We start from the raw sequence: 127,112 nt of genomic DNA, 5'->3' as shown, positions 1-127,112 counted from the left end.
GGGTTAGTTGTTTGACTCATTCACTTGTGTCTGAATTCTGTAAATAGCTGATCTTGTCACAAATTATGACCTGTCCTGTTTACTAAACAGGAAAACAGAATAAGAAAGAAATCCAATCCCTAAATTGAATTTTGCTACTTAATGGTTGTCGAGCCCTGAAATATGTATAAATTGAAAGGGTAGGTGGGGAAATGTATAAGATACTTTGTATCTTATATCTTGTTTGAAGTACGTTGATTTTAGTGACCTAAACAAATGATTTTATATTATATCAAATCTACTGCCGTAAAGAGCCGCTATCCCCTCCATTCGCCCACCTCCCCATCAATTTATACTGTTTACTAAACAGTATAATCAGCCCCCCCCCCAGCTTTTACGTTAAGCTGCGTACACACGTGCAATAATTATCGTTGGAAATGAACGACTAATGACTGTTTGTCCAAAATTTATTAACAAAAAAAGTGCACAATGACGATGAACGAGGATTGTCGCTGGAAACCAACGGCTGTCCCGGTGGATCTGATTGAGCGATGATTGTTCGCAATCTTTTGTGTGTATGGTCGTTCAGTGATCGTGGATGTTTCTGCAGTATACTTTCTCCTTTACATGTCACTTCCTGCATCATTCAAACGATCGTATCTAGCGTGTGTACATTATTGGTGGATTATATTTGAACAATTGTATGGTATAGCATGTACAGAATTGTGCACAATACGATCGTTCAAATTAGTTGTGCATAATCGTTAGTCGTTCCTTTTCTAATGACAATTATTGCACATGTGTACCCAGCTTTAGGCTACAAAATATTTCCCCCTAGTATGTTGTGAGGATTAGGAATGAGGGAGGAATTCTAATGAAATTCAAGTGGATAGGGCAGAAACCAAATATTGCTATTTAGGTCCAAATTGGAAGTGCATTTATAGCAGAACAGCCAGTATTTTGCTGTACTTGCAGGCTCTTTAATATGATTTTTTTCTCAGATATACACATGGCTATTTTTTTTAGCTCTGTGTCTACTAAAGAACATTGCTTCTGTGTTGCTTCTGTACAGTATGAGAAAATTAGTGTGACATTAATCAACATGGTCCTTAGGTGGGTAAACAAAATAAATGATACAAATCCAGAAACTGATGGCATACACTTACAAGTTCTTAATGAGATGATCTCTGCAGAAATGATGTTACGTATATATATCATTTTTATTTCAATTATGTTTTATAAGAACATAAAATTAAACAAGTAATAAAACAATAGGAAACCAATGTGTTGGTGAGGAATGATTCTAGCTAACCAAGGCAAGAGGAGTCAATCTGATGTGATACATATAATTAAAAAGAGTTTGCCCCAAACTAGAGAGTCTATTGTCCTCTAATGTAAGGAAGGCATTTGATGGATTTGGTCTGTGAATAGATAAACATGGAGGCTGTCAGTCTGACCTGCTTCTGTGAAAGGCATGCAAGCCGGACAACTAGCATTTGCAGAAGGGAAAGTCAGCATTGACAGCCTTTACTTTTCTCACAGGAAATTATTACTTTAGACTTCATACACAGCAAATGTGTTTTCTACTAAAATCAATGGAAATGTATCAAAATGCTTGTTTATGAATAATGAGTTTGAAATTTAAATGAGTTGGAACAGTCCCATAAACTTTTACAGGAATGCAAAGCAAACTTTTGCAGAAAGCAAAGCCTGCAGTGGGACAAAAGCCAACAGCAAAAGTTCTGTGCAAAGTATGTTGTTATGTTTTTGGGCTTGAGGTGGAAAACCACACAAATAGAAACTGAATATACAAACTTCAGCCAGATGGCGTCCGAATAGGTAACATCCAAGACCCCAATGCAAAGGTTCCTAAAGAAGAACTCTAATTACCATTTTGTTTTTGTTCATCCGCCAACCTGTAAAAAAAATTGTGCCTGAGCTGTGCTCACCTTATCCACTGTTCTCCCCAGCTGTCCAGTGCCACCAGTTTTTTTATGCATACAACAGGCATTTAGTTTTATTTTCCTTCACTCTAGTCTGTTGGTAATGCATGCAGGGCACATAGTGCTCTATATTATAACATCATGCAGTTTGGGACCATTGTACTTCAGGTCTGGGAGGCACTCACACATCATTATAAGTCCAAACAATTCCCATCCTTCACCACTGGGAAAGAAAAATGACTGGCTAGTAAATTGCAGTAAAAGGTAAGTAGATAACTTAAAAAAAGAAGAAAAGATAGATAAAGAGGGGCTTCCGGATGTGGGTACAGCTTGTATTCCATTTTAACAAATCATCCATAGTGCTGCACTCCGGTAACAATTCTGCAACAATCTTATGGAGCGTGCTACTCCATTTTCCTTGTGTTTCACTAGTACAATCTTGCTTATGGCAAAATTGTGGGTTAGAAGTTTGAATTTTAGTGTTAACTTCAGACATAGTTTTAAAAGAAATCTAAGATAAAATGGTAAACTGCAATATTTAAGAGCTCTAGTATTACATCAAAAATTATAAGATAACTCATAAGTAGTTTCAACATAGACCCTGATGTATGAAAGCTCTCCAAGGCTGGAGAGAATACACTTTCAGAAGTGAACTGGGTGATCCAGCAAACCTGTAATGGATCTGGTCCAGGATTCAAAACATTTGCTAACAAATAGAAAATGATTTTTAAAAATTCATTTCATGTTTTCTGGATCACCCAGGTCACTTCTGAAAGTGTATTCTCTCCAGCCTTGGAGAGCTTTCATAAATCAGGGCCATTATGTCAGAGATTTAAATAGCTTCTCAAAGGTCTAAGATCATATGGATCAAATCTAAGATAAAATCTCACAGCTTTAGGATTATATGCTATGAATACTAAAATACTTACATTAACTTGGTCTGTTAGTTCTACCCTGTTGCTCAAGTAAGTAAGTATGCCTGTGCTGCCAAACTGATGCAATCCTCACCCACCCAAACCCTTAAAGTTGAATTTGAGGCAGATGTGAATGGCACAGCACCATATTATTAATACAGTATAGCATGAAATATATTTTTAAATTCAATGTGGGTACCTGATATCCACAAAAAGTCCCTATAAAGTTAGCCTTATGTGTCTGAGTGGAAGGAACACCTTTAAAGAACCAATCAGTTTATATACTAACAAGAGGAATGCTGATAGAAGATAACTTTTCCTTCATTATCCAGTTAGAGGTTGGGGTAAGATCTAAATGAAGGTTTAAAAACAATGGCTATCAAAAGTACTTTCAAATAGATCTTTGAAATGATGTTTCTTATTGCAGCAAAACTTTTCAATTAGCTCACAAACCTTATTATTATCGCTCACAAACAAATGTGATACATACTTATCTATGCTATACACCCTTATCTTGTTATTTTTGGCTGGAGTCCTCCTTTAACTTTCAACCTAAATGTCTTTAAAAAAATATATCTGTACATTATTTACCCAGATATACCTTTACTTTAGCAACCCCTCCCCTCCCAACACACCATAAACTTTATATTAAGCCCTAAGTGTAAACTGAACACTTGTATATATTCGTTTTTACACAACAGGAAAAGTAACACCCACCAAATCCTGTGTTCTAGCTTTTGCATGTATGCCCCTGCCAATTTTTTTTTCTTTTTTTTTTTTTGCAGTAGCCCAGCCTAACTTTGTCCTGTTTTATTATATAACATGATACATTATATAAACACAACTTCCACTATAAAGTTTGTGAAAAGTTGACCATGCACCTTTATTATGGTCAGTGCGCTTATTTTTTTATGGTACAATGGAGGGAACTGATTTCTTATTTAAATGCAGTATTTACATGAGACCCCCCCCCCTCCCCACTCCTTTATTTCCCCTATGCCTTTGGAATCTCTGGGTAATATGCAAGATAACAGAAGGAAAAAGCAGGTGCTAACATTCTCATTCAAATTTACAGCATTCATGATACATAAAAAAACACTTAAAATAAATCTATGATAATAGAAAACCTGGTAGCTAGTAACCTGGGGGTACCATTAGGATGACAGCTTTACAAGCATGTGAGTCACTGACCTGCAACAAGCAATCTCTTTACATACATGCTTTCTCGTTGACAATGACTTGCTAGATACAGATGTCAGGACCAGAATGGCAGCCCCAGGACCTGCAATATTAAAAGCATGTAAGCTAATGCAAGAAAGGGTAAAGGAAGTGCAAACATGTCACTTGTTTGTACTTTATCCCCACAAAAGCTTTCAAAATCCTTTATTACCAGGTGTTTGAAAACAGCTCCTATTTATTATTACTAAAGTGTTTAACAAGCACCCTGACAACTGAAACATCTGCAAAAAAAAAAAAAAGCTTTTTAAACACATTTTTTTTTTTCATTTCAATTATAATAGAGGAATAGAGGGCTTTGCAGCCATTGTTTTTGAGCAGTAAACCAACGGAAAACCTCTTTCTTAAAAACTGAAAAACTGTCCCCGTGAACAACACTAAAAAAAAATACTAAAAATAGGTTTACTGTAAAAAGTTACAGGCCCTTGCAATATCGTCATCACTGTGAATCCTCCTCCTGCGTCACTTTCTGTCATTTGCAACCCCTATTTAATGTACAGCGCTGCGTAATATGTTGGCGCTATATAAATCTTGTTTATTATTAACAATAATAATAATAATAATAAGTAAAAACATCAACCACTTGGCAGCGAATAGTACAGCTTTGCTATACTTCCAGTTCATGCACTCTTACAATAAGGCTTTGTTCCCACTATAAGGAGTAATGCCATGTGTTATATCTGTACGCCTGTCTCTTGCATTGCTGACCCTATTCATTACACTGAATGGGGCAGTGCAGCAGTCTGTTGATAAAAATCAATGTAATGCATAAATGGAAATATCAAACATTGCTCTATATGCAAAGTCTAATGTCTTTGCAAACTACACATTTTGTAAAGCACAGTGAACAGTACTGCACTGAACATAGTGGGAAAGAGACCGAAGGGTTAGTTCACATTTTTTTTTTGTTTTTTAGGTAAGTTTTTATTGAAACAAATGGCTAGATTTTGTAACCTCTTTTGGGTGGCAGTTTTTTCAGATGCTACATGAAGCATCCAAGGGTGGTTTGCTGCCCCAACCACCTATTAAAATTGAATTTTGTCGAATCACAAATGACTTGAATTTTCACATTTACAATTTTTTTTAAAAGTGAGCAAGTTGGAGCTCCTGCATTGTACACATGTGTCCAGGCTGATACTGACAGGGCATACAATGCAGGAGCTCTGCCCACTGTGTCATGATGCAGTGAGACAGACAGCTCTAAAATCCTGAGGACCTTTTATGGATAAAGAGTGGTGCACACAAGTCTAATATTCTCTTTCCTATCCACAAAGGTTCCAAGTCTAATAAAGTGTCTGGTTTTAATATTAGCGAAAAACCCATGCTGTTTTTTTTTTTTTGGGGGGGGGGGGGATTCCAAATTCGGAACACAGCGCCACTGCTGCACGCAGCAGCTCTGCAATTTCCATCAACAGTATTATCAGACATTGGTGTCAGTTTTTAGTGCATCCTTCATTGAATCTAATTCCTCCCTCATCTTTCACTATCTCACATCATCATCCACCAATATAACATCCTATACAAAGTCCCCTGTATTGTATTCGTACCTAAACTCAATTTTACATAAAGGGGTTACAACCCTTTTATGCAAGGTAAAAATTCTGTTTGTGTTTTTAAGTCCAACACCGCCCTCGCATTTTCGATTGCCTAGGCGATCGAGAATAAATGGGAGCGTAAAGCTAACCGGGATACCTACATCACACATCCCGGGAGGCTCTTGCATGCTCCTTCTGCGCATGCCCGAGCAAGGAACCCTTTCGTCAAAAAGGGGAAAAAAAAGCCAATCTCATGCATGCGCACTGAGGTCGGCAAGTTTTTTCCCCAAACTACGTCACCCGATCTTGCGCCTGTGTCCGGGTGAGGTAGGAAGAAGAGGAGAAGACGGCGGCCCGAAGACGGGTACTGGGACGACACGGTATCCAATGGAAGAAACCTCCAGACCGAACGACTGCACTGTGGGATTGAAGGTAAGTGTATTTTTTTTGTTTTAAGCCCTTTTGAGTTTACTTCAACTTTAACCCCCCTAGCGGTATTCCCGAGTGTGACTCGGGGTGGATTTTACTTGCAAAAAGCAGTAATCCCGAGCCACATTAAGGGTCGCTTTAGGATAAGAAAAACCCCACTTATCTCGCTCTGTTGTTGTCCCCTGTCGTCCTTCTGGTCCCCGCAGGTCCTGGGGACACATCTTCTCCCTTCGATCTCCAGGCGCGAAGTGAAGAGCAGAGATCCACTGGGTTTCCCGTGATGTCGATGCGGGCGCCGGGTCATGCAGGCGTAGCAGCGGGAAATTCAAATAATTTTGTATTAGATTCAATACAAAAATAACTGTTTTGAGTCCAATACAAAGAAATCTTCATAAAAATATATATACAATTAAAATATATATATTTATTATATATGCTACTGTACAGCTATATTTTTAATTATTTTTTTAACAGATTTTTTTGTTTATTATTAAATTAACTAAATGTATTAACTATTGGACATATAGACTACTAAGGAGGTTAAGCAGTCACTGGTAATCCATAGATAACAAGAATAAGCACATCACTGAATGTGAATCACCACTCACCCCCGACATATAGCAGACTTGTAGTGCAGTTGTGTTTTCTTTAATTCCCATTTACAATTTAGAAAGTAACTTTTTTGGTAAAATTGTATTTTTTTTGTTGTTGTTTAAATATTATCTGTAAAGTCCTGTTTAAGAAAGAAATTCAGTGTATATATAAATCCTACATATAATTATATAATAATACCTATATACTTCATGATAAGATTGATACAATTTATAGTGTATATGATGCTGCTATGATGGAGGTCTCATTCACCGGCTCCCCCGCCCATCCAGCACTATAGCTGTTTACACTGAGCACACAATGGGAGCGGTAGGCGGACCACGTGCGGGCACAGTGCGATCTAAAAAGGGGGCGGTCTTATGAGAAGAGGGGCGGGGTATTACGCCAATAGCTTGGTATGTGATGGGCTGGGCGTATGACAGCGGATGGGCGGAGCTAAAGCTGCAAAGGGTGGAGATCCCGAGCCTGGGAGCGGAAGGCGGAGGTAGAGCGGCTGCTGCAGACCGGGGTGGGTGATGGTACCAAAGCCAGAAGGGTTTTTGGCTCAGCGGAGAACGGAGAGCGCACGGATCTGGCTACAGGAACAGGTGGGTGCCTGACACTGATAAGGAGAGAGAGAGATAAAGAGATCAGGACAAATACAGAGCTTGTGTGATGACATGACACATTCTTACAAAAAAGGAAAGCTACAAATGAGCAAGAGGAGGAAGAGATCAGATCTGGAGTGCTGAACAAAAAGAATGTGCTGAGATCATAGGATAGATCTGCAGAAAGTAAGCCATGCACAGGGTTGCAGTACTGATGGGTGAAACTTTAAAAAGAGAAAAGTTAATGACATGGCATCCAAAGTTTGCTCCAAAGTTTGGAAGTAGCAGGTGCAATGTATGCATGATGGAATGCATTCTCTGCAATGGGGGCTGACAGCTGAACTTATCCCAAGAAGGGCCACACAAAAATAGGGTATGTCACTGCACACACCTTGGTAGAAGTGTCTAACTGTACTGCACAGGTATTATTTACCAGGTGTAGGTGATCCAGGATATGATGTATCCACCAACCACCTGTATTATTCTGTGTTCCATCTTACCTACAACTTTTTCGTGCAAGGCCCCATGTGAATGAATGTACATTGAATGCCTTGTTTATGTAGGTTCCCTTATTGTGTACAGAAGTTATGTTGAAAATTGAGTGTTAGGAAAGAGAGTGGCAGCTTTGTTCATCATTTTTAAAGGAAGAAAAAGTGCTGTGTTTGTCCGCCCACCCTGCCCGGTTCTGCTTTTAAACCAAATAAAAAAAATGCTACAGATCTGTTATATTTTGCATTGCTTGTGTTTTATCATTTTGAAATATTTGTATTTATTGTATTGCATTCAAACTGAACAATGTGTTTCTCCCAAACAAAGATAAATAATAAAAGATAAGAGCTTCTGAATCAGCAATTGTTTGATCATCTAAATGGAGGATGGGAGTTGCAGGAACTGATACATATCAGTATATCTCTGGTTATATAATTATACCTTATATACCTCTGGCTACCTTTTGCAATCACTTCCTTCCCCAGTGATGAGGGAATGTTGTAATCCCACACACAGGCTGGCACCTGTTGCAGTATGAGGGCTGGCTAGCTACTGCATGCCTGTAATTGTATTTTTTACTGTCTGTACTACTTGTTGTTCATGCAAAGCACAGTATACTCCATGCTGAGATTTTCCTGCATGACTCACCATCGGTAATGGGTACTTATTCCTGATATCCTTACTAGAATCACAATGAAGGATCACATGCATAGACAGCTGATCAACATTCAATTATACAGTGCACATGATTCTTCTATCACATCTCATAGATTAAAGTGCTGCTATGTGTTTCACGTGATCGCTTTAGAATGGAATCATTCCTGCGCCAAAGGAAAACTTATTTTTGGTGTGATCGTTTAGAAACCTTTGTGGAACGGCAGCGTTTTTCTTTTGTTTCCAGGCAAGGCTTTGGTTTTAGAAGGAATAAAATGACCACATGGGAAGAGTTTTAGTATTTTAAAATGATCTGACTGAATGGTATGTTTTTAGCTAATATTAAACCAGGATTAAGTTTAGAATGCTCAAGAGCTCATAGTGTAGAAGAAGTACTCTGGGCTTAACTAGAAATCACAGGGCACTAAAGCGAAAATGTGTGCTCTCCAATAGAAAGTGGCCAATTTTTGTTGCCTCTTACACAGGAAGGCTATGGTGGCCAGCGGATAAAGAATGAACACATATTAAGTTCCGTTTTTATAATACTCCATAATGATCCCTGTCACAGAACAAATACTTATCTGACAGGTATTTAAAAGAAGTCACTTTGTGGTCCTCGGGGGTGGGCTGGCTGGCTTTTCACAAGTCACTTCTGTGCATGTTCTGGTCACTAAAGGGGAGCAACTCTTTTCGGTGAATCCAATCTAGGATGGTGGATGAATGCACAGAGAAATGGTGTATGTACAGTCAATATGCTAGCATTCTTCTAGTCTAAAAGACTGTTCTTTTAAACTCCCATAGCAGTTTTGATAGTGTTTATGGGAGTTTGTACAAGTATTTTAAAGCAAGCATAAATGCTTATAAAAGCCTATTTTGATTTTATGTGAATTTGTAAGAGTTTCTCTGCTTTTAACGCAGCCATTTAAAACGCTTCTAAACGCCTGTTGTTTGCAACAAGATTTAAATGCTTGTAAGAGTTCCTATTGATTTCAATAGAAGCATTTAGGCTGGGTCTACATGGACGGTTTTAAAAACGCATATAAACGTTCCTATCACGTTTTTATGCACTTTTACAACCGTTTTAAAGCTTGACTTTAAAACGCCAAGAAAACTTTTATAAACGCCTATGACGTGTTTTACTGCGATTTTTACATAAGCGTTTATAAAAGGTTTACGTTTAACCCTTACAGGGAATGAGTAGGAATCAGCGGAGCTCTGCTATGCTGACAGCTCCGCTCCCCTGATTACTTCAGCAGCCCTGGAGGAGCTGTAGTATGTGCTACAGATACAGAACACATGTCACAGCTCCTCAAGGGCTGCAGGATTTATTAGGGGAGCGGAGCTGTCAGCATAGCAGAGCTCCGCTGATTTCTCTGCTCCCTGATTGGCTGAGGAAAGGGAAATCCTGATGATGCTTGAGCTGTCATCAGGGTTTCCTATTACTCAGCCAATCACAGAGCACTAGAGATGAATAGGGACAAGTCTAGTCTAGTGCTGATTGGCTGAGGTTTTCCGTTTTTCAGCCAGTCACCGAGCACTAGAGGTGAATAGAGAGCCTTGTCCTCATTTAACCCCTAGTGCCCGGGGATCCCTCACTGTCAAGAGGAGTCCCATGGCTGTGCTTATGTCATGATTGCAGCCGTGGGAATAATCTTGTCATTGGGATAACCTGTAAAAAAATAAATAAATAAATAAAAGTTTAGTTACACAAACACACACACATTTAATAAAATACTTTAACATTAAAGCCTCGTCCTATTTTTTTTACACATATTTTAACCCTTTCAGGGAATGAGTAAAGGGGTTTTTTGTACCCCTGTACCCATTCCCCAGGGTGGGGTGGTGGAGATCTGGGAGTCTATTAAAGGGGGCTTCCAGATTCCAAAGTCTTGTTAACAATGTTTATAAAAGCCCCATTGTTTTCAAAGGAAGCTTTTATAAAAAGCTTAAAAACACTTGTAAAAGCTTCCATTGAGTCCAATGGGAGCGTTTTCCTCCGTTTATAGGCATTTCCCTGCATTTACCCGTCATTTTAATTTTTTAAACATTGCAAGCAACGTTTAAGATAAGCTCATAACTGTGCCTGAAGAAAACGTCCTGGTGTAGATTAGCCTATTGGAATGCATAGGGATTTCAAACATGGGCTTTAAAAGCCTCAGGTTAAATGCTTGGGAAAACGTCCGTATAGACCAAGCCTTATGCATGTTACAAGCAGTTAAAAGCAACAAGAAGCATTCTCTAAAAAACTTGCTTTTTAAAAATGCTGAGGTGTAGACAAGCCCATTGGAATGCATGGGAACTTCAAACATGGGCTTTTAAATGCTGAGGAAACAGTCCATGTAGACGAAAACCTGGCTTTTAAATCTCTGCAATCCTATGCTTTTCCCTCCAAAGATAAGTGACCCAAACTTCAATTATTGTTTTGGAAGTGGATGGGCTTTCCAGTAAAGTCAGTGGAGCTTGGGCACGTGTATAAGAGGTTTCTGTGCAGGACTGGAAAGATATGGACTCTTTCTTGTTGGCACAGAAAAAAGGGCACCAGTACTTTTTGAGAATAACTAAGAGCCAATCTTGGTACCCTAAAGTTCTGGGAAAATTCTTAGAGCAGCCTTTCTCCACCTTATTACATGGAGTAGCTCTTGAAATGATTTTCAGGTCCTCAGGGAATCTCTACTATAATTACATCTACAACTCAAATTACATTAGTGTGGTGGTCAGTGGGAGGAAAGTCCACAAAGATCATCGGTACCAGGAAAACTCACTTGAGTAGCACAAATTGCTCAAGGAACTTCTACCATCCTCTGGAGCAGGGGTCCCCAACTCCTGGCCCTCCTGACAGGTGGGCCCCGAAAGTACAGAGACCAGCGGTGGTCCGCGGCTCTGGCCGATGCACCCCCTGGTGGGGTCAGGAGAAGGACCCCGCTTTGGAGGGCGCACCGGCCAGAGCCGCGGACCTTGTTTCCCATAAGGATCGCAGGCCCATTGTGGTGGGAGTGGTGTGTCTTATGACACAACCTGCTAACTCTCCACCACTGTCACTGCAGAGATACCTTCATAAAGTGTCAATTATGGCCTCTGTGACAATATATGAATTGGAAAGGAGTGTGATTCTTGTCGAGTGACAATCTATGACTTAGCCATTCTTCCCTAAGCAAAACTAAAACTTTGACTGAAATCTCTTGATAAAAAAAGTTACATCCTCCTACTTACTAAGGAATGCTAGGAAAATGAAACAGACGTTATTTTGAACCGATACCACACTTTTATCTATACCATGCATTCTGTAATTTGGGAAAATTACAAAGGATATGTTACACTACTTTCTAATCACTTTGAAGTTCTGTACTTAAGATACTCCTGGATGGTTGCCTATTTTAAGATGTCTCATTGCTGCAGGCAAAACACACTATAATCTGTGCTAGATACCATGTTTTCTCTGGAAATTTGCCTGAATTATGATTTGAAGCCTTTCTTTTCATACACAGCCTTACTTGGAACCCTGCATATTTGCATTAATGGAAGGCAAATATGTCTTTCTTGTTGCTGGATGTGTTTCTGGGAGACATTAAGAGCTCTCTAATACCACAAATGTTGTCAGGAAAGAGTTAAACTAGTTTGTATATCGGAGCAACAGTGGCATCTTTTACAGTGTTTAGTTAGCAAAGCATTAGAAACCGTTTCTTTTATTCTACACTGTAGGTGTGGATGTGTAAACCTGTAAATCATTTATTTGTTTACTGTTCATAAAGGCATAACTGCCCCTGATAATTTTGCAAGAATACTTTCCATTGGGATAATTAGCTATTGAAATTGTGCAAGTTTTAGTTCAAGCTGAACTCCAGGCGAACTGTTAAGTACATGCGTACACATATGTGTTTATGCTCAAAACAATATGTATTTCTTATCTAACCTGTATTGAAATGTACCTAGATTTTTGTCAGCCTAACTTACCAGCAATTAGCACGAGATCTACATTTTCTCTGCTTGATATGATTTATGGGTCTTGCCTATCCCCCTACACCAATAGGTTCTTTGTAACTCTACACACTCCTCCTATCAGCAATGGAATTTGCAGCAGAACTGATTGGCACCACCATATTTTCTTCTTCCTGTTTTGGACAATCTTCAGGCATCTTGATTGGCTGTGCCAGGATGTATGTATTTTTTTAACTGAGAATTACTTATCATAATCCATAGCCCTGTCTTTCTTCCTGCAAAATTTGATTGTGATATCTTGTCTCTAACTGATGTAGTCACCCTAATGTCTATGTCCAGTAAAGGACCTGTTCTATGGGAAACCCTTTGAGCAGTGCACCATTTGTGCCTCTCAGGTTAGTTATCAGAACATCCATGATCCTATCAGTTATCTGCCTGTAAAGGTGACATTCTTCCCAATGGCCAGCTTTGTAAAAGACCTTCTGTTTACTGACCACCAAGCTAATGTACTGTGAACTGCAGATATAGTAACTATAGCAGGGGTTCCCTAAGTCTTGGGACGTTATTTTAAAGGTTCCCCCTGAGGTAGATTATCTACTGCTTTCTTCTTCAATTAACATATGTCCAATAGAAAATCTATCTTGGTATTGTATCATAAAGCTGGAGAAATGTTTAAATTAGAAGTCCTGTGGAAGGGCTGTGGTGGAGGGTATGGTTTAATGCTATTATTTGTAAAGTTTATAAAGTAAAAAAGTTATTATTAGGCTCTATAGGTCATATAGGAAAAGTTGACTTCTGCTATTATTATAGGTATGGTTTTGCTTTGATATTATTCAACTTTAACTTTGTATTAAAAAGCAACAAACCTCACAGTAAAGTGTTTCAGTTTTCTGTAGGCAACTTTCACTTTCTAGTTTTTTAGCTGTATATCTAAATGTTTGTTTAATTTTCATAGTAAATTGTTCATTTAAATGTTCTGAATGAGAAAAGAAATCCAAATTCATCAAGGAATCTCATGAACAGACTAGTGCAAATTTTTGTAAACTAATTGAGTACCAGTAAGTTCTTTTTTTTTCATGCTGAATATTTGACTGCAGATTCTGTGCACATGTAGCCATGCAAGTAACCCATTTGGCTGAAATCAGGGAAACTAATTGGAAGTTCAGTTTACAAGCACATATTGCCAAAAAGCTTTAATTTGTCTGCTCAGTGTGTTCACCTATCAACCTGATTGCTGTTACAATTTGGATTAATACTGGGCTTCAAAGAAAACCTGTAAGAAAATATCAAGGCTGCTATCTGATCTCCTCCTTGCTCCTAAGTATAGAGATGGTCAATGAGACGCAAAAATTTGACTTTTCTGCAAATATTATGTAAAATACAGACTAAAAACTGAGCCAATCTAACTCTACAGGTATAGTGTTTGATTGGTTTTAGTTTTAAGTTGATGCAATTTCCATGTGATTTGCATCTCATTGACCATCCTGGTTTCTTAGCTGTTGTATAAATCCAAAGTCTTGAGTACTTTCAGGGTCTACAACCGAAAGCTAGTATGCAAACCAAGTAGCTCCAAATTTCCCCAGGTTAAGATCAAGGAAAGGCCAAAAAAGTCAAGCAATGAGCATTTCCATAAAGTTGGTTTTTGCTGCCTTGTATTTCTCTTATTACAGATTTCATTTAAAATGAATTAGAGTAGGATTGAAGTTTTAAAAATAAATCTTTATACAGATGCTTATTTTTCACCCAAGACAACGGTTTGTGATATCGGGAGAAAATTTTTTTGTCAGTGCACTTGCAGTGTTGTGTAGGAATCCATTGTGCTGGTTTACTAAATCAGTGGCAATTTCTGGCAGGGCCCCGTAACGTAGAATAAAATTTTGCCATGGCCTGATATATGTACAGCTTACACTAACTACTCTGCTATTCTCAGCTCAGCCTCCTGTCAGCACACTAGCTGAGGATAGCAGAGTAGTGTAAGAAAGCTGGTGTACTGTCAGGTGGTAGAGCTGCTGCGAATGCCGCGGCCCGTGGGTTGGCGACCTCTGCACTAAATGACCAGCAACAGTTATTGTTTTTACTAATTGGAAGGATACAGATAAAAGCTTACAGCTTGTCCACCCTCTCCAAAAAAACAAAAAGGAATGCTTCATGCTCATTTCATAAAATTATGACCAGAATCTATTATCCAACAACCAATTATTAAGGGTCTGTACTCAACATAATACTTGTGGTGTATTGTCATGTTTTCTATTTAGATTTTTATTTGTGGAAAGAGTTGTTTGATGTATGCTCTGAGTGAAGATGTTCCATTTTTGAGTTTGAAGAATGTAGGGGAATTCCATCACTATGTTAGTCACTTGTTATCATCAGTTTCTGCAGTAAAGAGAAATAGCTATACAAGTCAAAACCCCCTTGGCTCAAATCTGCTTTTGCCTTTAGGCAGATGTCTTCAACACATTTTGTCTTAGTAAAAAACTGCTTTGCTCTGGCAGCTACTTACTGTGTATACCCAGGTATAGGCCGACTTTTTCAGCACCCAAAATGTGCTGAAAAAGTCTCTCTCGGCTTATACTCCAGTCAGGTGCATGGGTCCCTCCAGAAAAGCACCCGATCTGGCAGCCGCGTTCAGCGGTTTCCGTTCTCTGATGACAATGTCATCAGGCTGTGGCGGAAATACGCTGGCTGCAAATGCCAGAAAGATTGCAGGGGTACACGGGAGTTACGGCGGCTACACGCTGGCGTAACTCCGGCGCCAAATTCAAAAGTACACAAAACCTAGAACAACCTCCAGAAACATCTTCTTTCTTCTGTCTTCATATTTCGGTGAGTTATGCCTAAGAATTTTAGGCCTACAATGTAATATAAATTTCAATGCAAAAAATGTAGCGCTTTTTGCGTGGAAATACAGAGGGAATTGGAATTCTAGGGGGGCTACAGTGGCTGAATGCAGTACTGCTTTTAGCCACTTTTTCCGGACAGAATCCTACCGCCAGGGAGGTTAAAGAGAATATAGTGGTTAGGTATGGTAAGTAGTATACCTACCTAACCACTAAATTCTCACTATGGTATTTGTTTACCGTATTATGTCTGTAATGGCTGTAATATGTAATTTTATTAGTATTTATTTTAAATATTTAAACTTGCCAGTAGCTGCAGCTTTTCCCACCCTCTGCTCATACTCGAGTCAATCATTTTTTCCTGTTTTCCAAGGTAAAAATAAGTACCTCGACTTATACTCGAGTATATACTGTAAATGTTATGTAGAAGGGTAAGGGGCAAAATAGCTCGACCAGCACACAAATGTAGATTCTTATAGAAGATAAGAGAGCTATGATCAAAGGGAAAAGGTGGCTATTCTAGGAAATTGACTCTTCTGCAGGAGTCAGTACAAAATTAATGAAAGGAAAAATCTAGCAAAAAAGCATTTTAAATTGCTTGATTTTTTTAAAAATTTTTTTTACCTGTAACCATTTAGAGGGGAACCGGGGAACCAAGTTCCACTTCTTAATCATTGTTGGATCAGGCAGAACATTATGCAGATAGGGACAGTCTGTTCGTTCTGCTGTAATGGCTCCTACTTGCTATAATACTTTAATTGCTTCCGTGAAAAACATAGTGTTAAATGCACCTTCCTCTGGTATTGTTTCTGTATTAAAGTACTGGTGTTCTACATTCATCCTGCACATCAAGTGGTTAGATCTTTAACCCCCCTAGCGGTCTAATTCTATTCGCATTTCCATGCAAAAAGGGGTACAATTTTTTGCATGGAAATTCATTTTACATTGTAGGTCTATATTTCTTAGGCATAACTAATCGAAATATGTCCAATAGTTAATGCATTTATTAATATGCTTTAGCAAAAAACAAAAAAAAATAATAATAATTAAACATGTAATATAACTGTACAGCAGCATGTATAATATATATAAATTATATTTATATATATTATATGAAGTTTTCTTTGTTTTGGACTCAATATAGCTATTTTGTATTGAAATACAAAATTATATGAATTTCCTGCCGATGCACCATTTACACTTTTAGAATAATAAGTCTGCATAGGCCGTTTCCCCAGCTTTTAAGCGGGGTCTGTCAATGCCCATGTTTGATATTCCCATTCTTTTCTGCATCCTGCAGTGCCCCAAAATGCTTATAAGCACTCCAAATGCCCCTATTGACATTAATGGGGTGTTATGGGACAAGAATCTGGGTTATACAGCCAGATGTACAGCGCTGCTCATCCGTGGATCCGCCAGACTATGAACAAGGAACAATAGTAATGAAGGCGAATGGGAGAGAGCGCAGTGGGGTGCCACCCTGTCGTTCTCCCCCTCCTCTCTCTATAGAGCAGAATGGTGCTGTATGTACTGCATTGTGCAGTTTTTTAGAAAGTATCTACAATTGTTGCACGTGTGCATGCAGCCTAACGCTTTGTGAAGTTTGCACTGACTAATTTTAAACACTAATAAATTTCCATACAGCAAAACAAGATATGTGGCAGGGAAGACTTAGAATAGGGGAAATAACCTCCCAATTGTCCTAAAAATGCCATATTTATGTCAATTGAAGGCGTCTATTTCCATCAAGAAAACACTGGTGTGGACTGGCCTATTAGAATGAATATGGATTTCAAACATGGGAGTTTAAACACAGGGGAAATGGTCTGTGTAGACTTGGCCTTCTTGCATATCTTGGTTTAAAACTTCTTTATAAATACTTAATGCCTACCAAAGCTGTATGAGCAAATCGGTAAAAATAGCACTAAAAAGTTGGTGTAGATTTATAGTTCCTTGCAACTTAAAATTTTCTAATACATACATATCAACAACATATATAGTCTAAACAAATATCATATTGCCTAAGGTATTGATTTTTTTTGCTCCTGTTTGTTCCCAGACCTTTTAAAGATAGGTGCAAGGAGTTAAGGCAAACAAACCCAACATACTAACAGTTGCCATTTAGTAGGTGCTAAAAGTAAACTTATATGAAATGGACACTAAATACACAGAGAAATCCTGGTGATCTGGCAACAGACCAGGTAGGTGATAAGAGTGAGCATTATAGTGTAGCAGCTCCCTAGATTAGCAGTTGGTAACCCTTGAAGAATAGCGTTCATGCACTAGAGGGGTTTAATGTTTTTACCTAGGGCACCAGCAAAGAGCACGTTCATGTGCTTGGTTTTGTGTTTATCTTTAACGGTTGTAGGAAAAAGAAACCTTGTTCCTTTTTGTTTAGTTTGTTTACATACATACTATACATACAAGAGGCAGCTATTTCTGTGCATGATATATAGGTTCTGCTTTCAGATTGTTACCCTTGAGATATGACTGTGTTGCACTGCCTCTGCAAATCTACAGATCAAGTCCAACCTGCTTGAAAAGAATAATGGCACATTTACGCTACTGCATTGTAGTAACATGCATCATTTGGAAAGGCACCTCAACACACCCTGTCAGAGCATCAAAACATACTTGTCATATTGTACCAAGATAAACAAATGTGTTGTGGTGCACTGTTTTACATTGTTAAAATGTGTTTTGTTACATTAAAATTTGAGCTTTAACACTTGGGATGAATAATACACACATGTGATAATACACAGCAACCGTGTGAATGGACCCTAAATTTTTAAGTTGCAAGGCAAGATGGAGTCTCTGGAAAGGCCCTTGACATCTATATACTTACCTTGGATGTTTTTACTGAGGAGTATACCTGGCACCTGGGCATAGAGGCCCATGTGATCCATTGTGACTACCTGGGGTTAGCAGCCAATCTTTGTTAGCGGGGGAACAAATGGCTGTAAGGAAATGTAGGCTGCGGAATCGGGGGAAGCCCTTTCAAGAGAATGTCAAATAGGAGATGCAGATTGCTACAAATACCAATTAGTAACAGGTTCTCTTTAGAATGCTGCAGTAAAACGGCGCAGTCTGCTAGAATACGATGTGCAATATCAGCTAATAAATGTGAGTTCAATTTTCTTTGAGTGTAATTGAGTGGGCACACATGAATGAACACATGGAGGACATTGTGTGGGTTGAGGAAGAAGTAGCGTATAGTTATTATCACTAATTGACAGCAGAGAAGCAACAAAGAAATTGGCAGAAAATAATGTAAAAACATCATAAGAAATTGAATTCTTATTGCATGTTTTTTTATTTATTTTTTTTAGAAATTGAAATCACTGTATGAGAACACTAAATTAAAAGACTTGTACAAATATTTTGGAACAGCAATTAAGTATCTGTTAACAGTATCTTTCCATTTTGTGATCTGTGATGTAACCTGTATCACGTGATCCTTTTTTAAATTTATCATGGAATAATTAGGGTACCCAAAACAAGATAAGAAAGCTGAACTGAACCCAAAATACTTGTTTCATCTTGGGGTGATGCAATCTTTTCTACCTGGACATAATTTTTCATTCCTAATCCTGCCAGATGATGTAACTCCCAAGTAGGCATTAGACAACTGGGTGCCAATCGGTCAGGTAAGAACAGGTATTGCAGAAGCGACATTTCCTATACCTTTCTGCAATACCCACCTGCCTGAATTTTACAAATGTGGGACTTTAGTTCTGCTTTAAAGAGGAAGTAAACTGAAAAACGCTGAAAACAAAAAAGAAAAAAACACTTACCTTCAATTCTGCAGCAAAGTCCATAGGTGTCTTCCATGGGGTACTGCGTCGTCCTGGCGCGCTGGGCGCCGCCATCTTCTCCTCTTCCAGGTTCTTCTTCCTATGTCACCTGACCCAGGCATGAGATTGGGTGACGTAGGTTGGAAAAAACTTGCCGATCTCACTTTTTTTGCCTTTTAACTAAAAAGGCTCCTTCTGCGCATGCCTGAGATACTCGGGCATGTGCAGAAGGAGCACCCAAGAGTCCTGGGATGCGTGACGTAGGTATCCCGGGAGGCTTTGTGCTTCCATTCATTAGAGGGCGGTGCTGCATTTTTTATTATTATTATTATTAATAAAAAAAGGGTGTTGCACTTAACAAACAAAAAGAATTTTTACTTTACATAAAGGGGTTGCCTACCATTTTCTGTCATGTGAAATTTCTGAGTTTAGGTACGCTTTAGGCTCTCCTTCATACAAGCTGTGTTAGCCAGTGTTCTCTAATGCAGACCCAATGCAAGCTAATATTTTGTTTTCTGTTACAATGTCAACACCAGCTTTGCAAAAGTGTATGCTGAGGGAAAATTGTAGACACACAAAATCATGTTACAGTATGTATCAGCTAGACAGTTGATAAAAGGAAGTGAGGTAAACTCCTCACAAAGCACAAAATTCAGTTAAAGTCAAAGCAAAACACAAGAGCAGTAAAAATATTGCATCAATACAAATGTTTTGGTATGAACATTCTCTGAAGTGTATTTGTATTGACATGAGTGTAAATGGGTTCTTGCACAAAGCTCCAGTTTTCTAGTGCCCTTAGAGCCCAGAAACCTGCATGTTCCTATTGACACTGCCACTGTTACTTTTTACTCTTGCATCACAACTGATTTTAGTAGTAATAGTAATCCAACCATTTAGGAAATTAAATGCAAAAGTAATCAATTGCAGGTCAAATTCACGGGTTTGTAAAACTAATTTTAATTGCAGCTATAATGTACCTTAAACTTAGCTGCATTTACCCATTCGCTCAAATTGTTGACACTGGCCCCTAAAGGAGTAGTGAAAAAAAAACAAAACAAAAAAAAAACCTCCTAATAAAACACAGTAATGTGTCCTGGACCTGTCACCACTGCAGTGGGGCTGCACATAGGTAGGTCTGTGCCATAATTGATAAGTATGTTTGCTGATTATTGCAGAAGCCCACCAGCTACCAATGAGTTTAAATCCTTATTAAGTAGAGAAAACAGTGGGAATGCATGACTCCATAATTTTAATACTATTGATAACAGCTGTCGGTGTACCAGTGCCTATATTAAACCTTAGACTGTTAGGAGCTCCCAGCATGTTATCTGTGTCCTCCTAGCTTTAGGAATGGATGGTATGCAGTATCCATGCCCAACCCCCATCACTGACATGTATGCAAAGAAAGCAAGTTGATAACTGCAGTGAACTAATTGTTAAGTAACCGTAAATAGTGACGGCTCTAATAAAAACATATCTGTACCTAGAAAAGATCACTTGTCTGGAAACATAAAAGTGCTTTTACATGAAAACATAGCATCTCAAAGTCTGCATAACAAAGAATGTATAGGAATGAGTCTATTACAGGGAGATGGAAGGCATTCCTAAGTCTTTCCTCTTTGATCACCCAAATTATTGACTTGTGCGTTGTGCGTTTTAACACTTGTGCAATGTACAAGGCCCAAAAGGCTATTTTACTAGGCTTTCGGTCTTAGCATACTTAAACTTTTACTTTAAAAAAAAAATGCTTGAATGCTACCAGTCTGCCTGCAGTTATTATATACTGGCTACAGTCATGACCCATCCCTGGTATTAGTGGGATGCAGGGAATGAAGCACAGTGCTGGAGTAATCTAACTTCTGTGTTGGATAATCGGTACCCTCAAATGAGTTGGGGTAAGAAGAACCCGGAATAACAGCACTATATGCTGGAACTTGCACAGGAGAGGAGCAAACTTGTGACCATGAATATACCATAATGTGACACTTGCTCATTTATGGCACTCTGCTCCCCCAAATATAGCCACCCCACATAGTCCTAGAAATATTTGTGGATCCTGCTGGTAATATCTGCCTATTACACTATTGCAGGAAGCTACAACAACCTCTTCGCTCTTTGCAGTACAGGTCAGCATTGTCACTATCCAGCTATGCTTGTTTGCACTACAGTGGGACAAAAAAAATGTTGTGGTGGCCGCCAATTTTACTAGCCTGTAGCTACTACTTTCTGGATTGACAGCTTTACAGTTGCTGAAACCCCACACTGATCTGCAGTGTCTGAAAGGGGATCACTCAAATTTGCAACTCAAGTGAAACTCAAAGGACAATTCGGCTCAGTCAGGGAAGTTAAAGAAAAGCATGGAGCAGAAAAATACAAATCCTAATCAAACAATGTATGAAGGAATGTAATGTAATTTTGGATGTAATAAGTATGGAACTACAAGATGTATGAACTGAGACTATAGGAAAAAGTGCAATTGGGCTTACATCAAACAGTTCATTCAATTATTCATGGTCAGCCCATTCTAATTGTAATCTATTCCAACTTTGGTAGGAGTTATATTACCTTCAATTTGAGAAATCAAGAGTGCCTTATCAAGCCAAAGCCACTTGCACCCCCCTAATTGACAGGGATAGTAGCGCTCAGCCAATTTTGGTTCCAGCAGAATGCCTGACAGGCATCATTCTCTTATATGGGTGCCCCAGTGTTTTGTGCAGTATCCAGCTTCCACACGTCTTTGCTTCTTCCTACAGAGGAGACATCTACCATTAAGCTATATAAAGTTCAGCAACCATTTTAGCCTCTGTACTTCTGGCAGCTGTCATTATTTGGCAGCCAGATTGGCTAATCCTCATTAAACCTGTAATCGGCAGCTCAAAAATTGCAAATTCTGACTTCCAACACTAAACTGTTTTCTTGACTGATCTGATTAAGCATTTTCTACTTACCTCTACTCATGTTCTTGTGGCCTACAGTATGAAGTTAGGACAAGTCAAACATTTTGACAGATTAAACAAACATTGCTTCACCTTTACAAATCTTTTTTATCCTCTTCAAGGATGTATACTTTTCTAAATGTGTAGTTTCCCAATCATGTCTAGCAGCATATAAACTGTAAAAATTCTAACAGGATTTTAGCATTCCTCACTATATCAAAAGAAAAGGTTTTGGCTATACATTTTTACACTTTAGGATGTATATGGGCATTTTGTAAGTTTTGTTTAAGTATCTCGACAGGATGAAAATATGTAAAATATGCTGGAATTTAAAGGCATTTAACCAAGACCCTGTTGAAACAATTTCAGTGCCATTTCTTCTGAATGTCACCATTTAGCATGGAGCAGAATAAATTCAAGTGATGAACCATAGAACCCTTGTATTTTGGGTGTAATAAGTATGAAATACTGACACGTGTGTTATGGTCCGCTGCATTAAAAAATTTGCTTGCACGTTTGACTAAAGAGAGCAATCGGGCAGGTAAGAAAAAAGTCCTGTCTGGTCCAAACATTTTTAAATGTAACTATAGGTCCACTTGATTCCGCTACCTTTAAATAATGGTGCATTAACACATCAAAACAATGTGAACCCAGCCAGAATCACTAAATCTAGAAACTCTTCTCAGAAAAAATAGGTCATTCTACAAATACGGACACCTCTTTATTATGCGCAGGTTACAGGTCCACTTCATTCATGATGATCTGATCACAAGCATTCATTAATGCCCCAGTCATCTCTACATCAGAATTCCATCCCCTTTTTGATGCAATTAGATTCATTCTGCTCTCAAATTTACTTGTATCTGAGCCATAGAAAAGCCACAGAAAATTAAATTATACCCTTACATGGCATTTAATAAAAATGATGGTGACACTTTCTAGCTAAGTGCTTCCAGATCTAGACAAATGACATTATTTTATGTGTTAGTTATTGCTTTTCAGAGCAAATGTGTGATAAGGGACTTGCTGGCGCTCTCTAATCAGGCGCCTACTTCTATATTGTGGTGCTGTAATCTTCTGCATGGCAGTCAAAACTGCTGCCTTCGCGTATCTAATTCTCTGCTAGTTCCCTTTTGCACATCTGTTCTATATGACATCAATATAAGAGCAGTTTTTCTCAGTAAAGCATTTTATTTTTAAAATATGAGTAACTGTTAAAAAAGAAAAGACCAAAAACAAAACTAGGTTTGGAAGTTAGAGGTTTGGAAACTGGGCTGTTCAGAGATGCTGCCAAGCAAACTGTAGCACACTCCATGGACCATAAATTTGATTTTTACTTCGTTTTACATTCCTAGTGACAAGCTGACATCTACTACATGCTTTTCTCTGCAAACCTTTTTCCATAAAATTTTCCCTTTTAAAATATCTAATATGGTATTGACTAATGGGTATAGGGACATGTGTACCTGGTGGAAATTCTGCAGCTCATAGCATTTTTCTAATCGAATCCCAACCAGCTACTGGTGGCTGGAGCTTCGATCCTTCCCTAAAGTTTGATGGAGGGAGTGATGAACAGGCCCGACCATTGAGATTTTTGAAGTGTGTTTTGGGGATCCTGTTTTTGGGCTCTGTACAAAAGTATAGAACCTTGCTTGCAGACCCCTATAGGTGCCTGCTTTTAATAAATACTGCTTGTTTAGCAGTAACACATGGACACTTTAGAAGTAAAACTGTGCTTAGGCAACGTGCTGTCAGAGCTCCCCAACAACCTATTCACAAAGCCTTGACACCTAAAGATCCCTTCATCAAAATATAGTCTTTGGGATAAAAGGAGGGTGTCTTCATGAAAGGTCTGTGTCCATGTATTTCTGCTTTGAGTCAAGCCATAGAAAAAGTTTGTTGAATGTACTTGGGGAATTGATCTCTATGGCCCAACCTATGCAAAGATTTTTTTTTTTTTTTTGGACTTTGGTAGGACCTAGACCCAACAAAGCTCGGGCAGCTTACGGCAGTGTATACTCATTTGTTTACAGCAATTTGATTGGTGTGGATAGTAAGCAATATATATATTTTTTCCTTTAAACCAACTGTAAAAAGTTAAAATTGTCTACATTTGCTTTCTACTGTACAGCACAGATCTTGCCTCAATTTGCCTGACTTCGAAGTGGATCTTGCACCTTTACCCGGCCATAATGCTGCTCAAAAAAGAAAAATGTTAAACAGGAGCTGAAAGGGTCCAGCTTGAAAGAAACGACTGTTTTAACTGGTGAGTAAAATCACTTTTAACAATTTTCCGTGTTGCATAAGCAGCAGTAAAGTTGTTCTTTTGTTTTTACTAAAGGTTTGCTTTATTATTTATGTATCAATGCAGCCCTATCATGCAGTAAAATGAAAATGTAAGGTAAAATTATACAGGAAAGTGCAGAACTGTGAAACAAAGGAAACTTCATATAGGTGATAAACGGAGCTTTGTTAATCTAACTTGCCAAATGTAGTATAATAACTAAACCACTAAAAAAGATATATTTCTAGAAAGATGATTTTACTTTGACACAAATAAAAATTTTTATTTTTATTTCTATTTTACAACACAAAGGAGAAGTCTATACAGATGGACCTTTTTTACCTTTATTTCCTATGCACCGATGTGTGGCTGTATGGTTGCCTTTGTTGCAAGGAAATGCACTTTATCCACTAAGCAATCTTGCTCAAGTTTTCACTCCTAAAAATGCTACCTCTTAAAACTTATTCAAAACCAAAAAGTTTGACTTGTTTTTTTTTTTTTTCACACTACCACCACAACCTTTGGTAATCTGCGTATATCTTATTCTCACCTTCCCTGTATCTATGAAATGCGCAATGGTAGCCACCCAGGCTGGACTTGAAATACGTCTGCCTTTGCTCATCCCCATTACATGGTGGATAGAGAGATTTTAAATGTTCTTTAGATGTAGCAGCAAATACAGACCGGTAAACTGCAATATATTTTTGTCCTTGAGGTTAGTTATCCGTTTAGCTGTGATAAAGTCATGTGTCTGTTAAAGAGGAATGGGTGGACAGAAGCCATTTCCATGGGAAATGATCATTTTTATTAACATAAACTCTCAGCTAAATGCTTTAAAAATTGTATATGAAAATTGTGCTTCAACATTTGTATGGGAACTAAACTTGAGGGTCTAAAACAAATACATCATGCAGCTTTGCAAAATGGCTATAATAACATACCTGACTTAATCAAGAACTGCTACATTACATTGTGGTAGTAATAAACATAACATGGTAGGTTAGTATGTTTTTATAGTGTGTTGTGCTATCCTAACCATATTCATGAGTATGGATTATATATAGTAGTAAAATTTGGATTTTGTAGTTAGTACATGCTGCATTTGGTAAATTCTTTGTAGCATATGTGAGTAACTATTTAACCAGTATAAAGGATCCCAGGATCAAACATATTCCTTTTTTATTTTTAGATATTGTAGGTGGTTGTGTAGACCAGACCAGAACACAATAAAATCTGAAAAATCTGTACGAGGACATGTGCATGAAATCCATCCATCCATGCATATTGATAAGTTACCATCTCGTGGTTCTGGACAGTGCTGATCAGCAAACCAACCAGCAAGGCCAGTTTTGTTTTGGATATTTCGGACCGTCTGTCAGCATTGACAGATATGAATATTGTTATCCAATCTATCCAAAAATAATCTGAATCTGGATGAGATTTTTGTTAGATGAAGTGGATATTTTTTTTTTTGGTCTACTGCCTTGGAAACGAAGCAACATTGTTTGTTTGTGATTGGCATTGATTCCAGGAACAGGCAGTGTGCATAATATTTTTTTTAACTTACTTTTTAAAGTTAGCTTTTTGTACCCTGGTTTTCTTTCTTATTTAAACATGGGTAAAAGTGCAAATGTTGGCAGAATATTTTTGCATATAGAGAAAATTTTTCTTCTAGTACAAACCACTCTAGTACAATAAGAACTCTTTGAGGTTATTTACACAAATAATTACTAGCTTTATATTGATTATGTACTGCCGTGTTTTCCCGAAAATAAGACCTACCCTGAAAATAAGACCTAGCACTTTTCCTCCCCAACCTGCCCTAATATAAGACCTACCCCGAAAATAAGACCTAGTAGAAAAAAAAAATACTCACCGAGCGGGAGACATCGGGCGTACACACTCCGGAGCCGCACAAGCCGATGCTTGCCTTGTAGTTCCGGCTCCTGTCACAGGCGGAGTGATATTACATGCACTTCGCCTGTCAGAAGCCAGGAACTCGGCTCGCGTCTTCTGATAAAGTAAGTTTTTTTTTTTTTATTTTAACCAGCACAATTACGGTATAAAAAAAAAATAAATAAATAAAAATGTGAGCAATCATTGCCCCAGCCACATTTTGTGCTGATTTTAGGTTTGTAAGGACAAGCTGGCTGATTTAATACAGTAACAGTGCAAGAAGAGAAATGCTGAATTCAGTAACCAATACCGGTAGCAATGAATCAATGAAGAGTTTAATTTACAATTGGGTCACCAATTAAAAAAAGTATATAAGACCTACCCTGAAAATAAGACCTAGTGTGTTTTTGGAAGCCCAAAAAAATATAAGACAGTGTCTTATTTTCGGGGAAACACGGTAGCATTATGTTCATTAACGTCATTCTTGTGGACTGTTGCATGATGACCAAAACTACGAACGCTGCACACCAATCTTCCTACTGGAATGTGAACCTCCATCCCAGTCTTAAACCTGTGTCAACTGATAAAGGTTTCATTTAAGAAATGCAGTGTTTCGTGCTATTCATCTTTTTCAATCCAGACCATTTTTTTCTGTCTCTGCTGATACAAAACCTCACAGCATAATGCTGTAACTACAATGCTGTGAGAAAGGTGTTCTTGGATGATGGCAAATGTTGAGTTTGCACCACACATAAAGTTTGGACTCTGTAGTGATATATTCTTTCAACTTATTTATAGTGGATATAATCATGCTCTGAGTTTTTTTTTTTTTTTTTTTTTTTTTTTTTTTTTTTATAATCCATTCTTTTACACTACCCTCCGTACCTATTCTTAGTGCTCCTTGGCCTTGCTATTGGTGTTGCATAAGTATACAGGCAACATGTAATACTTTGCTTACAAGTGAACCCTAATTATTATGTGACTTCAAACGGTAATTGGCTGGACCCAGAGGGTTCATAACAAAAGAGATTAATACATATGCACTCACAACTTTTCAGTTTTTACATGCATTTATTTTCATTCTATTTAAACAATTTAGACTGTACTTAAAAATCCAAATGAAAATTCATGTTAGTTCCAGATTGTAATGCAGAAAACAGGACAAGCACAAAGGGGGATGAAAACTTTACTTAAAGTTCTGTACATACCCTTAGGAATTCTGTCTGCTTGGTTTCTCAAGAACAGTTTGCTGGAGATCATTGACCTCAATTGGTCAAATCGGCCAATTGTCATCTATGTTTTATGGGCTATTATTCAATATCAATAACTGTTCCTATTGTATAAAACCAAATGTATCGGATACCTACAATACATTGTTTTTAATTTTGTCAAAAAAATGTTGTGTCAATCTCTTCACAGATTTCAAAATACTGAAAAGGCTGATAAAAACAACCAGCTACTGTACATATGTATGCATAATTTTGTACCAGACCTTGTCAAATAGCCTGCAATGGTCAGCTGTATAGAACGGCACACAAAATATTTACTATATCTATTAGCCAGCCTTTAAAAAGTAAAGTGGAAGCCAATGTTGGCTGCAATGCCTTATTAAATACGGTGGCTGCCAGTGAGTTGTGGGTTCAGAAATAAACCTAACTGCTACTGAGTACATAATTGCACCCATAAAACATCCATGTCTCAAACTTTATCAGGTTTTCCTATGATTCTGGGGCAAAGCCAATCATATCCTGGTCTGCCCCTGCTAATTCATTAAACCTGAAATAGTATTTTTTTGCTTGCTGATACCATTGAACAGTTACAGGGACAGATTACAGTACTTATAATAGGTGGGGGGTTGTCTAAGGTCTTTTGAACCAGCACCCCAAATAGAGAAGCATAAAATGATGAAAAAGGTCCTGGTGGGCAACCTGGAATATATTCTCAAAATAGTTTTTCAGTTCATATTGGTGCAACAGTTAAACTATGTATATAATATCCCCCAAGAAGAACAGTCATACTTGTCTCAGGTGAAAATCTGACGTGTACAGTGTTCCCCAATGTTTAATGATCAATTTGCCAAAGTGAATTGAGTGACTGCTGTGCTAGGCTCCCCCTTCCTTTGAACAGAACAGTGTTGTGTGTACAATGCTCATTCATTCATTCATTCGTTGCTGGAAACTATCACAAAAGATCCCCAAAGGTTTTTTTGTTTTGTTTCCCCAGGTTCTTTTTTTAGTTGGTCACTTTCAGATAAAGGTGACAACAAAGTTGCTTCTTCTGTCCTGAATTGAAGAAGCTGTTGGGATAGGCTGTAAAACGTCCTCAACATTATAAAATAAGTTCAGCTGAATGTTACTAATTACTACTAGATATCACAGAAGATTGTCTCCATCGAACAGCTGTACAAGACTTTTGACGAGACCAAGTTGGGCAAAGTATATAAGCAGATTGTTTTTCAGTTCAACATGTGTTGTACACAAGGAAAAACAAAGTTCTAAATTTAAACAAAAATGTTGACTATGGTTTAAAACATTCTGACAAATTATAAATAAATACAAACTCAGAAGACTGTTTTTAGTACTGTAATAATTGTGTATTGTAATTAGTGCAGGGAATTATCAAAACCACAAGGATATTTCGTTATCATAAGTATTTCCTTCTAATTACATCTTTTAAGAAATGTATTGAGCAAAATATTAAAACTGAACAAAACTGTATGCACCTGCAAAAATATCTTATAAATTTGATATGGTCTTTCGTTCTAGAACATTTTTGGACACAAATGCCTAATTTTCAGCTCTATTTGTAAATCTTTGTTGGTTATTATATCATCACTGACTTGCTCAATATACATTTTCTCTAGGCAGAAATGTGGCAACACAAGTATGTTGAGGTTGATGGATTTATTTGGAAGGAAGTTCTTTGCAATTTTTAACAGTAAAATGCGGTTTAAGATTGTTTGGACCTCATGGTGTGTGCTCACTTCACAGCTTGCTTCATGGTGGAATATAAAATAAATATACTTGGAGGTGCAATAGGCTCATTTGGTATCATGAAGGAATGAAATGTGATTACCACCCTTGGGTTTATTGTGCACCTGGCTTTTGTACATAAAGATATGAAGGTGTACGATTTGGTGCTAGACTTTAAAAAACGCAGCGCTCTTAGCTATATTCCCCAAGAACATAAATTACACTATTTTGTTCCTGGCTATTTTTGTGATGTTGATTGCTTAAATATTCAATTTTCTATTACATTAGCACAGGTTACAGACAAAGTAATGTGCCCGGTTGCCATGTACAAAGTCACATTTCTTGAACTTTATTCATTTTTAACTTGTGTGAAATGTATACAGTTGAGGTCAGTATGTTTTCTGCTGTCTAGAAAATGAGTGGCTCTGCTGTGAATTTTAAAGCCTAATTTCTTCGCAATGTTTATAGCTAGAGATTTAGTGTTTAGTATTTAAAGTTATTTTTCTGCTGCTTAATGTATTAATACTTATTGTGCATATTCGGGACTGGTATAGTTGCTGCTAATTAGGGATAAGCATACATGGCTGGTATAGGGGCTGCAATAAATGAGGTAGGCATACCAGAGGGCTGGGCACGTGTAATTTCCCCCAAAAAATATGGGCATGAAAGAAAGCCTTGAAAGATGTATAGCAATATATTTCCATTTTTTTTTAATGATGTTCACCTAGTCTACACTTTGCAAATATTTTAGTATCACTGTGCTATGTGCCAGCTGTTAAGTGGACCTTTCAGAATTCCTGCAGTAACTCTTAGAAGGTCAACATTACATGCCAGACATTGCTCACTCAGGTGTCTATTACCATTTTTTTTTTCCTATTATCACTTGACCATCTCTGCTGCCTGCTAAACTACTGCCCCTGGGGTCTTGCACATGCCTGGCTACTGTCTATTACCCAGTCTGATGGGTCTGGTCGATTCTTTAGCAACACATGCCTTTTGTGCCTTAAAGCAGGTTGCACTAGGCAAATTAACATGAGTTGGCTCCAAACACCTTTTAATTTATACAAAAAAAGCATCTGCACTGTGTAGCCCAGCCTAGGTTCATCAAAATGAATTGCAACGCAGTGCACACATGCTGCAGAACTATATTTAAGTATGCCCTTGGATAGCAGCCTTAGAACCAGACAGCTAATTTTTTTTTCTATAGTTGACTGACAGGACATTGGAATGACACTGGTCTAGAGGTTTGTATGCTTGTATAATTAGGAGCCTTGTTTCTGTTCTTTAAACCAACACAATAACATACCTTAAGGATATAGAATTCCCTGCTTTTATAGTTTAGTAAGTTTTTGCCTCTCTTTAGTGATCTCACACTTCAGGTTTACCGCTATAATTTTACTTAACCCTAGTCTCAGAGACGTTGTCAGGAGAAAATAAAGGGGAACCAAAGTTTCACTTTTAAGAATCCATGATCAGGCAGGTAAATATTATAGAAAGTGACAGGTCATGTCCCTTCAGCAACCTTCCCACCTTTCTAATTGCTTAAGGTATCTGGCAAAAAGCTGAGCTGTGCATCTCAGGATACCTGTCTATCCCAGATTCCCCTGCATGTGCTGGGAATGTGATCTTGGCCCAACCAACCAAAATGGCCCAAGATCATCTGCAGGAAAAGAAAAAGAAAGGTGGTGGTGCCCTACAGGGGAATGGAGACAGGTGAGTAACGCATAGATTTAGTTCCTACTTAAGTTCTATAATTAAGTACTGGGTGGGAAATGAATTAGGCATTTTTCATTTTATTATTTTTTTGGAAAGACAATAATATTTTATGAAATACACCACATCTTTAAACAGTGTGCTCATTCGTTTTTTTTCTATGCTTTTGCTTGTGTGCACCTAAATATGCAAACTAGTGATTTAATCCTTATACTGGGCTTTCCCCAGGGTTCCTCTACAGGTGGTCAGGGGTCCCTGGACAGTGACAGACTGATTTCCTACCTATAAAGATCACCAGCGTATCTGTCCGCCAGTTTTAGGCATTTGTTCACATTCTCACCTATGTGAGTGAACACAATTATTTACGGCGATTACCATGCTTTAAAACAGCAATAATGTTGAAAAATTGCTTGGGGTGTCAAATATTCTGTATGCAATTTTTCCTTATTCTATTTAAAACGTTTTACAACTGACTGCATGTACTATGAACTTTGTATAATTTCTTAGCAGGGGATTCCCTAAGGCCTCACAATTTCCTAAAAAGATTCATCTGGAATAAAAAGGAGGAAAGGCTACTTCATACAAAATGAGAGACTTTGCACTGGTGGTCATGCTAAGGTTAATATTGTCTCTTTCACTAGATCACACCTACATTGTCCTGATTCTCTGCCAAAAAATACTGTAAATTACCAGGAAAAATTTACTTGTTGCCAGGCACCTGTAATCCGGTAAAAAAAACAAAAACCTGCTACTAGCTCTGCAACTAGTCAATATTCTCTTTATCGTATTAGCGGTGGTGAAAGTAGAAAAACAAAGATGGAGTATGTCACAAATTATCAGACTGCTTTTATTAGAACAGTCACCAGTCATTCATTATCTGTAAAGTGGCAGACATTCTTTCATTATTACATCCTGCTTCATAGGATTTTTGTGCAGACAGTCAGGAATGAAGCCTCACAGGATCATAGGTGCAACAGAGTGCAGATTTGGTTTTAAAAGAATTCATACAGTCAAGGAATTTAACGGATTTAGGAAATGAACTTTACCTGACTGTTTTCTAATACCTAAATATAAATTATTTTTAAATATGCCTTAACTTGCAAATATATAGGAATAGGAACTAAACCTAAAAAAAGTACCAGGAGCTGGTTGCTTTTGGCAGTGGCGACATGCAAAGTTTCTTTTGTGGGGTGAGCGCTTTCTCCTTTTTGGCTTTTTGCCCTGCTCTGGCTATCTGTCAAAAAATCTGAGCTGTGCAGCTTTGGCTTTGGCTGCCAAGATAGCCGAAAATTCCGGCTCTCCCTGCGCATGCCAGGAATCTATGAACTCATGTATGGGAGTTACGTCATGCTGGCCTGGCCAAACAAGATAACCGAAAGAAGAGTGTGGTGCCCTGCGATGGAACGGGGACAGGTGAGTATGGCAAGTTTCGTTTTGCTTAATAACCTCACAAAGAGGTGACACAGATTGGAACAGAAAGTGCCACTGAGGGAAATGAGTTGTAGATTTGGAATAAAAATGAGCTTTAAAAGGCTTATTTTTTACTTATTTAAATATTGTGCATGTGTGATAGAGCATGATGGAGGAGCGAAGCCAAGACAAAACTGCTAATCTAGTACCATCCTAAAATGCTACTTGAGACGCTAATAATAACCCAAAACCCTTTATAGTTTCTCTTTAAATGCCAGTACTATTTTTCGTGCCATTAAGATCTATCCTGGAATTTACCCAGTCTTGACCTTGATATTTCTTAAGTTCTGAAGATCCTGCTAATACGTTATTTAAACATTCAATGAACTTTTCTGCTTATGCTGCGTAAATGTATCCAGAGCTGCGTGCACACAGTCATTTTGTGTGCATTGCAGACAGATGCTTTAGTTCCAGGTAGATAGTTCATTATTCATTAGGTTTCTGATCCATAATGAAGGAGGCAAAAGTTCAGGGCGTGAATTCTAACAAAACTTTTTCTTTCTTCCACCATAAAGCATCACCTTGAGAAATCGGAGGATGCAATGGACTTTGAAACGTCTGAAGGAAACCATGGCTGCAGAAATGAGATAATGCATAGGAAGGATCTTAACCTACAGGTATGGTAATATATGTATTTAGAAGAAATGAAGAGAATATGTTTTTAAAGGAACCTGTGCAGGAAGAAATGGAGATGCTTTTTTTTAGAAAATGCTACTTCCCATGCTGCCATGCAGGTTTACTGATTTTAATACTTTGGAACTCTTACAAAGATTTGTATATAGTGACCTGCTGTCCATTATACTGCACTTTACTATGTAATTATGAGCCCACCCATTCATACAAAAAGGACTGGTGTGTAGTCAGAAGCTGGTGAAATGCAGCCAATAAAGTTAAAACATCCTATTGACATAAATGGTCTGGATTGGCAGTAGGAAAGTTATGAAGGCATCCAGTAGGCAGTACAGTTGATTTAGTTAGGCACTGATAAAGTGGCATGTTTAGTTCTTGTTGTGGGATGTTCAGTATGCGTAGGCACATAAAAATAGATCAATACGTTACTTAAATCCTCATCATAACACTTAAATTGTTAATGCTCTGAACCCTGACACCTAACCTAATAAATGATAGTCTACTCTTTTGCAGAACCTCCAGTACTATATTGCCTAGTAAAAAGTTTTGACTTCAGAAAAAGTATTGGTGTTGCAGACTGTCCTGTACTGAGATATCAATGATGAAATCAACTGATCCAAATCCATTACCTCACTGCAGGCTTCCTTCAAAGATTTCTTTAGGTCATAATGTACCAAAATGCCATCCACATTAAATTGATAAGTATGAGTGCAGTTGCAAATAATGCCCACTACCAGTGTTTAAGATTGTCATTGCTGCAGAAGAAATATGCAGCTAGTGATAACAATGTGTATCAGTGTAAGTGATTTCAAAGTGCATGACAATGGCTGTTGGGCATCTATCACTTTTAAGTGAATGTTAGAAATATTCAGGTTGCCATTACTATAGTTTGTGAGATCCAAAGGGCAAAAATAGGGTGGCGCATGTAAGCGTTGTCAGGTTTTTGTTGCTGTCTGAGAATCCACTGCAGTGTTTTGTCCTCTACTTTTATTTTTATCCAGTGACGGTTGTTACTGGAACAAGTAAAGAGAAATTAAACAATTTTATGTAGTCGCCAGAAAAGTGAGTTCCAATGGAGAAGTGAAAAATGTCTTATCTAATTGGACATACAACACACACACACACACACACACACACACGTTCTCTAGTGTGTCCATAGTGTCTAAATGTGCTGGCTGCAGGTTTTTACTTTTCAGGATAAAAACATTACAGAAAATTTAAAGTTTAGACTGCATAATTAAAGTTTAAAATATACTTCAATTTGCAGGCATTGTTTACAAAAGGAGATGCACTAAATTGTCAGCCAGACCGTTTTTTTTTTTTTTTGTATATAAACTTATATTCTTCACACATCACATTTACCATAAAAAAGCATATAGGTTATTCTAGCAAGGAGAACTTTCCATTTATGGGCAATTAACAGGTCAGAATCCTAATGACAGTGTAACTGAACCTAACCAACCTTTTGTTATATTACATAAAAAACACTGGGACTGTGACCGTTCCTGACATTAAAATTCCAAAAGTTCAAAAAAAAAAAAAAAAAACAGCTTCTGATCCTTAAAATGAACATTTTTTGTTTGTTTTTAAAGGAGGAAGAAATAAACTCTGATGACGAGTTTTCAGATGATCAGAGTAGACAAAAGGCTGAAAAACGCAGAGCTAAAAAGAAGGTAAGTAGTCTGTTTTCAAAAGAATCGATTGAACATTTGGAAAGTACTGACAGAATGTTTTTTGGTGACGTTGAGTTTTATCGGCTTGTGAGCTGTAGTTGCTTGAGAATTTGGAGAAAAAATTTCCAATCCATTTACTGCCTGTTAAGAGCAGGAAGTTGTAGGTGTGGATATAGATATGGTATAAGAATGATCACTTGGGATTTGCAGTTATGAGAAAAAAAAAAGTAAATTCACTTTCAGTTCTGGAACTGAAAGAACACAATACAAAACTCAGAGTCCCTAAAAGGATATAAAACGATTTAAATATTGCCTCCGTTGTAAAAACACATGCTATATTCCACTAATAACAAAAATACAGCCAAAATAGGGAAGCAATGTGTGAGAAACAAAGTACAACTCATGATTTAATAGCTTGTAGAACCACCTTTAGTAGCATCAACTTAAGTAATTGTTTTCGTTATGATTTTACCAGTTTCTCACCTAATTGTGGAATTTTGACCCAGTCTTCTATACAACTATGCTGCAATTCGTTTATGGGGGTTTGTTCATAAATGGCTTAAATGGTCTCAAGGTTCTAACATGGCATTAGGTTGGGGGCTAGACTTCTAGTTGGCCATTGCCAGTTAGAATGAGCTATTCTATTGTAGATTTGCAGGTGTGGTGGGAATCATTTGTCCCGCTGTATGACCCAATTTCGGCTAGGCTATAGCTGTCAAACCCTTTGGCCTCACATTTCACTCTAGCATACTTTGGTATATGAGGAGTTCTTGGTCATGACTGCAAGGTCACAGGCTGCAATCCCAAATCATCCTCCCTCCATCGTTGTACTTGATGACTTGACTTGTGGTTGATATGAGATGTTTGTGCTGATTTGCGGTTTAGATTTTCACTGAATGTGGCACTAAAATTTCCAAAAATATATCTCCACTTTAGCCTTTTGTTCAAAGGACATTGTTATTCTAGTGGTTTGTTCAGATGCAGTTTTGGAAGGGTTTCCAGGATAAACTGAATATGGCAGCATGAGGTTTGCAAACAAGCCATACTTCGGTCTTTTTCCAGTTGTACTGTCATGAACTTTAACATAAATGAGGCCTGTAGATAATGAAATGTATTTGCATGGTCTGATCCTGGGGTAAATTTGCAGAGATATCCAATGCTTGGCAAAAGTTGTCTTGAATGTTTGAATAGGTTGAAATGTTCACGTCTAAATAAATAATGCCCATTTGTGTCATAACATGTGGTGTTGCTTATCTGAGATTGTATTTACCTAAATTGAGCCTAATTTTAATCTGCTAAGGACCAGATGATTTTTATGTCCTGATATTCAAAACCTTGGAATTGAAAGAGGCTATACTTTATATTTCTAATAATTGTATGATTGAGATGTATTAATTCCTGTGGTATAATTCCTGGGTATTTCCAATTTATTTTTTAGTGGAAAGCTGGACCTTTTGTAGTCTGTATTTGTGTGCTGTAAACTATAAAATTCAACTAAAACACAATGGTATGTATCCAGATTAGACTCCTGTCCTAGCAATGAGCCTATCTTTGATACACTGTTGTACTTGATGTGTCTCATGAAAGCTACCCACCCACTTCATGAGTTTGAAGATGTGAAATGGTTCTATACTGGCCTCCAATGCAGAACATAAAAATAAAGCTCTGCAAGCAATGGTTTAAATGTAACTGCTTCTATATTTCTGTGTATGTGTTTTATTGATAAGTAAAATCAGTTTTCTCACCCAAAAATTATAGGCTGTTTGGGAAGAAGCTGTAGGTGGGTGAAACCCTTTATTTGGACCCAACTTTTCAGTAACCACCCAAAACAGCCAGGTGGTTACTGAAAAATGCCAGGTACACCCAGCTAAAAATGGTGGGGATAACACTGTTAAACATTATTTAATCGCATTGATCAATGCTGAGTTCACTCTGCATGAATATGGTGAAATGTACTTTGCATCCACATACTGTAGTTACATAGGCGCAGGTCTTCCATTGCATCTGACATCTTGATGGCCCATAATGCAAATGCTATCCTCATGGAAATAAAAAACATTGAGACATACAAAACTACTAGACAATTTTGAAAAAGACTTTCAAAACAAATCCAGGATCACCATTTATTGGATTTGGTGTTCAACAGTGGGGACCTCAAAACTGCAATGGTACTATGTGTAAACAGACTTGATGAAGGTTAGTATTATCTATAGGATGCCCTCATTTGATCTCTACTTTTTTTTCCCTGATAAATTGAAGGGGTAATAAATTGAAGCAGGGTAATATATAGATGTATTCATACAGACTGTGATACATTTCTTGCACACTTCAGATTCTCACTGACTAATTTGCTAATGCATAGGTGGGCAGTGATTACAACAAAGTGTGATTCTGGATTTTTTGACTAATATGTATTTACATAACTGAGAAATAGATTTGGTATTGCTATGTTTTATAGATGTGGGTTCAGATATGAGCATGATGTTTTGCATTAGTATTGTGATATTTTGTATGTTTTTATATTTAATATTTTAAAGAAATTAACCTGAAAAAAAAAAGTGAGCAGTTGCCCCAAAATGTGACGAGCACTTTTTTGATACACAAATATCACTCATCTCAACAATGAGCCTATCTGTTTTGAAGGGCAATTTTAAAAGCATGACTTTACCTGTATACTATTTTATTGTTTGAGTATCTCTTCTTTTTCCTTTGGAATCATTCTTTTCTCATTGTATTGACAGTTGATCTTGGGATGTGGCTTGATGAGGTACAAAGCACACTTTAAATTGGTTTTATATTGTGGGATAGCATGAGTCGTAACAATGATGTGAATCTGTAGTGGCTAACAGTTTTTGGAAGGCGCAACTAATTAAGCTCTGCCTTCATCCTCAGAGACAAAGGGAACGTAGAAGGCTTGAGAAGAAAAAAGATCTTGAGAATGAACAGGTATTTAAATGTCATGTATGTGTTTATTTTTTTCTTTTATGTTTTTATACCTCTATTTCATCACATCATATAGAGTACATTGAGACATTTACCATCAGCCCCTGGCCAAGTTCAGCTTACAGCTTTGTCTTTTTAAGGTCACATGGATTGTTTAAAAAGTCTGGAGTACCCAGAACAAATCCATAAAATGAAGGGTGTGTACAGATCATTTCAGATAATGCCCCAAGATAAAGTCCAGAATAGACTTTGGGATAAAATGTTTTAACTGATAGTAAATAGCGCTATCTGCTATCCATTGCACTGCAGAACTCTTAGCAGTTTGCAGGAGACCACTGTTTTTGTTTTGTTTCCACTGAAGTAGAAAGTATACGGTAGGTAGGAAGAAAGCCAGACATGTGCAAGAAGAAAAAACTGCCAAAAAGCAGTCTATGTATATGTGTAAATAATGACAAAGCTTTTGCTGAATATGGGTCATAGTAAAAATTGCTTTTGTCCTTAGAGTATACAAGTTTCTCTTTCATAACTTTATAGGCAATTTTATATAGCGTAAATACTGTATTTTTGCTGATCGAGTTTTTCACACAAATGCTAAAATGCACGTTAAGACTTGTACATGACTTAAGTCCCCCTATAAAATGTATTTACGAGTTTAAAGTGCATATAAAGCCCCATTTTTATTATAAGTGATCCAGGCAGGGGGTTATTGCAGAAAGGGACAGGCGATGTTCCTTCTGCAGTAACTTTTCTTACCTTCTTGTTGGGTGCACAGCTGTCAAATTTTTGCTGAGCTGCACATGCACAATCCAGCTTTCCTTGCACATGCTAAGAATGAGTGAACTACGTGGAAGTTATGTCATCTCGGCATTGTCAATCAAGATGGCAGTTCCAGGGGGGGGAATAGGTGAGTAATTGGGAAGGTTTTTTTCAGGATTAAAAGTGGTACAAGGAACCTGAAAGTTTATATGTTTTCATAACTTGAGTAATCCAGAAGAAATTTGCGATTTCTTGCCGATTCCCCTGCAGTGGTTCTGAACTCACAAGAAGGGCTACATTCACGCAATGCTATTTTTAAAAAAATAGATAGGGTGGCACAATTTAATGACTCATCTTGCTTCCTTTTACTAGCTTGCCATTAACGTTAGGGCAGCAGCAACAACAAGTTAAAGGAAACTAGTCATGAGAAATATGTAGGTTGCCATTCCTGATTACCTTTTTAAAATACTAGTCTAATTGTCATGCTGATTCTGTGACTTTAAAAGCTTCTAGTCATTTACCTGGAATATATGTAGTAAAGAAAAGGCAAAATGTGTTACTTATCAAGTACTCAGTAGTCATTGAAGCTTTAGTATCAGTTGACTCCTCAAGGTAATAGCATTTTCATAATTTACAAACGAATAAACATTGATCTGGTAATAAGTCATGTATTTTCCAGTTGCTGGTAGACTTAATTTACTAAACCTTTACACTCTTTTAAAGAAAGCCCTCCAGATAGGAATTGCATTAGACACCTGATACTTCACATGATCACTTTGATAAAACTAATAAAAGTTAAGAAGTCAGGTCTAACTGGCATAATTATGACTCACCTGGTAAATGCTTTAGATACCCCTGGGCGGCTACATTTTTGTTATCCATTGTAGCTGCTATTATTCTACATTACAACCTAAGGGAAATACATTTTTTTTCTCTTTTAAAAATACAAGTTTCTCTAAAAGTGATACGTTTTTGTGTATATCAGATGATCATGATGATGATTTAAGTGTTGGCTTTTTCTCCTTATACACATTTTAATGAATAGGCCTAATGTAACTGGTTATAATGGTGCCTTTGTCAGTGTATGATTCACTGAAGGCCGTTTGGAGGAATGTGTGACACTGGATGAGCTTAGCTGCCTTAGTAAGGGTAAACCCTGTGCTGGCACATATCACAGTTTTCTCTTAGCAAGCTACAATAAAGGTGTTTATCAAAGGCTGTATACCTGAAACTTGTGAGCAAGTGTCTGCTTGTCCTAAAATAAGCATTAACCTACACGTCGGAACATTTATACGTTGTTCTCCCTTGGCAGGAACCAGAGTGGGATGTAAACAGTGCATTTGTTGCCAATGCCGCCAGTCATATCAGACCAAAGACCAAGAATAAACTTGACAAGAAGCACAATGCTAACAAAGAAAATGAAGGGAAGATGCAAGAGGTAATTCCAGCAGATGAGCTGCTTAAAAAACACACACACACCCTCATTTGGTAAAGAACATACTAAAATTGCAACGCTGCTATCTTCATCATTAAAATAGGTATATTAACTGCATTTTTGTTTCCTGTGATCTAGTGTATTGGTGAATGAAGGGAAACCTTAAAGTTCTATATGCAACTTTTCTCTTTTTCGGTTTCACCCTCAGACATCTGTGAGGGCAGAGCCAGGAATGCAATCAGAGCCTACGACAGTGCTACACTGTATGTATTACTGTCTTCATACTTGACACAGCAGGTGATGGTTTACTGGTACGTGCTAGTACTTGTAGCTTCCATATTGCAGTGAATAATCGACCACAATGCCCTTAGGTTTTTATGCTGCAAAGTGCCATAAAAACCTCAGCTCTTGGTAGATGTTGGATTTTTTGGCCATAAAGAGGGTGACTATCTTTGTAGATGAGTAGAGTTGGGTTTCATTATTTCAGCCTTATCCCTGATAACTAGTGATTTATTTACTGTTCAGGGAAATTAGGAAACAACAAGAGGAGTGAAGAAAGCACAGAATGAATGTGGCAGAGGCAGGGAGGTGCTTGTTTGTAGATTTCTGTTCTGTGAAGAGAATGGTAGCGCCATCACCCAAATCATGACTGACATTGTTAACTAAACAAATCTGGTTGTATCCATCTATTATCATGTCAATATTGTAAGTATGTACAGGAAAGCAAAAGCAAAGAAAAGTGGACCTTGTTACGTGTTACAAGGTTGTATTTAACAAAAAAAATCCTAGGCTTTCAGGACTTGGTTTACAAAACCATGCCCATTCATCTTGCTTGAATGCTGGGAAAACAAAAGTAATGCAGTCACTGGCACAATTTATTAATCACTTGTTATTGATGCATGACTTGGATATAGTTTGAAACCCTTAGTGTTGTGTGATGCAATCTTTAATAAGACATGTATGACATATTTCTTTATTAGTATGGGTTTAAGAACACATTTTCATCACATTTGTTTACCCTTTTAAGGATGAATGCACAAATTCTTCAATCCAAAAAGGCAGATACTTTGCTGGTAAGTAAACACCACCCTCTTAAGAAATGAAAATGTAGCTGCTGTTGACATTTGATTATAATTCTATAACTATATAAAAGTATGTTTTGTTATATTTACTGACATTTATTTTTACTTTTGAAAGTTAATATTTATCCTTTTAGTCAAGAGATACTTAAAAAAAGTATATATCCAAATTAATTATTGCTTGGTTAAACAACACATACTTACACTGAAACATTTGGCCAAGGCATTTTGGCATGATTGACCTCTGCCCACAAAAGGGATAACTTAGCTGAACTGGAAATTCCTAAAGAAAACTAAAACTGGTTGTAGTATGTGGGCAGTGCTGTAAACTTGGCCATTGTCCCCTTATCAGCACAAAGACCACTTTTGCCACTGTCCTACCTAAAAGTAAAAAGTATGTTGAGGATTTATTGTATTGACACTTGTCAAAAACTGAAATCTATTTTATTTTTATTTTTTTGTGTCCTGAGCATATAAAGTCAACTATAATGCTCTTGCTGCTGAAAGTAAGAGCTGTGTGTCATTTTCAGAGAACCTTGGTTTCTCCATTAGTAATTAGTTTCAAAAAGTGGCACTCTAGAACCTATATATTATTTTACTAATTGTCTGTCTTTATATGCCTTAACATTTCTCTGACTCATAAATTTCCACATAATGGGTTATAATTGCAGATGTGAGATCACTCACTAAATACCTAATCACATTTTCCTTGCCATACTATATTATAGATGTTTGCAAAATGATGCACTCCTTTACAGTAAATTAATTTTAGAGCCATGTTGTTTTTGAACTTGTACATCAAACGTCTGTTTATTTTTAAACCTGAATTGTCTACATCTTATTCTGCTACTTTTTACTATGCAAAACCAAGTAACAAAATAGAAACATTGTGTCCTGTGTTCTTGCAGTTAGTACCATGTCATTTCATATCCTCTTTGTTTGTAAACTATATGGTGGTTGCCTTGGCCAGAAGCCGGAATGAATTACATCTCTATGGTTAATATTGGGGTAATTTAATTAAGTGGTCTATTTAGAGGATGTTTTGAGATGCTGTAGCTGATCTGTAACCACCCCAAATATCTTGATTTTTCATGCCACGCAGTTACTGTATTACCAGCCAAACCGACCTAACATGTTTTCACGGACCTTAAAGTGTGAGTACCCCCAGTACTGCCATGGTGAAGGCTTGACCTATGGCTTTGGGCCACCAGTAAAAAACAAAAAGGAGGCCGTCTCGACAAACTATGCATACTCTGTATTCATGGAAGGGAGTTGTAGATGCCTTTTGCTGGACTCAGCAGAGGCACCTGTGCATACATCAAATTGGCCTCTAGTTTTCTGAAAGCTGGCAATCTAGGTATGATGCAGGCACCCTGCATGAGGTGCAGACATTCCTTCTGTGCCCTGCCTACCTCCCTTTATTCTCTTATATCAGGTAGAAGATTACCTAATACTAAAACATAACATTTTTTAACATCAGTTCCAACAACAGGAACTTGACAACATCATACCAGGTTCAAATCTATGCTTTATGTCCTCATGTGTAAAACCTTTGTAATCAAGGTTTTTTTTTTCTCATGACTATATACTACTAAAAAATGAAATTGTCAAGTTGATAAAAGTGAACTGACAAGTTGAAAAAGTTAGAACCGTAATTAAACATGAAGCAACAAGTGACCTGGGCATTTTTTGAACTTTTTATCATGCTTTATATAGCCATTTTGACTTTCTGTTCTTGACCTCCCTAGCGTTTCTAATTCAGTCCAAATTTCCATGCAAAAAGCGGTACATTTTTTTGCATGGAAATTTATAATTTATTTTACATTGTAAGCTATAATTCCTAAGCATCACTGAAATATGTCCAATATTTATTTAAAAAAAAAACTTTAAATAAAAAAACAAAATAAAAATAAAAAAATAGTGAAACATATAATATAACTGTACAGAAGCATGTATAATATAACTATATATAAAATATAATTCTTTGTATTGGACTGAATACAGCTTTTTTTTGTATTGAACCCAATACAAAATTATTTGAATTTCCCGCCGATCCGCCCGCATGCACCAACGTCCCCGGGAAACCCCAAAGAACGTCTCTGCAGTTTGTGGCTGGAGATCGGAGGGGTAGGACGTGTCCCCAGGACCTGCGGGGACCAGCAGGACGACAATGGAGCAAGGTAATAGTTTTTTTTAGGGTAAAACTACCCCGAGTGTGACTCGGGGATTACCGCTATTTGCAGGTAAAATCCACCCTGAATCACATTCGGGATTACCGCTAGGGGGGGGTTAAGTGCTTGCTGTCCTACCTGTCTTGATGTCTGTTCTGGATCTTGTTTTACCCACTTAAGTGTGTATCTGTAATATAAAGAAATATTTACACAAGGAAAACTAGAGAATGTGCACAATGATAAAATATAAAGCCACCCAAAAACTTTAAATGAAAATCTTTCACCTATAGGGGCCCTTAAATGGAAAACAAAATTAGAAAATCGGGCCCTGTGGATACACATCCTTTCTTTGAGATAGTTGTATTCACCCCTGCTGATCCTTACCTCTATATTCAGGCAGTAAGGTTGCAGTGTGGTTACTGCTTCTTTACACACCTGAACTGTGCCCTCAGGTGAGACACTACTTGTAGTATCTCACCTGTGGGTGACCAACGAGAATGAATGAATAAAGGGGGTGGTGAGCAGTTCAGAATCACCTCATTTTAAGATGTTCAAAAACGAATAGAACCAAGCACAGCATTTCAGGCAGCTGAGCAGCTAACAAAATGCCAGCTGCCAGACACTGCTTTTCCCACCAATCTGAAGCGTAAAATATGCATAAATTGGGATACAACTTACACAGAGGTCAATCAGACTGTGCATACACAGATAAAGTGTACACCTATTAGCAGCTTTACACAGTCTGACTACAATCATGTATCCCACACTGATGTTGCTAAAGATGTTAAATATTTTGGATTTGGGTTTCTTATGTGCATATTGTCATAGCTCTTTACAGGGCCTAATTAAATAGGCAATTCCAGTTGCCTTACATCAGGCATGTCCAAAGTCCAGCCCAGACTGTTCAGATTGCCCGCAGCCTGTCATCACAGGGAATCCCCTACGTCATAATATTGGGCGTGTGCTGTGTGGGACCCGCACGGACCATGGCCACACTGATTCCAAGAATCGTGCCCTGCACAGAGCCTGCACTGACATCGGAATCTGTGCACAGGGAATCCCTCACGACACCCTGGTTGGTGAGTGCTGTGCGGGACATGCGCAGACCGCGTCCACACGAACCCTGGTTAGTGGTCGGCCACTACACAATTTCATCTCACCAAATCTGGCCCTCTCTGCAAAGAGTTTTGACACCCCTGCCTGTATGGCCACATACTTTTATTCTTAAAGAAATTGGCTAAAATGCAATTGATTGTGAAGTCGTTTTTATAATGTGTTTGGGTCTCTTTGGCACAAATTTAAGCAGGCTTAAAACTGTCTTCATCTGATAACATTTGACGCAGTGTTATTTTTTTAATTTTTTTTTTTTTTGTCTTGCTGATGTGTACTTTTGGTTTGTTTGCTCTGTTGCAAAGTGCATATATTCCTTGATTAATGTGGTAAAAGGACATTATGACTATTTGACTTGCATACTTCTGTTGAAGTATTAGAGGATAAGGGAAGAAAAACAACAAATGCTGCTGCATTATGTTTACAACTTTTTAGTTTTTTTTTTTGTTTTTTGTTTTTTTTTAAAGGAGCAGTGATGCATCATGACATTCGCTTCCAAAGTGCCTGTCTATAATCCTATGAGCTTATTTGAGTGTAATCCTTATTGAAAGTTTAGATTTGTCCATTTTAGACAGGCCATAATCTTTTTGTTTCCAAGTGATTGTGATTTCCAGTGCACTGCACTTGTACAGCCATACTACTGTTTTTAAATGTCCTTTACTCTCCTTTTATAACACTATAATCTTATAGCATAGTTGTTCATGTTATGATAGTCAACTACATGGAATGAGCCAGGTTGAAATCCATGATGGCATTCTATTTCCTGGACAAGGTTGACATCCATAACAAGGTTCCATAACTAATGATTTTACAAACTGTCAAAATGCATCGTAACATTGCATTTTGCAGGCTGGGATACGGGATTTGAAAATTGGGGTGAAGTCCCATTTAATAACAGTTACTTATAGTCATATATGACATGAGAATTAAAGTAATGCTTTAAAACCAAGCATTACTTGCAATAATTAGGCTGATTCTGTCTCTGCAGTTGATCATTTCTGGTGGTAATAGATGCTCTTTATCACAGGGGAACAACTTGTCCAAAAGCCTCCCTCATTTCTTTGACACCTCCTTATATGCTTTATCACTCATTCTTTTATACTTAATCTGTCATTCAAGCAGCATGACAGTTGGACACATTTTGGCAACTTGTTTAAGGCCAGACTGATTTCCTCCTGCCTGTCATTTCTTGTCATACATTCTTTCTTTGATAAAGATATCTGTAATATTCTGTACAGGGTTAAAGTCTGTCCAAACATAATGTAATATTTTGCAATTACTTATGCAGGAAGTTGCTACATCAGTGACATTTTTGGGCATTTTTTTTTATTTTTTACTGTGTAATCCTGCAAACACACTTCCTGTCCCTTGGTGGCTATGCTTACCCCTGCACTGTATTTATGGGGGGAGTCATGGTTCTGGACCTTGTTTGCAAACCTCCAGAAAGAGGCAGTGTTTAGTTGGGACTGGGTGTAAGACAAGGATCTAGCCCGCCTAAAATTCTGTCATCAATGGGGTGCCTACAGTGTGATTGGGGTCTGCACTGAGAAGTCTGTCACCAAGGAGAAATCTGCACTGTGGGGAGGGTATGTCACAATGGGTTGCATAGTTGTTTCTGTAGGGCTATGCGACCTGAAGTCAAACTATTCTTAACCAAAGGAACTTACTACTTTTGGCGTAGTTGGAATTTGATTCCACTATAGACTGGAACAAATAAATTTGCAAAAGCTGGAAAAAAAGTAGGGGAAAATAGGTGATGGGAACCTGATTCTGGAAGTTGATGATGCGCCTTTGTTTATCAAAAAAAGAAATCTGTTTCTTTCTACTTAGTAGGTCAGGCGTTCAGGACATCTTTTCAGTATTGGAGGAACCACAATCTGTTTAGATTTCCTAGTTAACCATCAATATTTTGGGGTCCCCCCTCCTCTTCCTCCTCAAAACAAAAGTTAACACCCAAAAAGTGAAACTGACAATTTTGATCTAATTGATTTCTGTTCATTTAGTGCAGTGGGAAGGATGACATTGAATAACATTTTACAAAAATAGCTGAAATATATATTCCTAATAAAATTTTAGTTTATAATGACTAAATTAATTAAAACTTTAATAATTAAAACGCTATTTATACTAAACATGGTGATTAAAGCTTTAATTCATTTTAACGCTCTGCTACAACAATGAGTGGCCTACAGATAAAAAAAAACAATAGTGTACTGATAACCGAAAAATTGTAGCATTCATGAGGCACGAAGATCACCCATAGTTTGCATTGGTGCATTTGTGTTTTTTCTTTGGTATTTCAGTGCTAAATGCAAGTTTAAATGATCACCTGTTCTGAACGTCCCTTCTTTACTGATTCATGATTAGCTTTGTTAAAAATCTGTAATAAAAAGTAATCAGATACCCTTTGCTTCTATAAAACTTTGACATGCTATTGTCCTACAGGACTATAGTTAAGATAAACTGGACCGACTTTCCTGTGCTGAAAATACTTACTGATTTCACTGCACTCTGTGAGCCTCCTGAACTGTAAAATAAAATCTATCGAGGCAGAAACTGACGCTTTTTCCAGCTAGAGGATGTCCAGCATTATCTTGCTGTTCTTTTACCCCAGCTTCACTGTCATTGGCCTGTCCCTTTTTTATTTATTGGGGTTCAATTCTTTCAGTTACTGAGTCCCAGCATTACTTGTGGGAGTTGCCACAGCCTTGTTTTTGGGAAGGTATGTACAGCTCCTTTTGCAGCCCCTTCCACCAGTCATGATCTACCTGCACTGCAAAAAGGCTTAGTGATGTCAGTCGAAAAACAAATATGTAATGTGTGTGTTAATCTTGCAATATATTAACATTAAATAAATTCGTTAGTAGTCACAAAAGGACAGATAAGTAGGCTTTTGAGGCATTTATAGGGTTAACTTGTATTTGTGTATAGAGACTAGGTAGTCCTATTTCCAACAAAGCACTCCTAGTCTAAATATATAATTGAAACAAAACAACTGAAAAAACGTAGAAATACAGTATAGATATCTATCTTATTTTTGATTGCTTATCTCATGTCCCAACGCGTTTTGTCTAGATGGCTTCCTCAGGGGATTATTGAGATTGTGATGATAGAGACTTCAAAGAATAATCATTTTGGGTATAATGGTGTGCTGAATAGGTCCGAAGAAAGAGGGGGAATAGTCAGAGTGGATTGTTCAGAGTGATATATAGATTCTTTGTTGGTTAGTGGTGAAGTAAAGAACGGGACGTCGGCATGCAGAGCTCCCTCCTCCTTCAGACTGGGTGCTGACGTCCCGTCCTTTACTATTGCTAATATAAATGTTTTTTCATTTTTTTATTTCAGTTATATTACAGGAATAGCATAGAGCACAAGGATAAAGCAAAGAAAGAGGTTTTGAGGCTCAAGAGTCTTGTGTCAAACTATGGATGTATTAGTACATATTTACTTCATATATAACAAAGTCATACAAATACATAGTTCACAAACCATTTCAATTATATATTTAGACTAGGAGTGCTATGTTGGGAATAGGACTACCTAGTCTATATAAACAATAAATACATGTTAACCCTTATATATGCCTCAAAAGCCTACATTTCCCTCTATCTGTCCTTTTGTGAATACTTACAAACTTCTTAGGCTTGGCAGAAAAGCTTATTTTCTTACACTACTCATTTCTAACAAGCCCATCCTGTTATCACCCTTTTTGTCTTATAATTTTGGTAGTATGTTGTTGACAAGGAAAGGGGGAACCAGGAAAAGGCACACTATAAACAGAATAAAATTTACATTTCAGGTGTCAAAGCTCACTGGTGTTTTAATTGACGGCTCACAGCCTGTTTTGGATTTTGGGAGTGCACACACTTTCTGCAGCAGAAATGAGTAAACCAGGCAATCGGATTAGGCAAGCCCCATTCCTATAGAATGTGTCAGCATTGTTGGAAGTAGTAACGGTGTCTATTTATTGTTGCCCTTTTTTTTTAATCCCCCCTCCCCCCTTATTGTTGGACTCTTTTCATACACAACAGCAATGAATATTTTATTCATTTTATGCTCTGATGAATTCCTAAATTTTGTTTCTGTTATTTCAGAACATGGTATTCAGTTGGTAAAAGATGGGAACTACACCAAAGCAATTGAACTGTTTAGCGAAGCTATCAGATTAGATCCAAAAGATTACAGGTAAGCATTTTGCAGCTGTCTGCCCTGTAAAATTACTGCAGCTCTGTGAAATTTGTGTAGGCAGGCTACATTTTGAGGAAATGTGTTTGACAACGTGCATTATGGTTTAAAATAGATTTCAAGTCTTGTTAATCCTAGCACAGTTCATTAACCATTTTATTTTTAAGGATACACATTCAGTTCTGACTTGTTTGTTTTATTTTTTTTAAAGCTGAACCCACAGACAAAACTCAAAACAGATTAAATGCAATATAAGATCTATAAATCAAAGTTCTAAAAATCTTCCTAATCTGACACTATATGGGTTGATGAATGCACAAACTAATAAAAAGATAGAATAGAAAAATGATCACTTTGCTAGTATAACCATTGTGCTCTGAACAACCAGCCTGTCTGAACATCACTCCAACAGGTTAATGTCAGCGGGGAGTGCTGTCCATGTACAATTTACTGAGATGCTTACAAAAATTGGGGTCTTTATTTTCCAAGTAAAATTTCCTTTCTAGTTCCTGAGAGTTTTGAAGGAAGGAGGCAAGCAGAAAAGATACCAGCACAAGGCTTTTAAAGGATTACCATAATATAATTGCAGATTAACGAATAATATACAATCAAAGAGCAAAACGTTGACACCTTAACCATTTTTTTTTTTTTTGTTTTTGTTTTTTTAATACTGAAGCACAATAGAGATAGTGATTAGCTTAAATGTAAATGATGTTAGATATTTCTTTATCAACAGGTATTTTGGCAATCGCTCCTACTGCTATGAGCAACTGAAGCTTTACCCTAAAGCACTGATGGATGCAGAAACCTCCATAGAATTATCCGCTGCCTGTCCTAAAGGCTATTTCAGGAAAGGCAGAGCACTGAAAGGCTGCAATGTAAGAGTGTTTATTTCTTTACTCTGTATAAATTACCGCAATACATGTTTGTAGGGTTATCTATTGTAATTATAGCTCTTCAGGATACATTTTGCCCCTTTTTTGCAACTTTAAAAAAGAATAGAGTGTATCTCAGGTCAGTTTAGGTCACACCAATGATCTTTAGCTATCTGTAAGGGTGAGATTTCGGCCATCATTGTAGGAGGCATTTTTCCTACTGGCAATCACATTAATGTACTGTGAGTTGTGGATATAGTAATTATATCAGAGGTGACCTGAAAGTTATTTCCGTGTTTCTCAACCATTTTACTTATAACAATACATTAGTATTTGGTGTAAGCAACCTTATCAACAGAAATAAACCAGGCAAAATGGTACTGCCTGCTAGAAGAAAAGTACTTGCCTAACCCTCACCAACTAAACACTGCCAGAATTCTTCTAGGAAACATAAATCGACTAGCACAGCAATAAACAAAAACTGATGACAGTACTGCAGTCACAATGGTATGCCCAAAGGCTACATATATCAAAGCGTCGTCATGAAAGACTGAATATTTTTTGTTCTGTCCTTCCTCTTCACAGAGCTAACATGGTTTTAAGACACTGAGTTTCGGTATTTATGGAAGGTGACTTCATTTCTTAGCTGCTAAATGACTCAAATTGTTCTTACCACAGGTTGACTTTTAAAAATCCAGCACTCGATAATTTGGTTCCTTCAGATTTCCGAGCGCATTTTCAAATTTACACTGTTTTCTGGAGGCGCCCTTTATGTTTTGATGGCGCTGTACTCCAGAATCAGCTGCTGAGTCTTGCTTGTTCATACTTTCCTGCTCATTCCGTCTCATTTATTTGCTACTGTATAACCCCATTTTGGATTCAGCATGCATTCAACCCCCCTAGCGTTCTAATTCTGTCATTTTTTGATGCAAAAAGTGATCCTATTTTTTTTGCGTAGAAATTTTTGTTTATATTGTGGGCCTGTAATTCTTAGGATTAACTCCCGGGTATAATTATTATATTTATTATATTAGAATCATAATTTATAAAATAATACATAATTATAAATCATTATTATAAAAAATAATGAAATATTAGCCCAAAACAATGTAATTTATCCAAAAAAAAAATTTTATCAAAAATTTCCTTCTGAAATTTTCCAAACAAGAGTGCAATATTATTGATTAATAATAATATAAATTATATGCAGATTTTAGAAAAAAAAATTTACTTCAATTCAGGAAGTGATTAAAAAGTCATTAAAAGGTCAGGGCTAATAGCGTGCAAAATGTAAATCAGGGCACTGGGCAATGATGCTTGGTGCACTACAATATGTATTTATACTTTTATTATATGTTTTGATGTGTTTTTACTTTAAAAAAAAAATTAAAAGCAGATTACATAGTAATCTGCTTTTAAATTTCCCGCCCCCAGAATCCATCACTCCACCGCATCATCCGGAAGATGTCACACATCTTGCCGGGTGATGCGGTGGGGATTTCCCCGCCCTACTTCATTCCCCTGCTCGCATCTCCCGGAGGCTGATCTCCGGGTGATGCAAGCAGGAGAGTGAGCAGCGGGGACATCATCCCCTACTCCCAGAGGGTGAGATCAGCCTCCGGGAGTAGGGGATGATGTCCCCGCTGCTCACTCTCCTGCTCGCATCACCCGGAGATCAGCCTCCAGAAGATGCGAGCAGGACAGCAGTAGATTCAGGGGGTGCTGCCAGCGGGAAATCTCTGCTGGCATCACCCTCTGGATTTACTATTGGTGATCGCATCTGCAGTTAGATGCGATGCACCAAGCAGAAATCCTGCATGGTGCATCGCATCTAACTGCAGATGCGTGCATCGGGGTGGTGGGGACCCGGGCGGTATTTAAAAGCAGATTACTCCGTAATCTGCTTTTAAATTTCCCGCCCGGCCACGCCCCCCGACGGAGAAGCGCCCCGCCATCACAGCGGGATCGTGAGATCGCCGCTGGAGCGCGGGGATAAGGTAAGAGGGACCCTCAAAGGTACCCCGAGTGTGACTCGGGATTACCGCTTTTTGCAATTTTTTCCACCCCGAGTCACACTCGGGAATACCGCTAGGGAGGTTAAAGGACTGTACAGGTAGTCATTTTCTCCTAAATATATACAGCATATATAATCGTAAAAAATCCGGAATTTTCGAAAATCTAGCACTCCTCCGATCCGACGGTTGCCGAATTTTTAGAGTTAGTTTCAAGTGGCTTTCTAATCAGCCGGGAATGCCTCACTTGATGTCCATAAAAAGCAAGCAAAACACTGAGCAATGAAATCCTGGCAAAAGTTCTAGTCCTTACCATAAAAAAAGTGTCTTCATTTTATCTGGGTTTTTTTTACCTGTAAGTAGGTACACAGATGGCAATGAAAACCTGACACCCTACCTTAAAAATGGATGCAACCTTACCTTAAATGTATATCCAGAATGATTGGAATTTATTATATTTTCAGTGTTTGTATATGTTTTAGTGTTGTAAAAATCATGGTATCATCACTTTGCAGAATCTTGCAGATTATGCTATGTAAATATTTTATTATTATTAGACAGTGCTGTGCAATGTCCAGTCATGTCACTAGCTGTCCCTCAAAGGGGCTCCCAATCTAATGTCCCTACCATGGTCATATGTCACTTACACAGTGTAAGAGCAATTTTTTGGGGAAAGCCAATTACCCTAACTGAATGTTTTTGTAACGTGGGAGGAAACCAGAAAATGATACAAAACAAAGAAGAACAGAAAAGGGTTTTTTGATGGCAATATTTCATGTATTAAGCATATAAAATCAAACATTAACAGTATTCAACTGCTAAAGAACAGGGATTCGTTCAGGACCTTAATTTTTCAGTCCAGATACTTAGAAATGGTACCTTAACTAGACATTCATCACCTACTGCATAAACACAGGTTATTACCCGGAGTTAACGTGACCGCTGTTGGCCAAAGGAAAAGATCAAAGATACGATTGATAAAACGCTAGCAGCCTTTTGGCTACCGGCGCATCTCAACCCTGATTGGGCATCCTTAGGGGTGACTGTGTGCTTTATTATATTCAATCTAGGTACATTCAAAAAATATGTTATATATTGCTATACAATATTTAAATTGGCCAAGAAAGGCATACCATAACATATCTCAGTCTTAATCAGAGTATTGACATTTGATCATATATTCAAACAGATAACATTTTAAACCAATATGTATGAGATATATTGCAGAGTGACATAGAAATTAAAAAATACTGTAATTAGTGATTGAAAATCAAATACAAATAGTAATATTAGGTAACTTTGTTAGGTAACATTGTCCAGGATAAAAAGTATTATGAGGTAGGTGGATGCTGTTGAGTTGGAGATGTGGTGTGTTATACGCTGTAAGGTTTGTACTTCCTATTATTTTGATTTCAACACTGGCTATTCACTTTAATAGACCTGACATAGTCCTGATCTTTATTTTGAATTGCAGCCATCGGAACGAATAGGCATTTACATAGTATTTTTATTATCCAGTCATTAGTGCATATTAAGTCAAAAGATTTTCTCTAATAAATAGTAACCTCTGTATACCTACTTTAATTATCAACACTTCACTCCAACTACAATATGACTTAATCTATGTAAACCCATCTGTTAACATTATATAGAAACCCTTTAATTATTTGTCAGTTTAAATATATTTGATACTTAATAATTTACAAATCACTATTTATTATAAATTCTATTTTATTCGAAAACACCCTGCAAAATATCACCACACCTTACGGGTGTGCATTGATGGCCACCCTCCTTACTTCCCCTCCTGACATACTTCTGGGATCAGGTAAAAACATTTCTGACTTCTTTTTTTAGTATTTCACTTAGTATCAAAGTATGTCACACTAATAAAGCATTAAATGTAAAGCATATTCATTTAATAATATATTAACAATGTAAGTTACCTTTCTAATATTACTATTTGTAATTGATTTTCAATCATTAGTTATATTATTTTGTCATTTCTAGGACGCCCTGCAAATATATTTCGTACATATTGGTTTGAAATGTTATCTGTTTGGGAATATGATCAAATGTCAATACTCTTATTAAGACAGATGTATTTTGGGATTGTCTTTCTTGGCCAACTTAAATACTATATAGCAATATATTCCAAAAAATATTGTTTATATTGGATTTTGCATATTTTATGAATGTACCTAGATTGAATATATTAAAGTGCACAGTCACCCCTGAGAAAGCCCAATGAGGGTGAAACGCGTCGCGAAAGCGAAAAGGCTGCGAGCGTTTAATAATCAGTTTTATTTTTTATCTTTTGCGTCGGCCAACAGCGGTCATGTTACCCCTGGACAACCTGTGTTTATATAGTAGGTGATGAATGTCTAGTTAAGGTACCATTGCTAAGTATCTTGACTGAAAAATAAGGTCCTGAATGAATCTCTGTACTTATATAGCAGTTGATTACTGTTACTGTTTGGTATTATAAGCCTAATACATGAAATATTGCCATCACAAAACCCTTTCTGTTCTTCTTTGTTTTGTTCTATTTATGCATAATACAAGATTCGAACCTGGGACCCAGTGCTGCAAAGACCAGAGTGCTAACCACTGAGCTACCATGTTGGCCCTATTGCTAATCAATTTTCCTGATTGCACATTCTAAAAGAAAAAAAGAAATCCAGCACTTTTTCACACTATAATCAATATTTAAGCTGTACAGTAGCCTCTTGGATATGTTATATACAGCTGATAATATACCCATTTGCTTTGTACAGAGGTATTCCGAGGCAGAAGAAGCATTCAAAGTGGTCTTACAACTGGACAAAGGGTGCAAGGAGGCTCTGAAGGAGATCCATATGTGTCAAGTTCTACAACTCATGGTAATGTCAGGAGAATTAAGACCAGTCTCATTATTGGATTTTTAAATTCAGAATCCATGGAAAAATGGGCACATCATGTGGGCCTAATTTTTTGGTGGTGACTGCAGAACAGATGTATCAATAACCAACTATAGATATCGTACATTTTAGCTTTCTCAGCATTATGCTATATTCAGCATTATCTAGCCTGTCCTCACCAGTCTGATCATTGCTTCACCCCTTTCATTGGGGTTTTAGTTCTTCCAGTCATGGAGGGTAAATGTCATATGTGGGTGTTGGCCAGGCTGCTTGCAGATACACACTTTCAGACTGGGGCTTATAGGAGTATTTTGAGATTTGCATAACCCCTACGAAAAATCATCCCCTCCTTGCATTAAAACTGCTGAGGCAGGGTGTTGTGATTTTTTTTTTTGAAAGTTTATGAACTGCATTGCATAGAGAACCACAGGGACTCTGTAATTACCTCAATAGGTCTAAAATAATGTATTTCATAGACATACGTTTCTTTTAAAAAAAAAAATATCTGTATATTGGTGAGGGTTAGCAACGAGAGACCAGAGCAATTAAAATACAAGATTAAACTGCAGCTTTAAATCAGGTAAAAGCTGACATTTCTGACAGTCTTAAACAAAAGACACTAATTTAAATAAATACACCGATTTAACAAACTAAATGAGAAATATAATTTTGCTAATCTCTTCTAATAGCAGTGAACAGTATTGCATTGTACTTCACATTAAGATGTACCCCTTGGTGGTTCTGTAATGAGTATTTAAATCTCTTTCAAGGTTCATGGTTTTACCCAGGAGCAAAGTATCAGTTTGCTGGAGGAATATGAATCTGTTGCTGCTGTCATGGAAGCTCCCATTTCTGCTAAAGGTGATTTTCTAAACTCGAACAGCAGTTTTATTTTATGGTTAAGGTGGGAGGGAGGGGGTGGCACAAGAGTTTTTGGCCCAGCTTTCAGTAACACTTTCTTCTTTCCTCTGACTGGTGGTGCAGTCTTGCAAGAAAATGTGAACCTAGAGGAGACAGCAGAAGAGGAGCTGCTTTTCCTAAATGAATTGTGAGTGAGTATGACCACACATCTGCTGCCTGAGGAATAGTATAAATCTGTTTCAGCTGACAGGAGTTCATAAATGCTCTCCTAAACTATTTCACTTATGCAAATTGGCTTTCCTTTTTAATCTTAAACTCAAGCATGCATTTCATGGTTCAGCTCATTGTCGGTCCCTTTAGAGAAATATCATTGCAAACTGTTATATTGGCAATGCTTTTCTTCCTGTTTAGTTGTTGCAAACCACCTGGTAAAATCAAGTAAGTTGTGAATTTTATTCTTATTTACATCCAGCTATAAAGACCTTGTAAACGGTCACCAATTGGTTAGAGTAGTAGAGTTGGAACCACAATTTACCTAGGTGCAGCTGCCACTTTAAAATTTGAAAGTTGTTTAAATGGCAAATTACATTTTGTTAGAACCACACACATTTCTGCAACATGTTACCTGTGTTAGTGTACAGTAATTCACTGCCCTCTGGCTTTCTCTTGCTGCATGCTGGTCACAGGTTTGACTTCAAAATCAAAACTAGGAGATTTGCAATGCCAGTCCCAGTGTTTCTCTTGTTAGGTGGTGTGTGGATATTATTCCCTCTAAGCATGAAAGCTTTTTGTTGCTTGATGACTTTTTTTTAATATTTCATACATATGATTTATATACTTCATGTTTAACATTTCATATCATATTTTCCTATGTCGCACTGTCCCGAAGCTTTGCTTGTGTCATAGTAATATGTTGTTAAAAAGAATGATGGAGAGCTGTGCCAACATAATTTGTTTTCCTTTCTTTATTTCAGACCTCAAAGCTGTTCTTTGTGGGTAGGAAATATTACAGACCAGATAACAGAAAAGCTACTAAGGGACCTATTTAAATGGTGAGCAGATTGTTCCAATCTTGTCAGATATACCGTGCGGTTTGTTCCCTCCCAAAGCTGAAACTTTGCCTGTTTGTCACTGAGCCAAGTAGAGAAAAGACATTTTGTCTGTTCCTTTCTATTAATAATATCTAACCTGTAAGGATTCTGGAGCAAAAATACTAGCTAGAAATACAGCTGCTCCTTTGGCTCAGTATTTGCACTGATAACATGCCCTTGTATAGAGCCATCGGCTTCAGTACCATATGTATGGAAGAACCTTGCTCCCACTGATCTCTAAGGCTGGGTCTACACGGACATTTTTTAAAACACGTAAATGTTCCTACAGCTTGCTATTAAAATGCTGGAAACTGTCTATGCTGCGCTGTCCCGCGTTTTTAATGCGTTCAAATTTCAAGTGCTTATAAACACAGGAAACCCCCAAAAAAGCCCCACTGAAATCAATGGGTGCATTTACCCTGGTTTTACAGCGTTAACCCTGCGTTTTAATTTTTTAAGCGCTGCAAGCAGCATTATAGATAATGCTCATAAACGTGCCTCAAGGAAATGTCCTGGTGCAGGTTAGCTCATTGGAATGCATGGAAATTTCAAACATGGGCTTTTAAAGCCTCAGGTTAAACGCTGGGGAAAACGTCCCTGTAGACGAAGCCCAACAGCAGCAAATAGATCTTTGCTATGTAATACCTGCACAACCTCGCTGAAGGCATTTTCTGCTTTGAACTACATATGCATGGAACGACATACACAGATACAATTGTTTTGAGAGATCCCCCGTCCAACATCTTGTTTGTGACAGTTCTGTTCTCCAGACCATGATATACATAGTGATAATCAGTCACTTTTTCAATCGGGTGGCATAAGATGTTCAATGTTATAGAACAAGTTTACTTGGATGACCAACTCCTACAAAATTAAAGACTTCTTGATACTCATCCAAGAGTTTTAGAAATTTACCCTTGTTTTTACATCTACCTAGGAAGTTCTGTCACCCTAATCCAATTTTCACTGCATGAGCCTCAGAATATTTATGTCCAAAAACATGTCGGGAGATCTGAACTGTATCTGTTGTGAGGTTAATACACATCATGGTGCTATGAAGGATTGTACAAGTTAGATGGCTGAAAGTGTGAATTGTGGGGATTTTAGAATGGCATATGCACCTGACTGATGTGGTTGAAGGATAACAAACTTGTTTAGGATTCATTATTCTGATTTTGATATAGCATTTTGACCAAAGCGTAAAACTGGTTTGCAAAAGACCTAAGGAATGTTCCAAGAAATTCAAATTGTTAAATGCTTGGAGGAATAATAGAATGCCTTTTACTTACAAGAAGTCTTGTTAAATGTGAGCAACTGCAGATAAATGTAACAAAAATGCCATATGTTTGACAAAAACGTATAGATAAAAGCCTACAATAACTTCTACAGTAAATGCTCTCTGGGATGTGCACAGTTGCATCTCAATTTTCACAGGCCTAAGGAGCATGTGTACTTTAGATGGTTCATGGTAACTTATGGTGCATTTGATTACAGCTGGGTTTTATCTGCAGTATGTATACACTCCATAATTAACATTGTGGATAGGATTGAAGCAAGCATTAAAGTACAGCCATGCATTTCACCCCATCAAAATAAATGTACCTGCAGACTCTGAAGAGCTGTGGTTACATTTCATTAGCTCAGTCCTTCTTGGATAATTAGCCTTGAAATTAACAGTTGTTATTTATTACTTGAAGCCATTTCCTTGAAACAGTGGTCAGTAGGAGTTCACTCAGAATGGATTTTAAAATATAAAAGCCAAACTCCAGTAACTTTTTTTTGTATATTTACTAAAATATCAGTATGCATTTTAAATCTGGCCTGAATGTTTTAGTTAGCTATGTGTAATTATATGCTCTGTAATCAAACTGGTCTAGATTGTAAGCGGTTGAAATTTTACATTTTATTAATACAGTGTGTTTCTTAATCAGGGTTCCAAAAAAACCCCAAGGTTCCTTGCACAATGGCCCCTGAGGCCAGTTTAAGTGACACCAATGTTTTTTTTTGGCTATCTGTAAGGATGATATTCTTTCTAATGGCCAGCAACATGAGACATTCTTCCTGCTGATCACCACATTATATTGCCAGCTGTGGATCTAGTCATTATTAACAGAGGTTGGAGACTTAGGGGAACTATATTCAAAACACACACAAAAAAAAAACACCTTCAATCCCGCAGGGCAGACCTATCACTCCGGGGTGTCCGGCATCTGGTCCCGGAGCCGGCGCTCTGGGCACCGCCATTCTCACCCTTTGTCACCTGATCCAAGTGCGAGATCGGGTGATGTAGGATGAAAAAGGAATTGACAATCTCATTGCGCATGCGTAAGATCATCATATTTTCCTTCTGCGCATAAAAGGCTCCTTCTGCACATACCGGAGATGCTTGGGCCTGTGTAGAAGGAGCGCCCAAGAGCCTCCTGTGCTCTATCCATGCGCTATCCCGGTATCCCAGGAGGCTTTCGACTGCTTAGGTGATGGTGCTGCACCCCTCCCCCCCCCCCTTTTTTTTTTTTTTAAGGGTGCTGCACTAAAAAAAAAAAAAAAAAAAATAATAATTTTTACCCTACATAAAAGGGGTTTCTACCCTTTTATGAAAAGTGAAAATTCTGAGTTTAGGTAGATTTAAGTTATTTTAAGAGTTCCCCATCATGTAAAGAGAGGCTAATCTAGATGGATACAAAGTCTGAAAAAACAATATATGAAAAATTTAGCATAGGAAAACCAGTGCACCTCGGTGTCAGGAATAAACATTGTGCATCTATTACCAAAATTCAGAAAAGGTCAATATGTGCTCTGTGAAGAAGCAATTTATTGTACTCCAGTTGCATTCCCTACTGTTTAGACCAAAAACTTATAGAAGACTCAGGATTCTACGATGACGGAAAGGACAGGAAAGTAACTTCTTATTAAAAAAAGAAGTGTTGTAATGTGTATTGACTACTTTTTTGGCTATTTTGTGTTTATTAGGTTAGAACTTTGTAGGAAATTTAAAATGTGCTCAAGTTGGTTACAGCACCCTAGGATGCGTTTATGATATCACAACTTCCTAGGCACTCTGTTATGTACACATGCTATATTTGTTGCTGGAAACTGTGTCCAGGTGAACAAATACTGTACAATCAGTGGTGTGTTCAGCTCAAAAGGAGAGGGAGGCAGAGTCACCTGGCTGTGCCCTCCTACATAGAAATGTGGAGCAGTTGTCTCTGTTTATTGATCTGCCCAGACAGATCAACAAACATTGGGGGGGTCTGCTGTGCGCATGCTAGATTTTTGCCACAGATGATTAGCGTGTGTACCTAACCTAGTTTGCTGCATTAATGCTCATTGTGCCAGAAAATGCTGTGTGTTTTTCCAGAACATTCCAACATATATCACACTCTGTGAAGCCTTAAAGCGTACCTAAACTCAGAATTTACACTTTTGTGTTTGTTTTGTTTTTTTGTGCAACATAGTTTAAAAAAAAAAAAAAGTGCAGCACTGCCCCCTTAATTCTCGCCTAGGGGATGGGATGAATGGGGCGCAGAGCCTCCCAGGATTCCTACGTCACTCATCCCAGGAGGCCCTTGGCTGCTCCTTCTGCGCATGCCTGAGATGATGCTCTTTCCCCCAAAAAGGGGAAGAAATTGCTGTTTGGCAAGTTTTTCCCCCATCTACATCATCAGATCTCGTGCCTGCGTCGGGTGACATGGGATGAAGTGCCCGGAAGAACAGAGAGAAGATGGCGGCGCCTAGTGTGCCGGCCCGATGATGGATGCTGGGATGACGCGGGACCCAATGAAGAAACCCTCCAAGTAGATCATCTGCCTTGCGTCAATTTTTTTTTTTAACTGAAGTTTTGGATTGTTTTTCGGTTTACTTCCTCTTTAAAGCCCCTAGCGGTAATCCCGAGAGTGACTTGGGGTTGCTTTTAACTAAAAAAATAAAATAAATAAAATCCCACTTGCCTTGTTCCGTCGCTGTCCCCTAGCGTCCTGCTGGTCCCCGCAGGTCCTGGGGAAACGCACTGCTCCTCCGATCTCCAGCCGCGAAGTGCAGAGACGGGGTCTACGGGGTTTTCCGGTGACAACGGTACATGCGTTGGTGCAGGCGGGGGGGATTGGCGGGAAATTCAAATAATTTTGTGTTGGATTCAATACAAAATGGCTGTATTGAGTCCAATACAAAGAAATATATTATTTTATATATATATATATATACTATACAGTTACATTATATGTTTTATGTTTAAATATTTTTTTAACAGATTTTTGAGGTTTAATTTTAAATTTATTTAATATCAGTGACTTATGCCTACGAGTTACAGCCTACAATGAAAAATAAATTTGTACCACTTTTTGCATGGAAATTTGGACGGACTTAGATGCCAGGAAGGTTAAGCCATAAGGCAAACTGCTTTGACAATGAATCCCAACACTAGCCACCACAGCGAATGTAAACCACCACATCTGCAGAATTTTGAGATTTATCAGTAAGTCATGCACTATGAGTACACTGAACACAGGGAACACAGTGCCTCTTTACAGAGCTCATATTGGCCTCTTTCATTTCAAGGTCCTTTTACTGACAAAGAGTGATCTGGTTAACCATGACACCTAAAATTGTAAAAATATATAATTTCATAAAAAAAATCAGTACAAATAAAGTCTGCTTTTGTAGTTTGTAATAAACCTGAATAGATTTTGTTAAAAAAAAAAAAAAAAAGGTTTTGCTCAATACAGAGGGAAGGACAAATGGCACCCTGCTGTGCTCTCCTTCATAGAAGTGCACAGTGGTCATTCTTGATCAGTCATTCATCAATCCACCTTGGCAGATTGAGGAGTGTTGACAGACTACTGTACGCGTCAGATTTTCTGCCTTCCAACCATATTTTACCATCTTTCAATTACCATATGTATATATGCAAACAGGTGGTAATAGTACTTTTGTTTGTTTTCTTTGTTTTCTATCTAGTTACGGTGAAATTCATAGCATCAGACTGCTTGCTGAACGTTTTTGTGCTTTTGTTAACTTTAAGTGTCCTGTTGCTACAGCCAAAGCACTGGAGGGACTGCAGGTAAGTGTCTGCTGGGGCAATCACTTAAGATAAATTTATATGTATGAGATTTATAACATTGTACGTAGTCTTTCCTTTGACTCGAATTAAACTTGGCTCCTAAAGTGTCATTACAGTTATCAAGAAAATGTGTTCCCTAATCTGCAATATTGCCTATAAGGTAATTTTGTAATGGGGTAGTAGTTTAATAGAAAAACTTTTTTTTTAACATTTATTTATTTTTTTTGCACATTTGAAATCTGGCCAAAATGCAATTCCAGTCTCACAAACAGGCTTATTTTTGCAGTATACAGTAGTCTTGAATCCAAAATATGTATGGAATATGGTTTTGGATTGAGAAAATAAGGCTTAGAACTAGTCAGGTTTTATGATCAAGATCTCCTCCTCATTTTCTGTAAAATGATGAAAATCTTTAATGCAGGAGCAGAGAGCACCAAAGTGCGTTCCCTACATTGCTAAAAAAGTAAGATATCTGGGGGCTGGAATTGAGAGAAATTCCCCTCTTGGCCACAAAACAGTAAACTCCTATGGAGATGAAAAGAATGACTGGAGATATACTTTAGATCGACTATTTGTAAAACGATGTGCTGATCTGCATGCGATCGACACTTTTCCCAGTGCCTGGAAAACACCACCTGCACATGCCATGCATGAAGCCTCCTGGGATGTAACGGAGATATCCCAGCCCTGCGCCTCCATTTGGTTTTAACCATTTCAGCGGTAAAGACAAAAGGAGAGGGGCTTCCCCTTTTTTAAAAATAAAATAAACCTATGGGGTGTAGGAGACCATTTTTACCTTAAATAAAGTTTTTTGTGAACTGCTCCCTTCCAATCTCTTTAGATACCAGAAGATTATTATTACAAACATATATGTAGCATTAGGGATGTACATTGTGTATTATTGTTTCGATATGCTGTTAATTTTTTATCAAAGAGTAACCAATCCCACCACTCCTACAAAACTAGCTCATCTCTATCTCAAAAAATCCTGCCTGCTCATACTTTTTAGTTCCACTTTTACATGGTATTTTGTAAACATTTGCAGCTTTATTCCAAGCACAAGGTAAATATTGTCCTCCAAGTTTAAATCTGATTGCCAGGGGCAGCAGGTTTTAGTTCAGACCTTAAGGAATATCTTTTACAAAGTGGACATCTGAGAAATAAGTATAATGAACTACTTAATTGGTATTACAAATTCTGAAACATTTACATTGTATGGAGTTTGTTTTCGAAAAAGCTATGATTAAACTGGTTTGAAAGACTTCTTGCAATGAAAAGTCTGCCAGTTAGATGGTGCTGCTATAGAAACAGCAAGAGATTCCTTTACATGTTGTTAATTAGTTTTAGTTTGATAAATTGCTCCCTGCCCTGGTTGGATGTTGCTTTTCCACTAAAGCAGATTTCCATGTTGTAAAACAGGAAATAGGCAGTACAAGTTCAGTTTCTTCTCTTATTAACAGGGTAAAGAAATAGAGAACACAAGGTTATTGATCCGATACCCAGACAAGCCTTACCGACCCTTGACTGTGACCACTTCTGAAGCACAAACCAAGGCAGCTGCAATAAAGTAAGTTTTATAGAACTGCTAAACATTACAGTAATAAGCACTGATGTGTGTTAGCACTTTGGGAGTTCTCTAGTTTAGAATTTTGTGCAATTGCCCACCAAGCAACATTTCTATAAATAAAATTGTTTAGTTAGGAATGGAAAAGGGAATAGTTTCTGTTTTTCCTTAAAGAATATCTCCAGGTAGCTAGTGACACTAATCAGTGAGCCGCGAAAGCTATTCTAGAATAAATCAATCTAAAGTGAAAAAAAAACTGTTGACCAGAAACAAATTTGAGGTAATATTCCCAATGTGTACTTTGCCTGTAGTTGACAAGGTTTTGGGTGGAACAGGAGGAAAATATCTCCTCTCGAACTGACAGAAAAATATGGCAAAAATTCTGATCCTTCTACCCAGAGTCCAGTCTACAAGGAGAATAGCCATTTATTATCCCTACTGGTCATAAAGCAGGACTGTTGCATATGCATTTTTAGTTATTAAGAAGTACAAGTATACACTAATAGAAATTGGAACTCATGATATATTTGCCATTTTAACTTGACAAGCACTGAACCTTCAGGAACAGTATGAGAGACATATGTATGTTGCAATTGCTGGCCTTCTAGTATATCTGTCAGGACTGACTGTTTAAACTTTTGTATGCTAAAACTCCGTTTAAGCCATGTTTATTATCTAACAATTCCCTTTTTATATTCGTCATTAGACCTTGAGATGCCACATTTGGATGCAGGCCATGTCAGTCTGGCCTTTGATTGATTAGTAATAGTCTATTTCCTGCTTCTGTTAATGATCATACCGGAGGTGCAAATGCTTCCTTGCCATAATATTTGTTTAAGATACAGCCTTCTGTCCTCTGAATAATGTCTGTGATAAGCTTGTACCCTATGCTTAATAGTGTCTGTCTCACTGAGGTCTGTCCACATTGTGCCTCATTAATATGCTGCAGTGAAAGCTAAATCTCTTGCTGACATTTTGCTTTTTTCTTAGCTGTAAGCTGATTATCTTTCCATTCTTTAGTGACCATTTTTGTCTTCTACAGTAAGTTCTAATGCCCCTTAGCAGTTAATAACAAGCAGACACCAAATACTGGTAATACTGGAATGGAATTTCTGTTTTCTAGAAAGAACAAAGTTTGAGAGCAGATTTTACCATTTTAGTTTTACAGCAGTTTAAATCACTGCAACAGTTATCATAAAAAATATATATATTTAAAATAGGACTTTGTACTACTTTGCTCTACATGTTTTGTAAGTGAGGGGTCAACCACAGAAGGTCAAGGTCACATTTTAGGGGATTTTGTTAAGTCAGCCATGCTTGTTCAAGCAAAGGTGAGATGAAGAGCAGCAGCACCCACCAGTGAAATTTTATTAGATGGCTTCAAACTGCTTCCCACTTACTTTGTTAGACAGCTGCTTCCTCACCAGTATGATGGTGTCTTTATTGGAGCAGGACCCTGCTGGACACACAGGGAGAATTTCCAAATTCTGTACAAAATGCTAATGAGTGCTAATGGACTTTTTAAAGGAGCAGAACACATAGCAGGGTGTTTTCAATCCCCATAATATATAATATGGAGTCCATAATATGGACTCTAGACACACATGGCGCCAGGAGCCATGTATTACTCAAAGGGGAAGACACTTCCCCCAGAGTGATGCCAGAACCCGCCCACTTTTCTATTGCAGGTCTGAGACTTAGGTGTGTACCGGAGACATGGTCCACAGCTCTGGGGTGCACCAGCCAGAGCCGGGGGTTGGAGACCCCTGCTTTAAAGGACCCAATAATAAAGGGAGCCAGTACAGTCAATGACCAACTCTACAGTAAAGCTATAACGCCCCCTGGGGTAAGCATATACCAAGGACTTACATAGTTCTCCCCAGCCCGTTTTTGGTGGGGGGGGCTGCCCTGCCCACTGCACCCGGCTTTTATCAGTAGCTCCAATCCTCTGTACGGACAACGGGGAAGCTGCTCTGTTCTCAGCTGTCAGCCATTCAGAGGATTCCAGCTGCTGATAAGACCCGGCGGGCAAACAGCACAGGTAGGATGAGACCGGGAAACAGGCTGTCCCCCCTCATTCTCTAGCCGTGCTGAATCTTCTTTTGGGAAAGAAAAAACATTGTGTAACAATGTCCCTGCCCAGTGGATGTGTGTAATAATGTCATCAGAGCAGTCTGTGTGTAACTACATGTCATTGTGCAGCCTTACAGCTCTGTGTACCTTCATATCTCTTTAAACCATATGTCATAATGACTTAAAATTTGCATGGTGCACAGGGAACAATCCTCTTTGGTATAGCACTCCAGCTTTTAAAAATTTCAAGATATGGGGATCAGAATTGTAAAGAACTTGTGAAAATATAACATTGAGGTTCTGGTTTCAAAAGAGAGTGCGCCTGGGGTCCTTAATTGAAAATGCAAATCGCGGACCCCCGGGGCCACTTACAAAGAAAGGAGCATTGGGATGGGGCCCCTTAATTAATACCTACCTGTCAAAAATCTATAACTGACATACTATGTTACCCTGTCTGCTTCTCTTCTTTGAATCCCAATTTCCCTAGAATGGTGGGGGGTACAAAACCGAAAATGTGGGTGCAATGGGGGGATAACTTTGGCTACCCACCCCCCCTTCAATATACTGCCCTGTTACACATTACTGCCAACTTCCAACACTTGAACCACAATTTCCCTGGAATGGGGAGGTGTAGGAAACTGGAAAAGTGTGGGGAACGTCTGCAGCTAACAACCCCTAAAACTTTATCGCTATGTTATCATTAGAACATGGCTCAGACCTGTGATGGGAGAGTGGGTGGGTTCTGGCATCATAATGTCCCTAAAGGGGAAGTTTCTTCCCCTTTGAGTGACACCTGGCTCTTCGCACATGCACAGTTTGCAACTGGTAAATTTAGTGGTCTGCTGGTCCAAAAGGGTGGGCGACCACTGATCTAGGGGTCAATCTATTATCAGGAGAAGACTCCCTAATTTTTTTTCTCCACTGAAAAAAACAAGATCGAACAAAAAAATGTTGCTTGCTCTTATGTAAAACGGTCAAATTTTAAGTTGCATAGAATAAATAACAGGAAGTAAAAATTCATTTTTCTATCTTTTAGTACAAAGAAGAAAGTACCGTACAAAACTAGTGAATGCTACTACTGGAGGGCCAACGGTTGCACCTATGGAGACAAATGCCGCTATCGCCACATACCAGAAAACAAAGGTGTGGATAAGAAGCCTTCAAAATGCTGATCTACAAAATTCTGGAAATACTGCTTCTTATTACAATCTCCGTTTCAAGAGTGCTAAAACAGCCCCACATATGTTTAAAGTGCACCTTTTTGTTTTAAATGACATATTTTTAGGACCTAAGTGCAACAAGTTCTTCTCCTGCAAAGAAATATTTCTCATGCAGGATCTTTAAACAGCGCTTCAGTGTGGCCATTTTTTTTTTCTAGATGCATATTCTTTTGGGGGAAATTGTTTTTATTGAAAAACTGTGGAGGGAGGAGTATGCATTGCAGCCTGCACTTTAAATTGGACCACACAGTGGAAAGTTACACTGTTACAGCATGGTCCATGCCTTGCCATTTTTAACTACAGTAGATGTTTCTTGGCCCTGGAATGCACAGCAAGACAAAAAGCCGAGACCAACGAAAATAAAGTCCGTTTTAATGCTTCTTAACCACAGCTTGAAGCGGACCCCATTGCATATGTCATGTGCTGCAGGAATACTTGTGCAAAGTGGAAATTTTCAGCTGTCGTCTGCTCTTAATTTTTCTCACGTAATATAGATGTTCCAGCTTGCTGTTATTGCATGTGAAGTGTGACTAATGAGGACCAAAAATGTTAGATCTGCAGTTGTTTAACTATGGCTGGTGAAGGCATTTGTGACAGCCCTGTTTGATGTGCCTTATTTTATACTATTTTTTCTACTTTTAACATTTGGAATATTCAGTGTATTACAGAACAAGAGTGTTTAAGTTGCTTTGCTACTTTTTATTATTTAAAACCTTAAAAAAAAACAAAAAAACAAGCTCTTGGTTCCACAGCTCTATTGATTTACCCCATCAGAGAAAAGGTTTAATGATGTGGTTTGTAAACTAAATAGATATTTAATTTCTGATAAATTATGTTTTCCTGCTACTGTAAAAGTCCATTCTCTCTCCCCCTTCCCAAAAAAATATTTTTTATGAGCCTATTAGTTTGTTGTGACAAATATATTTCCCAACTCCCCGATAATTGCCCATTGGCTTCTAAATTTATGCTGATTTATAGAATAACTTTCTAGATGTTTTGTAACAGAAGCTTCGACAATAGGAATTTGGTGATAAAGTGCCATGAAACATTCAGACGCCATTATCTAAAAGATTGCTACATGACCTGTCTGTTTTTTCAAAAAGTAACTCCACTCCTCTCATTAAAACAAAACTAAACTTGATTAAAAAAACTGAGCAGGCACATTCATTATTGCAGAACTGACAGATGACATCTCTTCTACAATAATAATATTTTATTACCTGCCTGTTTGCAATTTTTTCCTCAGTGTATGTTGATGTAATGTCTGTACATTGCTTGGTATCCTGGCCAATTTCCCTGGTTGCTGAGAATGAATTAACTCCTGTGCTTGAGCATGCACAGTTCTTAAATCATCCTGGCCTGGCGAATCATACAGCCAAACTGGAATTCGGAAGATGAGGGTACCAACAATGGAGCTGTACAGCTGTATGCAATTAAAAAAAAACTGCAATCAGGTAAGTAGGTTTATTTTATTGTAGAAGGGACTTACATCCCCTGACTCTTCTGCTATAAAAGACATGCCTGTTTGCATTTTTTTCTTAATCAAGTTTAGTTTGCAACTTCTTGCTAAATAAACCTTTAAAAGAAACCTAAGCAAAGTATTGTAAAAGTAGGTTTTCCAACTTGGTTTTTGTTACTTTAGCCAGCAACATCATCCTTGTTTCCAAAGCTACAATATTGTATTTTAGCAAGGCCTATTTTTTTAGTCTGATAAAATGTGGCAAAGCAGTTTTTAAATAATTTGTTTAAAATGGACATTTTAGAAAACTAGCTTAAGGGAGGGAGGTTTGCAACAAATGAAAAACTAGTGATGCTAGTCTGCTAGCAAAATTCTGTGCCATTAGCCTGTTGTTCTAGTGTATCAGACATGTATTGACAGTATTAAAAATAGAATTGCTGATCTAATACTGCATTTGAGAAGCAACAGATATTTCAGCTGTGCAGATGCTTAATCAAAAGCATAGGAATGAATTTTCTGAAGAATCCAGCTTCTATCCCATAGTCATACCCTCAAATGAAATGAGCTTTCATCCAATCTAGTGTGAAACCACCATCTTGCATACTTTATAGGTCAGTGACTTGCTACAAAGTGAAGCCATAATCAAAATGACAACCCTGGAGCTTGGACCTTTCAAACACAAATCAGCAGCTCCAATAATTTATCACATAGGTTCATGTTCGACGAGCTAACTTTTGCACAAAGAAGCATTGTTGCATTTGTGCATGTGTTAATCACTGTAATTTTATAGCCAGTGACACGATACAAAAGATATCTGGGACCAGTATCAGTGCAGAAAAATAGTACTGTAAAAGCATTAGAGGAGCTTATACTACAATAGAAAATACATTTTCAAAGCTTTAAAAATCAAAAAATAAAACTAAAAAAATACACTTATAAATGTGCCAAAATCTGGACAGATCTGCACTTTAAAGTGTAACTACTTTGCAAAATAGCAAATTGTACAGGTGGTTATTGCAGAAAGGGACAGTAAATGTCTCTTCTGCAATAACTACTTTTACCTGCCTGATCACCGCTTAGCTGTCAGATTTGCTGAACTGAACATGCACAGCTCAGCGGTGGTTGTTGGGGCCAATGATCATCTTAAGGATGCAAAGAAGGAAAGTCCCTGTGATGGAACGGTGAGTAATCACAGGTTTATTTCTGCTTTTAGTGTCCTTTCACTAATATGATGCCAAGCACTGTATTTAGCAATTTGTGTTGCTGACTGTCCATTCTATCAGCCCTGTTTTCTTTCCCTCCCCCATTATCTATGCATGTGAACATAACTAGAATTTTGGGGTGTGTGCTGTATAAACCATACAACAGACAGACAGGTTACATGTTTTCACTTGTCTCAGCACTGATATCAAAGCCATTAATGTCTATTTTCTTAATCAGAAATATATTTTAGAAATACCTAATCAAATGTGTTAAAGAGATTCAGAAAGATCTCCAGTGATCTGACTTTACTGTGAATGTCAATTTACCTAAAAAATATACTTTTGTTCGACAAATTGCAATCTTATCAATTGTGGAAACAACCATCACTCATTCCCACCAGAATTACTTTTTTTTTTCATCTATATCAAATAAAATTCCGGTTTACACGAAAACCACTTTAAACGGTCATTACAGTTGTATTTAAGGGCTACCGAGTAATGTGCCAAATAAGCAGTAGTAACTTGGTATATTCCATGAAAAATATTTACCAATTTTTTACCATCAGGACCAGAGACATTAAAAGTGGATTGGTTAAAAAAAATGTACATTGTGGTTATGCCCATGCAATGTTGCATTCACTTGTGCTAAAACCATACCTAAAAACAATGAATTATAGGCTTGTATTTGCACACGTACACTGAATATGTGGGTTCACAACAGTGCGCAATAAATACCTTTTTGCATCTTCTAAATTTATAATAAAAAAAGCTGTACATCTTCTAAGAAGATACATTTCTATTTTAAAAATGTTTGAAGAAGTCTATGGTAATAGAAACACGGAGCCTGTCAAGGTAACCTTGTGTTGTGGTAATACTTTAAATTATATAATAGACAAGCAACAAGCATTTTTAGTAGGTCAAAACATTAGAAAATTCCTTTCAGTAAAGCATATACATGTAGCTAATACTCCAAGCCTGGTATGAGAGGATAATAGAGTGATGTTAATTAGAAAGGGTCTGGTAAAAAAAAAAAAAAAAAAAAAATTGTAATTTGTGGGATGTTTTAGTACTAGCTACATAAGTAGTTCCAGTAAAAGGACTTTCTAATTTTTGTATTTTAGCATATGGAGCAGAAACATTCATATGCTGGGTTTGTCAATGAATGTTAGGTGTGGCTGCAGGATGAAAGATTTCTTAATCATTCTTAAAAATTTCTGTGTACCAATGCCTATGTGCTTATGCTACAGATTATTGTAGAGGAAACAAGATTATGTGAAAACAATATGGGTATATGTTTACATTAATATGCAAAAAAACTGCAGGTCAAAATGCCCCACCACTGCACTTGGAAACAGAAGTGATCCTTCTGCATTTCATCTGATGAACTTTCTAATGCCACAACCATGTCTATTCACATCTATGCTTTACTTCCTCTTGATGCAGGGAAGAGAGGTTGTTCTCCCAAATTGTCACAAGATGGCAGCATTACACATTTAGTGTATATCTCATAGGCAGTTCTCCAAACTTGTGACCAAATGCCAATGACGAAGCTATTTCGAATTGTAAAATGTAGACTTAGATATTCAGATTGCCATCACTATAAATGCCAATATGCCAAGCCTGTATTCTCATTACTACTATTTCCTATTCTGAAGCCAAACCCCTATTTCTGATACTGAGGGGGCAATCTTAAAGCTTTTGACAGACATTATCATTTATGTTGTTTTATGTAGAGTGTTTTTTTTATTAATATATTTTAACTTGTGTAATTATTGGATTTGTTATTTATATCTGTTCCTACTGCATATTTCATTATAAAATAAAAATTAATAACATTGTATTTATTTATTTTAAGTAAACCACTGATTTCTCCAGACATCATTGATACATTGCTTTACACTACACTTGGAGGAACAGTTCACTCAAATAGTATAGTTGGGTCTAGTTCTATGCTTTTAACAACTGTTTCCACTCGCCTAGGCATTTGATTGACCTTACTGTTGAGTATTAATAAATGTAATATAAAAGCATGGTTTTCCTGGGATGAATGTCCATTTTTAGGCACAGATCAAAAGCTGGTCAACAGAATCCCACTGGCTTTAAATAGTAGTCTTGGCATTTCAGATGCCATGCATTTCTCTGCACTACCTTTACTTGGACACGGCATGGCCTATTTAGATGAATGCAAACTGTATGCAAAGTTGGTTCAATGCAACCCTGTATTAAATATATTTAAAAAGCAAATGCAGCTTTTGATAAGAATGATCATTAACACTTGGGGCCCCTTCTTACTTATGTACTGCAGCCATGCATACAGCATATGGTAACATGCATCCTATGGTAGCATTCATTCTATACCCCCCAATCAAGGTGAATAGGAACTTAGGGTCATATGTAAGAAACACTGCAAATGTGTATATAAACCCACAATCTATCATTTTTCACTGTAGCCTAGAGCATCACAAGGTATCCTAAGCAAATCTTTTTTCCTAAGCTTTTAAGAAAAGCCAGCTAACTAGCATTTTAAGAAGTCTACAACGCTATGCCATGTGTCCCATTTATGACAGGTTAAAGTACATATTTGCTATGCAGCTTAGCTGTTCCTTGTGTTTCTTGAAATGGCTGTATCATGCTTTAGTACCTTTAAACTACTCCAAACGTTTGTTCGTAGTTCTGCAGTACATTACAAGATTGCTGAAAAGCTTGTAGGACACTGATTACAAGCCTTTCTGTTTTACCATGGATCGCATTTCTGAATTTCTGATCTACAGTGGGCTTCAGGCTAGTTTGAATCGTACACTTCTCACCTATGCACAATGCTATGTCTAGCAATTTGAAAGCACTGGGAATTGGAAAGAAAATGGCACTTATTGATTTAGTACATCAATAACAGCTGAGCAATCTATATCTGACATGAAATCTATACTGCCAATAAGCGCACATGCATACCTTAAAAATTTTCCTGCCACGCACTGATAGCCAAACAGAAGCACTGTTTATTTTGGTGCTCTCAATTACCCAGCAAGAACAGTCGTTTTAGATAATTGTGTCCTTGAGGCACTCAGAGTGAGCTATAATGCTCAAGTAATTGTATGTAAGGTAGAGTGGATAGGAGGGACATGTTCAAAAATTAAACACTGCTTTTTATAACAAAACGCTGACTTTTAGCAACCTGGTTATTGCATACTTTTGTAGCATGGCACAGCATGCGCACAAAAAAAGAATGTAGATACAGTGTGGTTAGTAGAAATGACTAAACTGCTCTACCACATAACTTGGCTTGACAGAAATATAGCTAAACGTTCCTCTTTAAAAAAAAAAAAAAAAAAAATCCAATACAAAAGAAATATGATCAAATTATGAGTTCATTTAAGTTATCATTTACACTGTTTATGAAGATTTGCCATTACCAATTCAGCTTCAATATCTTTTAGTGTATCAAAGTCCACAGTAAGGCTTATACATTCCAGTGAGAGCCACATGGGGAATCCATTTGGCATGAAAGAATTACCATCTACTAACAATCATCCAATCTGTCCACATCATAACCTTACATTTACTGACATTGCAGATTCTTTAGTGGGTAAACAGCTGATAGTAAAATGCTACAATTGGGCAAAAAAGGAAACTTAACAATTTAGAAGCATGTATGCAACATTGTATTTTAAACCAAAAATCTGCTTCAAAGCAGGTTTACTCCGTGCTGTACCTACACTCACAATTTTCATTTTACATAAAGGGTAGACAACGCTTTTACGTAAGGTAAAAAAAAAATCTCTGCATGCGTGAGATCGCAATTGTATTTAGGTCCTAAACACACTTTTAGGATTGGATGCATAAAAGTGTTGGGCCCTGTTAGTGTCAAATGGCATCCCAAAACACGAAAGCTGCATGTCTATTTTTTGGCCCATTCATGTGAATGAGCCGCCTAATGCAACCTCCAAGAAGGAAGAAACTAGGAAAGCAAGATAATGCAGAAGTGTCTGAAGTTTTATTTAAAATAACAGCAGAATAGCCTTTGTTGTGCTGGGCCCTACAGCAGTCTATTATGGATACAGTTAGATTAACGTTTGTTACTACCATGATCAGTAACAAACTTGTTGCAATTTGTTTTGGAACTTGCAGCCAGATTACTTTCAATTCTTACCATCATTCTCTACTTTAGTACTAGGAGAGGGGTCTTGCTGCTATAGTCTCATGATCAGTGTCAGTGTTTGAACGTTCTGATTAGCTTTGTACACAAATAATACATTATAAAAGGATGTATAGAATGTGTACGATATGTTAAAAAAAAGTGCTATATTAAAAACCATAATACTGTAGATCAAGCTAATACAATCTTACAGTTTATGCTAAAAATACTTAAATTTACTTTGACCATTAAAGTAAAGACTACTATAGATACTCCTGGACAGAGCGGTACATTTCAGGTTTTAATTACCCTATCTGTCAAGCATACTTCAGGTATGACTTCAGTAATCATCTATGTTAAAAATCTTTAATATTGAAAAAATCTCAACATATTAAATACAGAGTTCTCTGCAGCATGCACCACATGACATGCACTGATATCTATAACCAAAAGAACTAAAAAATAAGGAATGTCATGAGCATTGCTGCATTCCATTGATAGATGAAAATATTTTACTAAATGCACCTGAAACTACAGGAAAGTGAAAGATATCAAAACTGTGTTCCTTGAAGTACACATATCTAATTGTGTGAACAGGCTTTTAATATTGCCAATATGGCCCACTTCCTGTAAATCATTTCCCTGCTCCTTCAAATGAGGTCCCTGTGTTCACTAGCCTGTCATGTAAAGGGGTACAGCTACTGCTCACTTTTTGGATATTTACCTCAAAGTAAAACTAACACCGCACTTTGAACATCAGAAAGGTGTTTTTTTTTTTTTTTTTTTTATAGCCAGCGATCCCACATTCCCTTGCGTCATCCAGTCAATCAGGGTGGCCGAAGGTTTGATAAAGGAAGAAGATAGCAGCACCCGTAATGGAATGAGGACAGGCGAGTATCGTCTGTGTTTAGTTCCCCTTTATTATCACTATGGTACTGACACATCTGACTGACAGAAGGACTTAAAAATTAATTAATAAATCAACACCGACCATTATTATTGTCTAAATGATTACCTGGAGGAAAATACTTGTAAATATCTCTCAAATTAGAATGTTTTAATTTAATAATGTTCACCCACTGGTACGTTTAAATACATACATTTTATGTGGTTTAGCAACAGCATGGATGATTTAATGCACTATAATTTGGTTTCCTGCTGATTTGTGTCTGAACTGCATTTTGTGTTTCCATGGATACTTTAGGTCAGAAAGTTCAAACCAAGAAAATAATTACATATCCTCTATTTAAATATATGTATTTTTGAGCAATATTGTGCTTTTTTGCATTCACTACTCAGGTCAAACTTTAGTATGCCATTCTAAAATATTTTATAGCATTGCCTAACCAACTGCAAAGATAAAATGTTGTATTCACAAACATCAAATGTCCAAGGGTTTCATGTGCAACAAAAACATATAAAAGACAAAGAAAAACATACAAGTATGGATGGGAACAGGTTCATGGAATCAATCTTTTTTGGAGTAACTGTAAAACCCTTTGAACTAGTGAGATATACAGCTGCATACAAAAAGATGCTATTAAGCATGCCTACATTGCAATGCAGTGTGCAAGCAAACCACAACTGTCAAAACTGGGAGTATTACATCTGCTATTAGGCGAGGGCCTCCTTTAACTTGCCGGGCATAATGCAGAAATATAGTGTTGGCAGCTGATGACAAATGTCAATAGTTGAGTGCAATGCCTGTATATATGGGTCCTGATAGGTAAGGGAAGACTCCGTATAAGGCTTTAGCTTTTGTCTCACAACTAGATTTAGACATACAGTGCAGAAAGGATTCATCCTCTTTTGTGTCTGTCCTGTTTTGTTGCATTATGTACTGAAATTAAGAGAATTGATTTTTTTATATAGCGCACTTAACTATAAAGTCTTAGTGCACCATTTATAAAACAGTGAACCTGACATTCCCAGGAATGTTTAAGGGAATGTCAGATTCATGATTTTATAAGTAGTCTTATTAATTGTGAAAAAATACTGATTTAATAAATAATATAAATATAAAAAAAATAAATAAAAAAACTGGACACCTATGCACACTTATGATTTCAGTTGTCTTAACCCCCTCTAGTGGTAAAAAAAAAAAAAAAACACTTACTTTGCTCCATCAGCATCCTGCTGGTCCCCGCAGGTCTTGGGGACACGTCCTTCTCCTCCGATCTTCAGCCACGAACTGCAGAGACCATCTCCAAGGTTTCCTGGCAACGTTGGTGCGGGCAGAAAGAGCGGCTGGAAATTCAAATCATGGATTCAACACAAAATAGCTGTATTGCGTCCAATACAAAGAAATCTTCATATAATTATATATATATATATATATATATATATATATATATATATATATATATATATACACATATACACATATACACACTATACATGCCACTGTATAGTTATTAAATTTTTCAAAATTTTTTTTTTAACAGATTTGTGTTTTTTTATTTAAAGTTTAATAATACATTTTATTAAATATTGGACATATTTCGGTGAGTTATGCCTAAGAATTATAGCCTACAGTGTAAAATAAATTTCCATTACAATAAAATGTAACACTTTTTGCATGGAAATACAGACAGAATAAGAAAGCTTGGGGGGTTAATTATTATCATAAAATACTAAATATTTTGCACCTTTAACAAAGTAGGCATGTTGTGTAAATCAAATGGTACCTGTCCGGCCTATAAATCCCCTTTTGTTTAGAATTGTAGCGGGACAAAACAGGACAAACTCTGAAGCAGATGAATATTTTTACAAGGAGCTGTATTTTTAAAGCTAATAGGTGGGCCAGAGTTAGTTATTATGTAGAACAAATGCTTTAAATGGCATTTAAATTGGTTAAAGTCAAAAAATGCTTAGGGTATGTTTTTACCCACAACATTATTAGGATCCTTCATTCAGTTTCTGAAAAACAAAAAAAAAATTATATAACAGATTCTAGTCAGTATAGAAAAAAAATCCTTTTTGGCAACAAAAGTGTTAATTCTTTTTGCTGCTTCAATACCACTTCATATACAATCTGTGAATGACTGCCTGTGAGTAGATGAAGAAAAGCAGCATTTTCCTCTCTACTGTTCATTGTATGCTTAGGAAAGCACTTTGGGTTTCAAACCTCTGTGAAACAAAGTTAAAAGGTATAAAAATGTAGTTTAGATATGTGAAGGGAAACATGTTGGGAACAGGCAGTGATGTAATGTAGTCTCACTGGAATGTACTTGACCTGAAAGAAGCTCTGTATAGACTCTGCCCATCCCATATAAAATAAAACAGCAGGCTGGTCATTTTCTTAAACACAGATTATGTTGTGTTTAATTTGTATCATGTAGCAGTTCAGGAAATGCCATTTTTGTAACTGTACAATTATAAGCTGCCTTTTTTTCAGTTCTTCTACAGCTGACTTTATATCTCAAGTTCTGAGCCGACATTACAACGATGGCTAAAAGAAATGCTGTACTGTATACTTCATCATAAAGGCATTAGAGATAATGCTGTGTATGGAAATTCATGCAGTTTTGTGTGTGGTCACAGTTTTTCTTCATTTAAAAAGTATGTGTTGAACTAATTATTACTCCATAAATTCCTTATGGAAAGTTAAAGAAATGTTCTTATGCACTCTGACAGTAAAATCCTTTAAAACAAGGTGCTCAACCAATGTTAACCAGGTTCTCCCTTTGACAGGTTTCATTTATGTTGTACAATCTCCGCATAAATTGATATTATGCAGTGATCATGAGATCAACAAGTTTCCCTTAAACCTATACAGTACTAGCAAAAATATGTAAACTGCCACGTCTGACATCTGAAAATGCTATTTGCCAGGGTGTTAGGATGATCCAAAGGCTTCATTACTCACTCTTCACTAGTCATTAAAGCAGAAGAAGCTTGCAGATCATACAGTCAGAACTTCTGATACAATGAGTGAACTAAACTCCACCAAATCAAGGATTAAGAACAGTGGCTCAGAGGTTAGCACTCTGGCCTTTGCAGCACTGGGCCCCAGGTTCAGATTTCAGCCAGGACAATATCTGCATGAAGTTTGTATGTTCCCCTCCATGTTTGCATGGGTTTCCTCCCACATGCAATTAGGTTAATAGGCTTCTTCCCCCAAATAGACCTTAGACTGTGTTAATGATAAGGACATTAGATTGTGTGCCCCTTTGAAGGACAATTAGTGACATGACTAAGAACTTTATAAAGTACTGCATAGTATGTTGAAACTATATTATTACAAGATCATAACAATATTAATGCACAGCACCATGTTTGGTGAAAACCAAACACAAAATATCAGCACAAACACCTTATACCAACTGTCAAGCAAGGTGGTGCAGGGGTGATGTTTTGGCTTGTTTTGCAGCCAAAGGATCTGAGCAACATTACAGTCATTGAGTTGACCATTCACTTTCAAAGTTTTCTTAGTAAAAGTAAAAGTTTTAGCTACAGGTACAGTTTTCTTAGTAAAAGTTAGCAACAGCTAAAGCTAGGACACCAGCAAATCCACAACAAACCACTGAAAATGAAAAGAATCAGTGTAATACAATGGATCAGTCAAGGTCCAGACTCCCAACCCATATAAAATGCTGTGGCTGGACCTTGGAATAGTAGTGCAAAAAATGAATGCCTGCAAACCTCAATAAACTAAAGTAATGTAGTAAAACAAAAATCCTTCACAATAATGTGAGAGACTGATAAAGTCATACAGAAAACAATACTTGTCCCCCCTCCTCCTGTTGATCACCCCCTTCTAATCCAAATCATGAGCTCCATTGGTACCAGTATTTTGCTTCCTACCTATCTGACTGCTCCTATCAAGTTTCTTTCAAAGGTAATTCCTCCTCTCCCACTCTCCCCCTTGGACCGGTTCTCTCTTCTCTGTACACCTCTTCACTCGGTAGTCTCATATCCTCCTTTGGCATACAGTACCATCTGTATGCTGATGACACTCAAATCTATCTGTCTACCCCTGACCTGTCTCCCTCAGTCCTGGATAAGGTCTCATGCTGTCTGTCAGCCATCTCATCATGGATGTATGACCGATTCCTGAAACTCAACCCGGATAAAACAGAAATCACCCCCCCCCCCTTCACATTCCAAATCTCCCCCTGACATATTCCTAACTGTTACCAACACTGTTATTAGTATCTCCCCTCAGGCATGTTGTCCGGCTTTACCTTCGAATCTGCTCTCTCATTTACCCCCCATATTCAGAACATTTCCAGGTCCTGTCACTTTTACCTACGCAACTTCTCCAAAATCTGCCCCTACCTGTCCCCTGAGACCACCATACTCCTTGTACAAGCTCTTATCAACTCATCTACTAATGACATTCTTACTCATAACCTCATCACACGCACGGCTTCGGGACTTTTCTAGAGTCACCTGACTCTCTGGAATGGTTTTCCTTGTCCTATTCGGCTTGCTCCTACTTTCTGCTCATTTAAAAGAGCCCTCAAAACCCATTTTTTCAAACTTGCCCACCTGTCTTTTGAAACCCTCACTACTTCTCATAACTACATATCTCTCCTCCTATTGTGTGTTACTTCCCCCACCTCTTAGATTGTAAGCTCTTCGGGGCAGGGTCCTCTCCTACTGTGTCATTGTCTGTATCTGTCTGCATCTACAACCCTTAGTTAATGTACAGCGCTGCGTAATATGTTGGCGCTATATAAATCCTGTTTAATATTAATACTTCAAGTTGATGCTGCTAAAAGGTGGTTCCACAAGCTATTGAGCCATGGGGCATACTTAGTTTTTCACACATGGCTTCAACATTTTGTCTTAACTTTTACAAATACACACACAAAAATATTTTATTTTCATTCTACTTCAACAATTAAGTCGGCATTTCATTACATAAAATCCCAATAAAAATACATTTTAGTTCCAGGTTGTCATGCAACAAAACAAAATAAACACAGAGGGGGATGAATACTTTTGCAAAGCACTGTAACAAATGTAACAAACTGCATTAACATAAAATACTCCTAGACATTCATTGAATGTGAACACTTTGCTAGCATAAATAAAACTTATAATACCCATTATTATTAGTGGGCCTATACAGTTTAATAATTATCCATTATTTGAGAATCTAAATTCTTTGCAACCCCTATCAAGACTGCAAACAAAGACTAATAATTATATTTCTCATAACGAGAAAGATGATACATGAGACCGCCCTAATACAAACATAGTAATACTTCTATAAACGTCTGCACATAGTACAAATAATAAACAATATGTCAATATATCTATGTTCATTCATAAACTCTGTATTTTCTATGAAGACAAGTGTGGATCCTGTCTATCATGTTTTATCTGGCTTAGGCAATATCCAGTAAACAGTTGTATTGTGCAGGTCTTTGGGCTTTTACAAGTGTGCTATAAAACCTTTACATAAACTTTTTAATAGGAAGAGCTATATACATGTAAAGAGGAGGTTTATAAAAGGTTTAGGACTTGTAAAATATATAGAGCAAATCACCTAGAGAAAATGTACTCTTGACAGCAACTAGCCCTTTTTAGTATGGTATTGATCCAGTTACAAGTGATACAAGTGTACTAATGGCACAATAAAGATACCCATCCAAGAACGTCAAGGTAAATACACTTATTTAACAAGGAAAATGGTACCAAAACACAAGCAAAAGATGTCAAATAACCTAAATTCTATTTTGACAATTTATGGACACTAAACAACTGCAACTAACAGGACCTAAACTTTGAAAAATTGTCAAAATATTCATAATTTCTATGCATATTACACAGCAATAAATCACTACTAGTTTTATATCTTATAATATTGTAAACCCTAAAGGATCCAGTAGAAATGCAGTCAGGTAAAACATTGAGGGTCCACTCAATCTAAAAGGAGAGGCAAACAAAATGTTTTTCTGAATATAAAAGATACCAGCTGGGTGTGGAGGTATGGGGGGTTAGGAATGGTCTAGAAGTGGACAGACATTGCTTTTTTGGGGTCAAATGGTTGAGGTCTACATGATGTAGCCCAGTGGTTGAGGTCAACATGATGAACCCCACGGATTTCACTATTGGCTCAGCACAGGCCTTAAAGAAGGTTATGTCATGTCATTTTCACTTCAACAAGGGAACTTTGATTTACTGTGCTATACACTACAAATATTATAGGGTTATTGGACATGTGACATGCTCCTATAGATGGTTTATGTACAAGACACCAGTGGCCTAATAAGAGATTAAAGCTTCCAGACCTACATTGTTCTCAGGACGAAATCAAAATGAGACAACATTACATAAATAGTACTTATCCATTTCTACCTATTACCACTTCAACAAAATGTATATTTCTCACATTCTAGGCAGTTCATTGACCTCTATATGCTCTGGATCTTCCTAGTATGTTCAAGTGACCTTGCTGTTGCTATTGCTTATGTGATGGTCATTAATTGTACTTAGTGAATGGAAGCTTCATAAGCTGGGATATGATTTGCCAGAATAATTGACATTGTGGTAGAAGCAGTTCAAGGTAGTCCCACGGTCATCATAGTTTGATCAGTGCACCTTATGAGTAATGGTTTTACCTAATCAAGTGAAACTCCAAGGAAAACCATTTGGAAGGTGACATTTGTGGACCGACTTTTGTTTGTTACACATCATTTTAAAATGCTTAGCGTTTTCAAGTCTGCTTTATGACAGTTCAAAGCTGGCTGTTTCTCAGCCAGTAGTTAATAGCTTTTAATGGGTTCATTCACACCTACCCCCTAATGTGTGTTACAAGCACTATGGCAATGCATGGTAGCACATTAAATAAAAGCAGTTCAATGAATGTATTACCATGAGAAGTGTTTTTTCTATTGTTTTGGCAGCCTGTTCATATAAACCGGCTGCTTAACATAAGTTAACACGTGCTGGCACACATGCATTAATGCAATGCACCAGGATGAACAAGCCCTTATTTTCTAATCGGTATACTTGGCTTACCATTCAGCAAATGCAGTCAAGCTGTGGGCTTCAACATTCACTCATTCAACAAGTATTCACTATAAACTAGAAAGCAGCAAATACAAGTATGTATTAGTCAGTAGGATCATGTTGACATGCAGTGTAAAGTGCACAGCACCAAAATAGATATGTGTCTTTCTAGCTTTATACTTCCACTTTTTTGGGGGTTTGCAACATACATGTATACCTGTAAAACATGATCATAGATAAGTACAACATCTTTAGTTTTTAAATTATGCTAAAACTCAGTGGTCAGGTCTGCCCACTGCAGACAATTATTCAAAATTCACCCCTGGGTGATTCTGTATTACACTGCAATATTAATCTAGACACAGACAGTCTCAGTAAAAACATGTCACTTTATGTCATTAATTGTTCCATGCCCGATCACTCTTTTCAGTTTGCCTTTAAACAAGCAAAAGCTTCAGCCATTTATAAGACAAGAAACTCGCTGTCCCTTCATAAATTATTTGGACAGTGATGCCCTATCCAACTAGTGGAGAGACTGACTACCTCAGTTGACAATGACTGCTGTCGATGTTACAGAATCACTCAGAAGTGGAACTGCTGGAGGGTGTAATGAAATACCAGCGATGGATATGAACACGTGTCTATCCAATGTCTGACTCAGCCACTTCTGTCAGACGGAGACAGAGCTGCAATACACTGTGGATATGTTTGCTCTGCATCAGAAAAAAAATTGGAAAGATCAGACTCAGCTGCAGAAGATAAACAGGCACTTAACCACCCCAAACCAGACATTTTTTCTGAAATTTATTTTGAATTCATTGGAATGTCTAAGCAGATGTACTGGTAAAAAAAACCAAAACAGGAGTTTAAGGAAGCTGTGTGTCAGCTTATTACCAGCTCAAACCTTCTTATACCTAATTAACGAAAAAAAAAAAAGAAAAAAAAAAAGACGAATAAATTCTGTACCTGGTGTTGCACTCTTTAAGGCTTCAGAAAAGGATAGGGCTTAGTATGTACTCTGCAAATGAGGTGTAGTCATTAGATGGTGGAAATCCTGTCAATATGAAAACAAATATGTTAATATGTGTTAAATTAAAAAATATATGTTTTACATTTGTTTGTGTTTACATTTTTTATATTTATTTTAATTCTAAAATCCTAACTAAAAAAACAAAATTTGTGAAGCAATACATAAATTCTTGTCTTCCAGTTCTTGTACCTACGGGCTATATATATATATATATATATATATATATATATATATATATTTATATTTATTACAATTAGGGATGAGCGAGAATGACCTGGCATTCTTGCGAAAATTTCCTCAAAGTTCCAATGGGTCAGCGAAATTTCGCGAAACCATCGGAAATCACTATAGGATTATCGCGGCTGCGTTCATAAATACAGCCATGGGAATCCTCCTGTCAGTGAGCGATCCCCGGGCACTACAGGTCAGAATGAGGGAAAGTCCTCATTCTGACCTGTAGTGCCCGGGGATCTCTCACTGAGAGGAGGATTCTCACGGCTCCATTCATAAATACAGCCTCTGTACTCCTCCTTTCAGAGTGAGTCATGCAGCTTGCGTTTATGAATAAACGCAGCTGTGTGAAAAATCAGAAGATTTTTCCCATGCTGCATTCATTCATGAGCAGCCAGCCATGAGACTCACACTCTCACTGTAGTATGTGTTCCTGGATAGAGTTTCTCTATCCAGGAACACAGGACTCCTGTGTTCTTGGATGGAGAAACTCTATCCAAGAACACATACTACAGGGCTGCAAGAGTAAAGGGCTGATTGGTCTTGCAGGTCCCAAAAATTTGGTCTCGCCGGCTGAATTTACAAAGGCCGTTCTCGCCTACATTCAATAAATTTGCTCGCTCACCCCTAATTACAATAATATTATTAATTGGAAATCAGTCTAGAATAACTGCTCCTACTACCAACATGCTTTAATTTTGTAGAACAAAGAACATGATCAAGAAACAAAGTCAGACAGGGTTTGTGGCCCCACAATGGACTCCAATAAAAACATTTTACAGCATGTTATACAAAATATACAATATTTTTTTTGTCCAATGAGGACACAGTAAGTCTTTTAAATACGGGATGTTTAAACACAGTCCAAGAGGACACAGAAAACCCCTCCAAGAGAGTAAATCGTTGAAAGATTGGGCACTCAATCAACATTGCCCTAAGTATATTGGGAAACAAACTCAGGCGTCCATAACTAGCCAAGCGAACCTAAACCTCAGGCAACCAAGAAGTAAGAACTCAAAATCAGGAGAAGGAAAAAAAAAAAAAAAAAAAAGGTGAGAAAACAACAAAAACCATCAGGAAAAAGCCAAAACCAACCCAAACACTTCACCATATAACATCACAAAATTTGATATGAATGAATGGTGCCTGGGAAAGTGATCAAAGATCTTTGGTGTGGTTAGCACACTTATAAATCAATATATAGAATGATATGGCACCAAAAACCCTAAGAAAGAAAATGCCAGCACTAAAAACCAGGATCTGCTCCTATGTACATGTGCAATTGGTGAAGATGCGGACAGGACAAAGAAGTAGACTGATGATCTCACTAGTGTGCTGCTACTCTTTCTTTGAAAGTGTCCTATTCCTGATTCTTTTTTTTGGCTGTGTTCAGTGGTTCAGTGGCCTACATTACTTCTATGTCTTGTAGTGATATAGGGTCTGGCATATGAAAAGACAATAGAGAGGACTAGGAATCAATTTTTTGGATGTCGGATTCTGAAGATTTTTTAAGTACAAATATCTGTTCAACAAATCAAAGTTTTGAGGTGAGTACAGTGGGAGAATCAATAATTGTCCTTATCCACTTTTTCATGGGGTGGTTAAACGATAAGGGGTTAGGGTAAGAGTTGTGATTAGCCTGAAGATTATGTTTCAGGCCAGATGTGGTAATCGAATGTTTATGAACAGGTTTATGTATTATTTGTGAGAATGATTAAATTATCAAGTAGGGGAGAATCAGCATTTTAGGTTTCTTTTTTAGTGTAGGGCAGGGGTCTGCAACCTGCGGCTCCAGAGCCGCATGCTGCTCTTCAGCCTCCTTGTTGTGGCTCCCTTTGGCTGCCGCGGGGAGATCTCTGATGGGGGATCCCCTTCCTCCCAAGACACTGCGGAGGAGGGGGATTCCCTATCCGGTGTTCTAATGAAAAAAAATCTACCAGTGAAATAAATCTACCACGGGGCGTGTACAAATGGGTGTGTACAATGACATCCCCCTCCTTTGAACCCCAATTCCTCTGGAATGGGGAGATGTACAAAACCAAAAATGTAGGTGCAAGTGAGGGACGCCTGTGACTAACACCCCCTAAAATTTAATTGTTAGGCTATCATCAGAACATAAGGAACTCTGCCCATCAAAAAAATCTACCCTGTTACGTTAGAAGCCTCCAGCTTCTAATGTAACAGGATGATACGTTAGAAGCTGGAGGCTTCTAGGGGCATAGTTCAGTGTTTAATTTATTTCAAAGTAGGCCTACACATGCACACTTGTTGTATCAGGTAAAATTAAAAAAATATTAAAACTTTTAAAAGTTTATAAACTGTGTTATGTTTTGCGGCTCCAGACTATTTTTCTTTAGTGGAAGAGGAGGCAAAATGGCTCTTTTGATAGTAAAGGTTGCTGACCCCTGGTGTAGGGGACCATTTTATTTCTTTCTTCAAAAGGTGTAAGGACGCTTCGGGCTTTTACCTTCTCTTGATGTCAGAAGTATTCTACTGAATACCACTAGTGCTGAACTCCCACAGCTTGCTTCAGCAATTGTTCTTCCTTTTAAAAGGCTTCAAGAAATGTCTCCCACTGGAAGTCATGAACTTTGTTAAAATGTCACTTGAATATGACGTTTAATTAAAAGACAGCAAGAGATACCACATTTCTCTTTTTTAAGGTACCTTAAGTTAAGCTAAGCCTGGCTCCAGTCTGGTACAACACCATCACACCACCCCTGGAGTCTTCAGAACCTGTAAGGACCCTAACAAATGGACATCTCAAAGTACTTTTATAAAGCAGCAAATTAGACATTTTCTAAAACTTTCCATGGTGGATAATCTTACAGGTCCATGTGCTTCAATGGCAGTAATTGATTCTCAACCAGGAAATGTTTCATCGAATGTTAGACTCACTGCTTTATAACTTGACCTGGGGTGTCCACGTCAGTAGATAACAACATGGAAACCCCCAGGATGAGCTTCCTCACTCCGCAGTTCAAAACAGAAGACCTGGAGCTTCAGATAACCACGTATTTATTCGAGTATTTGGCCTATTGAGCTGATTTTTTAACTGCTAAAGCAATCAGCTACATAAGGATGGCAAGTATTGTTTGTGGTAGTGGCAGCAAGGGCCCCAGGATGGACTTTACCTAAAAACAGACCACAAGACTGCAATAAAGTATCTTTCTCTCATAATTCCAGCTCTTTTGAGAGGAAATATCTGTAAACAGCAATATAAAATAACAGAAAAATATTTAATGATTAATTTTGAAGAAAAAAATTATTCTCTGCTTGATATCATAATCACATATTAATGGTCTACTGGGTTCACCTGCAATTCATACATTATGTTAGCTATATTAATAAGACATTTTGTTTCTCCCGGTATTAAAATGAAATAAGAAGTCTTTTTACTGCAAAAGACTGCACGGGATGATGTATGCTTGCAAAATATATTCTGTCTGAAGACTGCTGTCTGTCTCTTATCTGTGCCCCCAAAGTATTGACTCTTTCTGTGAAGGGCTTGTTTATGTCTGAGTAAAAGTGAGCAAAATATTTAATCCCTGATAATAAGAATGAGCAGATGAGGCATAGACAGTATCACACTTGCTTTCAAAATGAATCAATTTACCAGTAAAATATAGGCTAGTGTAAAAATCTAACTTGTCTTCTTTAAATGCAATCAAAATGCATGAATTAACACCTTAAATGCAATTCATTTAAAGCAGATTTGAATTATTAGGAAGATGAAAAAAAAAACAAAAATCTTGTAAGGTAAGGTCAGGGTTAAATGGTATTTTTAAAGGTAAATTATTTTTTCAGGTAATAAAAAGTTCAGTTATATTTGTGACTCAGTAGTGAAGACTGTATTATGATGACAGCCCTGCAGCCCAAAATCTTTTATAAACAAGTAAACCTTTCAATCTCATGTTTGCTGTTTTTTTTTAAAGCTACATTCACATCTCCCCACTCTTCAATTGACACGTTGGCCCAGTCTTTTTTTGGCCAGGCCAGAATGACATAACTTCCACACATGCGCACAAGAGCTCATTTATTTCTGACAGTCAGCTATGCTTGGTTTATACACATGCTTGCGGAGCTCAGAGTAAGTTATAAAGAAAATGGCTAGCCAGAGTAAAGAATAGGGAAAATAGGAACCACGGAATACCGTATTTTTCGGACCATTAGACGCTCCGGACTATAAGACGCACCAGGTTTTCCGCACGGGAAAACAAGAAAAAAAAAATTCATTTGATTTCCCCTGAGATCCAGCGTGCGGCACTTGTGCCCGCCCATGAAGGCGGCGCCGATCGGCATTCATTAAATCAATCGGCGCCGCCTTTGTGGGCGGGCACAAGTGTCCTACGCTGGAAGACAGGGAAACACAGAGGAGGAACACAGACAGAGGCAGATAGCAGCCAATGTCTGTGTTCCTCCTCTGTAGGAGGCTGCTATCTGAGGCGGCGCCGATTGATTTCATGAATGCCGATCGAAAGGCGGCGCCGATTGATTTCATGAATGCCGATCGGCGCCGCCTTCATGGGCGGGCACAAGTGTCCTACGCTGGAAGACAGGGAAACACAGAGGAGGAACACAGACAGAGGCAGATAGCAGCCTCCTACAGAGGAGGAACACAGACATTGGCTGCTATCTGCCTCTGTCTGTGTTCCTCCTCTGTGTTTCCCTGTCTTCCAGCGTAGGACACTTGTGCCCGCCCATGAAGGCGGCGCCGATCGGCATTCATGAAATCAATCGGCGCCGCCTTTGTGGGCGGGCACAAGTGCCGCACGCTGGGACACAGGAAGAGGACACTGGCTGCGGGGACCGGCGGGGATACAGGTAAGTAAAAAAATATGCATTCGGACCATAAGACGCACCCTGATTTTCCCCCCACTTTAGGGGGAAAAAAAGTGCGTCTTATGGTCCGAAAAATACGGTATATTACAGTGCCCATGTCATTCCTGTGACCTGAAAATGAAGTATTAAAGGGGAACTAAACCCTGCAAAAATTACCTGTCCCTGTTCCCTCGTATGACGCTGCCATCTTCTTTCTTTGCGCCCTCCTTGCAATCTTCAGCTATCTTGTTTGGCTAGACTGGGTTGACGAAACTCCCACACAGGCGCACTGGAGTTCATTCATTCCCGACAGGTGCAAAGTAAGCCAGGAATGCCGCTTATCCTGGCAACTAAATCTGACCCTGCAGATACGCAGCTCACCTTTTTTTTGCCAGACACCCAGAGTGACCAGGCAGGTAGGAGAAATTATTGCAGAAGGGACATCACCTGTCTTTTTCTGCAAGATCATGTATTCCTTAAAAGTGGAACTTTAGTTTTACTTTAACAGTGTAATTTCTCTTTTGTATACTACTAGTCTCATTAATTCATCAATTTATTAAAGATATACAAAGGAAGACATGTTTGAAGTCCAACCTGTGTGACAACCACGTAGAAGTGAGAACTAAGGCAGCCACCTCATCTTAGAACATTTTTGCTGATGGATTTAGTAGCATGTTTAAAAACTAGTAAATGTGACATTAACCAAACTTTTCACTAGTCAATCAGTCTTATAAATATAGGTAATGAAAATATTCACTTGCAATGAATGTTTACAATAAATAAGGATTTCTACTTATTATGCCTTTTATCCCATGTGTTTTGCACATGCTGGAGTACATTCCAGATCAGCGGTCGCCAACCGGTGGTCCATGGCTCTGGCCGGTGCGCCCCCGAGTGGGGTCAGGAGAAAGATCCTGCTGGGGGGGGGGGCTACGGACCATGTCTCTCGTATGGATCGCAGGCTCAGGGCGGTGGGCGGGTTGTGTGGGTGATGGGAGAGTGGGCAGGTTCTGGCATTATGACATCACTCAGGGGGGAAGTTTCTTCCCCTTTGAGTGACATCGGCTCCCCACACATGCGCGGTCCAGAGCCGGTATTTTTAGTGGTCCGAAAAGGGTGGCGACCACTGTTCTAGAATGCAGTAGAACATATGAACCCATAAATATACAATCCAAGTTATTGAGGGAAAATTGCGTGTTGAGATGCATAAACATACATCCACAAATAGATCTTCTCCCTAACAGCTGTCTGCATAGTTCTAGAACAAGGTTTTACATGAGAGCTTCACTTTATGTCTTATACAGCAGTGGTCCCCAACCTTTTGGAGTTTGCGGACCACTAAATGCACGCACAGGTAGCCGGGTGTCACTCAAAGGGGAAGAAACTTCCACCATAGTGGCGTCATGATGCCAGAACCTGCCCGCTCTCCCATGGTAGGTCTGAGTCTGCGATGGGAGAGTGGATGGGTTGTGTCCAGAGACACAAATGGCCCACTGCCCTGAGCCTGCAATACGTACCGAAGACGTGGCCCACGGCACTAGCCAAAGCGTTTTTCTCCTGGCCCCACTGGGGGGTGCATTGGCCAGAGCCGGGGCCCACCAGTTAGACAGCTGTTGGGGATGGGGACCCCTGATATACAGAACAGGTAAGAGGATAATACTACAGTCCATCCTAAAATACACCAAATAACCTTCTGATGACTAATACTGAAAGTCTATTAGGCCAGGTTTAGGTTTTTCCTATTGCTAGATATATATTAGAAGGGGTGCAATAGAGAGACATTGGAAGCAATAGATAACATGGAAAAGCGAGTGTAAACATAATAAACTAGAAGTGTATTATAGCACTCCAAGTAATAGACACAAAGTTTATTATTTTCAGCATTCCCAGGTTTGAATCTTGGCCAGAACACTATCTGCATGGAGTTTGTATGGGTTTCCCCCTACATTCCAAAAACATTGCATTAGGCTGGGTCTAAACAGACGGGTTTAAAAAAAACATGTAAATGTTCCTACCACGGTTATATGCGTTTTATGCACTTTTACAAGCATTTTAAAGCTTGCCTTTAAAACGCTAAAAAAATTCCTTTAATCGCATTCTACTACAAAGTCCATTTCTATGATTAGATCAATGTATTGTATGCTACTTCCTCCACCTCTTAGATTGTAAGCTCTTCGGGGCAAGGTCCTCTCCTCCTCCGGTGTCTGTATCTGTCTGTCATTTGCAACCTCTATTTAATGTACAGAGCTGCGTAATATGTTGGCGCTATATAAATACTGTTTAATAATAATGTTTCTCTAGAGGTTGTTAGGGGTTCCTTGAGCAGGTCAGTATAAGTGGCTACATATGAATGTGACGCCCAGCCGCTATAACCCTTTCACCTAATGGTAACCATAATGCCCATTGTTCACCGCAATGCACTCTGCACACGCCACATTCCGTCCCCACCCTTCATGGTCTTAGTATTGAGCTAAAATACATGAACTCAGCAAAATAAATATAATTTCCATTAAAAAGACAAAACAATATTTCTAATGCATTACAAAAAAGAATATTAGGTCACATAAATGAAGGGGTTGGATGGAAAATAACATAATGACGTGGGATACCGTTCATTTAAACACAAGAGGTTTCTTGTTACAGAAAACTGGTGCATTTTTATTAGGGAAGGATACCGAGCCGTACCTGTCAGCAGCACTGACAGAGAAATCCTCTTCAGCTCTGAGGTAACTTTTGGCATTCTGCCCTTCCCGCTCTTTTCTGTCAGCGGGTTGGTTGCTAGGCAACCCTTCATCCCGCTCCGTGCGCGGGATTGTGAAAATGAAACCTATCACGGTGTTCTGAACGAGTCACGTGACGTGGCAGGAGCTACCACCTGAAGTATTCATTTGGTATTAGTCCTACCTGTATACATGAAAAATCCTTTGTGTTATGTGTTTATATACCAAGATTACAGAGTTTAGGTAGGTTACATACAAAAATAAGGGTTTTTTAGTTTTAAGGTCCATTTAGTTCTCTGTGTTGTGGTAAAATGCATGTTAATGTGTAATGCAGGAAACATGCAGCACTATTTATTTTTAATGCACTAAAATCCCCTTTAGGACTTCCAGTAAACCACAGTATTTTACCGAACACTTTACAGCACTATTAGCGCCCCTTCAAATGTATAGGCAGGGGTGTAGTGGCATGCCGAGCCCTCACTTTTTTCATAAATGAGGCGTTTACATAACAATGATGCGCATGCGTGCTTGCCAGGGCTAGTACAGTCTCTCTCTCCCCCCCCCCCTCCCCTAGTACATGAGTACTAAGGAACCATTTTGTGCAAGCGTTCACAATGCGGGTTGGTACTGCTACTGGCTGCACGGTTGCTTTTCTTCCTCTGGAGAAATAGCTGCAGTTGTCAAACACTGCGATTGACTCTAAAAACTATTCCCTGTTGCATATAAGGGCGCCCAGGAGCCGCTAACCATGTAGTTATTGCAAGTCTGAAAGGTAGCCAAGGCAATGAAACCCATTTTGTTAGGGTGCATTTTGTTAGGGTGCGTTGGCATCCCATTCATTTTCAATGAGCCCCCGTACTGCAGTGCACATTATTGAAATATGTTTGATGTATGTGTTATAATAAATTATGTTTAAATTATATCTAACAAGTATATCCAGTAAGAAGAATGGGGAAGGGTTACAACCCCTGACAATTTATTGTGCCCCCCTAGAGAGTTCCACTCTGCATTTGTACTGGTGACCATTGTCACTGGAATGCCAATCAAAATGTTTAAATCGACGCCTGAAGAGTAAATGGGAAGGGTTACGATGGGGACACCTGTTCTAGTGCCAGCTGAGGGAAATTCCCTCTCACTTTTGTTTCAGGTTTAAGACAGGAAGTGAAAGCAAATCTCTACAATGGGTACACTAATGGCAACAAAAAATAAATGTTTTTTTTTTTTCATTTCCTACTCTGTTCAAACATTTTTTTAAATAATTTTTGTTGTTGCTTTTGTTTTTAGTCTGGAGGTCTCTGTAAGCTGTCTTGCATATATGCACATTATTATTATTATTATTATTACAGAGTATTTATATAGCGCCATCATATTACGCAGTGCTGTACAAAGTACATAGTCATGTCACTAGCTGTCCTTTGGGGCTCACAATCTAATGTCCCTACCATAGTCATATGTCTTTAATACAGTCTAAGGTCAATTTTGGGGGGAAGCCAAATAACCTAACTGCATGTTTTTGGAATGCACTGGAACTACATATCCCAGCCTGTCCAATTAAGATGGCTGATAATCAGAACCTGGAAAAGGAGGAGGAAGAAGGTTGTGGACTCCTTCACAGAACAGGGACAGGTGACTGTATTTAAAAAAAAATTGTGATCAGGCAGATAAGTTTATTTTATTGCAGAAGGGACATTGCTTGTTCTGCAATGAAGAACCTGCCTGATCACCATTTTTTTTAAAGTTTTAAATAAATAACCAAGTTTAATGATAGAACAATTGCAAAGGTTAGCAATCATTCCCCCAATTTAATGTACAGCACTACGTAATATGTTGCCGCTATATAAATTCTGTTTATTAATAATAATATTTTACAGTATAGGTTCTTCTGGCAGTCAGAGGTCTATTCTACCTACTGCCTAAACTAACAGCTGTGCCTGTCAACCACTACGGACAAACCCCCAAAATGGTTAGAGGAGGCAAAGTTTGTGTTTGTGAATCGGTTCCAGCACTGCTTTACAGCCACCTACTCTAAGGGATAGTTCCCACAAGTACATTATGCTAACATAGCATATGCCTTGGTATGAATTCATGGTTAATTATGCTCCAAGCTTGATTGTGCTGGAAAAAAAAATGCAGCATGCACTCCATAAATATTTGTGTGCAATGTGCTGTGCTTGGCAGCCCATTCAAACCAATAGTTTTCACTAATGTGGGAACAAGCCTGAAGTCTACGTGTGATTGAAATAAACATAAAAATAGAAAAAACCTTGTTATAGATCATGAAGTTCAGGAATGACAACCACCATGCATCTATTAAAAAAGTAATTATATATATATATATATATATATATATAATAAATCATAATATATATAGGAAGCCAGAATAATAAAAAGTTAAAAAGTTGATATTTGCTTGCTGTGGATTACACCATTACATCTGAATCTTCCCAATTACTACCGTAGTAAAATAAGAATCTGTCATAGTAAATGCAATGCATTGCTGGAGACAGTAAGCTTTATCCATACCTCTGAATTTCAGCCAACTCCCGTCTCCTTCTTCTATATATTTTTGGAAAAGTAAGAAGTCTTGGTCACCCTGGGGGTTCCCTTTGCTCATGTTCCATTTTCAATTATACAAAATAAATGAAAACTCCAGCAGGAAGATCAGGGCCCCCTTCGCAATGCTCATGGCAGGTAGGCTGAGTCTCTGACATACAAGAAATGTTAAGGTTATTTAATTCTCCAGCTGATTCCCAAATTTGGTATGAGCTATAAAACAGGATGGAATGACCCTTTTAAAGAGGAATAGCTTTTATAACACATTAGTATCAATTGTAAAAGCTATAACAAGGATAATAATCTTTATTTTCAGCCATGTAACTGATCTCTTTAGCTTTTATTTCATTTTTAATAGGATACTTATCCTAGCATGTAGCTTTGTGAATTGATCCAATGATCCTCACTGCTCTGTTTTTGTTTTTTTACAGGTGCAGCAAGGTGCTAATTTTGCTACAGCTGGGAAGGACTAATGAAGATGGCTGTGGATACTTCAGTCCTTTGAGGTTTGTTTAGTCTGTAACGTCATATTAGGATATGAATAAAATAGAATGCAATATGTAGGATTGTACATTTGTAAATCCTTGTATGCATGCACCTAAAATGTTTTGTTTCTTTGTATTATTGCAATATACATATAGAAATAATAAATATGCAAAAATGTTTTTCCAAAGTAGTCCATACTGTGTTCCTTTACTCCATGTACCTAGGAAACTATCTCAGGGACATTTTATGTTTTTGAACAATTGCAAATATTTACCCAAACACTTATGTAAGATTGTAACGTTTGTTGAAAAGCCATTCTCAGCCTATCACAGCCAAGAAGAGCAGTCCTCCCCACTTTGATCTTAAATGATGGTTTAAGCTGGCAAAAACGCTCATGGAACATGTCTTGTCTTTAAAGGTAGGCAAACCACTAATTGAAAAGTACTGTTTGGAATTTTTAATTTGGCTGTATAGAGGAGAGGTAATTCTTTTAAGGGCTTTATACTATTGTTATGTACACTTGTGGTGTTATTCTTTTTATAAATAAAGAATTTTTATAAAAAGGGAAAAACACTGTTTGCAGTGGACACTTTAAGGGCCGACCTAAATGATTACATTTTGGCAATGTGTACAGTAACATGTCTTGTGAATTGTACCTGGCATACTAAGGCAATACACCTGTGTTGTAGCATGCTGCAGTTTGCGGGTTGCTTTTGTAGCATGTCTGGGTGAATTCAATTTCAATGAGTTGTCATAATGTAATGCATGTTAATGCACAATAATTGAAACACATATATCTAAATGGGCCTTAGGGATTTTTGTTCCATTCCTTTTCTTTTTTTTTTTTTTTTTTTTTTTAGAGGATGTATGCCTATGTAATTCCTGAATCTGTTTTTCTAAATTGTGTGCCTACACTATAAAACAAACAAATTATAGAGTGTAATATAGCTGTATGTTTCATCCAACGTTCATATGTCTTCCTAGCTTCTGGATCCTATTTAATTGCTATTCCCACAGCAGCAGAGGTTAATGAAAGTAGCATCTAATAATTAACACACATCCCAGTGCTTTTCCTAGACTGAGCATATGCTTATTAGGCAGTGTAATTGTTAAGGCGTAGTAAAATTCAGAAACCAAAAGCCAGCCATCATTTAACATACAGATTTTATGGATTAACACAAATTGTCTTTATGTAATCCCATATCGCCCATTCAATTTCATTGGGTTTTTTATGCCTTTTTTGCATTATGCTGGCTTTACACCTGTGTCTATGTGGTAATGAGCATCAAACGGTGCCTTATCACAATGCACAAGATCATTTGAAATGATACTCAACACACGTTCATTTCTCGCAATTTCAAATGATAGAGACAGCTACTATGATCTAGGATCATTATTTAAAGTTTAATTAATAAAAAATCCAGCTAAACGCACAGTTTAAAATCAGGAATTGACAAGTGTTATGATTTGTTAGGTAATGGCCATTCTCTTCAGCCTGTAGAATGGGGATAGTTATACCACACTTCATACTTTTACTTCTGAAATTAATGGCATCTTTGCCATTGCTCACCATCTGCACACACTTCTTCTGAAAATCGCTTTATTGATTACCTCCAAACTAAGGGCTCCATTCCTTCTGTGCAATCTCCTAATTACACCATCTACTTCCCACTTGCAAATCATGGAATGCCAATCTAAGTTTTATTTTCACCTAGAAGACAGCAATACTGTATGATAATATATTTAGAGGTTTACACTGGCTGGACTCTAAAATTTGCTTTGAAGAAATATATGAAAGTGAAGTTAAGGATGACTTATTGACAAGTTTATGTTTTGATAGCTGGATCGTTGCTTTAGAACCTGCTGGATGCCAAATCCGGATAAAAAAGCTAAATTTGTCTCCAGTTCCCTGAGTCGGACTTATTTACTGTGTATGTTTGATAAAGTTTGACTAATAATTTTAGTACATTTTTTTTTTTATGTGGCTAGCCTATTTGATTCTGATTAGAACAGGACCTTGGATGGTGTGTGTTTGTGCATAGGGTTCAGGTTTGAGTTGAACCTCGGGACCTTTCATCTGTGGTAAGCAGGGTTAAGATGGCCAGTAATGGATGCCTTATCATAAGCAAGCCCCCTAGTTATAAAAGTAGGCAACAAAGCTGCCATAGTGTTAAAGTGTTTGAGCAATGTAAAGAAAGCTGAGAAACTGTATGGAGACAGATTAGGGTCAGAGGGACTTTTAAGGCAGTAACTGCGGTTAGAGCGCCCCCTGTTGTCATGGTACATTTGTCCCACAACCTCTTGATGTCTGAGGGGAGTTCTAAAAAACTGAATCAAGTCTTACTGGAGAAGTGTGCTAGTCCCACGAAAAGCGTAGAGGTTTTGTTGGTTTAACCACACGCTATTTATATATATATATATATATATATACACACTATGTCTTGTATGTGATAAATATTATTTTTAAGAATTTGTATTAAAAGTTGAATTTTATTATATGAAATCAATGATTACTGTGAATTTGATGCCTTAATACTGCCTTAAAAGTCCCTCCGTGCTATCTTTTGCTTCTGTTCTCTAGATTATTTTGGGATGTGGCAGGTAGACCTTGTATTGTATTATTGAAAAGATAGTTCAGCCCTCTTCTAACGTCTATACAGATTAGGGTCAGTTAGGAAAATGTTTTTTAATTCTGATTAAAGTTTTGATTCTGAAGTTTGTGTTTGTGAATCGGTTCCAGCACTGCTTTACAGCCACCTACTCTAAGGGATAGTTCCCACAAGTACATTATGTTAACATAGCATATGCCTTGTTATGAATTCATGGTTAATTATGCTCCAAGCTTGATTGTGCTGGAAAAAAAATGCAGCATGCACTCCATAAATATTTGTGTGCAATGTGCTTTTTTGACAGTATTTCTTCCTGACATTTCTTTACAATTTTTTTTTTAAGTCAACACTTTTAGTAGCTGTCCTTTCCATAACATCCTCGTAGGGAGGGGATCATCTTAAAATTATTCATACCCTTACCCCGGCACACAGCCGGGGTGACCTAGAATAGACAGGGAACAAGACCAAACCAAGCCCTATTCTTTCTCTTTGGTGTTTCCACAGTTCAGTGGAATACTGGTCCTTTGGGTCACCACGATTGTCTTGGGATTAGTGGGAATCTAAATAAATGTTATATTAAAAAAAGTGTATGTAAATTCTGTATTGTTTTTACAGTGAATGATTTTATCATGGTATAGATGTGTAGTATGTTTATTACCTTTACCTCTTTCCGGGATTGGCTAAGAGGTACTAATGTACTCTGAGGGGGTGGTTGTCTGGAACCCTTTTTATAACCCCCACATCTATTTGAAAAAGGGGGCAGGATGTGGGAAAAAGGCCCTGTCCTTCAACATCAGTTCAGCCCTTATTATACAGAGAAGCTGTGTCGCCTAGTATGCTATAGGAAAGGTGTGTTCATTCATGCTGCTCCACCCTTTCCTGGCCACCCAGGGTGCAAGCCTTGATAGGGATCTGGTTTAATTTTTGGTTTAAAAAAAAGGCATTCCTCCAACCATGTTCTTCTAATGGATTTGTGTATTTTTAATGCTGCCCTTTAAGCCATATGAAAAGACCATGTCCCCACAGTGTAGTTTTTTTTAAATGTTTTTTTTTATTATTATTTATTTATATTTTTTATATGTCACCCATAGCAGTGGTTCAATTCAAACATTCATCTCCCATAGACTTTATATATGTGCGTCTTTAACTTTGGGTTCATTTAACATCAGGAACAATTTGAAATGGAATCGAACCCTGGCAGGTTTGATCATCCATATTGATTATTAGAGGGGTTATTCAAATTACCTGGCCACTACCTGAAAAGGGGTATCAAACATTGTGGTTCAGAAATGGAATAGGGGTGGGTTAAGGAGTGTAAATTTGGGTGGAGGGTATCCTGGCATGAACCCAGCCCTGGCCAATTGCCTTACATGGTGCTTTGTCTGTACCTGTTGGCTCAGCACTTGGCTTTCATTGAGCAAAGCCACTTTAAAGACCTGTTTGAGTCTTTCAGCTCCGTTGTTTATTTTTATATACTGTAGGAGTGCTAAGGTGTATTTAAACAAACAATGTTTCTAAAATACAGGTTACACAATATTCTATTTTACCAGAGTGTGATTTAGCCAAGGGGAGAAAAATAGAAACAGTTGGCAAGTTCAAACTTACAAAAGCAAATAAACAGGAAAATAACAGAAAACTCCCAGAAAAGTAACATCAGCTGATGCCAAATATATTTATAGAACAATTTTTTTCCTTTTTATTTTGCTCCAGTGCCTGGGCAGCATCAAAGAAAGTAATCTCAGACAAGTCACGTCTTTAGGTCAGATTCATCCAAGCTGGTCTTGTCAGAGGTTGATACAGCTTAGTTTGGAAAACTGAGGTAAATTTGCACTGTGAACCAGAGGCGAGATCTGCATTCAGTCATATACTGCTCCTTAGGGGCAACCCAGGCAGAAGGGCAGTCAGTACAAATAAATAAATATCATGATTTACTGCAGTTAGAGCAAAAGGAATGTACAAAAACTCTCTCTGCTGAGTAATTTTCTAACCAGCCTGCTTTTGTATCTTGGTTTGTTTTAATCATTATTTAACAGGATTTATTTAGCGCCATAATACGCAGTGCTGTACATTAAACAGTAGTTTCAAATGATTATTATTATTATTATTATTATTAATAAACAGGATTTATATAGCACCAACATATTACGTAGCGCTGTAAATTAAATAGGGGTTGCGAATGACAGACTAATATAGACAGTGATACAGAAGGAGAGAACTCTGCCTCGAAGAGCTTAGAATCTAGTAGGTGGGAATTTACACACAATAGGATGGGAGATATGTAGTGGTGGGAAGTAGTGACGGTTTCAAAAGGCAGAAGAAGATGGGTAGGCAAGTTTGAAAAAATAGGATTTGAGTGCTCTTTTAAATGAGCAGAAAGTAGGAGCAAGCCGATTAGGATGAGGAAGACCATTCCAGAGAGTTGGAGCAGTTCTAGAGAAGTCTTGTATCCGTGCGTGTGATGTGGTTATGAGTGAGGAAGTCATTAGTAGGTCATTGGAGGAGCGGAGAGAGCGGCTGGGGGAGTACTTTTTTACCAGGTCAGAAATGTAAGTGGGACAATAACTGTGTAGGGATTTGGAGGCAAAGCACAGGAGCTTGAATTTGATTCTAAGGTGAAATGGTAGCCGGTGTAGAGATCTGCAAAGAGATGCGGTAGGAAGGATGGATGAGTGTGGCTGCAGCATTCATAATAGATTGTAGGGGAGAGAGTCGGGTTAGTGGAATACCAGAGAGGAGGAGGTTACAGTAGTCCAGACGAGGGATGATAAAAGCATGTAGGCGTTTGGTGGTCTCGGGACAGGTAGGGGCGGATTTTGGAGATGTTGCGTAGGTGAAAGTGACAGTACCTGGAAATGTTCTGAATATGAGAGGGCAGAGTCAAAGGTGACACCAAGGCCACGTGCCTGAGGGGAGGGCTGAATAACAGTGTTGTTAACAGAGCTTACAATCATGTTTGATTATAATTATTTGAAACAGATCCGCAATAGCATGGATACCATAATAGTTCATGGAGATTACTGTTTTTAACATGTTTGTCAAACACAGTTTTGTAAACTAAATGCTAATGTAAAATAAACACACATTATTGCAGTTTTTTTTTTTTTATCACAAGCGGTGTAAGTATTGAAAAAAATTACCTGAAATCTGCTTCATGCAATGTGTGTGTGAGAGAGGTAGAAAAAGGGGCAATTCAGCTTTTGTGCTGGCAAGACACATGCTGGTAAAAGGACAGAGAAGATTGATAAAGGGATCTTATTAATGTACTGTTTCTTTATTCACTGTGCAATCACAGATTGGAGTGGATCCAGGATGACCTGTGCCCAGAGGAAGTGGTTTGAATGATGCTGACCATCACACTAACAACATCTAGCAGCATGAAAAAAAAAATATTGTGGACAAAATATTGAAGGTTAAATACTGCAACAAAAGTTTTGTGCATTTTTTATTCTTTCCCCTTGATTTGGCTTCTTTTTAACTATTTTGCTTTTGGTTGACGTTCTGCTTTACCAGGTGTCTGCAATAAAAATTGATTGTTCAAAGTGAAAAATGTTGGCTGCTTTAAAACACAACTGGGATCATGTTTCACTTTTGTTGTATAACAAAGCAATGTTGAACAGTAAGACAGATTATTTATAATTAGGCATTTTTATTCATAAATAGATTTAAATAGCGTAGGAAGGAGCTGTCAGGTTTTTAGTGCTGTCTGTGTCCCAATTGGGGAGATACAGCCTCTCTAAGAGCAATTTCACACCTGCCGCTGACTTCAGTGTTCTGCCGCAGGCTCAACTGCAGTTTGCAATCCTTTTTTGCACACGGGTGCATGTAGCTGCGGCAGATCACAATGCAGTTCCAGAAAGTGACAATTTGCTTTTGAATATGAAATTGCTTTTCTTCCTCTGGAGGAAGAACCACGCCACAGCCTCAACTGTGCAAAAGCAGGTTAACTGCGGTACAGTCTAGCACTCCTGAGTGCACAGCATTAGGGCCCAAATTGTCTTCCAATGTTGGGTTGTTACCAGACATGAATAAATTGGAACTCTTCAAATGATGGTACTTAATCCTGTGATTATTAGAATTGGAGAAGACAAGTATGCTTTATTAGGTTTTTGATGTGTTTAGTTGTGTATGCCATATAGCTAAACATATGATTTTAAATTACTCTGTCCAGGAAAGGGAATATTTTGCTAGTATGATTAAATATGACCAAAATAGCTGTTACCTCTTGAAATCTGTATATCAAAATATCTGTTGATCAAGAAGTGTAAGCAGCCAAAACTAGATTCTCTATATTGGTCAGTGAGGCTGCCTAGTACATAAAAAAACAGCCAAAAAAACAAGAAGACTTTGAAGACGCAGATGGGTGGTGACCAGCACTCGACTAAAAATCGACTGTTTATTTTAACATGCAGTTTTGACTTGTGGTAAATTCTAATTATGCATTTGCAACATATTCTCCGTTTAATTGCTCAAATTTCTGACAAGTTTGCTTTACTAGTAAACAAATGTTGTGAGTTAGAAGGGTATGGAACCCAAGTGTAATATTTGTTTTTGGTATATCATACCTGCTTGGCCTCCTTGATACTAGTCAGTAATTACAGCCTGTCTGGAATTGAGCTTTGCTGCCTTAGTGCAAAGGTACAGCTCTGGGCAATACAGATGATTAGGAATCACCTGACATTATTTGCACTGGTCAAGACACACTGAGGTTCAGTGCATAGAAACATAGGGGAATTGGAGAACACGCTGCATCTGAGATCTGTAATGGCTAGTAATTTTATGAATTAGACACAACCAGTTTGTTTTAGTAAAAGTTTTGAATAATTGTGTTGATTGACTGACACAAAACCAGTTTGACAAAAACCTTGAGGGACGTAGATATGGCAGACCTAGCTATCACCAGGCACCGTACTTAACCTTAAGGGCTTTTCTGTTCACAAAGGTAGTTTTGCAGCAATTATAGGGCTTTTCCCTTGTATGCCAGCAACCAAAGTACCGCAATCCCATGCTCTTTATTACCAAAACTAAATAGGATTATTTTATGATAGAATAGTAGTGGCAGTTGACAGATATTTGCTGTAGAACCCACAAGAGATTGTGGTAGGATTCTCAGACTCTCCTTGCAGCATAGGGCAGTCAGCTGTCTATTCAACCCACTGCCTGAACAAAAGCCTGTGCCTGCCATCCACTATGGTAAAACTCCTATGCAGTTACAACTATTGTGATGGTTCACAATCATCCCTGTGGGCAAACCACAGGTGCTAAATTTTACACAGACTAAACTATTTATGACAGATCAAAAATGTGAAGGCCTAAAGAAGAAGTCTGCTTTCAATTAAAGTGAATTTATCCTTTTTCCTGCTTTGGTTCAATGCCGCAACATAGTCCAATCCTTCCCCACCCCAGATATATAGTTACCTTAAAGCTGAACTCTTACGGAGGTGGAGCAGCTTTCATTAAAATATGTTACTCAATAGCCAGAAAGGATAGGACACCACTCCATTGCAAACTCAGGTATTACTTTATAAATGTGATGACACAATCACTGTGCCGTTCTTAGCCCTTACACAGAGCAGAACTGTGAAAGGGTCAAGTACAAGACCAGTCACACTGCATTAGAAGAAAGTAATAGTCACTGGTCTAAAATTACAGGAAACTCTTGCTCAGAGACAAAGTACAGAAAATGTTTATTGCTTGCTAAGCACACAAATTAGGATCTAGGATACAAAGGACACAAGTAATAATACATATGGCCCATGTATTTAGACAATATTGGTTTAACTCAGAGTTCAGAGTATCAGAGCTTTGTCCTTAGAATCTTCTTATTGATGGCTGCAACTATGTATCTGATGCCCATAGAACACCCCGTTGTAATCTGTGGGGACCAATTGCACAGGTAAAAAGATTCTATATGCAGAAAATGTTTTAAACCACACTACAGACATGACCTTTGTTCATTATAAGTGCTTGGGCTTGGTTGTTTTCCTTTTTGATGAATACTTTTAACATTTTATTCTTGGTATATTGCAGTGCTCCATAACAAAGCATAATGATATCCCCTGATTTTTTTTATTACAGCATACTGCATACAGTAATTGGTTTCCAACGTCTCACTATAAAATATATTCTTTGTTTACATTTTGAACTATAAACATGCATGAAATGAGTTTGTAAAGTCAACATCAGCATTCACTATAGGAATTTAATTTCTGTGCACTGTCCTACAATGTTTATATTGGAAATAACATACCGGTTATCAGCTCAGCTTTACCAGTGTCTCTTATTTATGCCATCTGGTGTATTCATAAAGCAGTTTATCAGGGAGTGTTTTGAAATTGTTTGCATTATTGCCATTAGAATTTAATAACTTGTCATATGCTTACATTTAATTTTCATTTACTGAGCTGAACACTGAAGTAATTTAGAGTTGAAGTAGATCATCCACCTAACTGATATCTGTCCTTACTGTACTATTGTTGCTAGGTTCTCATACAGAGAAAATGTGATTCATGCACCTCTATGAAGAGCTCTAAATATTCTAAAATATTAAAAAGAAAATAATTTCCCGCCCAGAAGATGCTAATCTCTTTACAGTAAAAAATAACATGTTTTTGCAAAGTGAGCCACTAGACCGTTGTAATGCATTTTCAAATTTAAAGCTAGTGTTACTGATTAGGAGTTTTGAAATTTAAGCAGCTTGGAGTTTGTATGATCCACATATATTTGTGTGAGTCACCTTCATATTCATCTTCTAGGGATCTAAAAAGGTAGCGATAGATTAATTGAATTTTGACTAGGGTGAATTGTATTTTTACACAGCATTATCATAATGTAGGTCTCTCCCTAATAAAGAACTTTACAAATCTGAATGTGGAAAACAAATTCCTGCAAGTGACCTAAATTGACCAATTCTTTGGATTTCGATGTTTCACTGCAGCTTTATAAAGTTTTAAATACTGCTGGTCCTGGGAGTGTAGCAAGTAAATTGCTGATGAAGCTGTTAGGCAGAGAAACATACATATACATACATAATATTGTGGAAGTTCTCATGTCATGGTAACAATGGTACAGTGTACACTCATGTCATCGCCTACTGCTTTCATTAATAAATTAGGTGGCTGCCCCTTAATTAAACAGGTGGTTGATGAGTGGTAAATTCTGTCCCAAGATCCTAACAATGCCCTTAGTGCATATTATTATGTTAGTGTGTTATGCATTAATATGCAGCATTATTATTTATTAATAAACAGGATTTATATTGCGCCAACATATTACGCAGCGCTGTACATTAAATAAGGATACAAAGAGAATTAGCAGGGACCAGTTTGGCAGTTCTTATGAGACTCACAGGAGAGACCAATCATGGGTTTAAGGTTACGTAATAAGTACTCACAAGATAAATAACCATAGGTTGGTAGGTAAAAGTCTAAAACAACTCCTAGTTATAATACAGTTTTCAAAAAGGGTGTTGCAGTTTTTGTACATTGTTACAGTTACACAAAGTTTAAGGGAACTGTACATTTTATTTTGAAGATTTTTCATTAACCCATTTCACAGAACTTGTCTGCTTCTTCAGGAATGCTAATTAAGATTTTTGAATAGGCAGGAAGGATTGCCAAAGCTACTCTAATCACAGGATATCTTTGAGTCAGTCCTCAAAAGATAATAGGTCAGCAGGTAAATTAGGCTTACACACGTGCAATAATTGTGCAATCTTTCACAATCCTTTCCAACAGCTAACGACTGCACAATGCATGGATGAGTGCTTTACATACAGCACTGTTCTGCTCTATGGATAAGGGTGGGGGAGAACGACAGAGCTGCAACCCGCTGCGCTCTCTCCTCTTCCTCCTTCCATTGCGATCGTTCATCGTCCATCATCCGTGGATCTGCCAGGACGGTCGTATAGACTTCTGAACAACATATATAATTTTAAGCTCAGAGTGCAAAAGAACATTTTTTTTAACCAATTTAAAAATAAATGTTTAAAATTTTTCTCCGCCTAATATAACTGGTTGTTACCTTTTCCCTTAATTCAAATACATGGTGCAGCTCATCTGCAGGCTGGCTGTTGACATATATTGAATCCGGCTGACGCTGCTGGCCAAAGGGGCACATCCGACTACCCAAATATCCCATAGAAAGGTAAGAGTAATGTGAAGTCTGTATCACAAATAGATTTTTATTGCAAACCTTGCTGTATTGACATGGACTAGTATCAAAGAGTCACACCAGGAGCATAAATCACATCTCCAGCCTCTGTCACATTCAGCTGAAGCGTTTCGACCCACCTTGGGGCTCAGTCATAGAGGACTAAAAACCTCAATGAGTAGGCTAAGTTATCCTATTTTTTCATGTTCAAATAACCATGGACTAATTGCAGAAACACAAAACTTTAAATTGGTGAATAAAAAGATAAAGCTAGAAACTAGTTGCACACCGACATAAACTTCTGCATAAATTTGCAACAATAATAGAGATCAAAGGAGAACCTAAATTATTTATTTGTGCATGAGCCATCTTCATTCTGTGTCTGCCTCTGTTATTTGCCTTTAGACAAAAATAACTGTTAAACTTATCATTTTTAACAATTAGTGTGTGGCCCTCTTGTCTCTAGTCACCTTTGGCTGCAAGTTACAAATGAGCACATGAAAAAACATTGTTGTGTAAGAGAGCGGTGGTACTGTGAAGTATCAGTTAGGGTAACTTAAGCCATCCTTAAAACTGTGCTCCCTAGAAGCCCCCTTAGAAAATGTGCCAAGCACAGTGAAGCACAATGGTTTTTACTTATGCAGATGCATTAGGAATTGGTGTTCTAGAATGTATGAAGGAACTTGCTCCCTTTGATCTTTCTAGCCTTTACTGCAATAACATTAGGAAATTGGGTGCTGTCATCTGCACATGATATGAAAACCTTTCAGTGTTGTGATTTACTAATGCAACACCTATAAAAGCAATCTATCATTGTAGGTGAAGGCTGTACTTGACATGTTAAACAAATCATAATTGCAATGTTTCGCGGAGAATGTGAAAATGCATGATGTGCTTCTGGTATGTGGAACAGGTCATGTCCCTGTAGCCTTCAGGAATCCTTAGTTATTTAATATTGGACCACCGTGGAAAGCTGCAAAATAAACAGTGCAACTGGAAAGTTCTTTATTTTATAATACACAGATGTAGATCTATGTAATGATATGGAGAATTTACCAAATTTTTCCAGAAATCAAAAAATTACTGGAACAGACTATTATTAAGCATTATTTCATGTGGAGGACTTCAACTAACTCTGTCATATAGTGATGACATTCTTTCAAAAATACCAGATAACCAGCTGTTATGCTGTTATTAGCTTTAGGGGTGAAGTCGCTGACCCACAGAAAGTAGGTAGTCACTGTACCTTAATACTGGTTGTACTGGTAGCAGTACTGGCCTAAGAAGTAAAGGTCACGTGTACATAGCCCTGAGTGTTACACAGCCAGGATCCAATGAGGATTTGTCATCACTGTATGGAGTAGAATAGATGTTGAAGACCAAAATGTGGAAGTAAAAACAGGACACTCAACAGGTACGTTTTGCTTTAACTATAACTGGAGAAAAAATCATATAACAAACCTGGCTATTCAACCATGACAGGAGTGTTTATATTGGAAGAAGCTGAACTACAGCCTTCCCTTCAGTCTTGCAAAGTTGTACAGGCTCCATTTTTGTATTAAAATGATATACTTTGATTTCACTGCACGGTCTCATCTCCACACTGAAGGTCATCCAGTATCATCTAGATGTTTTCTGTCCAGCTGAACTATCCCTGGCCTATACATTTAATTCATTGGTCTTCAGTCCTCCCACATGTGATGTTGTGTCTTCATCAGAGTGTTAGCACGGGAGTCTTTGGGACATATTTATAACTTAAGTACATATGCAATCTGCACTCCCTTACACTGTTCTCTGCTGTGCACACTACAGGCCACCACATTTATATAGATCAATATGCGATGTGCATGCAGGTAATACTCTACAAAGTATTCACTGCTTAGAAGAGCAAAGAGTCCTTCATGACTATGGAGAGCAGGTCATGTAACCTGCTCTTCTCTAACTGTGAACCTCCTTTTGCCTCATTGAGCAGTGAGCTCTGTGCTACTTTTTTCTGCTCACTCATTGAGTTCTATAGGCTGCACAAGCTTTAGGGTCCCAAAGCTGGAACACATCTATAAAGCACATCGCAGTGCTTTAAAAGTGTGCAGGACATTTTAAATTCTCCAAATTATTCCTAAGAAATTATATAAATTATGACTGCAGATGCAAAATAGCTTTTCCATCACAGTAGTTAGTAGGCAAAAGTATTGTGAATGCAATAGTTGGTTCTTTTACTTTCAGAATATCTTTTTTTCTACTGAAGTGAGTCTGTGATGATTCAGCAACTTTACCCCATGACAACTTTTAGCTGAGCTCACTGTTAACTTGCCCACACACACATCATAAGCATATATTGTAGCACGTCAAAACCATTTTACAGGGGACTGCAGTACTGCAGTACTGCTCAGAAGAGGTAGTGTAAATGTAAATAATCATGCCACAAAGATTTCTATAGAAGTCATTTAATGGTTGATTTCTGACTGTAAAGGTATTGACTCTTATGGTATTTCAGCACTGGCTTTTTTTATCTGTCTTAATACTACTGTTATTGCACAGTGTTTGGCTTTTTTGTGAAACATAGAGAGAAAAAAATCAGAAGACATAAGAGAAACATGGATTATGTTATCTTCTCCTGTCCTTCCATATGAAAGCTAAATTGTTCATTTTTTTTCTGCAGTACATTCATAAACACTTCTGTTCTGCATAGTTTAGTACAGCTAACCACAGACCTAGCAGCGGAAGGTGCATCTGGCCTGACTTCCCATCCATTTAGCACAGGCATGTGTTGCACGTACAAGGCGAAGGGTTTTATTCAGGACCCTGCCAGCAAAACAGATTTGCATTGCAGTGCTAACTCTTAAAAATGTATGGATTTAAATTGAACTGATTTGTGGTACATATTTGTTCCTGGCTATCTCGGCAAAACAAATTTCTTTTTGTTGTTCATATCTGTAAATACAAATGCATTACCTACAGTCATAACACATATGTTGGTGCTGTGGGTGATTCTATAGTGACCTTTTTATAGCCCTGTATCCTGTTTGTTTATTTCTGAAGCTGGACACATACCACGTTGAGGGTTTCCTGTGGTATGATGTTTACCCAAGATCATTTTAAACATAGCTGTTCTGTGATGAAAATATATATAAATACAAAAAGGCAGTGACAGGCATGTTATTTTATGTCTTTACTTCTCTGACGCGTGCTCCAATATTTCTGTACTGTGCTGAAAAATCAACTGTTTTTACCTGGGGGAAAAATGTTTTGTTTAGAATATGACATGTTTTAACATCTAATTTGCAAAGTCAATTTAAACCTCTAACTGAATGACATTTAGTTTGTTCAAGAACTGTATTCCATAAACTTAAAAAAAAAGCACATGATAAATGTTTTACCTTTCTTCTATCCTTTGTTGCATTGCAGCGCTGTTGATCCCTTGCTGCCACTCTCAACTAGATTGTTAAAGCCTAATATAGCTTTTATTTTAAATCAGATAAATAGGTAAATCAAAATAAAAGGACTGCAAACCTGCTCTGTGTCTACTTGTTGCAGTAAAGGAGTCTTGTTCTTAGTGTGGAAGCAGCAGTCTCTCTACAAAGGTTTGATCCCCTCCTTCCTCTCTAATCACCTAGGAACATGAGCTTTTCTGATTGAGAGCTCTGATTCAGGGGGTGTGTCAGATCTTCTCAGAGAGACCAGTGCTGCTTCTTGTCCTGGTGACAACCATTTCCCTCATTTATTGTCTTGCTGTCACAGGGACAGGAAGGTGTCCCCTGATATTGTGCAGGACTGACATAATGCATCATTAATGACCAAAGCCATGTGTAATTCTGCAAGCATTCCCCACTGTGTGCTTTGTATTCCTGACCCCTGCACTCTGACTTCTGCACTGTGCACATTATGTAGACCCGACCACTACACTTAGTTATGCTTTTTTGATTTCTGCACTGTGTACTCCCAACCACTGACCTCTGCCTTTTAGTGCACAACACTTCACTGAGCCCTGTACTCTGTGCATTATGTACTTCTGCTCTCTGTGCATTACATGTTTCTGAACCCTGTAATCAGTATGTTATGGACTCCTGCACCCCAAGCAGTAAGTACTCCTGACCCCTGCCCTCTGTGCATTACATGCTCCTGCCCTCTGCACATTGAGTACACATTATTAAACGCATAGCATTTACAGGGCAGATTTCCTGATGGTATCAACAGTATGCTTTCCTTGCATAATATGTGTTGGAAAAGACACTTGGTATCCCCATTATTATCGTATGTAATAGCTGACAACACTGCAGCACAGCTGGAGTATTTCATATTCAAAGAAGTTTCTGATAAAAGGCTCCATTTGGCAGGATCACCAGATATTATATTACTGAAAGCTATGAATGTAAAAATATTGAAAGACTTATGAAATTGCTATAATATGTTAAAGCTTATATTAGAATTTTGTTAAAGTTTACCATTGTTTACCAAATCCCCTATATCTGTATATAGACATTTGATATGTGCCAATTTTGTTTTTCAGATTTTTGCTCCACATGATCTACCATATTAACCAAACTTGTGATGAGGATGTTTGGTTTTTGACAGCTCAATCTGAAAATACCAGTCATTGGTCATCATGCTAATTCACAGGCTTCTACATTTCAATCTCAATACTTTTCATTATGCAAATGCTAGTTTACTGGTTCCAGGTTTCAGGTATTGGAGCTGGTAACAACTCTAACACAAAATTTCTTCTCACTTTCTGTCTTTATGGCAGTGGCTACAGCAATATTAACTACAGAAGGTCCAACTCTTCCACCCAAACTAGATAAAATAAATTTTGGTTTGTCAAATATGCTAATTGCCATATCGTGTAAGTCAGGGGTCAACAAAGTTTTATAGCCACTAGGCCATTTATGGGGTGAGTGGGAGCACACTAGGCCGGACTTACCCTAATGGCTGAGCCCAACACCAGGGAACGTCCCTTGAAGTGAAATCCCTCTCCTCCGTATGCATTGCCGGAACTACCGGCTAGGTCGTATCTGGTCTAAAGGCCGGAGTTTGCCGACCCCTGGTGTAAGTGATTAAATAAAATGTTTTCTTTTTATAGGTTCATTCAGAAAATGAATTTAAATTAAATTTAAAAAAAAATTAAATTATTTGATTATTTATTTTGAATCATTGGAGGTTGTTGTTGTTAACTCCCAATTATCAGGTTGTACCCAAAACCAAAATTAAAGCTAAATACACATTGGATAATGATTTATTAGGGTTTTCCAATACAGGAAAAGATAGAAAATCATGGAAGAACCTGGACGATCCAGAAAACCTGGAAAAGATTTTCTAAAAATAATTTGCTATACATTTATATCACATATTACATAAAATATTTTCAGTCCTGGACAGATCCATTCCAGGTTTACTGAATCACTCATGTTCGCCTATGATATTCTATCTACTCCAGTCTTGGACAACCTTAACAAATCAATCCCATTGTTTCCCAAAAAGCGGGTGTACAACTGTCCCCAACGTTGTTTAGCAGCTTTCAATGGTATATAACTAAATGACTATCCAGAGATGACTGCTGTCATTTCATCTAGTGAAGGATGAAGCAGTGTGCCTCCCCATTGTCCTTCTCCCTCCCCATTCATAGAACAGAACAACATTGTGTGTACAGTTCTCGTTCATTCTAGTCATGCTGGAAAAGATAACAAAATATTGCTTCCAGCTATTTATATTTAACACTTATCCTCATGTCTTTTGCAGGTCAGGCTCAACATCACTGATGACCTTGTCTGGCTCCTGGGCACTATGTATCCTAATTTTTGGAAAATGCCCCTATAAAGACAGCACTGCTAGATGGATCTACTTCAACAATTTATTATTTTGGAAGGCTAAATCCATGTTAGGTTAATTGTCTCCCCCTCCCCCCAAAATTGACTTATGACATATGACTATGGTAGGAACCTTAGATTGTGAGTATGACTATGGACACAAAAGTGCCACGTAATTTGTTGGCACTATATAAAAACTGTGTGAAATAATGTATATTTATCAATTACTCCAAAGTACTTGGATTGCAAGAATAAACTAATTCATAAAATTTTTATATTAGCTTTAGTACCTACAGTTAGTTGCAACTACAAATACACCTAACTGTAAAACACCTGTGCAAAATAATAAAAAAAAAATTTTTTAAAAATCTTGTTATAAATTAATTAAAACATTGTTTATTCAGAGTACTTTATCCTATATACAATAAAAGACTTGAAGAAGCAAAGGACCATTGAAAACTGTAACTTAGGCGAATAAAAGTGCTGCAGTTTCTCGGTTCCTTTGCCTGTGGAATATATTTGTCACAGGGTGTTAAGCCTTGAGGGGGCAACGAGAGGCTGTGGAATACCTTTCTGTGGAAGGTCTGACCGTCTACCTTGAATTAAGTGGGAGGGCACACAGAAGGCTTCACTCTGCCTGTAGGAACAAACATCCCTGTCAAAGCCAGCCAGTCATCCCAGCCTGTAAGAGTGTATATTTGAGGAAGAGGGAACGAGGCTGGAATTTTGGCTTACATCAAGAATTTTACTCAGCTACCCAGCTGCTTTTAACCACTTTCTGGTGAGTTAACACTTTTATTACTTTTTTAGATTTATTGAATATTTTATCGGCTTCCTAAATATTGTATTAAAACTTGCTACACACAAATATATGTATCATGTTTATGTGTTTTATATGATAAATAAATATGTGACCCTTGTAGAAAACAAATATTTGGTGTTCTTGTTGCAAGGATGAAAGAATTTGTGCTGGTAAATTGATGGCAGCCTTGCTGCCACCAAATTAGAAAAATGTTGCAGATTTTGAATTACATTTAACAATGATAAAGAAAGATGGAAAGATTTTGATAAGTGATATAAACTGACCTGTGTGCTTATTCTAGACAAAAATATTGGGAACAAAGTGTTGATAAAAGCATTGAGTCTTTTCATATTACTTTCAGATTTTAGATAACTGTTTCTTTAGTTACATGTACAGAAAAAAAAAATTCAGAGGGAGAAAGGGATGATTGGAATAGACAGAGAATACCAAATAAAGCTCATTCATGCACAAGTTGCTTTTTATATTTTAAAAGTAGTTTCTCCACATAAAATATGTAAATATATTTTGTAACAATGTTGCTAGTAACAATTTTTGAGGGTTATAGGGGCTAAGGTAACAATCTTCCAATGATGAATGTTCTTGTTTTAAAAGAAATAGCTTCCTGTTTCCTGCTATGTCTATAAGAGAGGAAGTTAAGAAAAATCTCCCTTATGAGACGGGCAGCAAAAAAAGTTACTGATAAGGGTTACAACCTTTTCATACTCTATCCAAAATGAAAACATGTTTTTGGCTTTGCAAAATCTTTAACATTATATGTAGCTTTGCTTGCAGTCTGTTGTTAAATACTTTAGGATTATTTAGGCCAAAGTAGGCATAAAGTGTAAGTGTTAGAAATATAACATTGTAGTGTATGTATTGTTTACCAGAAATAACAAATACTATGAATGTAGTAATAAATAGGACAGGATTCCATTACTCATAGGGCCTGAATTATTAAAGTAAAAAGAGTATGCCACAAAAGGGAAATCAAGGTTGTGAAAATAGTAATGTCTATCTGCCAAGCCTATCATTTTGGTAATAAGAGGGAAGGTGACAAAAGATGGCTTTATTGGGAGTTTGTTTAGTGAGAACAAAAATGGTAACATATTCATACAAAGACAAATATTATTTACATAAAAATTTGTGTAATGTGGGCTCACGGAACATCACATGAGAAAACGTATTTCACAGGTCACAGACTATCTTAGTCGAAGTGATGAAAGTTTGTCTCGTTTCGCATTATTTATTCCTCAGGAGATACTGAGACTCAAGTTGGTTATAGTCGTTTATCAAGAAAGTGCCTGAGAGAGGAAAAGAGAGGGATGTCTTAAGGTAGAATTAAGGAATTGCTGGGTGTCCTTGAAAAAAAGAGGGTACATTTTGGGGATGTCCCACCAGAACATTAATTTATAAAATGATCAAATGATTTTCAGATGTTCCAATAAGTGCAAAAGGAGGGGTAAATGCAAAACACATTGTAAACCAAGACTAACTTCAAATAAGTCTGTGACCTGTGAAATAAGTGGTCTCACATGATGTTCTGTGAGCCCACTTTACACTAATTTTTATGTATATAATATTTGTCTTTGTATGAATATGTAACCATTTTTGTTCTCACTAAACAAATTGCCAAAAAAGCCATCCTTTGTCCTATCCACCACCTGATTTATAAAAGCTCTCCAAGGCTGGAGAGAATGCACTTTCATCAATGAAGCTGTGTGATCCAGCAAACCCGGAATGGATCTGGTCCAGGATTCAAAAAGTACCAAAAAGCAAATGACTTTGAAGGAATCCATTCCAAGTTTGCTGGATCACCCAGCGTCACTGATGACAGTGTATCTTCTCCAGCCACCGAGAGCTTTAATAAATCAGGCCCATTGATCAGGGATATGTGAACCAGTTGTAATAATTCACTACAAGTCTTGGAAAGAGAGAACACATTATGGTCAGGGAGGGGAGTCGGTAGCTTTCTGGAATGGATCTGACGCTTAGCCTGAGCTGGCCATTTACTGAAACTCAAACATAGTATGAGCAGTGGTAGGAAGCACTAATACAGTAAATGCATAAACTTGATCCTGGAGGACATGAATCATGGCTCATTCAAAAAAAAAAAAAACTGGTATGGCTGCAGTATGATCATACTGGTGTTAAAAAAAAAATAAAAAAAAATAAAACGAAACCAAAAACTGCACATTTATAAAACACAGCAGCTCTGTTCTCCATTATAAATATGCCCTTTATCGCTTACATTATATGATTCAAGAGGGGGATGAGCTTAAACAGAAAAACCTTTTAAAGTGAAATGACACTTTTTTAAACAAGTTTTTTTTTTTCTTTCGCTGATTTGTTGAAACTGACGCATTGAATTACTTCCTATGGTGGTAAAGGGAATGGTCTCATCTGTTCTGACATGATGTAGTAAGACTCTTAGGGTGGGTAGAAATAAGCCAATCACAACAGCAGCTCTTTACATTCTTTTTATATGTTGGAATAGTTTCAAGAAACAGTGAAAGTTTGGCAATTTTTTGAAAACTAGATGTGAACAAATTGAAAAAATATTTCTTAAAAAAAAGTATTTCGAGTTTTTGAGAGAGCAGGGAGGATGTAGAACACGTGTCTAGTTCTTACTGTGGGCTAATTACCCTTTGGGGAGATTTAAACTGATTAATTAATCTGGTGACCACATTTACAAACCTCATGTATTTTAACTCTTACTACTAAGTCTTTAACCTCATTTTTTTAGAGAAAGGGAGGAAAAAAGAGAAAATATTTTTTTTTGTGAAAACCTGACATTTTTTCTTTTTTCTACTGTAGTCAATACTAAGACAAATTGTTTGGTTGCAGTCCCCCATTAAATACAAAAGTACAATGTTTTGTAACTGACATATTATGTTTTCCACCTCAGTATGCCTGCTTTATTTCCTGCTTTGATCAGCAATGACCTAAAAGCTTGAAGCTTTGGGTAACAATATATTTTTTCCTTGAGCAAATTTGACCGCATCAGTGGAAGTTGCCATCTTCGCCGGCAACTCTACAGCAGACTTCCTAAAGGACAGCAATCCTCTTCTATGTCATTAATGATGTAACTTCTCTGAATATCTTTGGCACTGCCAAACACATAGCTCAGCTCTACACTACACAGCACACACGCTATACAGTGTAAAGCCTAAAACAAAAACCACCCAGGATCCAAGGATTTTTTATTTTTATATTTTTTTTTTTTTTTACAAAAGAGACATTGCATGGCTCTTTTTGTCATTTACTTCTACCTTTTTGAGTTAAGCTAAATTTTCATTGATAAACCAGTTTGGGAGAATCAATACCAACAATAAATACTAGTACATTAATACATGCCAATTGCAGCAGGCAGCACAAATACAGTGCTCTAATAACTTACAACGTTACAAAAACAACATGTAAGCTGCTATTGCTGACCTTTTGCAAATGCTAGGTGTTTCTCTGTCCTGTTAAACATTTGTCTTTAAAACCCTGAATCCATAAACTAGAACATGTGTATAGATATAAAATTTGGGCTTTATAAATCTCAAATCTTGTTTGAGGTCAGTGACTCAAAATGTTTAGAAAATTTCTGTTGTTATGTATCTCAATTTTTCCCCCAAATATGTTGTAAAAAAACCCTTTAAAAAACTGTTTGAAATACAAATTGTTTTGAAGCCAGTGCATCAACATATTAGCTAGAAAATGAACATTTAAAAAATGAGGTTTATTAGAAACTGTTCTCATATTTCTGTACTGATAGAATTTGATTATTGCCCAGTATGAGATGAAGCACGTTATAAAGGAGGAACAGGTTGAAGCAGTGTTTCTCAAACAGGGTTTCCCCTGTCACCTCCCCCCCTCAAAGGTTTTTAGGGATTCCTTGAGCAAAGAGCAAATTGTGCCTCTCAGGTCAGTTTTTACAGATATTAATAATATTTTCGCCCAACAATGATCAATCATCCTGCTGACCACCACACTAATGTACTGTGAGCTGTGGATATAGTAATTATAGTAGGAATTCCTTGAAGACCTGAACATATTTTAAGGGGTTCTCCATGTTAAAAAGGTAGAAAAAAGGAACACTGGGATGAGTGTCTCTTTTTAGTGGAAGCTGGGTGTATCCTTTCTTGATTGGTATTTGGTGGGAGGTGACAATACTGACCTGCACCCAAGTTGTGTGATAGAAGCTTTGTAAGAGGTCTCTGGTTGGTGATATAGTTCCAAAATTGTTTACTGAGGGGACTTTTTTTTAAAGTAAATCTATTCTATACCTGAATGATGTTCTGGGTACAACCTTTACCAAACAAGAAACAAGGGAAAAATTGTAAGCAAACAGTCACTGATAACAGGCTGACAGAGTGTCTAGCATTCACCTACTTAGAAAAAGACTTCTGTCTGTGTTGCAGTTAGAAGTATTTCCGCTCTCTTCCTGCCCTAGAGACTAGTCTTGGTGTTCGAATTTGGGTTGTCCTTAATAATGTGTAAAATAAAAAAAAAGAGGCTTTAATGTTAAAGTAATTTATTGAATGTGTGTGATTTGTGTAACTAACTTTTATTTTTTTACAGGTTATCCCACAATGGCAGGATGATTGCCAGGGCTGCACAGCCGTGGGAATCCTCCTGTCTGTGTGGGATCCCCGGGCACTAGAGGTTAAATGAGGAGAAGTCTCCCCATTCGTTCACCTCTAGTGCTCTGTGTTGGCTGAGGAAAGGAAAATTCTGATGGCGCTTTAGCTGTCATCAGGGTTCACCTTTCCTTAGCCAATCACTTTCATCTGAGTTCAGTTCCCATGGTCACCGGGCTGTACTTATCATTAAGTACAGCCCAGTGACCATGGGAACGGCGTTCACAGTTGATTTGGACATACACTAGTGCTTCCAGTCAGCTGTGACTGCAAATGAACTCTCAATGGAGTTTCTCTATTGAGAGTTCAACTGGAGTTCAGTTCCCACGGTCACCAGGCTGATAAGTACAGCCAGGGGAGCGTGGGAACTTGCGGTCACATTACGGTGTTTCATATGTGTTCTTGGATAGAGATTCTCTATCCAATAAACACATACTACAGTTACGCTAGGGCTGCAAGAGCAATCAAGGGAGCGGAGCTGACAGCCCTGATTCCTCTTGCAGTTTTACACAGTCCTGAATATTAACCTGAATCCCCCCCCTCCCCATAGACTTTATTGGTGTTCGAATTCAGCGTTCGATCACCCGAAAAATATCTGGCTATTCGATTGAATATCCGTCAAATCGAACACTGAGCTATTTGACCAAAACTACTAGGAACAACTTACTTTTAGAAGCCCAGAAGTAAAGTAATCTCCCCAGTAGATCCCCCAACAGCAGTAATACCTGAGTGGAGCTCTAATATTTCCCCCCTGCATCCACAAATATAAGTAATATATATATAAGCATTTAATGTGTAATAAGTATTATTACACATTAAATGCTATCTATTAGCAAAATGTTCATAAAAGCTCTAATTGGGCATTGTGAATGCAAGTTGAATGTTTCAATTCTTATCTTCTGGGCTTTATGAAGTAATTATTGGTGGGATTTTAAGCATTTTTGGACCAGCGGCAGGTTGGCACAGCAAATACTTTTCTTCCCAATTAAACCCATCTTAGATTTTATGATTTTTGGTTCTGACAAAGTCATTTAACTTAAACACCTCTCTTACTATATGCATATCATTTTTTAAAAATCTTTGACCTGTAATTTACTGGCTGTTTAGTTGTATATAGTTACAGAAATGCTAAGAATTAAAACCTTGTACTCCGCACAATAGTGTGTCCTTTCATTTCACTTATTCTTTTCCTAGAAAGCTCATCATGTGTAATAAGTAAACATTCCATTTAGAATTCCTAAAGCTTGTGGAGACTTAGAATAAATAGTGGATGCAGTTTTCCATTTTCCTAATTGCAGCTTTTCTGTGGATGTTTTCCACAGGCAAATGTTGGCATGTCATCTAGTTTCCTAATGTCATAGGAAAAATAGGAAAGGTTGGGTGTTATTTAGCATCAAGTAACTGTATTTCCTTGTAGAAATGAAATTCCACAGTGGTCATGTGAAATGAAAAAAGAAAACTGATTGGCTATGATGGGTTCAATGGCCCTGTGTCCCATTCCAATCTAGCTATATGTACATGTATTTTGTTCTTGATGTGTTTTATGAGTATCCTCCCCCCCAAAAAACTGGTATGGTAATTGGCCATGCTGGCTCTAATGTATGTATCTGTTAGGAATGTTGGCTCCTTAAGGGAAGGATGATTATTAATTTTCATTGTAAAGAGACACTGAATTGAAAATGGTGGTGTAAAAAATGCTAAAATATATGTACTGTTAAATAGCTTAGTTATTCACTGATCTATTTTAGATTTTTACTTGTGAAGATATTTATTTCATGCATACATAAACATCTTGTTATCTTTGTTACAGGGCCTGTGTCTATCCAGTGTGTTGTAGACTTCTGTGTTTCGCTTTTTCCTCATCATATCGGAACAGTTGGGTTTTGTTTGTTGGTAAATTTTATTTCAGTAAATGTAGTATGTTTTCAAACCAAGAATCATAGGCATTTTTAAGAAACACTGATCATCTATTGTCTTTTTACACTTTGGTAAAAACACTGCAAAAAGGAATAACTGAAAAAAGATTGAGCAGGTAGGTGTTTTTTATTTATATCTAACTACCTATACAGTATGGTGTCTCAATTCTCTCCTATATATAGAGTAAGGAAGGGTTTAAAATATGTAAATAGGGTGGGTAATCACATATGGTGGCCAAACTCCTAATTCGTATAACAAACAGGATAAATGAGGAAAGAAAATGGCAGGGGATTTAAATTTCGCTAAATATTTTATATGTGGTTATTCAAAATGTGCACAGTAGTCATTAACAAAAGCGTGATAAAGATAACAAAGGTGGTCCACCTGGTAGGCGGTACAAGGATAAATATTTAGATAATGTCCCTTTTTGACCACTAAAGATAGAGTTCTTAGGTCAATGCTAGACCTAGAGCAACTGCCTATGCAGCTGATTCGTTTGATTGGTAATTAATGTTTCTGCACGTTTGCTTTTTTTAGTGCTATTACTGGCCCTTCTCAAATCCCCCGAGGAAGCCTAAACCGGCGAAATGCATCAGAACTCAGGATCCAGATATATTGTACTAATATACGCCTATGCTAAATTTAGGCAGTTGCTTTGTTATCTTTATTACTCTTTTGTTTATGACTACTGTGCAGATTTTGAATAACCACATATAAAATACTTAGCCAGATTTAAATCCCCAGCTGTTTTCTTTCCTCATTTACCCTGATTGTTATACAAACTAGGGGTTTGTTATACAAACTAGGGGCTATCATATGGGATTACCCACCCTACTTACTACATAGGGAAGGGTTTTGTTGTTTTTGCCTAATGCTTGTGATTAAATGCTTGTGAAGAAATCTTATATTACATTCTCCAAAACAGGAGACATGGGGAAATCCCCCATTGGGGATGCCTGTCTTGGTGACAAATATCCAATAAAAGATCCCTATTTATTTTAGAAAGATTTTTTTCTTACATATTTGATCAGGGATACTAATTATTCCATATTTCATCCAAAACCAATTAATATTTTAACTTTAGATACAGAATTATCCAATTATATTACTAGTGATCAATAATTTCTTGAAGAAGATTTAAAATTACTTTTTTGTGTCCACATTCCGATTATTATTGTGCTGTAATAAGGTCAAGTCACTTTGCCTTAAGTCAGAAGCTTCAAACAGTCTGTGTAGTGCTTCTTACATTTAAGCTCATAGAGTATCCCTTTAGGACTAATACTTGTTGAAAAAAAAAAATCTGAAAATGTATGCTCTGCTTTACAGTTTCCTACTGTGTCTTTACCTTCTTCATGTTTTACTTTCTCTCAGGAAGCTAATCTTCCCATAATAATGTATTGTTGACTTAAGTCTGAAAGAACCCATCTATTCATACATCTTGTCCTCAATCTGCTGTCCTGTCTCTGACCTTTTCCTTCACAAAAGCTTTTTGGAGCTACTGGTCTTTAGACATCTAATTTGATGCCTTTCTGCATTTGTTCTGTAAGACCCTTTTATGTGTGGATTTGTCACACTGTATTTTAGACACATCTAATATTCTTGCAGATTCAGAAAGGTAGAATTTGACAATGTTGATAGCATCCATGCTATGAAGATTAATTTTTTTATACAAACTTTAATTAGGACACAGTTTAGCCTGTGGAAGACTGAAATTTAACAAATGGTACACTAAACATTGTTTATCACACTTTTTTGGGTTGATAAAACTTTTTCATTTTATGACTAAGAATATAGTTCCTGAATTATTAAGAGCAAGAGCTAACTAACACACTAGGATCAGCACCACCTTTAAGCCTTCTAGGAAAACCAAATACAATGAAAACACAACAAATATCCCTTTAAACAAAAAGGCAGCATCATGTACATATAGGGGGGAAATATATATATATATATTGTAAGAGGGGATACACTTTGCAGTTGTAATCCATGCATGAGACAGGGATACCCCAGAACCATGCAAGCAGGTTTGTTTCCAACTTTTTCACTCAGTAGGGCATCAAAAAAACACTTGCATGAAAGATTTTCTTTAATTCTTGCAGGAAAGGATTTTCTAATGTTGGTGCCTTGCCCCTTTGATCACAGGCTCAGCTCTATGTTTCTTAGCAAAGGACCTGCACATATTTACATAATCTCAGTATTAGGGCCAAAATGCACCTGTTTGTTTGGGATCAAATTTTATTAACAAAAAAAGATTTTTTTTTGGTTGCTTCTAACTAACATTATATGCAGATTGATCCTTTTGATCTGAAGATTCATAAAAACCTAGTACATACAAAACAATGTTACTTTGTATCTCTATAGTTTGCCTTTAAACAGTGTTTACATTTTTATCATTTAAAAAAAAAAAAAACCTAACACAATGCAAGGTAGTTCAAATGCAGGAACATGAAAAACAGACTCTTAAAGTCTTTGATGTAGTCTGACACTAGCATTAATACAGGAGTTTTAAAACTGGCATAAACTAAGCCATAGTATTGGAAGCAAGAGAAGGGTGCATCTTCCTTACCTTGTAAAAGTGATTGGGTGACTTTAATTTGCTCTGTTCACTTATGCATGCTGCACAGAATTAGCAAAATAAAGGTAAATGCGCTAACCACTTCAATTGGTGCTGTGAGTTTATTTTAACTCTTATGACTGGCAAGACATACAATTTGTGTGCATTATTTTAACTCTTATGACTGGTACCACAATTTTGTAGACTTTTTGGAGAAAGACTGCTATTCTACATGGTGCATATCCTTTTAAATGTAAGGGTTACTATATATCTGATATCGTAAAGCCAATATAGCAAACTGCTATATAAAGATTTAAACAATGAAAATGACTTGATGCATGTAAGAATTCCTATATGTATTTAAAATGTGTCCTGATCCTTCTGCCACTTTTTTAATGACAATTTGTTTGTTAAAGGGATTGAAAAAGTAATAGATCTACCAGCAGGACAAACAATGCCCTTGGGGAATCAGAAAAACTAAAACGGCTGTTTTAATGCTATTGACAGAATGTTTTTTCTTTATTTTGCACATCATGTTACTTGAAGTTTGTATTGGCTTACAGGTAAATTACAGTTAGTAGGCTTATGATTAGCTGTCAAGCCAACCACATATTAAATACATGTTCCACACGAGCTGTGTCAGGTTTTTTTGTCCTTCTAAAACCACTACAACTTTATCTTCATCACTGCTATGCTTGTGAGTACAAAATACCTTCATTACTGTTCCTTAACCCCTTAATCACCATTCACATTTCCTCTGGGGCAGACCTCCAGAGTCATTTAGGACTCCTTACATTCATCATCCATTGTTGGGCTTTAGATTGTGAAGGAAAATCCTTAGTAATGCTTTATTTAGTGACCTTTCTGCTTCTAAGACAATAGACATTAGAACAAATAGAGATGTTTGTTCTTACTTTCTGACAAATTCCCTCATATATGAAATATAATAGACTTTAAACATTTACTACTGCAATTTCTACTGATGTGCCATATCCCATGTGAAGCATTTCTGTTGCCAATGGCAAAGTGCTTCAGGCAGTAACTTTTAATAAAGCCTGCTAGGATGTTTCCTGAGATGTAAAAGCTCTAACAAAAGTAAGAAAGTAAAATCACTATTTTTCCAGTGGTACAAACCATGTGGATCTTCCTGCAGAGCTATCCCTTAATGGCATAACGTAGTATGCCTCATAGTATGCTATTTTATAATGCATGCAGTAAAATTAAGAATTAGGGAGGTTGTCTTTATTAAGAGTGAAAAGACAGTCTGTCAGAAAAGTTGTGTTGTTTTTTTGATAAATCTTTTAACCAACCTGACCACTGCCATCTAGATTGCTTTTGCCACTTTAAAAATAAATCAGTAGTGTTTTTAAAACATCCTGTTTGCTGTTTTTTCAGATGTTCACCACTTTTTAAAGGAGGGGAAGTGTCAATGTACTCTATTTAAGTGAATGACGAATCTGCCATTTTATAGGGTGCTACAGTACCTCTATTCTTTACTTTTAGAAGCCTGATTCCCAGAAAACAAAACCTGTTCCCACTTTTATGAAAATGGCATTGTTTAAGTCCAAAGAATGTAAGACATAATAGACACTCTACAGTATTCTCCTAGGAGGCTTTGCATGACCAGTTTTATATTTATTTACATGTTTGCTCCTGAGTAACAATTAAGAGTAGTCAAAATTTTTTGTTTTGCTCCAAAATCCATTTGACAATATTTCTATCCTAAAACAACTTTAAACTACAGGTATATGTACTGCTTTTCTTTTGCCAGTATGCCATCACATTCATTGTTTATTTCCTTTTTTTTTTTTTTGTTAGGTATAATTAAGACACCAACTTATCACTGTGAGACGAAGTCATGAAAGTATGCCAACGTGCTGTTTATTTATTTATTGGATCACTATCATGTCTAATAGACGTATGCTGGCAACAACTCCAGGCAGGAGCACCTCAAATCCAGCTACGTTTGGCTGGATCAAGAGTACCTAATGAAGGTCGTCTAGAGGTTCTGTATAATGGTCAGTGGGGCACAGTATGTGATGATGACTTCAACCTGGTAGTGGCAAACATAGTCTGCAGGCAACTGGGTTTTGAGATGGCAATGAACTGGGCGCACAGTGCAAAATATGGACAAGGGGAAGGTAACATAAATTAATATTTTTGGTGTTATTGTCACTGCTGTATGACTTTATTCTTGTTCTAGCATCAAAATGTAGGTTACCTACAAATATTTAATGTATTTTTTTTCATAATCAGTGAAAACAGTAAGTTTTCTATCATTTTAAATTTGATGGTTATTAAGTTGTCAAGTACAACAGGGAAATTTCATAATGTAAGCTTTCAAAAATACATATGTGATGGCTTAGCCATATTGGGGAATATTTGCTAATTATAACATATCTGCTGTTGTGGACATGTAAAAATTACAGACCACTCTGAACATGGATTGAGGATTTTGGGATTTTCATGACAGTTATTTTCCATAAAATCTTCAACACTTAATTACAAAATATTTCCATTAAAATTGTCCATAAAACTAAGAACATATCATATTTGCATGATACATATGCTGAGATTTTTCCTTATCCAATGCGTTTTGCAGACAAAAGTCCACTTCTTCAGGGATACAACTACAGCCGAGGCAAGCATAGGGGGATGGCAAGAGCCACAGCCCACCGATCGAGAGCCAGTCCAGACGCCTTCCCAATCCTCATTCAATGATCAACATAATTATGCTCATTCCAACAAGGGCTATCCAATTAGGACCTAGATCCTCTCAATCAATCCAGGGAGTCAATAACCCTGGGAATCTGCACATATATTATTCAGTGTCTTAGATTTAAAATATCATGGTTTGCTTATAAATTGCAACTGCCCCTCAAGTATAATATCATGTTATGCTACACGTCGGCGCCGACCTGTGACGTCACATACAGGGAGCCTAAGATCCGGTCTGTGTGTGGAGTGTATTCCAGGCAACTGCCTGAGCTTGTGCTTCAATGAAAACTGGAATGACCAGGGAAGAAAACATCCTGTGGTTCATCTCTGCACAGAATACTTGCTGATGAGCCTTCAATACATACTCACTCACATCAAAATTGTTCTAAGGGGCATTTATTTTGCAGTTTCTTGCAGTTCCAAATGAGCCATAAACAGGGGAAGGGATATTGACCACATAGCCCCAGAAAGGCTATATATAGCTATAATATTGTAAGCATCCTAAGATGCTTGCAATATTATAGCTGACAGGTGACAATATATAGTAGCCTCATGGTTGGTTTCCAATTATTGCATTCATTTTATCTTGGAGATATTGCATTTGTTTTATTTTGGAGATATAAAGTGTCTATTTATCATTTATCCTAACCATATATAACAGTTTATACAACATTTATGATGAACAGCTACAGTACAGCTTTCACAGCATTTATATTAACAATACAGTATGATTTATTCAGACATTCTATTAACAATGTCATCATTTAATTACATTGCATGCCGTTATATGACAGTACAGTGTGCTAGTATATACCAATGAAGTTAACAATGTACTCCTCAGATGGACATCAACTGTACCAGTCAAAGTTTACAAATTCATATTCATAATTTACAAATTTATATGTAACAGGGTGTAGTCACCTGATCTTTCAGCCTGATGTATTGGGCTGAAGGGGAGACATAAAGACACCATGTGGCGTCGTGATTCTCCTGCAAGTCCCTGCCAGAAGTGTATCCACTTGAAAAGGGAGATTCAGTACTGTCCCTTCTCCTTTCTTTCTATTTATCATAGTTTAAAAAGTATCTTATAATAGGAGACATAGTTACAGTTGTAACATCACATTCCCATTTAACACACCAACAACATTGAACGATTAACATATTGAACAACAAAAAAACACAAAACACACACACCAAAGACACCAAATAAAACGACAAAGATTGCCAAAGATGACAATGCCCTTTCCCTAGTATTATACCCTATTGTCCAAAGAAAGGATATAAAACTAAAGTCGTTCAATCCAGGGAAATAATTGGCTTTTAGTTGGAAAATCCATCTAATCTCAGCTTGTAACAGCCATTTATCCAAGTTCCCTCCTCCGGTGTCCAATGAATTATCTTCCAAAGCTAGGAACCTGATGGAGTTTATGTCATAATTGTGTTGTAGTGCTATGTGACGGCTAAGAGGAGTGGTAATTTTTCCATTTGTAATCAGATGAAAAATCAGTGCTAATTTTTCCATTAGTAATCATATGTTGTATATGTTGTATATGTGCGTATATTCTTTTTTGGAAACCCCTTTTCGTTTAGCCCACATATTACCTCCCACAAGTACAAAAGGCAATATAAATCACTCCAACAGTACCACAGTTAACCAATTTTTTCTATATGGGCCTAACGACAAAGGGTAAGTTCCCTTTAAAAGATTTATCTTCAGGTTCGTAAATACATCTACATTGACTGCATGAATTGCACTTTACCGTGCCCTTCCCTATCTCTTGTGATGTTTCTATTTCTTGAAAATCACTTCTTACAACTTTATTTCTTAGGGAGGGTGCTCGTCGATAAATGATTTGCGGTCTATCGGAGACCTGTTTTTTAATCTTAGGGTCACTTTACAAAAAAGTGGCCAATATTTTGTTATAATTTGTCTAATTCGTTGATGATCATTAGAGTATATAGTAATCAACCTCACTGTTTTCTCTTTTCCTGTTGATTTCTTAGGATAGAGAAAATTATGTCGATTGGATATTTTTACTTTTTGGTACACTTCTTTTAAAACTTTTTTATTATAGCCTCTATTTAATAAACGGTCACGCAGTTCACGCATCCGAGCAATTCCTCCTAACCCGCAAATACTTCATATAGGGGATGCTACGGATGAGTGGGGCAGGGTAGGCACTGGTAGCAAACAATATCATATTTCTAGCTGTATTTTTTCAATATAAAGATGAATCTAATACGGTATTTTCCTTCTTTTGAATCCGCACATCCAGAAATGGGATACATGTAGTATTCCAGTCTATAGTGAATCTCAAGTTGTAATCATTCTTCTGTATCCTAGCAAAGAATTTATTAAACATTTCAATTGTACCTGTCCATATGATGAAGACATCATCTATGTACCGACGCCATAAAGCTATATGGCATAGGTTCATAGATAAGGTCTCATCAGCCAATAGGTCCCTTTCCCAGCCTTCCAAATAGAGGTTGGTGTAGCTAGGGGCACAGAAAGTGCCCATAGCTATGCCATGGGTCTGTAGGTATAGCACATCCTCAAAGAGAAAAATGTTTCTAGCAAGGGCTTTCAGGTCTAGCTTGTCATTGAATGACCCTCAGAGCATCATCATGCTCTGAGGTCACTGTACTACTGCAATGAATGCAACTCACAAAATTTTATGTCAATGCTATTCTGTGCTGCAGTAAGAGCAACATATTTCACCCTTGTGGATATTAGATGGTAAGATGGGAGGAGACTACTGTTAAACTCTTTGTATTTCTTTTATGTTTCTGTTTGTTTTTTTCATTTGCACCTTACCTTATATTGTTATATGTAAAATACCTTTATAAAAATGTAAATATTTACATTACAAAAGACCCTTGTGGAATAGCGGGGTAAGATATGTAGATTATTGTAAAAAAAAAGTCTGGGAAGAGGGCCTCTGGGGTAAAAGCGGGGAAATGTTCACAGTAAATCCAAAGCTCTGTTTTAACTAATAGTGAGGTGCAGATAAGAGTTAAGAGATAAGGTTTTTATTTTATCCCTAGTATTTGTTGCTCAATATTTACCATCATTTTCCATACTAAGACTACATTTAGACTGCATAAAGATTGCTAGTTTATTAATCATAGTTTTTTTTTACCTTTTTGTAAAATTGAAAAGCAACATTAAACCTAATGAATCTGATAGTGAAAATGGTTTCTATTTATTGAAGGATAATTAAAGGTAAAAAGGTTATTCTCATCAATGCTACAAACAAAGCCCTATTCTAATTATGAAAACTTGATCCTCATCCAATGTTTTCTGTTATGTCAGCTGTGTTGTGAGTGGAATTAGGCATGACAGATACGATATATGGGTTTTAGCAGTTGGCAACAGGATACTTTTTGGCAATTTTTCAATTTTGTGATTGTTTTGATTGCCCATTTTACAAGATCTGGCTGCAAAATTAAAGCATGATAACTAAAGCTACTGGAGTTTTTGCATTGAGCGTGATTTTATTAGTTTTATTATACTATATACTATAAGGGGCAGAAAAAGAGGCATTAATTTGGTACCATTATTTTACCCTTAAGTGGAGGAGTTAAACTGCAATCTTTTAAATTACTTAGTTTTTCTTTTTTTATACCTTAGGACTAAGGGCCATGTTAGGCACGAAAACCACTTAACTTTTCCCTATTACTATTACTTCTGCACCCTGAACATAATACAGTCCTGACCCATTAGGTATATACACCTGTTTCCTGCTCTTCTTTCATAACACTTACCCCTGTACTCTGTACATTACATATACTTCAAAATTGCACACTGCACAGCATAAATTCCTGATTTGCACTCAGTGTTTCAAAATACATCTGACCCCAGAACAATACATAGTTCTGATCCCTGCTTTACATACTCCAGACATCGTTAAGACCTTTTGTTCAGTTGAAGTATTCTGCTTTAGGACACTAAGGTGAGGCTTGGCCAAACCTAGGGCATGACCCTAACAATGGTTAGACCTGGTCTAACATCAAGGAAGGAATTCCATTTGTTTTCTATTGGTATTGGCTATATATACACTTTAAAAATTAGTTCCTAAATAGGGTTTAGAAGTTACTTTTGTCTTTCATCTGCAACAACTAGGAAAGGTTTGCATAGTGATCTCTCCTGGTGGAATCCTGGAATCAATGTGTACTCCAAATTTCAGGAAACTCCTGCCTAGGACAATATTGTCTTCTCACAAGATATGGGGGACCTCCCTAAGGGAAAGGACTGGTACATTGATGCAATATGCTGGTAGAGGATAGTAAGTAAGAGTCCCATGGTGCCAACATTGTTGTAAATGTAAAAATGCAATCATGTAAACGGTCTGTGAGGTGTTCCATTAACTCGAACAGTTCGAGCATACAGATCAGGGAGTCCTGGGAGTGAGTTTGATTTCCAATGTCTTAATATAAGGCAATTAGCCACTGTCAGGACATGGGAGGCCAACTTTTTGCCAAGTTTGGAAAAGTTTTGTATAGGCAGGCCCAGTAAGTGTGTGTGACCACATCTAAGGTTATTGGAATCTCACATATTGGTTATTGGAATCTCACATTGTACCAACTGCTCTCTGGCACCTCCCGCACCTATCACTAGTGGTAGGATAGATGGCATGCACCAATACATTAATATTTTATATGCATTTTCTTTATAGAGTGTACGCAAAGCGCTCTTCCGTGCACTAATCCATATAAGCCTCCAGATCTCCAGGAGTAGCTCCCTACCTAGGACCTGCTCTGATTTCCTCATATAGAAAGTGTGCTGGTTCTGTATTTAAGGTCTGATAAATTTCTGAGATGAGGCCTTTTTGGGCTGGGCCCCCTGCGCAGACACGTTCAAAGCTAATCATATTAGAAAAGGTAAAATTACCGGTAGTTGACTGCACATAATGTCTTATTTGAAGGTATCCATAAAAACCAGTTAGCTGGATTTCAGACTTCCTCTGGAGATCCAAGAATGATAGGAGTTGGCGTGAACATGGGTCGACCAGTTGCCTGAAGTGGAAAGGACCTCTAGCCCAGCCATGTTAGAATGCAGGCTATCTGGGAGCTGAGGGTTAAAAAGAAATGATGTGAGTACTGAGGCAGGTGCCGAGAGCTTGAATTTGTCCTTGCATTGAAGCTAAATTTGCCTGGTAAATTGCATGGGACCCAATAGAGTTCCCCCAGATACTTTTGTTAGTGGAATTCCGTAATAGGGAGTTAGGGTGCTTGGAGGCCATCCATAATTCAAATCTTGCTTTGTAGTGCAAGATTTATTCTGAATGAATACCTTTCTATCATTTCTGTCTTTAAAAATACTTACTAAAGCTAAGTGTGATTGCATGAAGGTACAAGAAGAAACAACTATGATGTATAGAAAACAGGGCAGTGAGCCCCTGTTGTTAAATGATATCACCCTTGTTTCCAGCTGATTTTACAGAGATCCAGGCTGGATGGCAGCACTAGTACAGTCCTATTGC

At 37.5% G+C, this 127,112-nt stretch overlaps 2 protein-coding genes and 1 long non-coding RNA gene across 7 annotated transcripts in view; all 3 read left to right on the top strand.

Annotated features, from left to right (window-relative positions):
* Window positions 1–7,102: 7,102 nt before the first annotated feature.
* LOC140339726 (uncharacterized) lies at window positions 7,103–70,354 on the top strand. 3 transcript variants are annotated; one of them, XM_072424538.1, is made up of 16 exons: window positions 7,103–7,235; window positions 24,021–24,150; window positions 32,735–32,836; window positions 34,442–34,522; window positions 37,415–37,468; window positions 39,534–39,659; window positions 40,684–40,729; window positions 48,111–48,201; window positions 48,938–49,079; window positions 53,866–53,970; window positions 54,759–54,849; window positions 54,973–55,036; window positions 55,824–55,901; window positions 60,894–60,996; window positions 62,457–62,563; window positions 65,670–70,354. In XM_072424538.1, the coding sequence occupies exons 3-16, from the start codon at window positions 32,762–32,764 to the stop codon at window positions 65,803–65,805; spliced, it is 1,299 nt and encodes a 432-aa protein (XP_072280639.1). In that variant the 5' UTR covers window positions 7,103–7,235; window positions 24,021–24,150; window positions 32,735–32,761; the 3' UTR covers window positions 65,806–70,354. The 3 variants fall into 3 exon arrangements, with proteins under 3 accessions (XP_072280639.1, XP_072280637.1, XP_072280638.1); XM_072424536.1 differs by having other exon boundaries at window positions 24,016–24,150; XM_072424537.1 differs by lacking the exon at window positions 7,103–7,235 and adding an exon at window positions 7,265–7,421 and having other exon boundaries at window positions 24,016–24,150.
* Window positions 70,355–97,932: 27,578 nt separating this feature from the next.
* On the top strand, window positions 97,933–109,367 carry LOC140339524 (uncharacterized). The gene is made up of 4 exons (XR_011922463.1): window positions 97,933–98,470; window positions 103,111–103,203; window positions 107,717–107,892; window positions 108,943–109,367. It is a non-coding gene; the product is annotated as an uncharacterized lncRNA (long non-coding RNA).
* A 137-nt stretch (window positions 109,368–109,504) lies between these two features.
* Window positions 109,505–127,112, top strand: part of LOXL4 (lysyl oxidase like 4) — an 80,270-nt gene continuing 62,662 nt past the window's right edge. For 2 of the 3 annotated variants that reach the window (XM_072423115.1, XM_072423117.1), the window contains exons 1-3: window positions 109,505–109,791; window positions 116,248–116,469; window positions 120,727–121,049. In XM_072423115.1, coding sequence (XP_072279216.1) covers window positions 120,767–121,049 — 283 coding nt within the window. In that variant the 5' untranslated portion in view covers window positions 109,505–109,791; window positions 116,248–116,469; window positions 120,727–120,766. Of the gene's footprint in view, window positions 109,792–116,117; window positions 116,470–120,726; window positions 121,050–127,112 lie in introns of those variants that run through there. The other variant, XM_072423116.1, reaches the window with a different exon arrangement.

The sequence above is a fragment of the Pyxicephalus adspersus genome, chromosome 10 (assembly GCF_032062135.1).
Source record: "Pyxicephalus adspersus chromosome 10, UCB_Pads_2.0, whole genome shotgun sequence".
NCBI lineage: Eukaryota > Metazoa > Chordata > Amphibia > Anura > Pyxicephalidae > Pyxicephalus > Pyxicephalus adspersus.
Note: the sequence above shows the minus strand (reverse complement) of the source record. Positions and strands in the feature narration are given on the sequence as shown.

What these genes read in the sequence shown, in the direction of transcription:
- LOC140339726 (XM_072424538.1), top strand. Translation starts at nt 32,762, where the DNA reads ATGGACTTTGAAACGTCTGAAGGAAACCATGGCTGCAGAAATGAGATA. An exon ending in ATGAAGGGAAGATGCAAGAG is followed by an intron (nt 39,660 to 40,683) that starts GTAATTCCAGCA and finishes TACCCTTTTAAG; the next exon opens with GATGAATGCACAAATTCTTC. An exon ending in AAGCACTGGAGGGACTGCAG is followed by an intron (nt 60,997 to 62,456) that starts GTAAGTGTCTGC and finishes TCTTATTAACAG; the next exon opens with GGTAAAGAAATAGAGAACAC.